This window comes from Nipponia nippon, unplaced genomic scaffold (assembly GCF_047370975.1).
Source record: "Nipponia nippon isolate SJK-2023a ecotype South Korea unplaced genomic scaffold, ASM4737097v1 scaffold_9, whole genome shotgun sequence".
In the NCBI taxonomy this organism is placed as follows: domain Eukaryota; kingdom Metazoa; phylum Chordata; class Aves; order Pelecaniformes; family Threskiornithidae; genus Nipponia; species Nipponia nippon.
This window is the reverse complement of record NW_028262413.1, coordinates 29421314-29543265: the sequence shown is the minus strand read 5'-3', so window position 1 is coordinate 29543265 and position 121952 is coordinate 29421314. Positions and strand designations below refer to the sequence as shown.

The window sequence follows — 121952 nt, the reverse complement described above, 5'->3', positions numbered from 1 at the left end:
GAGATCATTCCTCAGATGAAAAAAAACGGTTTTCCCAAACAATCTTTTTTGGGAAAAAAAACAAAAACAAAAAAACAAAAAACAATTTTCATCCCAGAATTCCTCTTTCTGAACTTGAGCTACAAAAGCAATTCATTTTTCTCTGAGTTTGTAATCTTTTCCAACTCTGACAGCTATGTCACTTCCTTGCTCATGCTCCATTCCACCAATTCACTAAACTATTTTTTTTCCCCCTCTTTTCCCATTAGTTATTCCCCTAGTGCCCTAACATTTTTTTTAGTGACTTTTCTTTGGCTTCTGTCAGTTCATTGATAATTTTCTAGTCTTTAACTGGAAGTGAATATTCTAACTGTTGTCTGAAAGCCGTACAATGAGGAATTATCCTTCTGCTTTCATGAATCAATGACTACTCTGTAAGGCTAAAAGCAGTTTTTCTCTTCCCATTGTTTTCACATTTCCTCTCATTCCATTTGTTTTTGCATTCAATTTTTTCCAGCAAGCACAACACAAATAATAGCCTCCCGCACCTTTCACTTTGCGATCTCAAAATGTTTTTCAAAAGGAATCATCTTTCCCTTACATGGGGAAAACAGAAAGTATAAATAGGATAATTATCTCATCCCAGTATGTCTAGCACAGGTTATGTTCCAGCTCAGCATGTTACCTAATATTCTACTTTTACAAGAAAACCCCTGCTCATACTGGTCTTTTTAGAAAGAGACTGGTAAAGTTCAAGTATTACTTTTTTTCTGTCCCACATAGCTTCTTGGGCTGCTACCACTACAATACCTCGCTTCTGCTTGGGAAAGAAAGTGCTCACGCACAAAAGAGACATGGAAATATAAAGGTCACTTTCAAAGTGAATACTGGAAAGAAATCTTTCACATGGAGCACTATCAACATCTTCATTTCAGAGAGGTAAAAAATGAAGCCTAGACAGATGAAGCAACTTTTCCAAGGCTATTCTGGAGTTTCAGGGTATAACTCAGAGCGGAGCCAGGAATATGGCTCCAGTCTCCACAACCCAATACTAGGGTTTAACCCAAAAGCCCAGAGGTCCTGCCCACAGGCATCTGGATTTGTATGTGCCATGAAGTCCTGGACTCGACAGACAGAATCACAGAGCAACCAACAGACATTTCATCTTTGCCATAGCTAATTCAGCCCTAAATCATCCAGAAAGGAAATGAGCTAAAACGTTTATATTGTGAAACACTAATAAACACTTTGGCCAATTAACAAGTTAGTAAAAGACCCATACAGCTGTGCTGATTAGGGGGTAATCTTGTCTGTCCCAAACTACTTATGCTGGTAAATGACTGGGACTGATGCCACTGGCATCAATACAGAGGCATGCATTTCCATCTTCTGTTCTTGCACTATTGGTTGAAGGCATGTGGCTCTCTTTATAACTGCACTTACTAACAATGCTCCCTCCCAAAAAACACCACCAAAACCCCACCCAGCCCTAGAATCAACAATTTGAAGTCAAGATGAGCCTTAACATGCACAACTTGAAGATATTGGCTCACTTTTTAAATATTAAAGGAAAAAAAAAATGGGTTTCCAGAACAAGTCACATAGCTACCTGCAGCTATTTCTAATTTGTCCTGAATCATCTGAATTAAAGAATTAACTCAATCCTGAATAATCATCCAGCTGAGAAAAACATTAGAAATTGAGCTGGGAACCTGTTTATTGCTTCTCAAAAATGAGTTGAGGTGCGTTTTGGGGGAGTTTGTGGGGTAGGGGTTAAGCGTTTCTGGTCTTCTGTGTGTTATGGATGTACAGCAAATGCACATTTGGGTGGTTCATAATAATGGGTTTGGGACAGGAAAAGCCAAAGGGACAATTTTCTGTGGATATGCCTTGGAAAAGAAGAATGCATGCTCTGAAAGACACATTCTGTCCATTTAGCTGGGGATGCTAAATTGCAATACCTGCTCATGATGGGTAGTACTTTTTGAAGTATATGACCAGAGAGCAGAAGTGTTCTGCCAGGCTACGAGGGAGCAATAAGTAGCAAGGAGGAAGAGGCGAGAAGCCAGTCAATACACTGTGGCAAACTCCCGCACACAGGCTAGTTCATGGCTGACACCTTTTTTTGCCAATTTTTCTAGAAGTGAAAAAGCCAAGCAAATCCTATCATAAATGTTTTTAAGTAGGTATAGCAAATAAATGGTGAAACTTTTTCTTTAATTGTATCTTCTCTTGTAAGGAGAAGTGTTTGCTTGGTCACACATTCAGGATTTGGTATAATTAGTCCCCATGCCCAAATGCTGTGCTAAGGGGCAAACACATACGGCTGGCTACACATCATTTGATCTTCCTCCTCACCCCTCCCTTAGCATTCAGCTGATGACTGAACAGGTTTTTCTTGCCATTATTTTTAATTCCCTCAAGCTGCCTATTTTTCCTCCTTGCCAAACAGCAGGAGCATTCAGCTCCTGAAAGGCCCTGAATAGCTGCTGGATGCTGCAGGCTGGGATGCAGGCCCTGAAAGCGAGAGCGAGGCTAGGTGTACAGCACAGCACCCAGCCGCAGGCACCACAGCAGTCCGGCTGGGCCACGCAGCAGGCAGTGAGCGGGCAGGCCAGAGGGCCCAGGAGTCCCACACAGCCTACGCAGTGCCTGGTCAAACATCCTTACGTGCCATTTTATGGCCGATCTGCGTACTGGCCGGCATGCCCCCATCCTTACCCACCCCTCCCACTTCCAGGCAGATTTCAGAGACATATTTCTGAACAATATGTAGGGTCCAGTGGGAACTATTTCTCAGGCCAGCTTTAAATTCAATTCATAGGGACATACTGCTCATCTCAGGGGGCTTCAGCCACTCTCAAATTTCCCCTCTTCATTTCAGAGTGAAATCTCAGAGAAAGTACTGGCCGGTTTCAGTGTGCTGAAACCAGAGCCACAGTCTATCTTCAGAGCCAGTCCCCTCGTATCAGATCTCACCAGCAGCTGCAGCAATGTGCACTTGATCAATGCAGGTCAGCAGCTTCCACTGGAAGAGTACAGCTATCGTGAAAGTTCTGATCTAATACAAGCTAAACGTGACTAGAAGAGGTTCTTAATTTTGTGTGATGTTTCATTTTAAATGTGCTATAAACATAGACGTAACAATAATAAAAATTTAAAAAAAGAAAGATTCCACAAGGAAAATTATGAAAATGATAGAAGCCAGTAAAACTATTAAAAAAAAAAAAAAGGCAAAGTAAAAAAAAAGCAAGACACATACACAGCAACAAATTCAGTTAAAATCCCATCCTACATTTACTTTTGAATTTCCTCCAAATATACTATCTTAAGCTCTAGGTAGATAGTGCTAAATCAATTTAATTACATGATCACACAGAAAATAGCATTAAAAACCTTTCATTCCTCTTCCCAGGAGCAGAACTGAACTATCGCACAACACTGTACTTTTACTAGTTTCCTATTTCTTTTTGTTTGTTTTAACAAAAAGCTGGAATTCTTCTAAAAAAAATGCACAAAATAAACAAAAGTTTTGCTTTGAAATGAAAAGCAGTTCCATTATATAGAAAAGTTTGGCTAGATGAATAGAAAGCTCTGCCCATTGCACAGAAAGGGCTGCAAAGGGCATCCTATTTAACCAAGCTAGTGTCCTGAGGAGCAGTCGATCAATACATCCTCTGGGTAATTTGCACATTTAGGATGGGATGCAAGTTATCCCCTTCTGGACATCATTTCTGTACTTGGAATGTTAACAAATTGCTAATAATTAAAAATTCTGTGCATAAAGCAACCCACAGGTATGGAATGTGATTTTGTTTTTTTTTTTTTTACAAATTCTAAGAACTCAGCAAAAAAACCCAAAACTCTCCCTTCAACGTCTTTTCTTAGAATATCCAGTATAACTTTCCACAAGGTGACATTTCCCTAGAAAATGTCACTCTTAAAGCTGTGATTCCACCAGTGTTCTGACAGTTCAACACACCGTTTTGAAGTTTCCCTTAAGCTGTATCACCTGAAGAAATATTTAGGTATTTTCCAGCCCTCCCCCTTGAGGAAACTGGTATGACATCAGTTTTCAGTTAAGCCACCAGATGTACTGTCATTCACATTCAGACCAGAAGAGCCTAGTTCTGCAGGCTAAAATTGCAGTTTTGATCAGTGACTGAAAAAAGAAGTTTTTATAATAAATATTATAATATTCACAAAATCCCAAGTGTGAAATTCTACCAGAGGAAGACAGTGTGCAGTAAACTCAACAAAATCTCAGATCTGTGCTACCTATTTCAGAGCCCTGAATACCATTATCCTGAGACACACACATAGAACACAAGACACTCCCAAGACACCATGACATTCTTCAATAAATTTTCCTCCTTTTAAATTCTCTGTATACCTTCCGGATTTCTCTCTCGCTCTCTCATATTCCTATTTCCGAAATACTTTCATTTACATCAATATTAGAGAAAACTTATCAATTCTTGATTTCTGGGTGTCAAGCAAAGAGCAACCTTTAATTCCTGTCAATAGCTTAGTTCAGTCTGTTATGAACCAAGTACAGAATACATTTTACGTTACACAGCACCCTCCAAATTTCAGTAAGGAAGTTTTTATTAAAGCCAGAAATTAACCCCTGGAGTTTGCAAGAAGGTCCAGCATTGCCCAACTTCCCAAGATATAATTAAATAAGGTCTTAGGGAAGTTACACAATACTGGGTCTCATTCCGAGTTTTTTGGTCCTTAAAAAATAGAATAAAGGTATACAATTAGCTGTAACAGTTGAATACAGCCTTGAAACATCCTTTAATGTTAATTGATAAATAACTGTATCCTCTTGTCATTTGTCCATGAAAAATACTAACAAGGTAGTGCAAATATACAACAGCTACATTCAGTACTGTATTTATATTTTTTTTTCTTTCAACTAATCAGCACTGTATTCATTAAAAATGTCATTAAACTCTTCCAGTTTAGTAGCAAGAGAGGCTGGCTGGGTTTGCCCCAGCTTAGATGCGTCTGTTCCTTGTACAGCGTGTTGTCAACTATAAACAACAGAAACGACAAAGAAAAATGATCCATTCGGGTGATTAAGTGCATGGGAGAATCCATGACCTTCAGTTAAACCAAAGTGGTTCAACAATGTGGGTAATATTCAAAATTATAATTTTCCTTTTTCCTTCTAAAGGAAGTAGGTAACGGAGCAATTTAATTTGTTCAGATTATGTTGTGACTCAGCAGTTTTGATTGGGCTTTTTACAAAAGCTTTCTGTGTTAGGTTGCTTCATTTTATTACTCTGAAGATGTATCTTAATTTTCAAAATATAGCCTTGTTTATGCTGCACATAAGCAATCACAGAAATTATTATTGAGTAGTTTCTAGCATGGAGAAGATAAATCAAAGGCAACACAATAATATAGTACTGATTAAAGATTCCCCCCCTTCCCCCCCCCCCAAATATTTAAATAACCAGCCAGGGTGACAGAAAATGAAGCATTAAAAGGGTGAAGGAAGCACCAAAAGGGACAGAAAAATTCTGAAAGAAGCATTTTTTGAGTGAGCTTAGAAATTCACTAGGTCAGTTATCTTTTCCAGCTGAAGCACTCAGTAAGTTTATACTCTCTGCTGTCATGTGTAGAGTTTATCATACTGATGTACAATTAGATACCTGGTGTGCCAGCCTTTGAAGTGAGGCAGAGGCTTTAAGATCCTTTTTGGTCATGCTCTCACATTGATATTTCAGTGAAGTTATGCAGTGTTGAATACTGGTGCTAGGATCAAAGTCCAAGCTACGGAATAAAACATACTAACAAGACAAGTACCAGGATGGTTAGTTTCAGCATGGTGGCATGGGAATGACAGTAGACATCTCTTTTCTGTTGCTATGGGGTGTCATAGAAATAAAAATTCCTATTATATTAGAAGGTACCAACCAGGAACATGCCTCAGGACAGCGGATGAGCCCACACCCACTGCCACCACTTACACCTTCCTAGACTTTGCTCCCCCCACTATGCAATACATTGACCGTTCCCCACCTCTCCCAGCTTCTCCTCAATGTCGTTCCCCTGCTTCCCTTATCCACAACACTTTCTCCCCTTTTTAAGTACATTGTCCAATTTCCTCTCATGTCCATCAACATCTGAAGCAGCCCAGCTGCACTGCACTGCAAGACCAGCCAGCCTGCAGGTATGTTTTTTTTCCAGTTGGCCCCTGCTCAGTATACACAATATGATTGGTCTGGCAGCTACTGCCTTCCTCTGGTGGGGTGACATTTGTTGTTTAGGCCTGGCACAGAGGAACTCTAGTGGAACACTGTGTGATCCAGCTGCTTGAAAATGCAACACGTCCCAATTTAATGCTAGTTAATGTTAGCTCCAAGCAGAGGAGAGGCTCCAGCATCAACTGGGTGCAACAGAGAAGATGGGGGAAGCACAGGAATGAGTTAGCTTGGTATTTTGTTTTGTCTGCAATGCCTGAAGTATAACGTGCCCACCATGATTCACAAGCCTTCTGTAAGATGTATAACTGTACAGAACAGAGAGTAAACTATTTCAGTACTTGGAGATGCCACTCCAAGAAATGTCCTTAGCTGTATCTTCTATGTGACAGGTGTCTTAAGAAACATACACCAAGGACCAAAGCAATTAAAATCAAAACTGATGTCACCCTTTCATGCAGCAGTTGAATAAAACAATACAAATTAATATTATTGCTCACATGCTGCTGGAAGAATAATTTTTAAAGTTCATGACTGAAAATAATAATAAAAAAAAAAGTAGTCATTTACCTTGGTCACAGTTTAGAAGGGATGCAACAGTCATGATCTAACTAAACCAAAAGCAGCAAGGCAGTTAAAGCAATATGGACAACACTTTCAATCATGTTTGCACACTTTATGTAAGGGTGTCCTCCTTGAAACAAAAGATGAAATGCTATTGCAAAAACTAGGAATCAACTCTACAGGAAGGTAATTCAGAAGTAGTATTTGCAGCAGCAGTTTTGCAGGAAGGCGATTTGGGACTTATGGATTAAGAATGCTGTCACTGACAGAGCAAAATCCTACTCAGGCTATTCTTCTTACATTGCTACTGCTGCTAGATTTGAGGAGCACCATCACTGCGGACATGGCTGAACAGTAACAAACCACAAGCCTACAACTGCTGCCTCACAAAAAAATCACACCTATGACTTTAAAGCATTAATAAAAAGGGAGAATGTAACTTGAAAGAGATGGTAGCCTGAAGAAACATTCCCAGATCTTGCCTCCAGATTTCAAAGGACAAGGTATAAAGAGGAAGCATGTCACCCAGGATACTGGAGCACCAACAAATTTTTATAAATACACCACCATGAATAGTGAAAGAAACAGTGATCACCTATGCTATGCCTGTCTAAAAGCAGAAATATAGTCCCAGTGACCTGGGCAAAGAGGAAACTCCCTGACATAATACATACTGTTTTTCCATTACTGGTAACGGGGCAGAAACACTGTGACGCAGTGGCAACTGCTAGCGATGCTCTCTAGCACCCCTCTGCCAGGACATGCCCTTGCAGTCACCTAGCCCTTTGAGTTTATTTTATGGTCCCGTCCCCTACTAGGGAATTACTGGAATGAAGCTGTGCCAGAGTTGAGCACTGGAGAACAGATTAGGCCATCATGCACATGGAACAGGGAGATGATAAGATGAATCAATAGTGAAATAACAAGAGAGGGCAGGAGGGATGGTACCTGCCTGTCCATCTTTCCAGGCACCGGTGTGGGACATCTGAGGCTTCAAACCCTCATTCCATTCCTGGCTGCTCTAACATGCCCCAGGATCAACAGCCATGCCTAAATTGAGGCAAGACCGATAGAAAGTCTACAACAATGGAAAGAGCACAGACAGGGGCTCTTCCCTTGAAGCAGGCTGCTGAGAAGGATTTTCAGGCTTTGCAAATGTGGCCAGGGATGCTTAGATCTACATGGAGAGACAGAGCAGCATAGGTCAAAGATTCTTTAGAAGAGCATCCGGAATAAATGCATGATCCCATCCTTCAGAGAGCTCAAGGTCAGGCTTTTAATTCAATTCTAAATGTTCTTCTCTATCTGAAAATAATGGTTTTTACAGCATGAGGAATCAGGCTGTGCTGCACAATAGTTTCACATACAAATGTGACATGGGAGCATGACTACAGGACAATATAGGGCAGGAAACAAAAGAGAGACATTGCATCCCATTGAAGCAGCAGGGCACATCTCAGGCATGCCAAAAGCAATTACTGAAATGGGAAACTCGCCAGCCTACCACAGCCAACAGCTATCCTTACAAAACAGCTATAGGGCATCTGGACTGCAGCTTCATATTGCTTCAAAGATGGGGCACCTCCAAACACACAATGTCACTTAATATTTTAGGGTACTGAATCAGAGAACAAAAATAACACCTAGCAAATTACCAGCAGCACCCCATAGCAGTGATTTCTATATCTTGGCTGCAAAGTGACCAGATGCTTAACTTCTGAAGTTACAGTTCAGTAAGAAGTTAAGATGATTTTAAGCCTATACTTAGAAACAAGCATGAATGTAAGTCTTTTCATGAACATCAGTGATTTTTCTGAGCAAGAACCTAGGTGACAAAAAATGTCAAGTTGATCAGTTTTTTGCTAATCCTTAGAGGATATTTCACACCACTATGAAAGCTGTCCGTGAATAGAAGGTGCTCAGATACCATGGTTACCGTCATGGTATGAGATTTTAAATAGAATAGTATAACAAATTTGCTAGGGTCTTTTATGTTTGAATTAGCTACAACATTGGAAGACCAGACAAATTTTTATTATGTTATGTCTCTGTTCCCCTGATCTTTAGCATTTGGATCAAAACAGAACTTGACTAACATTTTGTAGCTGTACACATACTCTGTTTGAAGTAACTGCCCTTAAAATCACAGTCCTATTTACATTTTTACTGAACAAAAATCAAAAGTAAACAGTGTGTCACTTCCAAGGTACTTAAGAATTAGCATGTAGTCAGCTGCAAACCACACATCTGGCATGATTTGTAGTGCCTAAGAAGAGTTTAAGTAGCAGACTATTTCAACAGAGCATATGAAAGTTCCAGTACTCATTTGAAGGAAAAATTGGTAAGGAGAGAAAATCTTTACTTCATGCAGTTAGAACGATACTAAGACATTAACGTGACATTTCTTTTGACTGGCAATAGTTGTACGTAGCTATTAAGTACAGGATACGTCTATTGTACATAAACATTATGGAAGCTTGATCAAAAAGCAGCTGCATAACAAAAATTGATTTGAAAAGTACATAATATTTTGTAACTTTTCATAATTTTCTAGTTTTTGCCAATTTGGGGTTTTCATAAACTTTTTTTAGAAAACTTTTATGTAATCTTTTGTTCCCTGGTTCTCTAGGGAGTTGATAAGCAAAACTGCTACAAACACAAAAATGCATAGAAGGCGTGGGGGAGGGGGAACAAAACTGTTTGAAAGAGCATTTAAACATTCTTAGTTTTCCTTTGTTACTAAATAAAACATCTTAAGTTGACATTAAATGAACATTAATGTTTATTCAATATATTCAATATAGAAAACTGTCTTTTCAACTGATTCTAAGCTTCCCATAAAGAATGCTGGAAGTTCATTTTGCCCAATTTCAAAACCGAGTTTCCATTTCTTCTGAGAAGTTTTACTCTATATTCTGAAGAATTAGAGCAAGTTGAACACGTTTTGTCCAGAGACCATGCAGAAGCATGAATCCAATGTCACACTTGAGAAACAGGTAATTTAACATTCACTGTAACAAAGTGAGCATGTGTGCATACACAGTATGAGACTCCTAATTGCTCCTAATCGCTCCTAATCTTATTTTCACTATTTTTTTTCCTTCAAACCAAGCAATTCACACATTTTAGTTCCCAAGCAGATAAGAGGCTTGAAATTTTAGAAAAGTTTCTTCTACTGTTGCCAACCACTACAGTACAAATTATTTTAAGAATTCATATACAAGTATCCCAAACAAAAACCTTCTCAACCAAACACCCTGAGGAAATTAGAACTCACGATATGCATGACCAATTTACAGTGAAGACCTTTTCTAATATTGTGCATAATATAGGGACTAAAACACACTTTTTTTGTCATGCATTACAAGTACACAAGTGTAAGCAAGTAGACCACTAAGAAAATATGCATCTTCTTAACAGGTGAAGACTATTACTGTGTCCAAATACATTGAGTTGTACTAATATGAAGCCTCTGACAACAAACAACCTTTTAATAAGTCTGAGTCAGACCATTATCCTTGTTCTATATGCTGAGCTCTAACAGACAATTTCCCACTGACTTAACTCTCTTTATGCAATCCTTTAAAAATGTGTAAAATGCATGCTGCATTGTTGTAAAACACTATCAACACAAAGAGAGAATTCTAGTCTAGAAGCACTTATTCCCATTTTGCACAAAGAAAGCAACTGTGTCAAGGTGTATATGGTAGTCAAAAGTTAATTCTCCATTTATTTGCTGACATGTGTTGTATGAACCCAAGTTACAGAAAATACTTAGCATCCCCTCATCTATAAGTGATACAAAGTATACTGTAGGCAATGTAGTTTTATCAGACTTGGAGGTGGGGAAAAAAAAATTACCAAACCTAAAACAAAATAACAACCCCAGCAACATAAAACTAGGACATTGATTTCAGCTGTACACAGTTAACCTCCTCAAAGTTGTCTGCCTTGTACCTGCTGTTAACTCCAGCATTATCTACACTTATCAGCAAAACAAACCAACCAAGCTGTTCCAACAAGTTGAAAGCCCATTCAAATTCAGAAATATCAAAGAAACATTCCCATCGTGCTGGCTGGCCAGCATTCACTTAACAATTGCCTCAAGAGTCTTGGCTTGTTGCTTTACAGTCCCATTTAGTGTTTCTAAGTACAGAGAAAACAATTGTAAAGAATGCAGAATCTACCAAGTTTATAATTTTATCACATCAGAAGCCGAGCTTTTTCACTATCAAAGAAACTACTCAAATAGGCTTTCTAAAACAGAAATTCATAGTGTATTTCTAAAGAGGGTTTCACAATCATGTCTAAATGAACTAGGCCTTACCGCATCCCAATAGCAAATTAGGTTTGTTGTTTTTTACAATCAAAGGCTTTGAGAGCCAGTCTTATTTTCTAATGAAAGACAGATTTTTTTTTTGTTATCACACCAATATTTTTTTCATTACCACTAATCACTTAGACCATTCCTATGGTCTCACATGTGGTCACACACTCATTATGTTTTATAAGAAATTGCATTTAAATCAGAACAAATCAGTCCCGATTCTCATGTACTTGTCAGGTCAGTAATGACTCCCTATCCACAACCAGAATACTGGATACAGTCACATCAGAATGCCTGCCTTCCCCGGACCTGAGTTTTACTGTAGAAAGCAGCTATTTTTGTCAATCTTAACTTATTTTGATCAGGTGCTCTTTCCTCAGCACAGTCACAGAATGACTATACACTGCATGTCTTCTGTCATTTGGCATGTTATGGCCCCAAGCTTAGATATATTTTTCTTAATTACTGCACATCATCCTGAGCAGGCTTAATTAGTTTCAGAGTAGACTGAGAAAGACACTGATACTACATAAGGCCAAGAGAAAGAACATTTTAGCTACCTCTTAATAATACTTACTATACAATGGCTTAACTAAACTCCTCAAAAAAATAACAAAATTAAAAATTTATTAACTGCTTTATCAGTCTTAAATGCAGGTGCTGAGATTCAACAGGGAAAGCACCTCTTACAATCCACTATCAGGTCTTAGTACAGGTATAATACATAGCATGACAAGCATTGCCACATGAGGTTTATTTACTTGGGTTGGTACCATCTGTATTACTCATGAGCCATGGAGTGAAATGGAATCAGATTGATTCACAGTCATTTAGGGCCACATGTTCTATCAGTTTCCACGATCATAAAATGAGCTTAGTGAGGCTTTCAAGTAGGAGACATGAACAAAGATATTAGACTACCTGTTTTGGGAGGTGCTTTTTGGTCCCATGTAACACAACTTTTTCTTGACGAAAGTTTGTTTGCCGCAGCCTCAGAGGAGGGTTTTTTCACTGATTCTTCCACTAGGGAGTGGAAGAGAATCTAATTCTTTTCACAGATGTTCCCTGATGTCTGGGTGGAGCTTTCTCTGCACTTGCAGAGTCAGGAACATAGCCCAAACCCTGCTGAGGACTGTTCAGCAAGTATCTGCCTTTAGCCACCCTTCTAGCGCCTGAAGCGTTCCCTCAAAGACAGTCAGTCCTGTTATCTGGTTGACCTGAAAGCCCCATAGGTGGAAGCCTCCTGTCAGAGGACAGTGCCATTTGGAGCGATAAGAGTTTTATCACCCAATGTATTTCTTCCAGGCTACATTTTGCAGAAGTGGCAACAGGAGAAGAAGGAACCATTACATCCACCACAGCCTCAGAAGAGTATCTATCTGCCACTTGCAGATAAATAATACCCTGCAGATATGTAATACCTTGTCAGTTGCTTTCCCTTAAATGTACTGTCCATTATATATCCTTTTAGGGGGCAAAGAAAGCTGCCTCCCTAATGAGCACCGCTCAAACAGAAGGCATAAAGTTGTTTCAGCTGTATGCAATGAAGCACTTACCTGAGATACATATAGCAACTCCTGAACCCCCAGAACTCAGCCCTGTGATTTTCAGCATGTTTTCTAAGAAGCTCCAATGTCAGCAAAAACACTATCAAGGATAGATCAGTCGTCTTCCTTTCTAAAATTCACCTGCTGGGACTGGACAGCTGATGTGTCTCCCCCAAATGAACACTGCTCTGCCCAAGGTCTTTCAAAGTTCCTGCAGATCATGCACTGCAAAGTTTATTAAAGATCATGAGCAGTAACAGCAGCAGCAAAGGGAGAGACAGACCCTTCAAATCACAGCAGGTCATTAAGTATTTTAATGAATGTTAATTACAGAAATTGCTTGAAGCTGAAGGATGACAGACTGCCAGTGCAGATTTTGTCATGAAGAGCATGCATTGCCTGTCCAAAAGGCACTGAAAGTCATGTCCCAAACTTGCAGGCAGCATTGCCATTTTTGTCCCCTTCAGGTATTGTTTTGTTTTTATTTCAGGTTGAAGTTGTCAGAAGAGACTTTTATTGCCCTCTTTTGTTATTAGGAGAGTTTTCTAGCAGCAAATAGACTCAGTGGTGTGAGTACACCTTGCTTGGTCTACCCTTAACACAGGACACAAATTATTTGCACATATAGTTCTAAACCAAGGCAAGCAGGCTAGGAATGACATCCAGTGGTGAAACAGCCTATATTACCCCACGTGTTTCTTTGTAACTTTCTATTAACTTCTCAAAAGTGGAACCCATCTGAACAGTCCATTAGGATTTGCTCCACTCAGTGGAGCCAAAGCCATTAAATAGAATAAATGTTACATTCATCATCAATGGAAAAAAGTTCTCTGTCATATTTCTAACAGTCTGTAGCCTCTTGAAAGGACTTTCAAAACAAAGAGAATGAACATCTGGAATTCTCCCAGTGTGACTTTTTAAAGAAATAAACAGTCAGTGCTCCTTGAAATGAAAAATCTGAGTGGAAGTACAGTTTGGGATGCAGAGAACAAGGCAAGAAAGCTGCTGTGGGAAGAAAAGAGCAAGAACTTCAAAAGCAAAACAGTAAGAAAAGTATCCACATGGTCTTGAAAACAAACTCGCTGGTTGAAAATTTAGAGAAGTGTACTAGCATGTTTATCTTCATTCTGTTCCCTAGAGATTTTGTTCAGAGGTCTTTTCCTTCCAGATATTCTTACAGAAGGTCACTGCTGTTTCTCAAGGGATTCAGGCCCTGCCTCTCCATCCCGTCTGCCCCAAACCATCCTGTAGTAATATATTCCTAAGCAGAACATACCCATTGAACTTATATTTTCTGTCTCCTTGGCATTTATGCTGCAAAAACAAACTTTTCATTGGCATGAAAACCGCATCACTTTTTTCCACACTATTTTATGAAAAGTGTAAGCTGGCAGATTTTCCTTATGAACATAGGGATCTTGTTGATAAAGCTATCTCCAGCACTTAGTCTGTGCTGTGGTATGCAGTCTGTGTCACCTCAGGTGCATTCCATCCAATTTTGGGAGGCTGTGAGGACTCTTCCAATAAACAAAAGAGCAACTTTGAGATGCGCTAATGTTCAAAATCCTTGGTGCAATTCTACAATTACTTAATTAGCATATCCAACAAACTGCCCACCCTCTGAAGTGTATTAAAAACACATGAAACAGACACTTAAGAATAATCTTGCAGTCCCTGTAGTGTGGTTCAAGGTGAAGGTGTTTTTGAACTAGAATATCTTAGGTACTAAGCACAGTGACATACTACACCAGGTTAAACTAAACAGCTGGAGGTGCCATTCCTGAAAGATACTGAATGCTTTTCAGCACCATTTTCATTAAAAAAAAAAAAAAGACAAAACAAAAAAAAAGCTTTTCAACTGCTTTTCAGCACCTTGTCATAGGTTTCAAACCATTGTAAACACGATAGAAAAAATTTCCGTAATTCTTAATGGGTCCTACATGACTCACAGAATAACAATAAATTACTACTACACCCACACACACACCCTTCAAATGCTGTAACTTGTAAAGAAGGTCACACTTACTAGCCAAAGAGAAAAAGCAAAGATTAATAGAGGATTCTAGCTGACAACACTTTCCTACGAGGGCTGCAGACTGAAGTGAGGCTGCCATGGCAGTAGCTGTCAACCGAGGCTCTTGGATCGCTTTTACATTAACAGTTTATATCAAGAATCAGCAAGCATGAAGGAAAGCAAACTCCCTCCTCTCCCCATCATTCTCTCCTCTGCTAAAGGGCAATGACAAACCCTCCTAGCAACAAAGCTCAGTGGTTAAAAAGAACAGACTGTAGCATACCACTTAGACTGGCCCCAAGTCTCTGCTTTGCCATACAAACAGAAGGATGACAGGGCTGGGTAAGCCCTTCAGTCATTATCTAGTAGGCACTTAGACTCCCACCCTCCACCTGGAGCTGGTGGAGCTGGCAGAAAGCACCTATACTCTCTCTGTATTACCTGAAGAAGCAGTGTGACGAATGTAGAATTACCCCAGAAAGACATAAGGAGAGGTTGGGGAAAAAAAGAATATCTGAAACCTAACTCTTCTTCAAGGCTCCTTTCTTTTGGTACTGTACTGGACTGTGAGAAAGTGTCTGCCTCTGTTTGGAAGCAGCCCTGAACTGTCCCCTAGAATCAGGCACCAACCTTCTCCTGTGGGGAAGGTCGTCTTTCATTCAACACAGCTACAAGAGGTGCTGCTGCTTCTATTTTGCACTTAGAGGTTGCTCAGACCAAAGAGTGAACGTTGTTCTCTACCCCAGTGATCAGGGCTCTCAGCTGTGAAAAGGTGAGAACTCTGGTAGCCACAAGCCACAATTTATGTATTTTAGCTTAAAATGTGTTGAAAGCACATACCGTTGCAGGCTAAACGGCCTCAGCTTTCAAAGCAAAAAGGTTACATCAATTGATTCTGAGCATTGAGATCCAGGAAATCAGTTCTGCAATGTAGATACTAGCTAACTAGGAAGAGAAACTACAGGAAGGAAACAAGCAGCTACTGCTCCAGAGAGCTGAAGCTGAAGGACAGATCTGGTTCAGCCTCACTGCATGCAACTATGAGACACCTCTGCATGCAGAACACACAAATCCCCCTCCTGCAAGCAGCATTACCCAGGTTCCTCTGGTCTGAAAACAGCTGTATCTATCAACTGTGGCAAAAGCCAAGGTACTTAGAATCATAGAATTGTTAAGGTTGGAAAAGACCCTTGAGATCATCAAGTCCAACTGTTAACATATCACTGCCAAGTCCACCACTAAACCATGTCCTCAAGCACCACATCTACCCTTCTTTTAAATATCTCCAGGGATGGGGACTCAACCACTTCCCTGGGCAGCCTTGTATGATTATTCATCCCCATGCATGACTATTATCATCTCTCCATAAGTAATACCAGGATATATGCAACAAGAAAATCATAAATTGCCTTACATGCTCTAGAAAGCCCAAAACCAGAGATCTAAATCATTTTATACAGCTTGCCCTGCTAACTGATCAATCATTTCATTTACCATGGTTCCATTTGCAATGTAATTACAGTGATTTTGCATTAATAACTTCAGAAAATCATATGTTCTCCCGTATAATATCTCTCTTCCAACATCGTGCATGTCAAATGGAACAGCTCTATGAATTCAGTCTTTAAGATAAATAACTAATCATAAATAAATTTAGGCCAGTATTTGCATAGCAGCACATTCCTGGGCCCCACTCGCAAGTCTGTTAAATAGCAGAGTCTACTTCTGGACCTTGACATGACAGACCATTGTTGGTAAGCGATCTGCCCCCAGTAACTGGCTTTAGATCTACTCCAGTTACACATCTGCCTTCTTTATATCTTCCCAGATGTTCTAGAGACTCCTGTAGGATTTCTTCCTGGGAGAATAACCAAACATCAAGACAGGATCTGGAGTCTCTAATTCATTGATTTGCCTCATAACAGTGTAAACAGAGGCACAGATACATGCTATGCAGGGGACACTGCATATTTAAATATTGACTTCTACTACCACTAGCTTAGAGTGCTCCTGTGCCAGACTGAGAAAAGCCTTTCTTCTTGCTTTGATCCAGGTGCAGATGCGGGGAAATGGAGTACTCCAGATGACAGAATAGCATTACACATAACCAACTTTTCATGATCATGGGCTTTGAGCCATTCACATTTCAAAATCAGACTTTGCTTGTTGCAGACTTCTGAGGACTTGACTTTGTGTGCTGCAGCTTTTAAAGGCCCAGCAGGAGCTGAGACAAGACTAAGACTCAGCACTGAAACCAAAACTCCATGCTTACATTGTTTTTTATTACTTGAATTGCATGACTAAGACTAAACTTAATTTAGCATTTCCTGTCCTTTGTCAACTGAATGAGACGCTCTAAGCTAAATATTAGAAAGGCTTTTCCATGTTTCAAAACAATAAATCTAATGGAATTCAAATTTCATATCAATACATGACAAAATATTTTAGGTAGATAGAGTAAAAAGATTCAAAAGGCACCTGAATTACTTAAAAGCTTTTTTTTCCAAATAATTGTTATATTAAGACAATTTACACATACTACGATGGGACACTGCAATCATTTTTAACAAAGCATTATATGTAGCTCATGAGGCTCATCATCAGGAAAAAAGTATTTTAGGAACTATTGATGTGACACAATTTTTCTGATCTGATTTTGTTGAGCAGATAGCTCCCACCCTGAAAAGGCCTGTGACTGAGCACAGTTGCAAATAGGATAGGAAAATGTTACACCTCTGAGACTGATGGTCACACATTGTAGCAAAGTGCTATAAAAAGCTAATGCTCAGTGACAGTCTCTTCACCTAACCTCTCAAAAATAACAGCAAAATACACCAGCAATGACACTGTGAGGAGAAACCTGAGAAGCTAACTCTCTGGCATGCAGAGCTACAGGCAGAGCCAAAGGTCCATGCTATCAGGCCTCTGAATAACCTCACAGCCTCATGTTTCTGACATGGGGTATGCTGTGCATAGGGCATGGTCACAGGCTTCCTGTGCAAACACCACCCCCAGACCCACAACCAGGTCAGCCATTCCTTCCCATCTTGTCACACAGCCAAAGCCCATTCTCCACCCCATCAGGGCTCCCCAAGGCTTTTCCTCAAACCACTCTTCCCTCAGTAAAATCACTCACTCTGATAAGGGCCGTGACTTCTTGCGCATCCAAAACCTTCATGTTCTCGGCTTATCACAAGCTCTGCCTCCAAACTAAACTTCTGCCCCTGAGCCTTAGCAACACACCTGGCCACCCCAGCTGGGGCACAGCTCCGGCCATCCCCCATAAGCACTCCAGTTCTTCCTGCCCCAGCTGGATGAGGCCTGCTGTAATACCACTTCGTCAGGCTCATGATCATCTCCAGGTGATGGTGCCCTGTCATCCCTGCCCACCTTACTGTTGTAAGGTGTACCTGGTCCACCACTGCTTTTAACTCCTCTCACTGAAACATGCATGCTGAAAATAACATACTACCTACCACTTGAGCACTTGAGTTGATAAGGTTTAAGTGAGAGAATGTCAGCCAATTCACAGAGTGACCATACTGAAGAGAGAGAGGTAAAAGAAATGCCTGAGTCTTTTTCAATTCTCAACCCAACACTGTTAGACATATACCTCTTTTTTTCCCTGCCACACACAGCTTCCCTGATCTACACACAAATGTAGATAGGAACAATACCTCTTATTAAAAGAAAAAAGTCACCAGATGCACAGTAAATGGCGTCAGACACCACAGACCAGAGGTAGCACCAGAAATAGTGCACAGAGCTTCTGGGGTCAGAAGGAGCCAGGCTTACCTCACTCCCTGAGGCTGCGGGACACAGGGGAGCAGCGTAGGGACCTCGATCCTGAAGAGGAAGCATGGTTCACCACGGTCTAACAAGCCTTCCCTCTTGCTTCGGCATGGGGCTAACAGCAAAACTACTAGCCCGCTCCAGCTAAAAGGCTAGCTGGTGCTAAGGTGACGGCTCCTCTGCAGTCCAACGCAGCACCACAACAGTCCTCCTGAAACAGCCGTTTTGACCCACTTTCTCCGGGAGCCCACCCTTACCCAGGCTGCCTGTGCTTGCAGCAAGCGCCAGCACCCTGCGGGGCATCGCCACAGGTGAGGGGGCGCCGCCGGCCCGACCCCGCTCTCTCCCGCACCCCTCCCCAACCCCGGGGGCTGCGTCCCTGGCAAGGAGGCGCCCCCCCCCGCCTCTCTCCTCAGCAGCCCACCCCCGAGGGAAGAGGAGGGCCGCGGCCTACCGCAGCCGGTGGGGCCGCCCGCGTACCCGCTTCCCCGGGGCACCTCTCGCCTCTGCCCGGGGCCCGGGCAGCCGTGAGGGGAGCGACGGCCGGCGCGCGCGGGAAGGCGGGCGGCCGGGGCCACCACCCCCGCGCGCCGCAGCGCCCCCTGCCCACGTGCCCTCGGCACGTGCTGGCCCTCTGAGGCGCGTCCCCGACACGCTGCAGGGACAGCCAGCCCTGTGCGGTGTCCCTGTCACCGACACGCTGCAGGGACAGCCAGCCCTGTGCGGTGTCCCCGTCCCCGACACGCTGCAGGGACAGCCAGCCCTGCGTGTCGGTTCCCCGTCCCCGACACGCTGCAGGGACAGCCAGCCCTGTGCGCTGTCCCCATCCCTGACACGCTGCAGGGACAGCCAGCCCTGTGCGCTGTCCGCGTCACTGACACCTCAGATTTCACGGGGGAGACAGAGGGACTGGCCTTTCCGGAGAGGCGAACTAGCACGTCACCGTGGACCCCCCTCACCTTGTTCAGACCAAGGCGCCAGCTCGCGTGGAAAGACGGACAGACAAGACACTCGTCCTGCTTTGCAAAATTTTATTAGCAAATCGCAATAACAAATACATTTGTTGTTTTTGACAGTCTGTACTATTTCCAAGTGCATAAAAATCAGTATTTCTCTTAATAAATATATAGGCACACAGATTTAAAAACATCACCACTAAAATAACGATAAAAATAGTCTTATTTTAATAAAAATACTTGCTTTTTTCAGACTATCACTTCACTTATCTCCCGGTTCCTTACTGCTCAAAAAAAATACACAGAAAATAGATTTTTCTCCCCCACCAAAGTAAATTCTGTAACACAAATTGTTTTATTGAAGTGTACTACATCTTCCCTCCCACACCCCCCTCCCTTCCAGGCTTCCCCCCCCCCCCCCAATAAAAGGAACCTCTAGGTTGTTCCTCAAAACCCACCAATGGTATGAAACTAACCCCTGCACTGAGGAAGGTGTCCTCCAGTGCTGTAAACAGTTTAATTAGACTATGCCTCCCTGAAGCAGGGCTGAATTTCCACCTCAATAGGATAGATAGGGTGATACATACAGAGAACACCACATTTGGAAAAACGCAGTAAAACTTCCTAATAAATCATGAACATTAGTCCTGAGAACAAGAGATTATACACTCACAGCGTACTTCTATCTGGAACAGTCAGGGAATAGTTTGGCTCAACCTGAGTGCTGCTGGTTGTGGTTTCTGTGCAATGAATGCCACGTTACTCGGGAGCCACATGAAGCTATGAAACGACTGAGTGCCACAGAGAACAGCCAGCCTCGCTGCTCTCCTGTGACTAAGCCAACGCTCCTGTCCTTAGCTGACCTGGGCAAAAAGATGACTGAAGACCGAACACCATGAGCTGTCTGTAATGTCTTTGTTAAAATACCGCCTTACATCTTTTATTAATGTAGAATTAATAAGCTGGAGTTTATGGCTTCACACTGCCTTGCACTCCTCTGTCTGCCTTTCTGCTGCATCCCGTCTTGCTCAATAGTTGCTAGGATTTTGCATAAGAAGAATGACCTCATCTCTGTGAGAGCACAATTCTGATGCAACAACCTAACAGCTATTTTAACCAGGGCTTAATTTTCAGAAGTGCGATTTATGTACACATCCCGCAATCTCTAATTTGGAAACTGAAGGTGTTTTGAAACTCCAGGAATTCAGAAAAATACCACTAGCTCAGAGCTCGTTTGTTTTTTCATAGCCCGGGGAATGAACTAATGGTAACACATGGGACAGGGAAAGCAGGAAGCAAAATTTGGTAGGTAAGCTGGGCAGCTTTTTATCCAAATACATATTTTTAGTGTTCTATTTACAAAAGATGCCCTCCAGACACTGAAACAATAGTTTCTCCCATTGCTGCTCCCTCTTAATATATATATTATAATATATATATTACTACAGCACTTTTTGAGGATTCTGCCTCAAAAATTACACAGAAAGCTCAGAAATACACCTTTTAATTGAATGGGAAGAGAAGCCCATGCACTGCTCCTTATCACTTGACCAGGCACATGTCACAGGTTATGGCAGCACAAGACATGAAATAAAAGGAAATTAAATAAACAGTATCAAAATGCAGTGCCATATTTGCCGAAACATTCATTCTCCTGCTTCCACAATTCCTATACCTACATCCTCTTTCACTTCCTTCAACCTTCCCAGTCCAGGTCCACCTCCGCTCCCTACATGGCCCTCTCATACTCATTCCTCTCCATTGCTTTTTCCCCTCCACCATCCCCTTCATTTTATGTTTCTTCCCTCCAATCCTACTTTCTGCCTCTCTCCCCCCACGCTTCTCATCCATTTCCTTCCTTTCACAGAAATACTCTCTCATCAACTGCATTTTAGTCTCTGCCTAAGCAAGGATACAAAGCTACAAATAGAAGTAGCTCATTTTTATTTCGTTCTTAGAAACTGGAAGCCAGGCAAAATTAACCTGATACTAGTTTTCAACACCAGTTCACATCTTCAGCTCTAAAACCTCAGCCTAGAAGTGACAACGATAAAGCCAAACAAAACCAGTTTCCCTGTCAGTCTATAGTTGTTTCTAGTAGGCTTGTTTTCTGATTTTTAATTTATTAAATGGCAAAATAAATATGAACTTCTAACAACTAATATATTAAATGAAAAAAAATAACCTAGTCTACGCACATTTTTTGGTACCAATTTAACAATACTGGCTTAGAAATTAATATAGTTAAAATGATGCAACTTCCTAGCACAAAGATGTTACATCAATATCAAAGTGCTTACTTCCTCAATTTTGGATACAACCCCCTGAATGAAACACAGATGTTTGCAGTTTGGGTTACATGTAAACAGCACCTATACAAATAGGTGTTAATGAATCTTCAATTTGCTGACAACAAATTAAAACAATAACAAAGTCTCATAAAGACTATTTCTTCATATACCTTGAGTTTTTAAGTGCCCTGTTTTGGTGAAGCATCCTGCCATCATTCTCTAAAAACGTTGTATTTGGGTGCACGTAAGTCACTACAAGGTTTTTTCTCTTTTTCATCCAAAAATTGTCCTGGCTTCTCTCATCCTCTCAGTGGCCAGAATCAGTTGTACTCAAATTGACAATGGCAGTTGTGTTAGTCTTCAGCCAAAGACCATGGCCAGAGCACAATTCTTATTGCAGTACAGAACTATTTACTGCTAGGTTCATGAAATGAAGGTTATGATATGTAATGGCACTATGATTTTCTCTTCAATAACAGCAATAACAGAGTACTGCACACAGCTGACAAAACCTGTCAGATATCTGCCATCAAATATTTAAGCTATTAACAAATATAAAAATTGTATTTAAAAATTTCCTTAAGACTCAATAACAATTTCCCTGACTGAAATAATAATGCAGAGAGTCTTAATCATTGTGTGGAATGTGAACTAATCTGCAGTAAAAGAGTATCAGTAGAAACCCTGCGTCCTGAGTGCAGCTGATATCACAAATAGATTGAAGTATCACTGAAAAGCTTAACATGTAAAAGCACTCCAATCGGTGCTTGTGCTGTGGCATTTGCCTGGAAATCTGGATCCTCACTTTTCTAAAATGCTCAGAAGGCATTTAATAACATCAGCTGTTGGTGTAGTTTAAGAAGTGAGAAGCATCATACCAAGGATTCAGACAAGAAGTCAAGGTCTGCTGTCACAGCTGCTTTTTGCATCAAGGATGAAAGTTTCCTCTGTCTCCTGCCCATGGAATTCTTGTTATATTATGATATGCTGCTTCTCCTCTGATGAGTGGCTCTTCTTTGTGAAAGATCCTCACTGTCGCTTTCACAGTTTCTCTGAAATAGAAAGGCCACAATGTTTCAGTCACGTAAATGAGATACCATGCTCCTAAACATGATGTTCTAATATTACTAGCGTATCATCTACTGAGAAAAGGAGAGCTAATAGAAATCTCACAGAGTTTCATTGCAGAAGGGCACATGCACTGCAGGGGTCCCCCACCCTCCGTCACACTGCTGGTCACAAGAGCAGCAGCACAGACTCTCCACGACCGCTCATTTCTCAGTCAGACAGCACGGTTGCTGCTACATTATCCAAACATAATCTGCAGCCTCCATGCTGCTCCTTTACAGAATAAATGTGGCTAGCACCTAAGAGGTTTATAGAGTCACCGGCAATCCCTGCCCAACATTTCTGTCACAGTAACACAACTTACAGCAGCATTAAAGACACACAGGGATGCCACAGTCCTGTCTGGTTTCCCACTCAAAACCATTGCCATCCTGTTGGGCTGTGCATCCGTATAAGGACAGCAAAAATCACTGCACAGTAAAATTGGTTCTTCTCTTCCTCCCCTTTAAGAAATGTACCTACCAAACTTTCATCCTGTATTAGGACCTTTTTCACCAGCGAACGAGATAAGTGGTTGCATAATGAGACAATACGGTAAGAAAGCTACGGAGAGAGGGGAGAATAAGAATTTGACCACACATATGTAGGGCAGACACATCCAAACACATTTCATTTATCTACTGCATATTACAATTTTACATTCAAGCTCTATCTTGCCCTCTGCTTCCATCAGGCTTGGGAAGCCTGACATGAGAAGGATTAAAGGCTCGCTGTCATACCTTCCATCGCCTTCTAGCATATTGCCTTTTGAAGTTTTCCATGTTAACAACAGATGCTTGCCGAACCAAAGCCTGTCGCTTGTCCACTGGCTGGAAGATAAGAGAGCAAATTTATTGCTTGGCTCCCTTTGGTGCACGAAATACAAAAGATTCTTCACATGCTCTGGAGCTGGCTGAAAAGAATGGGGGCTGGGGAAGCTGTGGATTCACACAGGTAAAAGCAGAAGAAAAATAATTAAATCTAGTCCACCCTGTGCCTGGACAGGACCCCTTTGATTTCAAACAAAATCCTAAATCTCGTGTACAGTCAGTGGTCACGCTTGGCCCTGTGCACAACATTGTTTGGAGATGTTCCACTGCTGCCCCTTTCTAGCCACTCAACCTGGCACAAAAGGTGTATCACACGGCACAGACTTTGCTCCAGCCTCCACTTCTGCCTTCTGCTTCATAATGATCCACATAAAAACCAAACAAAAAGTCTGGGAACAGCTTTTCTAGCCAAAGGACAGGATGAAAGACAGCCAAACAAAAAAGAGAGATAACTAATGGGATGCCAGAGGGTGCTAAGGCAATGCTTTCACTTTGTAAAGTTGCTAAGGTGCTTCTCAGTGCACACTTGCACCATCTCCATTTTCTCTGGATTGAGCTCATATCAGCTGGCCTTCATTCACGTCTCTCTTTCTGAAGGCATTGGGAGAGAAATGAAAAGGTTCCACAGACGCCTGACAGAAAGGAGATGGAGCTGTTGTCAGCGCATCAACAGCACTGCAGCACACTGCTGCTCAGGGGTTTTGCACGTGCTTTCTAGAAATCGTGACAGAGTAGGATTAAACACAGCATCATCACACTGTTAGGTCCCGTGATACCTTCTAAATTTTCAGATAGAAGCTTGCACATTTTGCCCTTTACAAGGATATTTTTAAACCAAAGATACATTAGGGTCCTTTCCTAACTTCCAGCATGTGGCTTTTCATTTTATTCTAGCACATCTTTTCTGAATTGTGCTTTTACAGATTTTTCTTTTACCAGGCTGATTTAAACATCATAGGTAAGTCTGAGGCAGTCATTCCAGATCTGAAGATGAAGAACATGTAAATTCACGTGAATGTGAAATATGGAATAACTTCAGAGAGCGCTAGCTGTACTCTACAACCCAAATATTAAACTGGTACCAGAGAGTAGCCCTCCTCCTGTGCCTCACAAAGCTGGTCAATATAACTCTGTCTGCTTATCAAAATCTCAGGAAGGCTCAGGTAACCTGCCACTATGAGTAATCTTCTGCAATTAGCCTGAGACTGACAGATCCCAAGTAAAATTAGAAGGTGGCCCAAGAAAACTAAATCCACGACCAGCTTTGGTCAACACTGGACTCACCAGGAATCACAGAACAGTTGAGTTTGGAAGGGGCCTCTGGAGATCATCTAGTCCAACCCCTGCTCAGGGCAGGGTCAGCTAGTGCAGCTTGCCCAGGACCACGTCCCACTTGGGTTTCAAAGGATGGAGACTCCACAGCCCGTCTGGGCAACATGTTCCCGTGTCGGACTGCTCCTTTAGTAAACAAGTTTGTTTGCTTTTTTTCATGTTTAAATGGAATTTCTTAATTTCAATTTGTGCCCATTGCCTCTTGTTCTGTCACTGGATACCACTGAGGAGAGCCTGGCTCTGTTTTCTTTACTCTGTTCCACCACATATTTATACAGATTGAGAAGATCGCCCCCTTCTCTTTTTGACACTAAACAATCCCAGCTCTCTCGGCCTCTCCCCCTTTGACAGACACTCCAATCCCTTAATCATTTTCACAGCATTCCATCAAACTCACTCCAGTATGTCTTGCTGTCATCACCATAATAAAATGGGAAAAAGTTAGCTGTCATTTAGTATTAGTGATGAGGATACATGCTACAGCATATTGGAAAAAAACTCAGGCTTTGTCCTTTAACCATACCCAGAGTATGACAGCACAGGACATTGATACCCTGGAAATAAACATATGAGGAAAGAATTGCAACACCTGACTATGGAAAAATAGGAAGAAAAAAAAAAATATCAGAATTCAGACATGTGCCTAAAATTTTTGGATGCCAATCTTGTGTTAAGGAACAGATGTTCTGCAAACCCTGATACAGTCCTTCTGAAAATGAAGCACCTTTCAACTCCAAAACCACATCAAAATTTGCATAGACCAGAAAACTGTATCTGACAGATTGAGGGGAAAAAAAGTTCAAAATCAGACCTGGTAAAAGTGAAAAGACAAAGGGCAGGAATCAACCCTTTAAAGATTATAGAGTTTATGAAATGACAACAATTCCAGCAGTTCTGATCTGCATATGTAGGAGATGGATAACCCAGAAATATTTATACTGAACTGGACTGGAATGCAACCAAGCCAGACACTTGAAGAAGGAAGAGTCCCAAAGGAGAGCGGAAAACACATCAGTGAGGATTTAAACACTTTTTTTTGGCAAAACAATTGATAATGTTTATGAGACAACAAATTCACTTTTCTCATCAAATGCTACAGGTATAGCATTTGTGCAGGTATCTCAGCAGTAATTCAAGGAGCTATCAGCTAGGCCTCTTTCTCATTTAGATGTACACACCATTTGCATACAACAGAACTGGGACATTTAAGAATTAAGTATCATTTCCTCATGCTACAAATGGCTAGCATGGTGCAACAAAACACTGAGTAGAAATCATTTTGAAGTGGAAAAAAATGTCACTGGCTAAATGCCAGCTGTACAATCATCAAGAAAAATTTCTGAGTGCCCTTTTGGCAGTAGAACCATCTCTGAATCAAGATAGCTCACTTTACAGTATTCCAGACTCTTAATAACTGCCTCTCAATTTCTAAGTAGCCTGCAAACCAGTGACCTTGTCATTTTCTCAATCATCAGAATATTTTCTCAAAAGCAGTATGTCAGTGACCTCCTTCAGCTCAGAAAGCACTAAACTCAAGGACTGAGCCACAACAATATTAACCTCACCCAAACACGCTCAGGAACAGAGTGGCCTCATTTAATGTTCCTTCTCATGGTGCCAGTGCATTTGTTCATAAAGAAAATCTACATGAACAGAGAATATGAGATTATGGCTGAAGAAAGGCAGACTCTTTCTTGAGCGTCTTTTCTGCAGGTATTAACTCTCACTAAGCTTTAAGTTACTTTTTAAGAATTAAAACTCTCTCCCTCATAAAAAATCCTGTGTTCCAGTTCCCCTGGACAGTATCTCGTGCGTCTTCCAGCTCAAAGGAACCTGCAGAAGTAATGACTGAAGCATTCTGAGAGAATAAAAAATGGACATAAGTAAAATTCTCAAGCCTGTTTGTCACAGTGGAGCCCAATTCTCCCCAACCATCAACACCAGCTTGCTAGGGACATCTCCTGGCTATCTACACTACTTTGAAGCTTTTGAAAATTTTACATCTTGTGCAAAGAAAGATGCCACAGAGAACACATCCAGTTTCCATCCTCCACCGAGTACAACAACAGAAGTAACAATACCCCTACTGAATAACTGTTTTCAGAACTCTGAATTTTCACCAGCCTCTGCATGTCTTTATGAGGACATGGCAGTGATAGGTCCACTGTAATCTACACAAATTGGATGAAAGTAGGCTTTTATCTTTTTATCTCAAAGTAGGAAACATTATTCTTAATAATGTTATGAACAGCAACGGTTCAATTTAGTTAGGTCATTAACTTCTCTGGAAAAGGAGGAGAGAGGCTGGGCAGTGAAAGACATACTCTAATATATATAAAAAGATCCACTCTAGATGGACTTGAGCAGTGATGCAGGGATGCCTGGCTACTATCTCACTGATTCTTGTGGCTGCGTAACAGTCACCTTGCAGCAAATTCATACAGCTAAGCAAAGAGGCTGTAAACTAGCTGCAGAACCTAGGCTGCCAACTCTCTTCAGTACACAGAAGCCTGACACCTCTTTTTCAGTCACTAACTACACCATCAAGGAACAATTGCCTTCTACATAAATAACTATTTATTGTGTTCAAAAACCGAGATGGGTAAATCTGTGCATATTAATACAGTATAATCAAATGACTTCTTTGAAATACAAGACAGCAGGGCATGATTCAAGTTTGGGCCGACTTTTCTTTTACTTTCTAAAACTTAAGAAAAAAATCTTCACAGCAAGAACACTAGTCTCAAATCCCACACCATAGATTAAATTAGTTGTAGCTTTGTCATCTTCTTTACTGTAGAAAGCAAACCAGAGGTCTATGTTATCACTTATCACTCACAAATTAGTATTTGCACTGTAAAATTACATACACAGTTACTTGATCAGTTCATTACAAGCTCCCAATTGTGTCTTCTGAATAGGATTTCTTTGGTATAGGATAGGAAACCTAGCTGAATTTTAAACTAAAGGATTAATCGACAGCTAACACCTTTGATGGTAAAAGATTTCACCCTGCATAACTGGCCTAAAAAATAATCTTGACTTTTCTTCATCAGCAGCCATTTCACAGAGAATTTCCACAGTACTAGCTAAATGTTAAATTACTACATCGTTTACTTTGGTTTACAGGACAGATTTAACCTTTGCAAATATTTCTCTCACATGGTCTATAGAACTGCCTGCATGCAGCAGGTCTACACGACTGTTTCCTTCATCCAACCAAAGACGCTATCATAAGACTTTTATCAGGCACCCAGCTAGTAAGTACAGACTGACCTACTCTTTATTCCAAGTTAATTACTTAGTAATCTTCAGGAACTGTAATACATGATGAAGTATGATATAGGCAATGCAAAAGGCTATAGGGTTAGATGTGTCTGTACCACTGTGATAATCTAGTTCCTGTAAGTTCAGACACTGAACATGGGAAAAAAACTTGAACACTACAAACCACTGGGAGTTTATGGTTTTGGTCAGGATCTCATGCAACACAACAGAATTTCTATTTTAGTTCCAGGTGATGTTTTTCTGTAGAATCTATGCACTGAAAGATTTTTAAACTGCTGTACATTGAAACAGGCAGCGAACCCTGCACCTGACCTGATTTAAAACATTACTGATTTGATTCTGCTACATCAAGATTCAACCCTGCAAGGAATTCTTCACAGCGAGATCTATTTAACAGATCCATTAGTGATTCATTAATATCTTTGTTGAAAACAGAGTCAAAGTTTCCATTCACACAGGCTTCATTTTCCAGTTGAAAGCTACTCATTAAATCCTGTATCCACTTGAGTTCCTCAGAAAGTTCTTGACTGAGAGATTCATACTGACTCTGCAGATCAGAATATTTCCCGGTTATGCCTGTAAGACTAGTGCCTACAGTCTTGATATCATCTTGTAGATGTCTTTTCAGGGATTCAATTTTACGGCATTCATACTTCAGCTGAGACAGCTTGTGCCTCACACTTTCATTCTCTTCTTTATACCAAGCTTCTTTCTCATTATAAATGGAAACCAGAGCATCAATGTCCTCCTGCAAGGAATCGTGGGATGCAGCCAAAGTGCTGAAACCCCGTTCCATGAGTGAAATGTCTTCTACCACTCGGGCAAAGCGCTCAAAGTTGATGTAGGTATTATTGGGAGGCATACTCGAATGGCACTTTATGGTGTACTCTCTCAGGCGTTTTGTCTTCAGCTGTGTGTTCTCAACCTTCTTGTTTTCTTGGACTTTTGTTTCTTCTTTCAGCTGGTGAGTCGTCAGACAGAGGAACCAATATTACTGAGCGTTTACAAGACAGTGCAGTAATTCAAAAACTCTACACAAAGGATGCAGCCCGAACTTCCACAAAGCTGGGAGACTTTTTGCTCCCACAGATTTTCCTTCATGCATTTGATTAAAAGGAAAAAAAAAAACAAAACACACAAACGCAAAAATGAATGTGACAAGTGATGTGCATTCATTCCAGTGTGAAAAGTGTAAATAACAGGACTGCTATTTATTTTCATGTTAATTTTTAGCAGTTAACAGTCTCGAAGCTATCAATATTTGTAAGAGGAAAAACAACAATCCTGAAAACACTCCAGTTAATGTTTTGTGCAATGCAGAGCAAAAACTGAATTTCAAACATCCTCATTAGTCATGCTGAGATTAGCTAAATGTATTTTCAATAAGAGACTTATCCACAAAAGCAAGCAATGTTTATGATGAAAAAAATATATAGAGACACACAAATCAACACACTTGGTACAGCAGTTATATCTTCAGAGAAATTATATTTTCCACATTGGCTGCAGTCAACTCTCAACTCAAGAAAGCACTAAACCCAAGGTGTAGATATTTGCATGCAAACAGGGAAAAACGCAAAGCACAGTCTAATGTAGGATACTGTAAGCGCAAACATCAAAGCTTTGTCCCCCTCTTTTTGAAAGTTATGATAATAAAAGAAGTCATTTGCAGAAATCCAAGGATTTAGTCAGACCCAACCAATTTCTTTCCAGTGCATTTCTTCAAGACACCTAGGGTCTCTAAGTACTTAGAGGACAGTTTTCCATTTAACACATCAATAAGAGCGAGAATATTATCTCTGCTTTGCTCATAGTAAAAAGCAAGATCTGTCTCTTTATTCAGTCTTACCGTTATCCATGGATGAGACAGAGCTTCCTGAATTGTAAGCCGTTTCCTAAAAAACAACACAAAAAAACCCCACAGACTTGAATAAGAAATACCTTGTACACAAGTCCATTGACCCACACTTCTCCTAGGCTTCATATGAAACATTTATCAAGATAATGCCATGACTAACTTGCAAATTTCAGGGTTTTGTTTCTCCACGAGGCATACTGCTTATGTGTAGTTTAGTACCTGTTCTGTTTCAGTAAGGAGCTGACCTCCCTCCACAGAATTTGAATTCTTACTTGATCAAAATGTACCTGTATTTTTGTGTACCCTTCCATAAAAAGCGATAAAACATTACTTTGTTTTGTTCATCCTACATGCTTAAAAAAAAAAAAATCCTTTTTATACACCTTTAATACGACTGTGTCTGAATCAAGGTATACAACATGAATTATATCAAAACTGTCCTTTGGAACACAATATTACATCACTGCAGGAGCTGCCACTTCCTGAAAGCAACATTTCCGAGAGGAATACTTCAAACCTAATCAAACCTGATCAATCCTAACTTCTTTCTGCATTGTGGCAGCTTGGTGAACAGCACATTAAGAGCACTGAGAATCAAAGGTAGAAACACAGCATTGCACAGGGACTACCTCTGTACATGGGACAAATATCTGTATCACTGACTTGTCCTTTCTTAAAAAGAGGTTGCTAGACCTGTGCAAACCTCTCGTCAAACCCCACCTACTCTAACCTATTCTAAGGCCTGGGGATTTGCAGAAATCTTGACCGAACACCTTGCCTCTTGCTCTCTAATACCTATTTTCTCCCCTAATGAAGCCATTAGAAAGAACTGCAATAGCCTGACTTTCCTCCAGGACAAATAGTGTTATGGGGAAGGGGATGCTCCTTCTGTGTGCACGCTACTAAAAGCAAGAAAAGGGAAAAAAAAGTCTGTGGTTCCAATGCACTAGGAATAAAGATCTGCAGAGCTGTCACGCAAATTCTAGGTGATTGTCACAGATGCAGAGAGACTTAAGGGACAATTCCACTAGAAGCACATGTGAAGATTTTTCTGCCCTTGCACCACTGGGAGCATATTCTGGGATCACATCTCCTCCTTGCAAGTAGTTCATAATAGACAGAAATATTGGCGTGGTAGTTACCCAGAACTAGAGATTTTGCACACCATTTTCAGCCCTTCACCTGCACCTTGCTGTACCATCTTCACTTAAGTGAGAATTCAGTCTTGAAAGTGAAATTTAACTGAGGAGATTTTGGTTCCTTTTGTTAGGGCTTCTGGGTGCAGTGATTAACTAGGAGCACAGCAGCAGAACTTTGCCTCCTGTCTGGCTCTTGAATGGCAATACACACTGCAGGGAAAGCTTTGCAGATTACTCGTCAGGCTACATTTCACCAGTTTATCTTAGAGACAAATGGATCTTCCTCAATTTTTACTTACCGTGTATCTTTCACCAGGAGTTTCTGAATAAAATCTTTTGCCAGGTCACTGGTATTGCTGAAAAATTCTTCATCAAATTCATAATTCACAGCTGTGATGTTGGCAAGCGTTTCTTGTTTAGTTTCTCCAAGGAAAGGTGATGCACCACTAAGCCTAGATAAACCAGAAAGAAGAATCAATTGGAAAAATAAACAGCAGAGGTCCCCTAATGAAATTACAGTAACTGTGTAATATACTCTTAGGACATTTGTGGATCTCATGTTGTAGCAGCCATGCCACATGGGAAATAACAGGTCCAGCTTTGGCTCACTACACCTGTGGTTATGAGTCAGACTCATCTTGAAAGTCTCTTGTGCAGCACTAATATGTGCACACAGATAGAAATGCACAGATTCTCCTTTCCTAAGTGTCTCATTGAAGTCATTGCTAATCAAACTAGAAAAATCTTCAGCTGAAGAGAGTCTCTATCTCTGTGAACCCACAAACACTACCAGGCAGAAGCTTCTATCGCCATCAAGCAGATAGTGTTTCTATAGATATTCTTCGGGTAGGAAAAGCCCTGCCCCTACTGCTTTTCTTTCCGCAAAGCTACTGACAAGTTCCCTGCACAGTGGGTTCAGCCAAGAGACCTTTCTCAGCTGGAACCAAAACACCATATGTGATCGGCAGTCAGGTGCCTGGCCTTGCCTAGGGGCCAACTGTGCCGGAGAGGTAGGGCCACGCTGCTCATTAAAATGAATCCACAAACAAAAGGACTTCAGCTGCAATAAAATTCAACTGCTTCTGAACAATGCAAAATTTAATTCTGTTGGCACTCTGCTCCAACTGCAAGGATATAATGGAGACATCATCATAATAAAATGTTATTCAACAATCTTTACTTAGACAGAAAAAGCTTTCATCCTGCTTTGCCTCTCTCTCAACTGTGACTGATGACCTTCATCTTTGATGACCATTTACCTCTGCTCCATAAAACTCAGGTGTCAGAACAGATTTAGTGCAGGCTCCTCCTGCCCTGCCTTCCTTCCCCTCCCCTTCCTCCCTCTCCAATCCACACAGATGCTGACTTGCAAAAGTCTGGTTTACGGGAAATGTTATTTATACCAAGGAAATTGATCTCATCCCTTTTTTAAAATATTCTGTGCGATTACTATGCTTATCTATTATATCTAGCTTTCATAGCATAGTTTCAGGATGCAGCAGGCTCAGAACAGGACTGCAGCAAGCTCCTGGGATCTAAATGGAGGTTTTGAATACTAAATTCCTTGCTTACATGATCCCGCTCAATAAACCTTTTACCCTGTCTGTCTTGCCACTACCATGTTGACTGGGAATTCAGGGGTAAGCAAAAAGTTAGATGGGACCACCTGGGCCATTCAGCCCAGTCCCCAAATACCACATGTGGTTTTATCCACAGAATACACATTTGAGTGCATAAAGCGTTTCCTCTCCCTCTACAATAACACAATGACACCAAAGCAGCTGACACAGCAAGGCAGCATGAGTGAGGTCCTCCAGTTGTCTTTGATGCAGTAAATTTCACCCCATAAGCCACAGTCAATCTCACTTCTTAACAGGTTTTACATACTCCCTCTTCTTAAGCTTTTGTTCCACTTCTGTTAGCCACAAAGAAGGCTAACAGAAGCAGGCACCTCACCACAGACCACGGGCATTGTTCCAAAACTAAAGCTTGGAAACCTGCCCTAAAGCCTGGGTTTCTTTTCCTTTTCCCAAAACTGTGCCATGAAGCAGCTGTAATTCTACCTTCTGGCCCTTCACCGGAAGCCAAAGCCAACAGTGCTCTATTCTCCTCTGCATTTTTTTTTTCCTCTTTGGGACTCAGTTTTGAGGTCTGTGAAATGGGAGGATTCTCAAATCCTAACACCTAATGCAAATGACTTTTGTCATATCCTGACTCAGTGCCTGTAAACATCTAACAGCAGACCTTTGCTTCGCTCTTACAACCCAGTGAATCACTCCACTGCTTACTGAATTAAGGACCTGTAGGCATTTTGATCTCTACATCTGATGATGGCATCCATTTGATTGCTGCCCTGTTTGCTTAAGCAGGTGGTATCATTAAACACACCCCACTTATTCAGAATTCTTCAGAACAAAAAGGCTTTAAAATTAACAGGCAATACTAGTTAAAGGCATACAAATTTCTAGTACATAGAATATCACACCAGCTGACCACTCCTATCGTAAAAAGCATGCTCTTTTTTTCTGATCATTTGTAGGGAGACAATTTTCAACCTTAATTCCTATGGCAATCATTACAAGCCAACCAGGTAAAACAGATCTCCTACACTGGATACAGTACAGAAACTGGCTTCATTATTCTGCCCCCAGGACAGAACTCTTAATGCAACAGAAAAACCTCGAGAGCACCTCGCTGTCTATGCATCACTGTAATCACATGGTAAGTATTCCCACCTGTTTATCTTCAACTCCTAACTTTTCCTCTCATCATTTATGAACACACATAAATGGCAATTTACAAAGTTTAATGTCCTGTCAAGTACACGTGTCACTGAAGACCAGAGTGCTAAAAAAAAGCAAGGATCTGGACAACATTTTAGACTCCTTTACCTGAGTTTGGGCTCAACCAGTATCCCTACCTTTTTCTGCACCACAGGACAGAAGGGCATTTGTTGCACTGAATCTGATTTCTCAGACCATAGCTCTTTTACAGCTTTTGGGGTCTAAGCCTTGGGTATAGCCCAAGAGTGGATTTAATTCCACAACATTTATTTTCCACACTGAAAAGACAAACCCTCCCCTTCAAGCCTTCATACTTGTACTGAGCCCTGAGCTGTGCTGTGCAAATCCCTCTAACACTACAGTGCACCTTCTTTAAGTTTGGCAGCAAGTTAATCCTCTGAAGTGTCATAAGGAACAGCAGAAGCCCAGGGTAGGAATGTTAGGGTGAGACATTTCCAAGCATACACTATCCACCATGCACTGTGCCCCAGCAGTCACAGGAGCTTGATTTCAATGGAAGCAGTTAGGTCCAAGGATCTCTGACCACTTCTGTAATTCTCATATCAAACCAGAGGAAAGAATTCTTGAAGCAATGAGTGCTGTCCCTCCATTGCATGCATCCATTGTCACACAAGCAGTTTCACAAATTGTCAAGCTCCGTCTTAAAAATCTCCCGACTGCTTGTCCCCAGTATGCCCACGGAACCTCATTTCTTTGAGAGTTTGAGCTTGTCATAATTTCCCAGTTTTGTTTATTCATCACCAGTTGACACACTTTTCTTCTAAAAAGTGTCTTTTTTCCCCTTGTGCTTACTGACTGCAATTATATTACCAACCAGCCTTTGCTTTACTAGCTTTAACAAGCCCTTTTTTCTCCTTTAAGAAGAATTCTTAGTTCCCAGGGTCAACTTCTCTGCTCTGATCCCAGCTTAAATTAATCTTTTTGAATATGGGTGATCATATTTATGCACAGTAATCTAGACTGCTGCCTTTACAAGCAAATTAAATCTTCTCTGTTTTCACCTGAAATAACTCACCTTGTAAATGGTACTATTACACTTTCTGTTTCTATTCTCTCCACACACTGGTAGCTCATAGTCATTCTATGAGCAACCAATACACTCGAGCTTTTCCATCCTTTACCATTTGGAGCTGATGAGGTCCCATAAGAAGCAGAAATGCCCAGCGATGCTAGAGACATTTGCTCTTCATCTGCTCAGAATGCCCCTCTTCTTTTACCCCTTATTTCAAACTTAAAAAGGCTGCATGATAATATTTGCCTGTTAGACAAACCACTGCCCACCCCATGTGTGCAGCTCCTTTCTTAAACGACTAAAGGGAAGAGCTGTTTTGTACTAGTGCAATAGAGCTTTAGGAACACTTCTACAGGAGTGAAACTATTGTACTCACAGTATGTAGGTGATGACTCCTATGCTCCTAAAAAACAAAGGAGATTAATTGCAGGAGTTGTACATGACCTGTATTCTTCTTAATGTACACAATATGAAAAAGTCAATAGTAGCTGCTATACAGGCAGGAGAGCCATCATGGCTTTAGATAACTGCTAATATCTCTTTTAAAGAATGGTGTTCCAGGGAAAACGTGAATTTTACATATAACTTCAAGTAATGTGGATATTTGAAGTCTCTTTATGTATTTCTACTCGGGCAGATATTTACTACAGTACACATCAGACATACAAAGAAATAGAAGCAAGGATGTTTTATCTGGGGTGACCTCTTTTGCCTGCCTTCTCAGCAGATCAGATTAGTACGCAGGTCTCCTCTGCATGCAGTGCTCTTATAAATAAAGGTGTCACAAGCACTGCAGGAACATGTTTTCTTTTAAGAGTGCTCCTCTGCAGTGGACAGTGGCAAACTGCTAACTCTGTAACTGCCATCATTAAAGTTTTTCATGGTAATTTTGCAGAAATTAAATGCTTATCTTTTAATTAAAAAGAATACATAAAAATGGAAAGACAGAACACAGAGTTATTAACTGCACTTAAGTCTTTTGGTTTGTTTTGGTTTTAATTTGTTCCAGTAGCATGGATTCTATTCAGAGCAAATTGGGAAAAAGTAATAGTAGAGCAACCTGGAAAAAAAAAATGTTAAAAACTTACCACATATCTGCTGCTAGTCCAAGCGGTTCATAGTTTACTATTTCTGGAGCTGTAAGAAAAATTTAATCAAACATCAGCAACTGAGGTAACACATTTTTACCAGGCTGAATTGAGTAGCAGGTCAAGAATTACCAAGAAGGAGAAAGGGGGGGGTGGGAAAAGGAAAGGCAGTTATAGGATGCACTGTTTATAGTTTTACAGCCCTGATAGAAATTCAAGTTCACAGGTGTCCAGAAGAGATTATGTAGAGTAACTTGGAGCATAATGCAACTTGTGAATAAGGGTGAAGCAAATATTATGTACTAATTACAGTGCAAATCATAACAAATAACAAATTATTTCACCTTCCAAGGCTACTGTTACCCTTAAGAATCTGAGCTTTTGTTTTGTTTTTAACTGGTGCCATTAAAGCTAGTTTCTAACAGCCAGTCAGAAAAAGCCCTCAGGCAAGAGACTGAAATTACCTGCCAGACTACATTGCTATCCATGTCAAACCCTATTATCTTTATAAGAAACATCTTCTTGTTGGAAAACATCCCCATATAAGACTGCATGCAATAGAAAAGACCAAGGTGAGGTAATGAGATGAAAAAAGGTGTCTATAACAGTTGTGTTTAACTGGAATATGAATTACAATTCTCTCCCCATCCCCCAACCCCCAAAACCAATGCCAAAACCTCTAATTGAAACTAGTGGAAAGGAGTAGGATTAACGTAAAATCCAAGCAAGACAGATTAGAATTATCATGAGTGAGCAACAAAAAGAGGATCAGGTGGAAAAATGTAAGGGGAGGTGAAGGTTTTGTACTCAACACGTGTACAGTGTGAGGCGGTTTTATCTAGAAAGCAATGATAAGAGATACCCACATAATTGTGTACCCTTGTACAACGCAGAGAGCTTACCTGCCCCAGGCAACAAGTAAAAAATTATAATTTGTGTTTCCAGGGTTTCACAATCTCAATCCTGAATTTACGTCTCTAAATATTTATTTGGCAGCAACTTACTCTCACAGGAGAAGCACATCTGGTTTATAGAAAGCACCTTTCGGCTATTCCAGAAGAACAAAGTAAACCTCTAGATTTAGGTCACCTTGATACAAATGAGACTGAAACTACCTCTGTCCCTCACTTCTTAACTTTGAAAAGACGTCTCAACTTTCTCATGGAATTTGCAACACAAGACAAAGAACGGGTCACTTGCTCACCTACAAATTCTGGAGTTCCAAAAATATTTTTAAATTCAACTCCATCTTCTATTTTGTGAGCCAGGCCGAAGTCAATGAGTTTGATGTGTGGAATAGGGATATTCTTGTCTAGAAGCATAATGTTTTCAGGCTAAAAATAACAAGAGATAGATCTTTGTTATTAGAATATTAATATCTTGAGCAAGTAACAGAGTTCTCAAGTGCTTTTTTTTCTTCACATATACAACACTGTAGAACAAAAAACCCATACCTGTGCCTGAACATTTACAATTCATTCTTTTGAGAAAGGGATGACAACTGAAATTTGACATCATTGAATGGACCAGAACTTCATAAAAGCAAAGCAAATCTAATAAGAGTAATGCTTTCATTCCTTTAATTTTCTTTCATGCAAAATCTGCCTTTCCCTATCTTCCTGTTAGCACTCCTAAGCTTATTTTCTTAATGATAGCTATTGCCAGGATCAAAACAAGATATCCTTGTTTTCACAATGAGACAGAAGTTTTTAATATAACTGTATGTAGTTCCCTAATCTGACAAGATATGCCACTAGATTATCGGCCCAGCAGCATTGTGATAAAACACGAAGCGGAAGCTCAGTTTATCTTGCCCCTCTTAAAACAGAAAATATATCCCTGGTCCGCAGTGCCTCCTGGGAAGATGTCACACCCTGACCCCATGGATCTGCCTCAGTTACAACAACTGGTGCACACGTAACAGCAGCTAGCAGGTAGCTGAAGCGTGCAGACACCTGGTGCAGAGACAGAGTGCCATTGCTTGATCCTGAGGAGAACTGCACCACTGAATATTTCGACTGACAATTTTACTGATCTGTTCTTGGAATTTACACTGGGAAACTTCACTATTTCTGCTCAGCTGTCCCTATGCTGTATTGTAACCCACTGGAAGATGTCTTATTAAAGGCTTCTTGAGGAATTCTAGTCACATCTGAACCTACCTAAGGAAGGCAAATGCTCTTCTCTATAAGACTAAATTCACAGCTGCCACAACAAGGTCAGGAAAGATCTAGGATTTACTATCTGAACAGTGCAGAAAATTGAAAGAGTTGGGATCAGAAGTCCTAGCTCATATATGACAGCAAGCTATTAAAAGAGCATGTAGCATTTCTCACAGCATTGTAGGGAAAAGCCAAAGCTAGAACTGTGAAATTAAAGCTATTTTTTTCAACTACAGACTGTGACTTTCATTACCAGATATAACGGATATTTCATAAACTTATTTCTTCAACGAAATTTCTCAGCCTTAGTTACTCCCTACCATGGCCCTATTTCACAAGTTTCAGAGTAAACTATGGGTTCAATTTATCTCCCATGAAGACCTTTATGCATTAATTTGTCATAACTTAATCATAAGCTCAAGAGCAACAGCGAGGCAGTTTGATTCCCCGCTGGCAGCTGCCTGGCCTTTTCACAGCAGATCCTAACGTGGAAGCAGCTCCTGCTAACACACACTCTCACTCAGAGCAACACTGGGTAAGAGAGCATATGAATAATTTATTGTCATAGTCATTGGACCAAGAATATTTTAGCCTCAGGCTAACAAGTCTCGTTTTCTTCAATGGATCTAGGGCATATGTGTTCACCCCAGATACATGATGTAAGCTTGTTTAGAGCAGACAGAACAGACTGAAATGGCAAAAAGTCACAGTCACTACCTCTTGAACTGTTTTATTCCTTAGGTGGTATAAGTCACTGTAGCTCCACTGCAGTCGATGGAGCCCTGTCAAGTGACGAGATAATTATGAATCATCCTCTATCTAATCAGATCACTGCTTAAAAATACATGTCTAATTTAACACCAGCAAAACTCCAAACCCAGTCCTATAAAACCCAGGAGAGTTATTCTGTGAATATGTTTTAGGTCATTTGATATTCACTATCAGTGAAACGATTCTTTACTTATCCTTTCTGATTTCTGTCTTGCATTTCTTGTAACATCTTCATTGACCACCTGACATTACTGGTATTAAATATCAAGATTAGTAGCTAGAGATCAGTATAGAAAAAGTTGCACCTATATTCTCACAATAATTTCACGCCACTGGATATTACACTTTTCTAATACACAGTGAAAACTTTCAGTCTTTGGCTTCTGGAGTTCTGTAGCAATTTAAAAATCAAGTGCACATCCTTTATACGTTCACACATCTCCTACGCTTTTTCACATGCACCCCATGAAGGTTTGGACAGTAGTTTCCTAGCCAGTTTGTTAGGTTAGATGTGATTTGCAACATTTGCAACAACTACATATATGCCATTAACTCTGACTCAAGACCAAGCAATTCAAGTCAGAGACAGCATTAGGCACATATTTAGCACAAGGAATCATCATATATATCCTGAGAATCTGGGAGGAGTCTATCTATAGCACACACATAATTAGTAATTAGTAATAAACTAACCTGGATTTAAAGTTAAGAAAAGGAACGTGTAATCTAGCAGTACATTTTTCCTGCATTTTAAAATAGTTCCCTCCTCTGTTTAATTCTACTTTCTCCTAGGGAATAAGTGCATTTTGCACGTATTTCTGGAAGCAGCAATGTTTGAGGCAGCCAGTTCTGTAGCTGTAAGTCTGCTACTGAGATGCACTTTCTTCTAGTCTCAAGAGTTTCATTCCCAAGGACAACAGACTCCTAGCTTCAGAGAGGCATGTTCACCTAGCTAGGCCACAATCAAAAGGAGAGAGAGACAGACAGCCTCTTCTGTATTGTCTACGCCAGTTGTACTGATACCAAAGTCAAGGACCAAAGCTATAGATGTCACCTGATGCAGTAGGAAGAGAGCTCTGTGTGATGTGCTTTCAAGGCCCTAAGCAGCTAAGAAAGCAAGAATTCTTTCTGTTAACCAAACTGCACTGGATGACACATACTTCTCATGTAATTCTAAACACAGTGGGGAATGGAAGCAGCAACTGTTGTTTGCAGCTGGACCTGGCCCTCCTCTTCCCAAAAATGCATTTCTTCTGTACATCATTCTAATTTTTTTTTTTTTTTTAAACAGCATGCTTTGGATGATAACACAAATGCAAACAGCTGAAGGATGAAGACTTACAATTTCTTTTTCTCGGTCAGTAAATACATAAGCCCATCCAAAAGTTACCACAGGCCTGATAAAGGAGATAGTCTTCCTTGGAGCACTCAGCTGTGAAGTGCATTTAAAATGGTCTTACCTATTAGTTTAGGCATGTTATCAAATACAGATATCTAACAAATTGTAGAAGGTACAGTCCATCATTATAAACCATCAATAACAGTAAGTCTAAATCAGCATCTTTACCTTTAAATCAAAGTGAGCAATTTTCCTAGAGTGAAGGTAATTCACACCATCCAAAATCTGCTTGATGAATCTGGTTGCTTCCTCTTCACTCAAAGACTCCTTCTGTGCCAGGAAGTCAAAAAGTTCTCCTCCAGAAACTCTGCAAAACACACCAGAAAACATCCTGTTATCTACTGCATTGTAAGATATAAAATAAACGTAAGCACAGAAAACTAAACTAGCAAAAAAATCTCCATACACTTAGAAAAAGGGCACTCTTGCAGACAATCTAGAGTTTTGTGTTCTGGTTCCAGGTGTGCCAAAACTTCCTTTTGGCTTCAGCTCTCTCCCCTGTAAATTAAGGACTAGCTTTCCCTAATTCATTGATGCTGCAAGGTTTGATTCATCAAGGATTATAAAGGACCAAAACCAGGCACGTTTTTTGATGAATCTACAGACATGTACATATTTCAATAGGTAGACTTTGATGTTAACCACTTCAACTGCTATTTTTCAACATTTTCATTTTGGATGAGACAGAGGAAATAGAACAAGTTGTAATAGTCAACAACTGCTAAAGAATTACTTCTCTTATCGGTTGCCGTCAGACACATGAAGCAATAAGATCTGCCAACGGAATCTCTTTTCTTTCCAGAACAGCCATTACATTGTTCTAATATGGATTCTTGCCTGACATAACTGACAGGAAAGCCTTTATTTTGTGCTGAATTTTTAAGAAGAAAGCAGATTGTAGCAGCTTGAAAGGTACCTAAAATTGTTTTCACAAATCAAGGAAGTGCTATTAGTTACTAGGAGTTTTCACATCAAAATTGAAATATGTTCCATGCATATTTAGTACATAAAACTTCTGTTTTCATTTTTGTGCCTTGTATTGAAAGCTCCAGTGCTATTTTTCTACATATTATGAAACAGGATGATCTAGATATTGAATTGGGCATTGTTTGCAGTTGTTATTCATAATTATGCTTACATTTATTGTTTCCAGCTCACACTGTCATTGATATTACTGATTTATTCTCATTCAAATTTACTGTTGGGAGCACCCACAAAGCAGTTGCTGCTCTTGGGCTCAGGTATACCACCCATCTGTGCTCACCATTCAGAGTGCAAGCACAAGACTTGAAAGATCCAACAGTCATTTTGGAAAACAAGCTTTTGGCCCTGTTGTCTGATGAAATACCTGTAAAAGAACTGGCAGGTTCAAATGCTTTGAGTTTACTAAGTGCTGTGACTCACAGACACGTTAGATCACACTGTGCACTGCAGAGGTCTTTTGTGCAATCATTCCTCTGACCCCAGGCTCCTACACAACACTGGTGGTGACAAGATGGTGATTCCCTACTCTGCCTCTTTCAGAATAAACTATTGTGAACAGCTACAAAAACTGCAAAGAGAAGTCAACTGCAAACAAGAACAACGTGTCAAAAGCCACAAAGACACTGGGCTTACTTCTTAGCTTCTACTGTTGCTGTGTGTGACAGCACACCTTGCTGTTCCAAAGGCAGATTTACACAGGGCCTATTGACTTGAGCATTGATTACTGGGTATTTTTTTGCCGCTCCCACATAGTCAGGAACTTTCGAAGCAACACGAGGCAGGACACTTCACCTGGGCAGAAGTCACTTGATACTTTGTTACAACTAAATGGTTGGCGAACAAAAATAAACTTATATGACTCAGGAATATAGTCCAACTGCTGTCTCTGGCTGCCGCCTTCTTCTTCCTATTAATCTCAGTTACTCAGCCTGTGAGACTCTTCTTTGGTCTCTGATTTTTTTTTTAGGTGACACATACCAAGGGTCTCAGCACTACCATCAGCCTTGCTGGACAGGTTTTGTTTTACCCTATTTTGGTGCATTTCAGGAGCCTGGGAACATTGTCTCCTTTCCTTATTGTAGTAAGCATAGAGGCCTTGGTTCATTAGTTTAAAAATTATTACAGCTGACTGTGACAAGACAGTAAAGAAATCTGTAAGTAAAACCTGGTAGTCTCTTGGTGAAATCTGTGTACAGAGAGCAGGCAAGTCCCATCTCCTTAATGATTTCTATTCAGACTACACTTAAGTAATCACCTCTGGCAGGCACTATGGCCTGGTCATCAGGAAGCCAGCGGTACCAGGATACTTTTCTTGTACTGTTCTGGAATTCAGCCATGCAGGCACACTACTCTCTCTTCCTCTTTTACCCTGTAAAATCTCCTTGGTGACTGTTCCTTAAGGTGGACTCTTTAATCAGGACTAAGAATAAAAAAGTTCTCTCGCGGGCCAGACAAACAGCCCATGTAGCCCAGTCTCTGGTTCTCCAACACCAGCAAAAGAAGATACCACTTAAGGAGAGCACACAAGCTGAGCCACTTTGTGAAAGCCGTTCCCCTCACCTTCCCCTGGCACAGAGGACTGTGCTAAGGATGCTAAAGGATACCTTCCTGCCTGGAGGAGGCTGGCAACTTTCTTTTGAGGAATCTCCTTTGCTACACAAAGGAATGGCAGAAAATGGTTTAGCTGCTCAGACTGGAGGTACCTAATTCGCTTTCTCTCTTGCTGCCCCCAAGAGTGGTCACTTAAAAGAGGTGGGTTAGCTGCTCAGGACACACCAGGGATTTTGCCCCAACGGCAACCTCAGCAACATCCTGGGCAACCAGCTACACCTAAGGCATCACTCAAGAAACTGTACAGCCTGCAAGAACGAGGATCACAGGAAATTTACTTGCTAGCTCCTTCTTGTATTTTCCCTCTTCTCTCTAGTTCACACTAACCTTGAATCAGGCTAGGCAGGGGGAACTTCCAAGATGCAGAATACAACATAAAAATAAAAAAGGAAACAAAAAAAAAGGTTCAGGGAGTCTGAAGTCCATCTGTTACTTCATCAGCAAAAGACTCCCTCTTACAACATCTACATGAGCATTTCATTTTCTGAAGGTCAGAGATCAGCATACATTACAAACTGTACATTAATCTCCAGTCTGTTGTGGTATAGCCTAAGACATTAGCGTAAGCTGCAGAGACCTTAAAAGAGTAATCTAAAGGAAAATTCAGTAGAAGAGATGTGATGATGTCTCATTAACAAAGTTCAGGCTTTAAAACCAGGTTTGAGTAAATTGTACAAAGAGTGCTAAATAGTTTAGTGCAGGATCATTCTTACCCAAGTTATGCACCTGAACTCAGAGAAACCCTCAGGCAGAAGAGACTTAGCAACCTCAAAAGCCAGCCATTTTGGGATCCCAGAAAAAAAGCAGTTCAGCACTAACTCCTTTTCAGTAAAACACTCATAACTGCACTAAAAGTTCCATTTGAACATCCAGGGAGGTGTGTTTTCTAAATCAGCACCACCTGTAAAAGAGCAAATGCTCCTTTCTCAAAGGACCTTATGTTACAGAAAAAATCCTTCCTCTGGTTCCATCTCTTTCCCTTTTACCATGTCACCTTATTCCCATGGCAAACAAAGAAGCAAACAAATGATGACTTTGCTCTTCCTTCAAAGTCCAATAAAAGACAAACGACAATGCTGCCTTACTTCTTGGAAACAGCTGTTTATTTTGTGTACACAACCTTAACACTTACCAGTAGAGGAGACTGGCGTATCAATCAAACCTGCCTTTAAGCTGCTTTTGTTGGGGCAAAGCAGCTTCAAGGCAGGGCCCAAGAGACAGAGAAGAGCAAGGTCGTGAAAGCTGTGTGGAGCACATCCCTGAACAATGTGCACAAGGAAGGGCAAACTGTGTACCTGCCAAACTGCACGTAACAGCAGTGGACTTGGCAATGCTCTTCCTGCTCTTGAACAGAAGAAACAGCACCTATAGAATCAACCCCTGTGTAAAGAGGAGATAGTCTTGCCTGTGCCAGCACAGTGAGCTTGGGAGAGGGTCAACATTTTATCCAAAGCCTCTTTTAAACAGCAGGGTAGCTTCTTCAATTAATCAAGAATACTGGGGACATTCCTTTGAAGCTAAAGTCCACTGTAGCTTAACATAAAATTAGTTGGCCAGGTGCTGTAACGCTTGGTTTGGTAAACTGCAGGGAGTACGAGACTCTGATATCAGAGTGCCAGGAGGAGAGATCATCTGTTTACAGAGAGAATTTAATTATATTTATTAGCAATTACCATCATCCTCACTTTGTATACAGCAGCTGAATGCAGTGGCCTTAATCAGGTCAAAACTCTGTTCCACCCAGCCTTTTAGAAGTGCAGTAAGCTACAGCCTGACAATAGGACACGCAAAATGTGTCAGGCCACGTGAAGACAGGAAAAAGCAGACGGTAATGAAACAGGAGGCTGTTTTGGCGCAAAGTAGCTGCCAGTCAAAAAAAGTAAGCTCCTTTCCTGTCTTCCAGTGCATGGCTACAGAGACCAATGTTTGGCCATAGACATATACTTAAAAATTAACAGATCCTTATCATCACCCATATGCCATCTACCAGCAGTCACATTAATCTCCAGGAATGCTCTCCGGCCTAAATGCTGGCTCCTCTGGAAAGCTAGTGGTTATTTCATCTCACTCAGGGATCAAAGCTTCATTGCCTGGATTCCATACACAGGGTCGAGGCAGGTGCCCTAGGGAACATATGGTCTACATAACTTCAGCCACGGTGTCTCTGTATTTCCTGATTCATACACACAGAAAAATTGCATCATTTACTCATTACCTAAAAGTTGTAGTAAGCAGAAGACCTCAGGCTGTCTCCTTGCTTACAGCTTTACCTTAGTATCATGAATTGACAGATAAAGGATATGTCATCTTCTGCACAGCTCCTGTAAGACTCAGAGCTTTGTCAACTAGATGATATTGATGCCACAAAAGAGCAGGACACAGCCCAAAAAAAGCTTGAATTGATGTCTGTTTTCCTTCACTGCATGACAAATTTCATCCCCTTAGGCCATCACCATACATTCTGACCAGCAAAGCTCTATTTATTAGAAGAGCTACTTCCATTCCTGGCTCTGATGAGTACAAGCATGCAATTCTACTCTCTGCTTTGTGTGACAGTGTTCAGGTTTCCCCTGGTTCTCAGTGGAGATTAGGAAGGCTGAGCCACACAAATGCACATAGATATAAATTTCACATGCATTAAGATAATTTACATGCCTTTCAATTCCTTAAAGCAGACCAACAGCACACACTATGAACTGTACAGAAGGCGATGCTTTGGACATAGGTCTATATGATCGTCTGTGCACACAGACTCACTCACTTCTATTACAGTCCTGATCCTGAGCCATGAAACACCTGGAATGGCAACAAGTCAAGTGCCAAGTTTCATCCAAATTCATTCTCCCAGTATAAGTTTGGGTATAAACAGACCCAATCACTTGGTGTCTCCCCTTTTTAATTTCTTTAAAAAGTGATATAATTTTATCATGGCAGATTTTTTTTTTTTTTACTCAGTAATTGACATTAGGCAACTGCAAATTTTTCAAACTAACACAACAACAGTAACACTATTAAATTTGGGGACATCCAAATGTTCTATAGCACTCAACTGCAGGTGCACTGCAGAGGAGCAAGTGATCTTTCTGTGACCTCCCAGCGGCTACAGGTCAAATCTAATATGCATCAGAATGGCTGGCAAATAGTACTAAGAACAGAAAGCCAAACAGCAGCAGGCAACTTAGTTCCCCTCCTGACTTCACAGCAAAGAATCTGCATCCCTGGCGCGACCAGAGGAAGGTGAAATTAATTTTGTGACCTACCTAGAGTGATGACAATTTTCTGTAGCATCTAACACTTCTGTATGTTCAGTCTATCTGATAGATCAGTTACTTAGTCTAATAATCTTCCCTTGGTATTGTACACTAGTAATCCTGAAAACTGCTGCAACTGGTTTATGTCTCCTGTTCTAGCTCTGCCAAAGCAACTCTTCGTCCTTTTGGGATATCACTAGTCCATTCTCACAATACCTCCAATATAAGCTGAAGTCACATGAACAAGAATCACTGTTCCAATGCCATTTTGACTCATATTGGGTTGCCAGGTCAGAAGGCAAAAATGCTGTCTACACAGGGCAAAGCTCTCCTGGCCAGGCTGGAAAGAGGTATTTCCTCTTTATAAAATCATCCTCCTATTCCTCTTTATTGTTAGGGTCCTTCTACATCACATTATGTTTTACAAAAGTGAAGAAATTCCATCACACATACATTAGTGTCAGCATTGAAGTGACTGTGTAAACTTTACCCTCCACACACATTTCAGATTAACATCACATAACCAACCCCTGCATGCAATCCCCAAAACATAATGACTTTGAAACACTGTTAAAATGATATGACAGCTTTCCAAAACATGGTCAGGCATGTCTGTCTTGAGATTTAAGAATCTCAAGCCAGGCAGTAGAAACAGGCAGAACGCGTTCAAAACAAGTTGTGTTATAAGAGATTACATTATTAACCTGTGGTCTGCATCTGTCTCAAATGTTTCACCTCAGTTCCATCAAACATACAGGAAGGGCAACAGGGTGTAAGAAATAGCTGATGTCTTTGGGATGTAGTATTTCTAGGCTGATGAAACAACCAACCAAACAGAATTCATGCAGGTAATTTAATAGCTATTGCAGAGACTGGCAATTTTGATATTGCTTCAAATTCTAATAAACTGCCATTTCTCTACATAGTAACACCTATTAGCCAGGTTCTCTCACTTCCTTTCAGTCAATAAGATTAAATACAGACAAAAGCATCAAAGGTGACTCCCCAAAATGCAAACTCATGTTCCAACTAAGCAAAGGCTCCTTAGCCAAGGCTTTGTTAAGATGATTCCTGACCACACCTCCAGCTTCCCTGGGCTGTGCATTTATTCTTCCAGGCAGGGACATGCACAGGTTCTGCAGAATAACCCATTGTCCCCTGAGCCTAGACAGAGAAGCTGCTGCTAGCTGGTCTTAAATCTCTTCTTAAACAGCACAAACCAGTTTGCATTTCATAGCCAAATATGTCTGATAGTCATCCTAAACCAGTAGCCAGGCTATCCAATGGGTCACAATGCAGGGATGAGGCTACAGCAGTCCACAGATCCCCTGGTTGAGGGGTGTTCACTTGTCAGCAGGACGTAAACGGCAGGGGCTTTCCCCCATCACATAGGGGAACAAGAGAAGAGTGAGCAGCTCTCCTTCACTCCCACTCCGCTGCTATTCATCCTCGATAGTCAAAGTCTAGGGATTAAAAAAAACTCTTCCCTTGCCCTCATCCCATCTTCTCCCCTAGCCTCCTCTAAATGAGGGAAATATGGGAGTAGTGAGAATGGCTGCAAACTTTGCAAAGGACTTGGTGGCTTCACATGCATTGGAAGAGATGAAAGCAGACAGAAAAATGAAATGAGCATCCAGTGGCCATTTGTGCTTCCTCCAAGGTTTGTGTCAGGGCAGCACCAAGCAGACATGAGGTAATCCCCCTGTCAGTAAACTGTTTTCAAATTGACAACACTCCCTGGCTCAGTAACAATGGCCTCGGCTGATGTTAAGGTGCACCTGTATCCCCAGGGCATGCGGATGAAGGGGGGTGGGGGGCTGTTTACCAGCAACCTCATTCAGTTCTCCTGCCAAGATCTGCAAGGCCTGAGAACACAACAGCTCCATTTTAACAGTGCCTCTATGTTCTGGCAGCCTCTGCAGCCCTTTCCGGTTCCTATTTACCTCATCCTACCCTGGAGAATAGGAAGCCCCCTTACTCACAGCTCAAGGATGAGGACCACATCCGTCTTGTTCTCATAGATGTCATGCAACTTGATGATGTTGGCATGCAGAACCTGCTGCAGAATAGTAACCTCCCGTTCAATTTCCTCACGTCTCACTCCACGACGGCTGGCCCGACTCTGACGTTTTTTAATGAACTTAGCAGCATACTCCATACCAGTGCTTTTTTCTCGGCATTTCTTCACTATAGCAAACTGGCCACTGCAAGGACAAGAAGATAACAAAAATTCTCTTAAAGCTTTCAAATAATCACAGCTTCCCAAATACGCCATTCATATACAAAGCTTGATCCTGCAACCCCTGAGCAACACTGCTAACCATACGAGCTTGCTCTTGGTACAATAGTGAGGACTGTCAGAATTCTGCAGTTAAAATCACCAGAGCATAACAAGGTAGACTCCTGCTGTGTCTGAAATTTAGCAAAACCAAGCAATGTCTGATAAGAAGGGAGGACAGATGTTACAATCTCTAAAATTTAAACAGTTCATGTTTAAATGAGTAAGATTTGCCTCAAAAGATTCGAATTACCACTCCTTCACTGGGTAATGCCTAAGGCATTCAAGTCCGCAACACACCACTGGATGTTCTGAAAGGACATACATGCATTAAAGTATTTCCCTTAAGAATAATCTCTCAGAAAAGAACTCAAAGGATTGATAACCCTTTGGAAATGTAGAACTGACCTCCAGTAACCAATTTTCAAATAAGAGAATTGTTTATTCATATTTCTGCACTTCACTTGATAATTTAGCTGTAAATGTAACTGGAATAAGTGCAGCTTTCTCACTGCACTTCAAGGACAAAGAATTTCCCACTGTACCAAATAGTAAAGTGGCTGCATTAAAACTTAGAAGGCATGTAGCTGCCATTGGCCAATAAAATTTTCCTAAAGAGGCTCCTAAAGTAAGATATTCCAGTCCAACCGTAAAATTTCCTCCTTATCTCCTAAGAGCGAAACATTTGGAGGTCAGATGATTTACTCAAATAATAGCAACCCTGCAGATTGCAGCCTTATGTCAGTGGTGGGAACCTTTCAAGGTGAGACAGTTGTTACTGACTCTTCAAGAGGGAAGCATGGGACCCTGCTTTGTTTTTCTTTGTGTGAGCTTTTCTTTCTTCACCATGCCCTTGAGAGGCACTGTTTGAACTTAGAGAAGGCACCATCTCCACAGAGTTGATGTTCCCTCCTTCTCACTTGTCTTCTGAAAAAATAACTGTAATCAAGCTGAGAGATGTCTTATCAAAATTAAGAAAGAAAGGTGGTCTGCAGCTAAAGCAGAATTTGAGTAATACAAATTCTACATAAGGCAAGAATGTGGAATGGAACTGATTATTCAGAGGATCCTTTCGCTCATCCCATTTGGAAGGGACAAGGACAATTGTGTTGTGTCTTAGAAATGTTTAATCACACTAAAGTCATCACAGACATACAAACAAGGAAATTAAATCATAAGCTGTTACTGTGTGTTTGCATTTAGTCTACATAGGACATGTTAAGTGAGCTACTTCTACCTTACAAAAATTAAGGGGAAGGGATGGTGTGTAGCTAAAGTACTGGAGGGATTTGAGCAATCTGAATTCTGCCACAAATGTACTGTATACCCTTTAGCAATTCACTTTTGCCCCATCAGCAAAACAGGAAAGAGACTTACTTTCTTCCACACAGTATGCCTGTGGATATTTGTACACTGCTTAGCACAAAAGTGTCTATCTCAGTTTGCTGCTACTGTAACAGAAACACTAAGGGGAAACAGTGCTGTGCCATGCAATGTAACAGGCTCTTGTCCAAAGTGACTCTGGACAGGAGACAAAAATCACACTTTCTTTTCATGAAGGATCACTTGGCAGATTTAAACAAACACCTGCAGCTTTTTAGGTTTGATTTAAATTTGTAACACTCAAATTAAGCAAAGAGTGGTGGGCATATAGATTTAAATATATATTAACTCCTTAGGTTGATTAATGAAGATACCTAAATACCTGTTAGTCTGAAGTTATGTGAAACTTGTATGGCTTGAGGTTTCATCAGAAACTCTAAACTTCAACTAGTCTTTACTAAAATCAAGTTAGGATAAAGATTTCTCACAGAATTCATACAAAATTGTCTTGTTTGCACACACACATTCTCCAATTCTCAAGTTTTCCTTAGATCTTAAAAAACTGAAACTCAGAACCTCACAGGTTTTAAAAAAAGAAAACCTAGGTTAAAGCACAAAAAGTATTGATGTTAATTCTTTCCAACAAAACAGAGGCAGACTCACTACTCTCCTAGCACAAGCACCTCCAGCTCAAGTAACAATGAGGAGTAAGAACATTTGGTCTTGACATAAACTTAAGTCAGCCCAAACATAACTGAGGTCGGTCCATTCCGTTCAGGATGAGTTTCATTCACGTACTGCTCTCTCTCGTTGCTCAAAGGGAAGCCCCGTATTTTCACTGATGCAGTGAATTCAATAACTTTCATACAAAGTATTAAAATAAACTACACTCATTTTTAAACAAATATGTATGTTCTGATGAACCTTGTCGTACCTAATGGTACTTCATATTTTTTTATTACTTTACCTTTCCATAACTAACTACTAGTGCAGACCTGGACAAAATGATGTGTAAAGTACATAATAAAATGGGACGCTGAATTTGAGCTGGTGGAAAACAAGGAGCTTGTGGGGAAGCGTTGTAGTGGCAAGAATAACTGTCAAGCAAAATTACTCTAGTAGCAGCATTCAGAGATTGTGTTTGGTAAGTCTGATTGCAGGCTGCTGCTGACGAGTCTTGGAGCAATATCTCTGCAATAAAAGCTACAAGAGTATGAATGGAAAGAAAAGTTGACTACTTTTGTTTGGGCGCTAGCTAAAGGACCTCGTACCCCAGCTGAGTACATCTGTGATTTCAAGTAAAAGAACAGTTTATTACCACCCTAAACCTCCTCTGCCAGAAAATCTAAGCTGAGGGTTACTTCTTGTTATTTATTTTTCCATTGCTAGATTACAGGAGGGATTTATCAATCTCCCTTTTGGCAGAGGGAAAGAAAAAGAAAAGACCACAGAATCTGCCTTGCAAACGGGCCATGTATATACTGTTACAAACACTACCGTGGTGGTGAAGTGCACCAGATAGCTGGAGAATTGAGCCTATGGATAAGGTCATACGCTTCACTCTGCTTTGTTTAAGTGCACAATGCATCTTGTGATAAGAGTGAGATGGAAAAACTAGCAAGCTGTAAAGACAGAATAGGACTTCAGTTAAACAAATTTTGGCTAAAACTATTGCTTCATGAAGGCTGCATTTTGTTGTGGCAACTTGATATCAAAATGGGGGGCGGGTTAAGCAATATCTGCAGAATCTCAGTAATTTGAAGGCAAGGAGCCCCAGCTCAAATCCGTGCTCCACCCTTTTCATAACAATTGGAATGAAAAACATGGAAACTTTAAGTCTACCATATGCATATCCCATATCCTACCAAGAATTCCTTAATCAGAAAACGCTCAGCTTTTACCAATGAATATTTGATAGAATCATACTTTTGCAAAAATCATCAAAAATATTTCACTGCATTTCCACCATGGAGCAGAAATAAATTTTAAAGTTCTAGTAACCTCTATGGCCAGGAAGCCACAGTCAACTAATAAATAAGAAACCCCTTAGAATACTGCAAATAGTTACCCTTGCCTGGCATGTGTAAAGCCTAACAGGTATGCAAGATCCTACCACCAAAAGAACTACCTTATCCAAGCCCTTGTCTCCTCAGACTCATGAGTCTCTGCTGATGTCCAACCACTTTACAAACAGACAAAACAAGACAGTGAGCTCCTTTTTATACCCAAGAGCAGCCCTGTTCTCCCCTGCCACAATGCACTGTATGTCTGAGATCTCACTCTGCAAAAATTGGCAGGTCTCCAGACCCCGAATACACGTTTAGTATCGGGTATTTCCTTGCTCAGGGCATTATATCCAGATTTGCAAGGGAAAGACTCATCTTACAGATAACCTTAACCTTTAGCTACTGTGATTTTATCAGCCAGGATCTCCTTATAAGAATCACAGACAAACTCAGTAAGTGCAGCCCCCCATGACTGCACCATAGAAGCACTGAGCTGTTATTGTTTTCAGTATTATTATATCCTTCATTGGCTTGGTAAATGAGAGATGCAAGTACAGTTGGAACTTAAATTATGCAACATACACAACAATTATATCCAGAACCTTATAATTATATAATGTACTTAGTGCTTCATTAACACAGATGTCTGGTGGGAATCTGTCTTAAACCTACAAAGGCAAAGAAATTAAAAATTAAGGCTGTCACTTGGTGCTCAATTGCTCTCAAAAGCTAACACTCCATAGCAGAGGCAGCCTCTCATTCCGAAGGGCTCAAACAATGCCAGGCAGCCTGAAGTACTTCTTTTTGGTTTTCATTTTCATACGTATACTAAACACTTCTCAAGGGGGAGGTAGGAATGGATGGGATGAATGTACGTATCTGGTTAGGAATAATCAATCACAAATGGAATAGAGACTGCAGCTATTTGTCAAACCCATTAATTCATTCACATTTCTGCCTCCTGATTTTATCATTACGTCCAAACCCTAGAGAACTTAAAAGAATGAAATTCCCGCTACAAATCCCCGAATTTGCCTTAAACATTCTGCTAAAAGATTTCATTCTGTGGTGCTGAGAGCTGTTTGTGTAAAACATGGTGGGTTTCATGGGTTTGTTTGTTTATTTTTTGCAAGACATGCATTTTGCTTGTTCCAGACTTTCTAAAGAGACATGATACTAATGTTGCTGTGTTTGCTTCCTTGAATTCTCTCTGGGGACATAAATTTTGCCAGCAAAGTTCAGGGAGAAAATATTATTTTATGAGTGCTGATTTTGGGAACGAACGGTCACTTTTGCATTTAAAAAGTCCAGTGAAACTGTGGATTTTGTACATTTTTGTTTACTTAAAAGCTTACAAAAATAATGACACAGCATAGGAATTCGTGTTTTCTCCTTTTACATACTTAGAGTCTGGGACAATTGTTCATCACAATACCCATTCCCTTGTGATCTACTATTTCCCCCCTGCATGTGTACCCATGAGCACACACTCTACCTGCTCCTGTCACAGTCTTTATGCCATTTCTTTTATGCCTAAAAAACAGGCTTTTGCAGACAGTCTTTACTGAGACAGTTTGTGATTTTACAGTCACAGACACGCTTTAGATTTCTTGCTAACTATAGAGCTTGTAAAGTCAAGGACCAAGACAACAGCATTTCTGCACCTCCTAATGCATCTGCGTTCAGAACATAAGAATCAAACAGCGTCAGCTTCCCAAAACTTTCAATCTAGGCTAGGAAAAAAACTCTCTGACACCTGAGTTGACAGCACTGAGAAATTAAGCCATTTACATAATTTCACATGGGAGTCTGTGGCTGATCTTTGACTTGGAACTAAATTTCACAGCTCAGATGTCCAGATTTCAGCCACATGACTTTGCCAAAATTCATGGTTTTTTAGTATATTACTGAAATGAAGAAGACTTGGATCATAAACAGCAGTACTTGCAACACACACAAGATAAGCTCAGAGACTGACACTTTTTTTTTTTTTTTAAAGAAATGAAGTTTGTTCCCTTTCAGAAATATTTTGGACAGCTGTACAACACTCTTGTCACAGATTCAATGTAGGCTGTCCTCAATTGTGGTAACAGCTCAAAAGTATAAACAATAGCAGCTGCAACCTGTCAGTTATAATATAATTAGGTACAACATCAAATCTGTCCATCATTAAAAAGTGAATTTATCCTAGCAATGAAGACAACCTATTATTCGCATTGCTACTATCATCTAGATTTGTCACTGAATAAGGACACAGAGACAATATTACTGGGTGGTTTTGGAGTCTATTTTCAGAAACATGCTTTAGAGGAGCACAAGTTCAGCTTATTTAATTGCTGTGCAGTTCAGAAGAAGATGTGGAACGGATGTGGGAAAGAGAGAAACTGGACAATCCAGAATAACAGGATAACTTCTTGCTCTTTTTTCAAAGTTTATTTTTAATACCGGTTCTGGAGAGTAATGCTCTGGGGCAGAATTTGACATGAGACAGTGACAGAAGTGCCGCCTGCCAGTTTTGAATGGCTCAATGCATAACAGTGGTGTAGCTACAGAGCATTAGAATAAAGAGAGCCTTTAAGCAACTGTTTGTACAGGTATGTGTTTATACGAATCTTTCTCTGATATTCCAGAAACACCACATCGCTGAGTAGCTGTTATGAAATGCTGAAAATATGTAAACAAAATACTGAGACGACAGTAGAGGTTACCTGACTCCAGTCAGGCTCTCTGAGGCCAGAGCAGGGAGAAGTCAAGAAGCTGACTCTCTCTGTCATTTGAGAAGAGCAAACCGTTTCTTCACCAAATACCAAACATATGTTCCCTTTCTGCATGTTCAGTCTCTTTCTTTCTGCCCTGTCCATATTCATCTTAATTTCATTCATTAAAGAATTCTAAAAAAAGAGGATTTTTATTTTTTTTTTTTTTGATAGTTGTTAAAACTGGAAATTCCCATAAAATAGATGATACATTAGAACGTGTTGACAGATACACTTTGCACTGAAATATGTTTTCAAGCAGTTCTTTGAAAAGTTAGCGAACCTGGCAAAGGACAGTGCTCCGGCATTCTGCCAGTCAAGAGGCAACACTCAATTCCCTGGATGAGCCATGGAACAGATTTGCAAGGGATTTTAGGCAGCAACCTCCCACTGACTTTAATGGTAATTAGGTTCCTACACACTTGATGGAAAATAACGCCTGAGTCTTTCTGTACTTAATTTCCCAAAGTCTGTAAAATGCAGGCAATGCTACTGGAAAAATGAAATAAAATTATAAGGGGTAAGCATACAGCTAGACCTACAAATTAATTTCATGTCTCTAGACATCATTAGAATTGCAATTATTATCATTCATATTTTTATCCACTAGGTGTTCCTGTACAAGAATACATGACCAAAAAGGAAACTAAAATAAAACCTAACAGCATCTCAACCAGTCTTTTAACTGCCTAGATTCACATGCAGACTACCGCAAATGCAAGATAGTTTAACCCTTCTTTTCACAGAGCACCTGCAAACTCGGTTGGGGATCTGAACATTTAGTTGGGACTCCTTTTGTTTGGGAGGTGTTTGCTTGAGGCTGGAGTTTGCAATGAGAAGCCACTCAGCTCAGCAATGCCAGCAGTACATGGCCAGGCTGTTGGAACAGTGCAATCACAGCCTATGGCACAGAGCAAAACAGCAATACTTTTTCCATACATTTTTTTTTACTTGAATGGTGCCATAGATACATCTATTATTCTTTTTTGATGTTGGTTTTGACCTACAGCAGGTGCAGGGAGGTGAAAGTTTCCTCTTTTCATTTGAGAAGAACAGAAAACAGCAATCTAAAGTACACCAAGCTACAGCAGTATGAACATGGCAATACTGAGAGCAACACATTTGGTATTGCTGCACCAGATGGAAAAATTCATTAAACTAGAGTGGACACACGCAAATGCTTTTAAGGGAAGTGGAGGTGACCTTCCATTCCCCTTGATCTTCTCCTCCCTCACGTTTTGGTTATTATGTTTTAACAAGGTTACACCGAGCTCTTGCTAGCCTACTTCAGCTCTTGCTCAGATGTGCACTTCTCTCAAGATTGAAGCTGAGCTAAAGAAACTATGGTTGGTATGCCCACCAGCTGGTTTTAACAGCATAATTACATTACAGACAACATAAGGGCCTTGAAGGAAACTTCTCACACCAGAAGCCTCAGAGCCATACAATGTAGAGGAAGACAATAAAACTCAAGCCTGATCGCAATTCAGAAATAGATTAGTTACTGGGAAGGTAAAAGACACACTGGAGAACTTTCACATTTTTGAGTGATCCTGTTTAAACTGCTTCCTCTCCACATACTGAGGAAAACAGAAACACCTAAGCGCTGGGCTCAGCTTGGTCAGAAATTGGGGCTGCCTCAGGCACGTCACTTCATCCGTCTACCTTACGGCAATCCCTTGAAAACAGCAGTCATATCCATGGGACAGAACTAGATAGTTCTGACTCGTCTTTACATCAAATTACGAACACACAATTCTGATTTAAGATTACTTTCTATAGAAGAATAGGGTAAATGTTTCAGTCTCACAGCATCCTTCCCCACTACCCAAAACATGCTCTATGTATCTAAAAGCAAGATTTGGAACACAACATACACAAGGCGCCATACCCTAAAAAACAACAGCCTACTAAAGGAAGGAGCTTACAGGAAAACTGAAAAAATGAGCTTTCACAATGTAAGATGTTCAGTTTGAATAAAACCAGGGATTTTATATTTGTCCTTTTTTCTTCACATTTAAGACATTCAGTTGTGGGAATGCAAGCCTAAAAGGGTTTATTTGCTATTACAAATCCTACCCCAAACAAAGACAAATGATGTAATTCACATATGTGGCTGCCTGTGCTTAGGAAGCCAAAACACAGCTTAGAGATCTAATTTTAGGTTTACTAGACTTTGCAAAGTTTGCCAGTCGTTGGCTCTCTTTCTCTAATTGGATGATAAATTATGTTTCGTCCCTTGACAGCAAGAAAAAAAAAAATGACACCCTATCCAGTGTCATATATTCTCTGAGCTCTGAGTAAATATGATATCTTTAACCCTGAAAATAATTTTATTTATGTTTACTGAGGTTACTTTACAGTCTATGTCATAAGCCAAGTCAGCTTCACCTTCTGTTAGCATGACATTGTCTTTTCTTCAGTGAATGAGCTTAAAGCATCCTTTGCTTTGATTTTGCATAATCTACAGTTAGAGGAGAGTAAAAATCCTAAAAATATATTATGAAATCATCATGTGTGCATTCTTAAGTTAATATACATAAACATAATCACAGATCAGAGTGTCTAGCTAACCTGAATACACGACTTCAAGAGGCTGCCTTTAGAGTTCAGACACGATGGTTTATTTAGTTTCAGCAAAGAAGGGTCATCTATTCTCTGTTACAACAATTGTTTTTACGTCAACAGTTTTGTTCATCATGCCTTTTTGCCACTATTAAATTCAGATTGGTTTTAACTAGCAAGCTCAAGCTTAGAAAGTCTGCATCTTATTACTTTTCCATCTTTTTCACTCCTATTTCTTTTTCTTGGAAAAACTACACTAATAATGTTATCCTTTCATGGTTCCATTTTTGTTAACTTTCAAAGCAAAGCCCTTGAGAATTCTTGCTCAATGCCTTTCTTAAAAAAACCTCAAACCCAAAAAAGCTGCTTTCCTTTCAAATTTAAGTAATCAGAGCAATTGCTCTACTGCACGTAATTTTATCAAGCTAAATAAATACTCTCCTCCCTCTTTCCTTACACTTCAGAGGTGACTTCTGCTAGTCATAATTGCACTGGCATGCTCTTCTCAGCAGAGAGGACAGGAGTCTGTTGGTAACTTCTACAATTCATTTGTATGCTCTCACCTTATTTATGAAACACAGCTCAACCAAAGGTCATGCAAGGTTCACAAAATACACACATAAAAGTACTTTCCTGAAAGTTTTTTTTGTAGGAAGTCTGTGGTCAGGGCCATAAAGAACTGGAAGCCTTCTGTAAATGGACTATAGGAATAATTTGTAGCATGTTTTCTTTTTTATAGACTTTTTTTTTTGTAGACTAAACCAGGATTTGGTACAGCAGAAATTTAATCTAAGCAGTAAATCAATAGTATGTCCGACAGCACAGTATTTACAAAGAAGCTAGAGTACGATAGCTGAAACAACAAAACAGAAATCCTAGCACGGCAAGGTCACTGAAGGGAAAGTATCTTGCTGTTTCCGTAAGACTTTACAGAATGAAACTAAAAAACCCCAAAACCTTAACCTGTTAAATACTCTGCTGACACCTCTTATAACTTCATAAAGAGCTTTCAAAATAAAATTGTCACAAACGTCACTGTACTTCCCATTTAAGTTGCAAATAACAAGTGAGTTTTCGTTTGTTTGTTTGTTTTTCCAAACAAAATGCAAACAAAGTGGCTACCTCTCCAAATGCAAACAAAGTGGCTACCTCTCCAAATGCAAACAAAGTGGCTACCTCTCCTAAAGCAACTACACAGAACCTGAAGTGTGGCAGATGCCAGATTATGACAGAATGATCTAAAACTTTTCTTAATAGAGCATTTAACAGGAATTTTGCTTGGCTACTAAAAAGTAGATAAATTATTCATGTGTGTGAAAGATACAGAAGTAAAACCAATTCAAAATATACTATGGCTCTATTTTGAACCTTTTACGCAAGATTATAATAGAAATATCACTAACTTACCACAGCTCTGTGATATAGACTGGAAGAAAGGTTTTATAACATGAGAAACAACTAACATGACTTCATTTCAGGCTCACTAAGTGTTTGGGCAGTGTCAGGGTGACTTCTAACCAAACCAGTTAATGTTACAGAGGGAAGTATGTCAATACCACTACTCTAATAATATGCTATTTTTTAAACCTAATGAGATGCGTTATTGTATATAGAAAGAGCAAAAAAGAAAAAATCAGCTGCCACTTTTAAACACACCGGCATTTTCACTCACAACTCAAGATTTTGCTGATTGTATAGTACTGTAGAATACAGTGACTTTACAGGGTAAGTTTCAATATTCACAACAGGGAAGTGCTGAGCACCTTTGGACGTATGCTGTGTCTGATAATGTCACTGTCTGGCACCTTTCATCCACATCTCTTTACAGCTCATGCAAAGGTAACCAACACATCCTGGCCCACAGACGATCTCTGTGTCCACTGCCAGGGGAGAGTCAGAACAGTAGAGGAATATGGACTCAAACAGAAGGATCAAGTTTACTGGAATAAGTAGAGAGAAAATAAACCATCTGAAATTCAAAGCAAGATTTAATAAATCTTATGTTTCTGAACAATGCTATGAATTGTTACAGGCTATAAATGAAGTAACACGTTATCTGCATTACAGCCAATTAATGCCTTAAACATCATTTTGGGTCATTAGCCCTGAGTCACAAGAAACCGTGCCACCTACTGAATCATCACCAGCATCTCCTGAAGCTGTTAAATGGTTTTGGAAACTTCCCAATCATGCAGCAACAAGCAATGTGGCCCTTAGCAGCTCCTGAGGTTGGAGGAGCAGAGTCTGCAGTGATACAGCACAAGCCCAGCAATTCTGGCAAGTTCCTGATAGCCTGGCAAGCATTTTATGTCATCTGAAGCTCAAGAATAAAATGGACATGATAAAAATTTTTCCCCACTTATCACACTTAGCTTTTAGGTTGAATATCAGCTCTCAGAGTGGTAATGAACAGAGTCCAGAGACCTAAGGAAGGTCAAGGCTGACTCATGCTCAGCAGGAATAGCTGATTTGATAAGCTGTTCCTCCTGCTACGTGGATCAACACCAGTGCATACGTAATATGCATGCAGAAGGTTAGCTCACTTTGTGTTTCAAGGTCCAAATCCAGCTAGATATGGACTGAATGTAATATACCTGGGAACAGACAAATTGTAAGAAGGTAGCAGTATTATGGTTAAATGGTTAAATGATTTTTCTCCTTCCCCACGTATAAAACAGATGGAAATCATGCTGGCATTTTAATCAAGAATTTAGGAAATTATCTGTAAGGCCAAAACCACAAAGGGTTGCTGAAACTCCCCCTTTTACTGCTCGTTGTGGATTCTTCTGGTCTGCCAAAATACGAGGTGGAAGTTATCTCCTCATTTTATTTAATCTTTACTATTTATTTACTATATTGAAGTAAACAATCTCCTCCAGCAGCAGGACAGCACAGAAGCTACATTATTTGTTCCCTCTGCTCTTCCTGGACAGGAAGCAGACAGATCAATGGAAATTCTCTCTTTGTGAGGATTATAGATCCACAAAACTCGGATACTGAGGTTAACTACTCTTGCACAGAAGCTGTAGATTCTGTAGTAAGTAAAGATTACAAGTCCTGGCTTTAGGATACACAGTCACCCATTTATGGTGTAACTGAATCTGCATTATGGGCTGCCCAAAACAGGCCAGTGACTCCAACACAAACATGCTGGCACTAGACAGAACAAGTCTAGCTATTTCAGTGATTTTATATGTCTCTCCTCACCAAAGCATCACTGCGCGTCATGTTCAGCTATTACAACAGGTTTTCACTCCAGTTCAAAACCGTTGATGTAGACTTTTAACAATGATTAATAGATGTCAGCTGAGCTAAATTAAGCTTAACCATCAGACAAGTACCTGCAAGCCCTGTTCTGCATAAGATGCTAGTAATTTGTACAATGCTTTATCATTGTTAGTCCAGTGGTGAGCTGCACTATGTTTATTTTATTTGTATTTCTACTCATAAGTAACGTTTTTCATTTCAAAAGCATGGAATGAATACCATACAGAGTCTATTTTCTCAGCTGTTCAAATTTCCATCTGTTTTATACTGCAGTGCAAAGTGGAAAAAATAGTTTTATTTTTACAGAAATGGCAAAGCAAACACTGAGATTAGGCTTAATATTCAGTGGTTAAAGACATTACTGAATTTGAGCTTTCTGAGCACTACCCATTGGGGTTGCTCAGCTCTAATTATACTTTCAAAGCCAGATACAAACTGGGGAGATACACTGAGATCACTTCCATCATCAAGATGGATGCTGGTAATAAGAAATTCACTTGAAAAAAAATGCATGACTGTTACTAAGTAAGGCTAAGGTTAGTTCTATATAACCAAGGCCAGTTCTTCTCAGTTACTGTAGGTAGAGCAGCTTTATTATTAGAAAAACAAACAAACAACAAAAACTCCCACTATTTTCTCTGCACTTTCTGCAACAAATCAAAGATTTTGGAAACACTTCAAAGAACACTAAAAACTAGCAGGAAAATCTGTTTGAAAAGGAAAAAGCTAAGATCACTCACTCTGCTAGAAGGAAGAAAAAATTCAAAAGATAGTGACTGTATCAGACAGCCGATTGCAATCACTGTGATGGTGAACAAGTACCAGATGCCAAAACTGTTTCAACAAAAGATTCAATATACATCAAAACACATGGCATAGAAGATTTCTGTAACAAGAAATAGTAGTAGAGGTGCTGGTTAGTGCTCAATAATTAAACTTACATTTTGCATCAAAAGCAAAGACTTGCTTTGTGTGTGTGTTATAGGAAAAAATAATCCAAGGTTATTCTTCCAAATTCAAAGAACTAATTCAAATTATGAATTAATCTAAGAACAGAGTTAAGGTTCATGTCTGAGAAAGCCCAGTATTGAACAATTTCCATAGATAGAAAAAACATTCCTGGTATGAAGATACAGTGCAATGTGTGTCAAGGGTAAATTTCCTAGCTGCAATCACAGCCCTCTGTTTACCAGGGAGTCCACGTAGCTGGATGACATGACTTTTTATCATAGATTTCCAAGTTCCCTACAAAGAATACCTCTGTTATCTCAGCTTTTTGTTTTCATTATGTAAATAAATATTTACTGGTTACAGTGTCAGAACAGCGATTATGTGCCAGGCCCCAAGGTCCCATTAGCACTGGTAAAATGTTGCATTTGCTGTCCTTTTAAGCTTCACCCAGAAAAAAAGGTTTCACCTGTCTCAGTGAGCAGAGCTAATCCTCCACACACAAGGCAGGGAGGAGGCAGGAACTTGTAGCTGGAGAGGGGGGACTACAGGAGGCATGATAGGCCATCGATGAAAGATTTAATTTGGCTTTAATCATGAAACCATTACAAAAAAAAAAAAAAACAAACACACACAAGAAACGTGAGGAAACAACTACGTAGGGATATTTTAGCACATACAGCAGAAAATTCTTCAAAGTGAAATACAGACCATCCTAACATGCAGAGAAATGTCACAGCCTTGCTATAAAATTAATTTGCACAGTCTAAGTCCAATCCACTCATATTTAGCTCACCTTTTGCATTCACCAGGCATTAACTTGGGCTTCTAGGAACTCTTTAGGCATAGGACCGCACAGAAAACAGCCATCTCAATACACTAGTTTCCACAACTTCAGCTTGTCTTTCTTGTCAGAAGAAAAGCTCTTACAATTTTAAAGACATGCCCAGCTGCCTTCCTCAGAGGCCACCATGCTGTATCAGCAACAAACTGTCTTTCCCAACAGAGAGGATTTCAAACTAGCAAGTGAACAAAATGCTTTTCCTGTTTCTCATGCATACTGAAAGACTTAGTTTTTGTTTCCTGTGAGGATCAGTTCATCAGACTATGCATCTTGTATCCGTATAAGATCTCCTACCTCTGCAGAAAACATAGCAAAGCCAGGCAAAAGCTGAAGAAAGTCAAGGTTAGAGATGAGCATAGCTCATAGACAGGCAAAAAACTGGAATGGCAGGTGGTAAGGCTGGCACACATTGTGGAGGAAGGCAGAGCCCCTTCCCTACAGTGAAAGCACTATAATGAAGGAAAGAGGGAGACTTCCTTACCCAGAAACATCACTCCAAGGTTTGTCTCTGTTAAGCATGATCTAAGTCCTTGCATGTTGCAGAGAGCTGAGCTGCAGTGAGCAGGACACTCTCAGGACACTGCAGTGCCAGCCTCGCACCAGCCGGCAGGAACACCCTTTCTCAAGGGGCACTGTCATTAAACGCTTCCGGACAAGCTCCGTGACACTTCCTACCCTCAAGCCCAGCCTTGACATGTAACAGTGAGACTGCCCAGAAGGCACAAATGTCAACAGCTCTCTAAGGCCTGGCTGGCAACACATTTGGGTAATAGATTAATGACTCTATGGTACAACCTTTTATGAATTACACTGCACATCTCTGAAATTCTAGCACTCTCTGTGCACCTACCCCCACCATCAGTGTTTGCTAGTACAACTGGAAAAGGCTCCTCAGGTTTGTACAAGAACTCCTTTTGTCCAGCTAGACAGAACTACCCATCCAAATCACAAGGCCTGAGACATTTTGTTAAAAGGCTCTCCAGTGAGCTTTATTGCTGCAGCTTTCCTGGGAACTACACCACTAGGCTCAGTAGGCCAGTTCCTCCTTCTCTCAGCATGCTTTGGCCCCAATTTAAGAGCTTCCATTCTTGGTTGTCTCTCGCTGCCACCTCCCTTGCAACAAGAACCAGCGGTAATTTGACCTGCTGCATATTCCCAAGACGTCAAGTTAGCCTTCACTCCCTCACATTTTGCAAGAAGCATTTCCATTGCTTTGGCATGCCGTTAGAGTGATCTGCTACAAACATTCCTGCAAACAGCTTAAGCCAGGATCCTCCTCGAAACAGGCAAAACTGTTAATAGGTTCCTTACAGAGTTTATCAAAAACAATTGTAAAGGATGTAGTTTGCCATTACTTGAATAAAAGCGACATTTAGCAATATAAACTCATATTTGAGGAGGGATTTCGAAAACATTCGACAGAAAATAATTTTTTAAAGTATCCATTTTTGATCAACACAGAAAGAAACTTAACCTGCCAGAAAGTCTGATGGCCTTCAAAGAGTGATAGCATTAAATGCCTGGGAAGACTGTATAAAGTCCTCCCAAATCACACAATCTACTACCCTTGGGGGAAGGGGAAAGAGAAGAGAATCTTCTAATACCTCCACAGACACTGATTACTTTATACCGCATTGCTTTCTAGCTCTTCTAGACTTCCAGACTAACTATTGTAACTGAGGACTTTTTACATAAATATCCCTATAACATATTCATCTTCAGTTACGTTTTCTAAACTCTCCCTTTCTCGTCATAAATTTCAAAAAATAAAAAAATTAATGTTTCAATATTCTATCAATAAGCTGTATTATAGATCTTAAAAGGGTTCTTTTTTATTCTAAAACGTTGAAATTTACTAAATTTACTCTAGAGGCTCTTCCTCTTTTCAGGCTCCCTTTCAGCTACTGCTAGAGAACCTCAGTTCCCACAGACTTCACACTTGCAAACTGACTGATGTTGTCTTGCACGAAGTAACTTTAAATATACATATATGATAATAAAGTATTGTACTCATTCAGCATAGGCCATGCTAAGCTTCCCAAGTGTAGCTGCTAGAACAAACAAGCCCATCAGCAACTTCTTTTCTTTAACGCCACATGCCTGACTTCTTCCCTGCATGTACCCTTGAAAAACAGAGGTGTAAACCTAAGATTAATATTTGAAAGATTGAGGGAATGTTGGAGCTAGGCAGCTAGTTACAGCACACAGCTGCAGCTATGGAAAACCTGCTCCCTCTTTCTGCAAAGAGTTCTCTCTCACACCATTGCCTTGGCACAGGAGACAACTGCATTTTCACCATCCTTTGAGTTGCTTCTAGCTCAGCAGTAATTCTGAGAACGACCTGGTTGAGAAGTCCACAAATGTATCGTTTGCAGGCTTTTATACAGCTGGATCTGAAGAGCCTTGCTGCAGCTACCTTCAATGCTGCACAGTGACAGGAAGGGTCTAACTTAAATCACCAGACCAGATATATCTAAGCCTTGCAAAGGAGCATTTGCAGTATACAATAGCAGCCTCCTTTCCTAAGTGCTGTGCAAAGACTTTCAGCTAAACAGGTGCTGCCTCTGAGCGTGAGATCCTGTATTTTAACTTCGGACTGAGTCCAAGCTAAAACAAGCATTAGGCCTGTATTAATGACTACTTTCGTTCCCAAGAAATCACAAACTCAGGATGACACAAACAGGACAGACTCTTCACAGCTGTTATTTGAAAACCTTTGTTTTGTAAGTGACTTCTGTTGCCAGAATGATAATAAATGAATCCTTTTACCTGCCTGGACCTGTCAGCAACTAACAGCTTGTTGCAAACATACTGAACTAATAAAAGGCATCTACAGGTTCTAAGGGCATCAGTCAGCACTGGAAAAGATTCTTGCATTTCAGTCACCACGACCTGTGTAGTGTGTTATTTTTCTTCTAACAAAGCAAGATAGCATTTGTCACCGGCCCTCAGTAGTTACTGCTCAGAAATATAGAGGCATGATAACCCAGTGATACTCCACATATAACACACAGTTGAAACAAGGTCTGCAGAGCTCCTCACAAAATGTGAAAGTGAAAATACACTGACAAAGACAGCGCGACATTATATTTATGGGCATGTGTAAAGTATACAGCTTGAATGCATTCAGAGTAAGGGAGCTAATTCCAATCTTGCTGCCCATTTCTCACAATTTACAATTACAGGGCTTTCCTTGAAAAATCATAACAAGCAGCAGAGGTCTGCTTGTTACAATTTGCCTATTTTCTTCAGGTCTTTCAGGAACATTTTTGCCTACAGACCTCAGTACCAAGTGGGCTTGGGTTTCTCATCTACAAGTAGTATGACATGTAAAATGCTGGGAACTAGAACATGGTTTTGTAGTGGAGTTTAATACCCCTTTGTCACGTGAGGATGGCACCTGCTCATGTATACACCGACTCCCTTCTTCTGGCTTATCTAGGAAAGATCTTTCTTGCAGAGAATATATCCATTAAAAAAGGCCACAATTTCAGATTCCATGCCTGAGTGTAGTCTCCTCTAAACCCAGCCCATCACCCGACACTACTAGCTCCATGGCATAACCCTGGGACCAGCTGTGCTTCTATGACATGCAGCCAGGAAAGGAGGAAGGCTGCTGTGACCATGCAAGCCTTTACCAGTCTGAGGCCTCTCAGGCAGATTCAAACAGCAAGGGTAGCCTTTACCAGGTTGTTTCAACTACGCTTCTCCATTCAGAAGGCCTAATAACTATCAGCTTGAAGGGAAGAGTGAGGTTCATCATCTCAAAAGACACTGGATTTCCAAATCCAATTCAAGAACCAAAGTAAAAATATGCTACCCAGTTTCCAGTTTCTCATTTTAGCAGTTTGACTGTCACAGCACACACTAGGGTCTTGAAAAAAAGCACACCTTGTACACCCTGCATACATACACTGAATTCCTTTACTGCTCACTGTTGTCAGATTTTCACTTTCAGGCTGATGTTCTCAGGACCAGTCAGTACTCAAAAGTAAGCAGTTACAGAAAATTTAATAGTTGAGGCCTTCCAGAGAGGGAAGGGAATGGAAAAACAAACAAACAAACAAACAAACAAAAACACAAAAAAACCCACCCAAACCCAAAAAAACATCTCCCCTTAAAAGAAATCTTCTCAACAACTCTACAGACGAAATAGCTGGGAGTGGAAAAAAAATAAGATTTGGCAGGGAAACAGCTTCAACTGAAGTGTTTTAATGTAACTAAATTATCAGCCCTTGAAAAAGGGTAATTGCACATACACAGTCATTTATCAAAACCAACTGCCAGATGTTGGGAAAAAAGCCAACATGTGTATAGCCCTAATTTAGCTATTTGCATATTAAAAAGAAAATCACTGGAGGGTTGGACACTGAATGGAAACCAGCTATCCTCACCAGAGCACTGTATGTTGCTAAGTGACTGGGGGAGCCCTGTGTCATCCAGCTCACAAACCCAACAGAGTGTTTAAGCAGGTGCTTATGGTTACGCGTGGTAATAGTCCATTAACTCCACCTATAATTAATACCTCCAGATAAGCCTTTATAGATTAAAAGCTATATACAGGTATTAACCAGTCCAGCTGAAATTTTGACAGGTAAATCTTTTCAGGAATACATACACAATGTTTTACAGGCAGATATGAACGTGTTCTGTCAGTACTCAGAGCCAGCTGAAAACAACAGTGCTGTGCAGCACTGTTCAAAACAAGCCAAATTAAAGCGCTGCGTCTGTGACGACAGCACCATGGGTTCCTGTTTCCTAGCTCGTTCAGAGAACAGACAGGTGAACTCAGTCTAAAGCACAGACACAGATAACACCTATCTACAAAAGACAATGTAAACATACCTTTTGTTGTCCCAGTTGCAAGAAAAGAATCATGAGAAATAGTTAGCACACTTAAAAAAAAAATATCCAAAGTGCAGTTTTTGCATAAGGATGTGTTTCTATTGTTGTATATTGTAATTGATTTAGGCTATCATGCACAGTCATTGTCTTAAGATGTGGCAAATATCCCCATGTGTCAGCTTTTAAAATAGTGTGGTATCATCAGTACAAACTTACCTTCCTAGCTCTTCCCCAATTTCATAAACATCCTCCACCTTCTGTTGCTTGAACAAAGCCATATTTGGACTTTTCATTGATGCACAAAGATGATGCAACTAGAATATTGAGAAAGAATGACATTCGTTACGATCTTCCAACAGGCAAAGACTCACTAAAACACATTTCTGGTATAGTCAGTTTGAATCCATTGCAGATCATTCATGGCTAAAGTTACCATTGATCTATCAAAATAATTAATTTAGCAGTCTCAGCCAAATAGCGAGGGTCCAAATCTGGAAAGAGGTGAGCGCCTATAAGTGAAGAGGGTTCTTGCCCCACACTGAAGTACTTGAGCACATACTTAACCAAAAGCACAGAACACACCTGAAAACATAAATGTGACGGAAGTAAAGCAACTGATTAATAACTTGACAAACTTACGGACAATAAAGCATCCACACTACACTAAAGAGAGCAAGCATGAGAATCAGCATTACAGGCTTCTTCATTAAAGTGTCAGCAGGCAGACCACGAACCAAGGAGACCACAAGGCAGAGCTTCCTTTTTCTCACGTCAGGCAGTGTTTCTGAAGAACACAGGCAGGAGAGCAAATGGAAATCTGAACTACCGTTGCAAAAAGGCATTGTGATTCTGTCTACAGAGCTTTCGGTGCAACATCTTTCATCACACACGAGGTGTTTCAAAGGACAAAAACATGAGCAGCATTTGTTGCATGCATTACTCTGCGTAACTGTGAAATCTGTTTCCTGAACAGAGTCTTTTAAGTTGATAAGCTCTGTGAGGCCTGGAAAGACAAGCCTCACATTGGTGCATTTGAGGATCTGGAAGTGCGTTATGCTGTACTGCTTTTGGAAGAGAAGATCAGAGATCACATTATTTCTTGGGATACACGCACAGAGCAACGTACATTATGTTAACAGAATAGATTTTAACACCATAACCAGCTGACCAGTTTACGACATGTTTGGTGTTTCCTGTGTAGATAAACACTAGCATTATCCTCAATGGCCCAAACAACATCCACTATTTAGATCAGAACATGTAAAGTAGCTGCAAGGCTTCTAGCATCACCATAAAATCTAACTACGTTGAGCCATATAGTTAATCTCACACATCTGTAGGCTTCAGCACCATATCTGTACTCCTCAATGTAATTTATATTTCCTTATGAATCCCAGATGCTGCTTGCATCAGATGCAGTGGGGACTTCCAGGTTCTATATTTCTATACAGCTCCTGCATGTTTTTAAATAGCAGTCTTTGACATCTGACTGTGGCACACTGCGAAGCATATTTCACAAGCAAACAAAGCTATATTTTGATCCTTTAGAAATAAGCTCAATTCAATGGTGCAAGACGAGCCAGCTATTTTGATAAATCAGCAGACTTCTTATAAAATAGGACAAAGTACCAAAGAGCAATTGCAGCGTTTCTGCCAAGTTGAAATGCACATATTTTTTAAGATTTTTCTCTAACAAAAGCACATACCATAAGCAGCAAATACATTGTCAAAATCTAACAACTTGTCAAAAACGCACTGAGCCTTTGTCATGCACTCACCTCAAAAAAGACTGGCTGCTTTGTTTTCCCCCTCCCTTTTTATAAATCATTGGCTTCTAACACATGGGAGGCATGTTGAGCATCAATTTAATTCCTTTCCAAATATGCTCCTTTTATTGCTTCAAAGGAACAGAAATAGTTTCATAGCTCTTCCACATATATATTTTTTGGCTGATGTTAGCAAAACCTACACGTTAGGACAAAAATTATTTGACTGCTTTATCTCAAGCAGAAAGGCTACTGCATCAACGCTTACACTGATATTATCTGGGAATAACATTCACTCTTTCAAAAAACAGTAACAGTAAGTAAAGGGGTATCAAGAAAATCAGACGTCCCTCTATCAGGTGCTCAGCGCCAGTTATACAACACACAAGCTGAGAAGGGGTACCTACTTCCATCCTCTAGTGACACAGTTTTCTGTAATTCCATGACAGCTCTCATCATATACTTAACATCTCTGAGCAGTGCATCCTTTTGGATTGCCATTTCCAAAGCACAAACAGATCCAGGGGGACTTTGTGACCATTCATGTCCCTTCACTCCTTTGCCTTTCACAATGTACTCATTAGGTGGAGAGCTTCTCATGGCCCACACCCAGCCTACAGCCTGCTCCCCTCTACGCTCATCTTTGCTCCAAGATGGGGGAGAAGATACAGGGCACTTGCAAGCCCCACTCCCTCTCCCCAAGGGACCCACAGCTTCACTCTTATCAGATGACGGGAAATATTTCAGCTATACATCAAAACTTTTTTTTGAAGAGCATATACCCGCACACCTCATGGGACAGCATGTATATTGGGATGTGACATGACTGACATGCATCTGTCACATTACCAAAACACATTCATTTCTGTCACACTTCAGAACTTGTTACCATTTCCACTACATGACAGACACTTATAGGCACCTCATGGAGGAGAGGGAGGTGCAAGGTGTCCCTAGCAATAGCTTTCATGCCCTCAGTAGCAGCCTTGCTGGAGGTCTCCACTGCAGATGTGATGGCTCTCTTAAAAGCTCTGTGGGACCTACTGCATTTTCATTAACAAATCTGTTCAAATCCCAGTTTCAAAACTCTGTAATGGAGACAAGCCTCCCATGCCTTCCTGTATAACTGTGCTCTAGCGATGATCTCTCTTATCCAGCTACCTCAGGGCAAATGACAGAAACCACACAGGCTGTGACACTAAAGAATAAAATAACCATAGCACTATTAAAGAATACTGTAGAAATCAACACTTGCATTGGTGAGTCTCGACTAGATGCGTTACGATGTGGGGTTTTTTTTCACTTTCCATCCCCATACTTTCTCAGACATTTTCTGGCTGATCCTTACTTTGCCTATATTTTCAGAGTTTTTCAAAATGAAGCCAGGTGAACTGTTCTGCTACTTCGATCGTTAATTCCCTTCTCAAAGCCACCTTCATGCCTGGGACAAAAATGTCTCTTTTTCCTCTCAATGAAAATAAACAACTCAAATTCTGCTTTGTAAGCAAATTATTGTATTCCTCAAGCAGCCTTTCATAACCTCAGAGAAAGCTCACTGACCAATATTGCTCAGGGCTTGAAACTACAGTCAATAAATGCTTTAGCAGCATTTACAAGAATGAGGACATCTCTGAGCTATTGCCTCCATACTAAGTTTATATAATGTTGCTTGCAATTGTTCAGAGCAGGATTTTCTGAAGTGTTCATGCAAAACCTAGTTCAACAACCACAGACTTCAGAAAAAACAAACAAAGGACAAAGCCAAGCCTTGCTGAAAACCCCGAACTTTTTGCTCATCCTGAACTGCAAGATTAAGTTCTGAGGGCATGCAAAAGTCAAGTACAGGAAAATGCCCACATATTAAGAGACACTGCTGAGACTTTCCCAAAGACTGTAAATCCCTCAAGCTGACTACTCCCTTCATCAGAATCCAAGGTACGTGGCTATAAATAACATTAATGCAAACACACCTGAAAGAAAACCATTGTTATAAGAGAAAGAGAGTTTGCCATTCAGAAGAGCAAGTTAAAAGCATTGCTTTGAGAATGAGGAACCCACCCAAGTTGCCTCTGGGAACATAGCCACTTTATGTTTGACTGACAAGTTTACTCATTTCCCAGCATCCTCTGAGGAACATACCTACTTCTGCAGATGCATAGAATCCATGCAATATTACTTCAAAAATAACCAGAAAATTCTCATCCTTTTTGTTGATCTTTTAACTTATACCCTTGTTCTGCAAAGGTCAAACCAGCAAGCTTACTCTCAACACCAAGGAACCATTCAAGCATCCAAGTCAGACTTAGAGCCTTGTTTTTGAAGACTGAACACAAAACTGTTCCAAAGTGTTCAGACCCTCCAGTCTCTGATGTGCTGGTGTTTCCCATGTCTATCACTTCACGTTATCTTATACTGTCTTCCACTCTCATTACTTCTGCAGATCTCTCTCACTGGCTTTCACCCAGCAGTCATAGTTAGCAGATGCCCAAAACTGATCATACACTTAATGATCCAAGACAATGGTCATTAGCAAACACACAGCATAAAGGGGCTAAGATAATAAAAGATAACCTTCACGCACTTAAAATTCATCTGAAATAAAAATGCCATTCACAAGCATAAACATAAACCTCCCCAGATATTACATACCGATCTGAGGAAACTAAGGTGACTTCATGTTCAAAGATTTAAACTACAATGTTTTTGTTGGGCTCCATTTGCAAGTACAGAGCATAAGTATATCAAAGGAGGAATGAGAGCCTTAATTTTTTTCTCTCGTCAGATGGTGATTTCCTTACACTGGTCAGTGAAAGTAGACTGAATTAGAGACGGTCACTCATCTTTGACTCACTCAGACAAAGGAGTTGTACACTCCTCATGACCTGAGGAAATAGCAACAGTCAAATTCATTTTCTGATACACGATTTACGCTAACACTTCTGGGGCATGTGCCTAAACAGTGTCACAATACAATGAGTCAGGACCATTCCAATTACTTAGGGTCTGCACCAGAATTCATTAAACCCAGAAGGTGGGGAAATCTGCTGCAGTGATTTTGGGACCAGACCAGAGCTTTAAGAGCTCCAAGGCAAGCTCTGCAGAGGAGATAGCCTTCTGTGTTCTTTCACAGAACATGCCATGTCTATTCCTCAGCCACCCCATGTTGGGGCCAGCTCTTCTACATCAGCCTCTTTACTCTAGGATTCCTAGCAGTGAGCATTTTAATACGAAGGCCAGCTTCTACTCAGCATTCATATTACTTACATGTTTTCATAATGATACTCCATAGTATAGTATAGTATAGTATATTTATAGTATATGATACTTCACCTTTTACTCCTGTATCCAGCTCCCCTTTACACATCCCAAATATCGCAAGGCGGCAAAGTATTGTTAATCCTGTGCAAATGATTTTCCTACAGACATGTAACAAAGCTGTAGCAAAACCAGAAACAGAATACAGGCCTCCAAGATTCCAGTTTCAGGCACTAGAAACATGTCCTGCCTAATCTCTTTATGTATCTAAATTGTCATACCATAAAATCATATCTCATTTACCCTAAGAAATCACAGTCTCCCATTGTGATCTAAGGCATACATTTAAACAGATATATTTTATGTCAGTACGAGCCCTGGATATAGATATTCTTATTCCAGTACAGAAGTGCCTTTCTAGTGCATCTTGTGCTGTATGTAAAGGAGATTAATCTAAAGAAATCTGCTCCTCTGAAGAGGGTGACAGAAGCCACCTTAAGAGAAGCAGAAGAAAATAAGTTATAGTTCTCTTTTTCAAAGAAAGTCTTCCCTGTGTAGGTAAGTTATTAGCCTGTCATCACCAAATTATTTGACAATCAATGACTAGTCTACACATGTCAAATCCCACCACTGAACAAGAGCGGGATTATAGAAAAAAAGAGGTAAGAACAAAACTGTTGGATCATCTGGCTTGTCACCAGCCTTGCATTTTTCTTCCTTAGGGTACCTTCTACCCTAAGGAATTTAGGTTTCAGTTTCAAGTGACTGAGGTAACAGATGAACAGTTTTACTTTCTCAAGTACACCTGACATGAGCTGAATCACTAAATCCTTTGCCAAACTCAGAAGCAACCCCTGTGGCATGTTTTTATATTACAAAACAATAGTTATATACTAAAGCAAGCCCCCAAACACACATAGGAACAGATCAAAGTAACAACTTATAAGTTTTTTTTTTTTAATACTGAAAAATGACCAAAGCAATTTAGAATCAAAACTTGACTGTTTTAAATTAGTAATTTGAAAAAAAGAAACCCCCCAAAAAACAAACTGACCAAACAAATTCAAGTGATACTGTCTTCCAGTTTTGGTGCCTTATGCCAAAACTAAACAGATTTTTATAAGCATTTAAAGTGTTTCCGTCTTTCACCATTCTCATCCCTTTTCCTTCTCTTCTTTTTTGTCCTAGAAAAGACTAAACAATTCCAACAGCAAACACCGAGTAATTTTTACCCTCTGCTTTCAAATACATGTAATAAAAGCACAGTTAAAAGTTATATTAATTTCAGCAAACCTTTATTTTCACCTAAATATTTTCCTGCCACAAAACAACAGTAGCCTAAAAATTTTGCTGTCAGAAAACTGAGGCAGCTATTATTACCTCTGTGCCTATAAAGGACACAAAACACAGCCAACATCCGAGCGCTTCAGTCCCATTATAGAACCACTGCTCCTGCCACTAACTCTCAAGGGATCCCTTTCTGACCTCCCAAGTTTACTCTGCAGTAATTACATGGGTGGTGAATAACCAAAGACTGCATTCCCAAGCCTCCACTTCAAGCACACGTACCAAATGCGTTAGCTCTGCAGCTAATTACAGCTCCCCAGCAGACAGCTAACTGCGAGGGCTGCCGCTGTAACTGATCCCAAAGCCCTCGCATGCTTGAGTGACGAGCTTGGTGTGAAAGCCTCGACAGACAGGGCACAGGGGGAAGCCCGCAATGCCAGGCATGCTGGCGTGGCATTGCAGAGCCCCGCTCCCCGTCCCTCAGGCGCCTTCAAGGATTATTACTGCAGATAAGACACATCACTGCCCCCAAGCCAAGTGAGATCTAGCCCGTGCGATCTACGCACGAGATAAAGGACGTAGGAGAGTCTCAAACCTACGAACGTTTCAGAACAGCCACCTCTAGAGAGGGTCAGAGTTGAGCTTTCTCCCCACACGTTAAGCAGATGAGCATGCCAATTTTGGTCCTTTTGCAGCTGGTGACTGATCAGCCACAGCAGGAGCAATTCCACACGTTTCCACCCTCTCATTCCCATCTTCGTTCTTGACTGCCCTCTGAAGGGATGCAGGCCAGGACAAACCAGCCCCCGCCATGCTGCAGCACCCCAGGACCCCCGGCTCACTGCCCACAGAAGCAGGTGTTAAGAAACCTACCAGATCCTAAATGAACCTGTTTGAGGGAAAAGGCAGGAAGGAACTTACGGATAAACGTGACGGAGTCACACAGCACTTGCTGAATGACACCAGTAAGCTGAGGTGTGAACCCAGGGCCAACTGTCCCTGATGGCTTTAGACAGCAACAACGCCAGACCAAGCGGCGGGTAACACCGAGCGGCGTCCTTCTGAAGCACTGCGTTCCCCAGCCCTTGTGGGACCTGCTCAGGGATAAAGGACACCTGCTCGCTAAGGAGATGATCCCGGGAGCTGCCTCTTCCCCCGGCTGACAGCTGCAGGACAGCTGGCACATATAGTCTGAGGTGGAAACACCATTAAACACGCTGTGCGGAAGGGATGACCGAGCGCAAGCCACCACCCCAGCACCTCTGACAGACCTGCGCCACGGCCACCGGACTGACCTGCGGGGAGGGACCCCACCGCCCGGCTGCTGACCCCGGGACTCGTCCGCAGCGCTGAGGAAGGACCGGCGGCGAGGGGCGGCCCTGCGGGAACCCCCGAGCCTGCCCCAGCCAGACGGGCTGCACAGCTGCGATGCTTCAGCCTCTGGACTCCGACGCCGGCGGGAACACTATGAAAGCGGCTCAGAAGCCGGCGGGCGGCACAGGGGGAGAGAGGGACGAAGAGAGAAACGGCGAGAGGGGGTCGACGCCGAGCAGAGGAGGAGAGGGGAGCCCCCGGCCCCGCGGAGGGCTCCGGGCGCCGCCGGCTGAGGGGGGCAGCGCCCACTTACCGCCGGACGCGGCCCGTTCTCCCTCCGGCGCTGCCTCGGCGCGCAGGGCCCCCGCCGGGCCGCCCCCACCGCGTGTGCCGGGAGGAGGCTGAGGGGGCCGGCCGGCCGCCCGCCCGCCCCTGGGCGGGAGGGGCGGGCCGCCGGGCGCCGCGCCCCCTCGCGGACCCCTGAGGGGGGCGGGTGCCGCCCGTCAGCCGCGGGCGCCAGCGGCGGGGCGGCCGCTTCCGACGCTCGGGGAGGGGGCCCGGCCAGGCGCGGCTCCGGCGGAGCCCGCGGGGCAGCTGGGGCAGGTGCGGCGGGGGACGCGGCCGCACGGTGGGGCCAGCGGCCCCTGCTCTGGGAAGAAAACACGAAATAAACCCGTTTCACGGCGCGGGTGCGCCCCGGCCCCCGCGGCGGGTCCCCAAGGCACAAACTCGGGCCTTAGACCCTGCAAAGGTGGCTGGGAAGCCGCGGGTCAGAGCCCGCCCTCCGGAGCGCCGCCTGCCCTGCGGGGAGGCAGGCCCTCCCCCGCCTCCCGGGAGGGACCGGACAGAAAACCGCGCTCCACCTCGCCCTCGAGTCCCAGGGTCAGCGCCCCCTCACCACACCCCGCCCCGCAGGCGCCAGCGGGCTCCGGCCTCGCACCTGAGTCACGGGGAGGCAGGGATGAGCGCCGGCTGCCGCCGCCGAGCACCCGCGAAACACGCGTGGCTCCCTCTCCAGCCAGACTGGAACACAAATTCACCTGGGCGTCGCCGCTGAACCTGCACAGGTCGCTCGCCAGGCATCGGCCCCTCCTTCTCCTTCTGGGTAGGAACTGGTCCAAAGTTTAGTAAAGAGCTCATATTGTGTAGGATTGCTGCTGAAAACCGGGACAACAACATGAACTCCGTATTTATTCCAGAAATCAAAAGGCCCGGCATCTCAAAAACAAACACTGTCTTCACTTGTTTATTCAGTTGTGCTTCATTTCATCAGTGGTCAAGCCGCGTTATGGTGCAATGGCAACAAAGTTTAATCAAAGACACACGGACAAATATAATGCTGCCTGACGTGGCTTCAACAACACTATTTTGATATGAGTGTGTTGCCTGTGGGCAGCCCACAGGGCAAATAACCCTGGCACTTGGCATCACCACAGAAGCGACAGCCCTGCATTCCCACATTTGAGACGTAGACACGTGCTTGGTCATTACAAAGCCTTCCAGACCATCACGGATCTCCCAGGCTGATTAGTATATATCTCAGAGGTACGACCTGATTTCTTCTGCTTTAGTAGATAAGAAAACAATACCAAGGAAATAAGGCTGAGGAGGTGAATTCATTAAAGAGGCACTTCATTTGCATAAGCCTCATTCTATATTCTATACAAGCCTCAACACAAGCCTGTATTGTTTATTCTGTGGTCTGAAACTCAACATTATCCAGTGAAATTTGTTGTTGTTTCCAGAAACCACTGCAACAGAAAGAATGGCACGGGTTTCCAGTCCTCACTGTGGATCTCAAAATGCATTAATATGCACTACCATAACAAACACTTCCAATACTGTTTTCCAAGTTGCCCTAGACCAAATGTTGGCTACCAGCAACGACATCCTTCATCTCTTTACTCTCCTGTCTTAAAGACATTCCCAAAAACCTGTAAAACTAGATTTTCCCCCTCTTTATTTGGCAAACTGTAACTGCAATAAATACTGTTTGGTCTCCTTAAATTTCTTCTGGGCAAGTTAATATCCAACTTTTATTAATGAGGAATGATGTGGTATTGTTCACACCTTCAAAATCAAATATAAATGCCAGGCTGCCTTCACTTTCAATTCTCTATCCGGTTAAGATAACGCAAAACTATGACAAATTATCATACCTAAATAGGCAGGCTGTTTCCATTGCAATAAGTTGCAAAGATAGATGAATTTAAAAATGATTTTATACTAGGCAAGTGCCTAAAAGTAGTGCTTTTTATTATTACAGTTGAAGAGAAACTTGGCTGCAGACTTGTTCCAAGTCAAGAGGACTGAACTGTGCCCCTGCTCACCTGCCCTGGCAGCAGTGTTCGCAGCCCAGGAGTGCCACCCAGCTCACCCAATTCAAAAAGGAAAGTGGTTGCATCTGATATTACACAGGGTGGAGGACAGGAAAAGGGAGCAATAGGAAAGGTTTCAAAGGGCAGTGGAAGAATTCAGAACCCTTTGAAAGGGAAACAGATATTTAATTCCTCGTCTTTAGTTCTACAATGTGATATGATCACGTCAAAGTCACAGCAATCCTCCTACAAAATTCTCAGACGAAAGGGCGCACAAGGAAGGCCACCTCTTTTGTTGGCTCCTAGCTGCAAGGAAGGGGACAAAACAGTATGGTTTGCCCTGAGGGGCCACAACTGCTTTTCAAATCAGGACAAGCTCTCCCTCCACCCTGAATAACGCCAATTTGAATTTAATATCTGCTTGCCTGCCCTGCAAGGTCTCCAAGAAGAGCAAGGCAAGATTGAATCTCATCCCTGCTGCCATGTCCATAGGGTTTGCAAGCCGAAATACAGGTTCTGCACAAGTAGGAAATTGCTCTCACATGGTTCTTTAGTTGTTCACCCTTAAAACACTAACTCAGACTTCTTTGTAGCATATTTGGCAATCAGGGCAAAAGCCTTTATGCGCATACAGGACAAGAATGGGAAGGAAAACTCAGGGCTGAGTAGCATTTGAAGCAGGCAGCACAAACAAACACTGCAGCATCTGCTAGCCATGCATTTACCAGTCTCCTTCAGGAAGTGAAAAAGAAGGAAGCCCATACCTTATGTTCCAAAGCGGGAGTCCCGGGCTTAAATACCAGAAAAATACCACCTGCATTTATAAAAACAGGTAAATAGCTTATTTCACAGTTTAATCACGAATCACCATGCCTGATGACATCACTGAGTCAGTTCATCAGCTCAAACCTGAAGTCTTAGAGGCAGCTCTATGCAAAAATGTAACTGTTTTGCACACACAAAAGGTACACCTCATTTGAAACACATGGGCGGGATGCAGTCACACAATGCTAGGAGTATCTTTTAATTAAGGCCAAAGTCATCTTAATTTCCCAGGTATATTCTAGTGTTGAATGTTTTAATTACTTTACTTCTCTTTATAACAACCCAGACTAATTTAGGGTAGAGAATAGTTTTTCTTTTTTTCTTATTTAATAACTATTTGGTTTTTTAATACCACATTCAGTATATAGTCCTGAGTTTTGCTTTCTAGTCTAATCCTCTGAAAAGCTAGCATTGTAGATGGGTAAAACTGTAGAGAAGTATGGCTTCTACAGCACAGTATCATGATGAAAATACCACTCTACTAACTTCCTTGTGATTGAACCTTTTACCTTCTTTCCCAGTGGGGAAACTTCCAAGGCAGAGCACACCCTTCCTTTGCATTATCTGAGTGCACGTGCTTCATGTATGAGAATTCTTAAAGCTTCAGCACTACATGGATTCTGCTTCCAGTGAGGTCAAGGAGCTGCAGATAAGGAAGCTATGTTTAGCACTGCTGAAAATCCCGCAGAATGAACACCTCATATAGTGTAATACCAGCAGGCTTCAGTGTGTTCTCTGCCTCTCTGAGGCACTCAGAACAGGGTGAGACTCTGCAGATATTTGGTCTCAGCTCAGAGTAGAGGAGCTGCGTTCATCCTTTCTAAGTTAATGCATTTCTTAGGAATAAGGTATTTAACAACATACCTCGGCTATATGCATCAGCCACACACATCCTTGTTGCAATTCTACTGAGAACAGATGTCTCAAGCTCAGTCTCAAGGAGGAAACAGGAGCCTCAGCTGTTCTTTAACAGGCCCCAGCAGCTGCTAGGGCAAGACAACCTACTCAAGCTAAATATGCCAAGTGTCCAAGTGAGGACATTGCTCCCTATGCCCCAGAATTTTCTGTTTTATTCTTTTGACTTAATTTTTCAGTATACAGCACAGGAGGTCCTTAGGCCATAGTCATGTTCTGCCTCAATTGCTGCTCTCTACCCTGTTTTGCAACCCCTTTGAACAGATTTCCAACTGTGCCAGTATCTGCTCTTAACAGCTTGCCATCCTGTAGCAGAACCAGAGGACAAAAACTGTGCACTATTCACCTCTTCTCAAAGATCTGCTTGGACATGCAATTAAAGCGGTCTCCCAACTCTTATTTTTCCTCCCTCACAAACATTTAGCTGTTAAGTTTTATATCCGACGTAGTTGAGGTACTTGATAGCCTCTTCAAAGGAATCAAGGTAACTCCAAAATGCAAAAATCATATCTGAAAGACAGACAACTGAGGCTAGATTTCCAAATTAATTCAGTACTTTGTTAAATTTTCAAAGCAGCTGAAATTATGCACTTGGCTACCAAAGGCTTTAGCAGAACATCAGTGTCCAAGCCTACTAAAGAAGCTTTTAATGTCTGGAGATATACAAATACATGTTTCTTAGGAAGTCTGTTCCCTGGGAACACTCATGCAAATTTTATCTCCCGTCCCCTTCCCTCCTCTCCCAAGAAACCAAGGACACCAAACACAAGTTTACCCAATCAGCATCACCTGCGTGCAACATGTCTATAGTTCATATCTTTGTGCTTCAAAGCCAAATTTACATATATGTTCCTCTATAAAGACTCTCTCAAATCACATTATCAGACAAAAACACCAGCTCTACTACTGGTTTGTTCTGACGGTACCTGCAATTATTTCTATCTGTTATGAAAAAAGAAAAAGAACCAGAGCAAGCTGTAAAGTAATAAACAATTTATTTTTTCTTTACATTGATCTTATGAAAATAACATCGCTTATGTTTTGTGATTCAAATTTCTTGTACCGCATATTGCTGATTTCTAACATGGCACTTAAGGGAACATTCACTTAAACAGCTACACAATTTCATGAAATTGATTAATTTTCCATTTCTCAGTTAAGCATGACTGAACATACAACTCTGTCAAATTTAAGACCATTCACTCATTCCTGATGTCTTAAGGAAGAAAAAAAATCTTTCCCTTTCTGCTGAAATATCTTACCATGTTTACAAAGACTGAGGGGAAGGGGAGAATCTCTCACAGAAGACACCTAAAGGGCAACAAAAAAATCTTTTTTATTGATTACATAGCTGGTAAAAAAAAAAAAACACCAAACAATGTGCTAACACTGGATGATAACACTATCTGTACACATGTACAGGTAAAGCTGAAATACTGTGCAGTTTTAAATAGCTAGAGGTGTAGTGCACCAATTTTTTGCCTATTTAACAGAAGATAATAGAACGTTTTAAACAAGTAACCAGAAGTTTCACTGGAAAGCCATGCATACACGTATGAAGATGGAGGAACATTCTGCAAGATGCAACTTAGTGGTTTGGTTTACATCACATATACTGGGAACCATGCATAAGGAACTCTTTGCACATATGCGCATGACCTTGAAGTTAAAAAAAATAGTCTTAGCAGTCTTTATTTGCATTAACAGGTCAATTCTAGCGTGGCTGGCATGAACATTAAATCCTCGTGCAGTGTTTCGGAAGTTTACCCCTAAATAAAAACACTTGGTATCTATGCAGTTCAGCTTTTGCAGGCCACTGAGTCACACTGTATTTTTCTTGGTTTCATCAGGTTTAAATATTGCCTGTGTATCTTGCATGTCTCTAACTAGTCACTGCTCTTCAAAGTTACCAGATTAAGCATCACCAGAAAACTAATAGTCACCCAAAGACATTTGTAACAGCAAGGCAAGCTTCCCCTGATGTTGCTTTCTGCTATATGCATCTCATTTTTGTTCTGCGTAGACTTCCAGTTGTCAGAGATTAGATGCCTCTGCAATTTTTTGACCTTTTAACTAAGGCATCAGTAACGATGCTTAACAAAATGAAGCCAACAGCTCGCTGGGAACTTGAGTATAACAGCATCAACTCACTTCATATTTGCGAGCTAACAAAATACCCAGAGACAACATGATTTCCATAAGCTTCCTAACATTCAGGTATTAGATTCACATAGTGGCAGAAGAAACAGAGCTACTTAGTTTTACTGTACAATTGGGTAACAACTTATATAATGAAACACAGCAACACACACACACACACAAATTTAACCATCAGCACAACTGTAAAAAAGAAATGTAACATTGCAGGTCATGTTTTGTCAGCTAGAGAACTTCCTGAACAGTTGCTCTCAAGTTAGTTTTATCTTCACAACCTAAAGACTTCCATGAAATCAGCCCGAAAACACCTCCTAAAGTCATAGGACTAGTTCGTAGTGAAGACTCAAAACCCAGGAATAACAGACTTGTAGGAATAAGGTAGGTACATACTTATAAATTCTCCACCTTAACATTTCAACTGTTGCCACTGGAAGGAAGATCTTCAGCTTAGAAAGATTTCATTTAACACTTGAAAACAAGATTACAACAAAAAAAAAAAGTGGACATTACAGATTGATTTAGAGACCAGCTCTTTCAAAACCAAGACAGCATAACTAGAAAATTAGAAAACCTGGTCCCATTTTTATATTCAAACACTGATTGTAAGTAAAAAAAGAATACAGTACATGCAATAATATGAAAAACCTGCCTAATAAACTCAAGTACACAACCAAGAGTAACTAGGGAATAAAAAAACCCAAACTACTGCTTACGATAGACAAGGTAGGGGACATTTTAGAAGACAACATACAAGTCAAGATGATCATACCATGTGTCCCTCATTGGCAAGGATTTGTTGGCTAATTAAAAATTATATGTCATAGAAGAAGCGTATATTTTCTATCAAAAGTAGTCCTGTAAGTTGCAACATTCACCACTGATTAAATATTTCCCTTCCAGATAAATTGACTGATACTATGCTTATTTAGGGAAGCTACAAATACATTCTCAAACAACCAAAAAAAAAAGTGCTGTGAAACAGAAGCAGGATTTCTCCCTGCACACACTTAAGTTTTCTAAAACAATTACATGAGTATACCTGATAAAGAAGTCCTACTTTTTCTCAGAAAACCAAAAGAAAACACACAAAGTTGAAGCTTGACGTACTTGACTGTTCCCAACCACCAGTTTTGTTTTTTGCCAATTAACCACTTCCCCAGAGCTGAACAATTTGCTGCCTAGTATTTGAATGCTAGTTGTATCATGATACATCCAGCCACAACATTTAAGTCAATCCAGCATTCTGAAGATCCAACAGCTCAAGAAAGAACATTGCAAAAGTCCAGAGAATAGCCAGCAAGAAAGAAGCCCTCCTCGTCCTCAGAACCGTTTAAGAGCATTGCTGGTCATCAGATGAGAAACAATGGCATTCAGTCACACTTCCATAGTCAGAAACGCTACAGCTAAACACCCCAAATGTTTCCTCACAGCTGTCCTGTAGGACGTGCATGCAACACTCACAGCAAAGCTGAGCACATTAAGAGAATATTGCATTTTTCTGCCAGAAAAGGATCTTGATTTTCTGCGTGCATGCTGTGACCTTTAGGCTCCTTTGATCGATCGATAAATATTTGTTTTAGGAATCCTATCACTACCGCTGTTGTACAATAGTTATACATTCATGCAAAAAGAATGCTATGTTTCTTCTTAAAGATCAAGACTTCCTCTTATTTTAAGCCCTAAATAGGAAGAAGCATTAAAAAAAAAAAAAAAAAAAAAAAAAAGAAAAAACCCTTCAACAGGTAAGACAACTAATTAGCTACCAAAACATGGTACTCCTGTGACAAGCTCCATTCTTCTTCCATAATAGCTGGGTTTTGGTTGTGGCTTTTTTGAGACATTGCAATCAAAAAAAGTGAACAGAAATAAAGTTTACTAAACAGGATTTATCTATAAACCCCGTTGCATTAACAAGAATCTTTATCAACACAGCTGCCCAGAAAACCATAGATGATGTTTGATACCACTGTTTTAATATACACTGAACATTCAGTGACAAATAGGTACTTATTTTACCTTTACTTTAAGTACATACATTCAAGTGTTCTGTTTGATGATCCATTTCATGTCACTTCAGGAAAAAACAAAGGAATGTAGAAGTTCTTCCTGTGCTTCATGCCATACTTTTCTAGTTTGTGACCTCAAGAATGGCTAGTTTATTCAAAGACAACATGATGAAAGCCATTTCTTGAACCAACCTAAAACCAGAAAATATGTCCTCCCACACTGAACCTGTGCTACAAAAACACGATTGCATCAAAAAAAAAAAAAAAAAAGCAGAATGGCAATGAATGTAGTAAACAGAGTGTGGACTTTTCTTACTACCGTTTCACATATAGGCGCTAACAGCGCACTGTGGGCAAACAACTGGCAATTCAGCTGATTGACTAAACTGAGACAGGTATTAAGTGCTCTACATACAATTCCATGAACATAAATGTAAACAGAAGTGTTTGGCCTCCATACAAAGCAATATTTCTGAAAGTGCTGGGGTTTGGAAATCTGTCCTGCATATTTCCAAAAGCAACTAGTTTACATTCTGTTTGACAGGATTAATAAAGTGTTTTGGAGGTTAACTCACTTTGGTCATGATCCCAAAGAAAAGTTTATGTTGAGTAGTTTCAACTATCCTCCTCATCATCACTAATAAGGTCTCTTTTTTCTACACACGTCTCTCGTTCACGCAGGAAATCCTCACGAATGGCTTCTAGTTCAGTTAGTTCAAGACGTACTTTCTCCAGGTGATAGGTCCTCCGGTTTCTGATCTGACGTAATGGAAAAGGATTCAGATCTCCAAAAGCAATACCAGTCAGTTTCCTGTAAGATTACACAACGTTAGAAGACAATAATTCATATTTGGTGGTTTCTAAAATCAGTTTTGAACTTCATCTGTATCAATATTTAGTACATGGCCGATATCTCTTGTCTCTACATACCTGACAGGTCTCAGATGTTATCAGTATTGCAAGGAAGTTCTATAAAGCACTCAGTTTTAAAGTTATTTCAAGTGAAAGTGTTATCAAATGCTCAACAGTTCGCAAAGCCACCTGCAAACTCCATATAATGCTCTAGCAATTACAGCCTTGACAACACTGAACAGAAGATGTAAGCTTGGCTAATCAGAGTTTCATTGGCTAGACTGAATACTTGGTACATCCAGTTACCCAATTATAGATTGGATAACTTCCACCATATAAACCACTGACACTCATTCAATCCCAGGACAGTCAGCTCTCAAGTTATCCAAGACAATGGAGTGGTGTAAGAGACCAGATAAAGCCTGGGATAATACAAATACAGACAAGGATAATACAAAACATGTATAAGCCAAACTTTATGATATGGTGAGAAAGCTCTGGGATTCTGCTGGCTGGAGCACAGAGATCTCTGAGCTGATGTCAACTCAAGCTTGTCCGATCACATAGCAAAGCATCACAAGAGTATCTGCCACCCTTCCAGAGTCATGCTGCATCATACTATCATTCAGTCACAGCAAAACTAGTAACTGATCTACCTAATCAGTCCAAAGACAGAGTTAACTCCATCGTTACTGTTGATCTGTATCTAAAAAGTATCTCATTATTTATAAGGGAAAAGGGGGAACTGGAATTTAACTTATTCTGGTTTAATTATGCACCCAAATATTAAGAAAATTTATTTGGACAGTTTATTTAAGGCTAAGGTCTCTCCAGCTTTGTATTTTTGAGTGAACAAGAACGATTTCCTACTATTTATAAACAGAATATATTCCAACAGCTTCTCTACCTGTGCACAACATGCTATGGAACACAACTTTCATCTATAGAAAAACCTAACTATGGTGTCCTATAACCTAGAGTATAATTATGCACATGTCTGTAGAGACTTTTCTCCATGAAAGAGCTTAAACTTAGAAATTCTGTGCAAAACAATGTTCTAACCCGTTCAGGATGTCCATGAATTCTATGAAAATAATCTTTCTGAATTTTTCCTCTACAACAAGATGACTTTTTGTCCATATCAGGACAGACATCATTCTATATGCTTTTGTATTGTTTAAATTTTGATGCTGTAAAACTTGTACAAAAGTGGTAGAATAAGAAACCAGGTGGTTTGAAACATGCCTTATCAATTCTAACAGGCAAATTCATATCCCCTAGGTGGCACTACACCACTACTTTCAACTCCGACTTCTAAAATCCTGAGAAAACAAGAGATTTACAGACCAGCAGAGTGTATTTGGATTGTAAATATCTTTGATGCACTGAATTCTGTCCTTACCTGAACTCACCATCTGCCAAAGACACCCGATTAGCTCATTTTGTTAAAGAACAAAATGAGATCTTTTCCAGCAATATTAGAAATCTTTAAAACAGATTATTACAGCGCCAGAAAGTTTAGACAGGAGAGACAAGACTTCATTTCCGTTACATAATTGGAAAAGGAAGGGAAAGCCAAATCTGCAGCTGATTAAATATCAAAATTTTGTTCAAATTAGGTAAGAGCAAAAAGATCCCCCCCCCCTTTTCTTTTGCAATCTTTAGTTTCTGGTGATACTGCTGTGGTACTACTGGTACTACATATTACACATTTGATTATAAGCTATAAAATAGCCTATTTATTGATTATAAAGTATCCACAAGTTTGTTTTATTTATTGTTTTCTGTTAAAAATATGTGCACCCTCTTCCCAAAATCAAGTACGTACTTCTCTGTCACATCCAGATTTGGAATCAGACTCAGCATTTATTTTGGTCACAAACAGCTGAGTACAACAACTGTCCAGCATTTTTCAAATCAAAAGGGGGAACGATAAAATACAAAGCACCACACAACTCCCCCTCAAGAGTTTTTGGAGAGGTTTCAGCAGAGGAAGCAACATCTGTTATCAAGACTTCTACCATTTAAATCAGTTGCAGAACATTCTCCCTGCATCAGTCCCAGCAACCCTTTTTAAGCAGAGTAAGATTATTCAGTTTTAACTTCTCTCCAGTCAGAACTGAAACACAGGAAGTAAAAATAACAAATAGTTCTTGCAGTAGGAGCCAAAGCAAAAGCCTAAATTCACATGGAATTTATTACAGTAAAAACAAACCCCTCAGATTCCAGTATGTGATATTGTAGTAAATTCAAAATCAGTGAGTGTCAATATCTGTGCAAAACATATTTTCAGACATTAAACAAACCCCAGTATGACTTTTCTTTTTAAGATTAATCTGCTGCTCTACAGTCTTGAGACTAGGAACCTAAAAACGTTAGACCCTAATTTACAAACTGTAATTCCTATGCATGGACTGAAGAACAGAAAAGTCTAATGCTAAATCTAATGCTTCAAAGTATATCTTAAAATCAGCTGGAGTTATGTGGCATTAGCCTATGCATTAATGATGCATAAGAGATCTAAACCTAGTGCGTCACAGCTCACATTTTTAATACTCGAGCCAGGATGTGTTTTTATTTATCGTAAAATATTTTACAACATAAATTGTATCTATCCACAATGCAGGGGGAGACTTCACCTATGGTTGAAATTCTTAAATGTTGCTACCGTGATACAACTGCTAAACAAGACCAACGTGACAAATTCACCTCTATCATACCTAAAAATTTACAACTATGCATTCATCACTTGTGCTTTTGTCTCTGTTAGATAAAACTACTCAGGAAAAAATCTTAGTAGTTAGTTTCATCTCTAGTTGCTTTATATCTAAATTAAGATCTATATAAAAACAAAACAAAATAATAAAAAAGACGACAATAGACTTCTTCCATGCCCTGCTACAAGTCTTTCAATTACACACAAGTTTGAGTTACCCACCTAGCATCAAGTATAGTGCGTGTGAAATATCGAAGGTACTTGAAAATGGACATTGAATCTTGCAGTTTTAAGATTTCCTCTTCTTTGTATTTAAAAAGTGCCAGGGCAAATCGGAATATTACCTGATAAAAATACATACAATGTTTGGTTCTTTATAAGAACAGAATGCACCGATTCTCATTATTATCTATTATAAACTCAAAGGAAAAGCGTTACTCTTCCTACAGGCTGCATTTGAGCTACCTGGTCCCACCTCCCTCTATCTCCCTTCCCTGCCACTCCCTGCCCCGTCCCCCATTTCCAAAAGCTGCCAAAAACATCTGTTGTGGCCTGTAACCAAGACAAGGTGCTCTGCAGTTCTATCCAGAATACAATATTGGGTTTATAGCATACAAATTCTTTGAAGTTTTGAGTTCCTAATTCAGTTGTAGAACAAAGACTGCTGGGCCTGTGGAATGCATTTATTAAGTTCCTTCAGAGCTAAAATTAAGTTTTGCTTTTTAAACAGATTATTTTCCAATGCCTTGAATTTTCCCACCATGTTGGGGGGCTGATGCCGAATGAATTTCTGATACCAGTTTGTCAATCAACTTTGGCATGAGCTGGAAGAAGCACTACTTCCCTTCATTCTGAAAAGGCTTCAGTAAGTTCTGAACTTCATCAGTCTGTACCTGGCTGCCTTTGCAAAATACCATGATGCTTAAATCTGATTTTAGTGAACACACAGCCAAAATACCACTGCATGTTAGAATGCTCAGATGAGGCCAACAAGAAATCTAGCAAACACACAGTTTTTGTCTACTTATTTGATAACTCTCCTGTTCTCTCTAATTGCCTACAACATCTGCTTTAGTGTTGTTATCGTGTTTGAACCCAATCATTTTTTCCTGCACAGACTTTATTTCTCTGCAGTTCGACAAGTATGAAACACATGAAAATTCTTTCACCTCCACCCCTTAGTTTATGAAATAGGAGCCCAGACAGCCATTGTTTGTCAGCTGTACTTCAAATGTCTACAGAAATAAAATAAATAGTTGCTGCAGAGACAAGCTAAACATTAGCACTTGGTTACAACTAATTTTTACATTTTTTCAATACTTCTAACTTCTGCCTCCTTCAGTTAAGCTTTCTTCTTTATAAGAGTAGCTCTCATTTTGATATTACTTAAAACTGATTGACAGCTGCACGTAGGAGTAAACAACACTGCCTATAGCTTTATTTTTTCAAAGGTAAAAAAAATGGTGGGTGGTGAAAGGAAAAATACTTAGCATTTAGAGTTCTTCCATGTAACTCAAGCTTTTAACTTGCAGAACACAAATAAAATGGAAAATGTTTTGACTGGTTATTTATGCGCATTTCCTCCCTTTTTTTTCTACCAGTGATTTTAACTGACAGGATTCTTGTGAAACAACCTTCTTTTACCCTGCACTCAATAACACCATAGTATTTTGTTACCGGGTAATAACTGAAAAAAAAAACTTAGCTCATTCAGTTCACCTTTGGTCCCTCATATAGGAAGGAGTCCCAGATTTTAAAGAGGATGTCGCTAACCACACTGTCCACAAATACCACAAGAAACCAGTTGAAAGTTATAAGAGTATAGTCAACTTTGTATTGTTCAAAATGAGCATGCAGTCGTGGAAGCTTCTCACTCATTAAATCCTTGAATACTCGCTGATCTACCTAAAGAAATGACAAATACGACATTATTACTCCTAATTTTCCAACACATATGTCATTCAAAGTAGGGCAGTTACCAATTCGTAAGTGCACGTTTTTCAAGAGCTAATCAGAAACCTAGGATTGTCCAAGTTAACACTTCTAAGCTAGATCCACCCAAAACATCCATGGCCGCCCCAATGCACACTGCCCTTGCTGACACAACCTTTTGTTTCTCAATCCATCCCCAGTCTCACAGGGCTCCTCACACGCCAATGTTGTGTTCCTACTACAGGTAGAGCTCTGCAGTGCTGCACTGGTGCAGGAGCACCGGAGCAGAGAACAAGCTAGGGAAAGACCTGGAGGGAGGAGGCAGCACGTACCAGAGCATCACCTGGAAGCAGAGGAATGCTACAGCACATACTGCTCGCAGTACTGCAAAATACCTTCTCACCCCCACTCTCCCAGAGAGCCCATAACTTCTTCCCACCCCAATTTTGAGGAAAGAAATGATAAATCAACTCAGTTAATGTTGTGAAACTAATACCCAGAAGAGGGGTTAAGGACTGGAGCTCCAAGCAGGTCACTGAACAGTTATTTCTGTGTTATAGTCGGAGTCCTTGTCCAAACAAGGGCCCCGGTGCCTGGAACTCACCTCTGTCAACTCAACACATCCCCCAAAAAGGCCTATCAGACAGTTTTAGAGGAAAGTTTTTGGCTGGCTGCAGTTTACAGGACCAAGATTTATTTTGGCAGAGCACATACCTGAGATCCTAGCAGTGTCTTAGTATAATAATCGCGAGGCATGAAAACTTCCACTATTGTTACTAGGCACCAAAAAGCATCTTCCTGTTCCAAGTACAGAAGTGCAATTGCTACCAATCTGAAAATAGGGTTTATTTTGAGAAAGAGATGATTATAGTATCACAAAATGTATTAAGAACAATTACAAGAAAGCCTTTGTTTCTGTTCAGCAGAGATAAATGTATTAACAGGAGCGCACTAAACAGCAAAACTGTTAATGAAGTCTAAGATGGGGCAATGAGATGCCTTCTCAGCCAAGCCAAGTATTTTTATTCAGTTAAATAAGAAAACAGATAAAGGCAAAAGCAAAGTGATTTGCTAGAAGCCATTTTCCCAGGAACTAAGACAAAATAATTAGAAGCTTCAAAGTCTTAAATTCCCAGACTTTCATCTTTCCTTATTGAAGAGGAGAAAGAACAAATGGTTCTTGCATTTCACACAAAATTCTTGTAAGTTTAGAAAAATCCTTTCTAGCATATTTACTTTATATCCATTAAGATAAATATAAGTAACACTTTTGTCTTTTTCTACTATTGTCTTTTAAGAAAAAGAAAAAGCCCTAAAATTTTTCAAAGACTAAATTTGTTCTAAGAATTTCTTAAAGTAGGGAGCAAAAACAACAAAAAAAAAAAAAATTAAACAACAGCAGCAATCCTGGTTTTCCTGTTTCCAATGAGTATGATGAAAACAAACAAACAAACCCACCAGAGAATAATTTCATGTTGCTGATACTTGTTTGAATATGAAAGGTAACCTCCAATATGTTTCTCCAAGTAAATTTGTTTTATTTCTGTATGCAAGAGGAGCTGTAACAACATGGACTGCTTTTGATGTTATACAGCTTAATAAGGTGATCACGCTTTAAAAGCTTAAGAGAACCAAAGCAAGGAATAAATATTTAATTTGCTTTTAACTTCTGCAGAATTATTTACAGTAAAAGCAAAAATAAAACCAAAAGTGTCCCAGGAGAAAATAATGCTGCACAGAAAGATCAAATTTAGGAAAAGCATTGCTAACACCTTCTAGTCACCAGAGACGTTGCTCCAAGACTGCAACGGCCATGTTCTTCAGACATGTCTTTGCGACATGCCAGCAACAACATTAATACTAAAAATGTATGATTTATCTACAGAACATAACCTCCAGTGATGAATACTCAGAAAAAGAATACTTATTACTACATTATTCACTACCTCTACTACTGCTACCACCACCACCTACCTCTACTACATTATTCACTGCCCCTATTCTACTACTTCCTCAGTGCAGTTTCAAATGCTAAAGCTGCTCCAGTTCAAAACTCTTTCACCCTACTCTAGTCTATAAATTAGTGCACAAATTGACATCTTTAGTATTACAGCATGGGGACAAGGGGGGTATTAGACTAACATACGTGCTTCAAATAACACCTTCCTTTGCTACAGATCTGAAAGTACCAAAACTATTTTGGCAAACGCCAACTGCAATGACTTCAAATTTTTCTTAGCCTTGTAACACAAGAATCATCCTTAAATTGATTACTGCAATTCTGATTGAAGACATCCTATGGGAAACACTGAAATTTGTGACCTTAACAGTACAAAAAGGTTTCAGGCATTTATTTCTGCTTGTTTAAAAAAAAGCAAAAACCTAACAAATTCTTGCACGCAAAAGCAAAAAGATCCCCTACAACTGACATGAAGACAATGTAAAACTACATTTAACTATCCCATTTCTTATGTGAGTTAATTCCAGTTTCAGTTCTTTTGCCAAGCTGATTCTACAAGTTTCATGATCCAAGTCTTGTTTTTTTAATTGCTTTTAAAAAATGTGATAGTTATTTGTTTATTTAAACATTCTAAATTATGAACATACAACCCATAAGACAAATGGCTGTCCAAAAGCATCTCGCTATACATGTGGTTTGAAAGGCTCATTAAGTATTTCACTGTATAGTTATAAGATTTGCAAAATCTTACCTGTTGAGACCTTGGCAATATCCTATATCAGGATTTCTCCACGAAAATGCCAGCAGCACATTTCGCAGCTTCTGGATCCCTTCGGATGTTGGGGAGGAATAATGTTTGTTGTTTGGCAAAGTTCTCAAGAGATCCAACTCAATTTGTTTAGATGCAGGATTTTGTTTTTCCAGAGCATTTTGAAGCAAGGTTTGGAAGTACCCAGGAACAGTGCTGTCCTTGAATTTTTTAACATGGAGATTGACACACCATTTCCACATCTTGGAACGATGTTCATGTGGAATTCCAGATCGAATAAGATTCTTTAGTTCTACAGAGCGCATCATCTCTCTATTCATTGTGCTTGCAAGATAGTTTTCCCATTTCACCCCAGCGGAGATCTCTCGATTTTCACTGAGAGAAAGCGATCTCAGGTCCAAAGCTCGTGATTTTGCTACTAGTTTCTCCTCATCATCATCCTCTGGGACCGTCTGAAAACCATATATATCATATTCACTAAAATGGAGGGGAAAAAAGAAAAAAGGCTTTTAAAAATGTGTTCAGCAGCCCTGAAACTCTCAAGTTGCCATCCTAAAGTTACTTCAAATATCCCTCAATCCCCATAGTTTTCAAGTTTTAACAATTATTATTTAAACATTTTTCTAAAGTATATCCTTTATTTAATAATTATTTTTATAATCCCATATAGAAAAGACTTTGTGCCCATATCCTAATATATATTACTACACAGATTAAGCGATTTATTTAAGAACATGGTCAAGTTCAAATGAACCCATCTCTTCAGCAGCTCACCTTCAGCAGCTATACGGCAACATTTGAGTCTAAGTTTTATACTGTATGTCAAATAAAATAATAAATGTATTTATACAGCCAAAAGGATTTCATGATGGGAAATCCATTAAAAACCCCAAATCCTGCAAACATATCCTCACTGTCTGTTTTCCAGTGTTAGAACTGGGCCCACTGACCAAGATACACAAACATTTATTTTAATAGGACAAAATTACCTGACCAGGTGTGGTTTGAAAAACGCTTGTTCTGGTTGTTCACTAGTTTCTGCTTTCAAGGCATCTTCCAGTAACTGTGTGATGACCTCACGAGCAGGACTCTGCTCCTCAGAACAAACTGGAGTTTTCATTTCTTGAAGCAAGATCAAGTATTTACTTTCTATCTGACAGAGTTTGGCTTCCAAGCTAGTATACTGCAGAAAACAATATATAATATCATAAGTCTTCAGAAACTTACTTTGTACTACACTTCTTTTAAAATCTGGTTCAATATTATTCTATTAGTTTATGTTGCTTAGAAACCTGTAAGTCAAGAACAGTCAGCTTTACTTTCCCATTTTTGTAGCACTGGAAAACATAAAGGAACCCTTATGTGTGGAAAATAAAAATTGTACATGCATTTTATTACACTACTGTAAAATTCTGTATATCAAGTACTTGGGAAAGAAACCTCAGACACTTGTGGCTTTTTACAGGAGGTCTTTTAAGGCAGAATAGTAGACCAGAGACTTTCTACCACACATATTTTCACATGCATAAAATCTGAGCAAGCTTTAATTATCATTACGTTGTATGAAGGACAACTCAACCGTCTTATGCTTTTAAAGTAACAGCTTTAGTCTATACATGTTTGAACAAAAAGAACTTAAATGGAATTTTAAAGATACGAGTTAGGTAATAATATGTAGGCATTGTAAACACACCTCCATGCCCAAAATACAGCATTTAGACCTGGCCACTGGGTGCGCCATTTCCAAAAAATGAAAGCAAACCCTACTAAACACTAGCTACAAGTATCTAGCCTCAGCTACGGATGTGTACATATTTTCCTAGCCTCAGGCAATGGAAACCTTCATTATTTACCCTCAGCTTCTCTACACTCAAATTCATCTATACAGAAACACCACTTCCAAAGTTACATTCACCATACCGTAGTCATCCTTCGGGCTCAGAAGGAGTAAGCTCTACTCAGTGACATACCAAATCCTTACACATCCTGTCTTTTGCATACTTCAAGAAAATTATTACAGCCTTAATTCTGAGGAAGCAATGTTTTCAGAAATATACATGCCTGTATTCGTAAGTTATGAAAAAGTTCCACTGGTTAACATGATTTTAAAGTCAATTAGTTCTTTCAAGAATCCATTCAGAAAGATTAGTCTGTAAGGACTGGGTTGGGGGAGTGGGTTTTTTTTAAAGCTATCACATTTCATATATTTAAGTCATTCCATTTCCATTCCCCAGTTATGTTCCCTGAGTAGATTTACAAATGAATTTTTGAAAACTGCTTTAGATGCTGCCAAAATGAGAACATGTGTGTTAGTCTGACCTTTGCCTGCCATTCTCTCTCTCTTGCTTCTGCATTTCTTCGTAGAGCAGAAAGTTCCAAAATCTCTTTATTTAAAAACTTATTCTGGGTCTTATAACCCTGAAGGTTGTCCTGTTGAGAAAAAAAAACAAACTGGATTTTTAATAAAAATATCTTACAAACAGCAAATGCCTATCAGAGAAAGTACACCTTAGAATACAGAACAAGCAGCTACTAATAGGACTTATCACTAAAAATATCAGGATCAAATCAAATACTATTTTTAGTCTTCATGTAAGTCAAACACACATGCCAAATGAGAGCACAGAGGGGTACAGGGCGGTGCTGTGCCTCACTTGCATCCCTTCCAGTGCTACACTCCCAGCAGAAGGCAGCTGGTCGCTGCTCGCTGTCATGAGGCAGGCCCAGCCCTGCAAAGCTGCACCACTGGGGAGCAGAACAGAAACGTGCATGCTGGACACACCAGAGGTCACGGTGCTGCGCATCAGGCAGAAGCACATACCATGCAATACCAGAAGTGGGGGCAAATGCCCCTTGCGCTTTGGTTACCCTCACCAGTTCTCATTTAAAGGACAAGTTTGATGTCTGCCTCCATACAAAAATATAAATCCTTAGCAACAAGCTTCCTTGCCTAATCCATTCAGCTCCAGGCTACAAATATTACCTCTGAAACCTGAAGTTGTGGGATGAGGGAATGTTTGTACCCTCCCAACAATTACAATACTCCCACACTCCACAGCATCTACAAGCTTTGGTCTGCTTTCTGCCAAGACCATTGATTTCTAGTTTCAATTTTATTTTCTAAAACTTCCCAGGCTGACATATAGGAAAGAAAATTATGAACGTTTATACATATTTTAAATGACTGACTTGTATTCCAAATCCCTTGGAATGTTAATCAGTTTGGAATACAACATTTATCCAAAGGCAAGAAAGCATGTTTAGAGCAAAGTGGGTGACTTCAGTAACTCCATTAAGAACCTCCGACACATTCACAGAGGTAGCTTAGAGAGAGGAAAGAAAAAAAAAAAAAAAAAAAAAAAAAAAGCATTGATAACACCTGGAGCAGCATTAGTAAAACAGGTTCTTATACTCCTCCTCCTGTTTTTTCCTTGGAGCTCCCCTTTGCCATTCCACATGCTCTTTGTTTCCTCACTTTTGATATTAAAAAAAAGAAAAAAAAAAGCAAGCTTTCTGGTTGTTTTCCTCCATGCTTTTATTTTCCTCTTACCCTTACTTTCTCCTGCTCCTTTGATTACTTCTCACATCACTCCTCCTCCACACCAATGATTAAATTACTGAAAGTATGGAACACTGTACTATAGATGTACCGACCAGCTCAAAGCATGAAAGTCCTGTTTAGATTGCCACATAACAGTTCAAAGTGTAGATTCCAAGCAGAGAAAGCCTCAGTTGATGAGTATCTTGGAGAACTGCTGTAGTGATCTCCTCAAACAGTATAGCAGACTAGAAAGTAGTTTTTATAGGGAGCAGAGATTCCCCTATCCACCAAGACAGAGACATTGCTCTTACTTTTAGTCTGTCCAGTTCCTGTAGTTCCTTATTAGTACAGGTGGCCATGGAAGAATTTACTGCTCCACTTTGAGAGGATGTATTGTCCTCACATTCGCTGAGTTGACGAGAGAGTTTCATGATCACTTCATCTTTAGCTTGAATGGTTTCCATCAACATACCCAGCTGCTCGTTGAGTTCTCCAACTTTACATTTCAGATTCTTTACTTCCTGCTGGAGACTATCTTTTTCCAAATTTAACTTTTCAAGCTGGTTGTTGAGACCCAAAATCTGGTCATCTTTTTGGTGCAACAGCTCTAATTTGTCTTTGGGAACCCCCTCACAAAGACGGCTTGCAAAATATTTATCATATTGGGAAGATCGGACTGTTTGCTGCAGAAGTCGCACAAGTTCCTGGGAATTTTAAAAAAGAAAGATTGTAATGAATTTTTAAGTTTCTAAGTTTTATAACTTAGAAATCTAATGTCAAGCAAAAGAAAGCTTTGGAATGGGTTTTGCATCTGAATCATCAGCTTATAACAGACTTCATGGTGGTGTTTTAAGGAAAAGAGGTCACACTTACAAGACATTATTTCTAGCAGGATAACAATTTACAGTGACTGGCCTATACAGATGGCTTAAGTATCTTTCACTGAGCTAAGGATCCTGCCTAGAAAGGCTACAACAGGTTTGGGAAGAGTAGTTGACAGCTGTGGCCCAGCAGTTACTTGGAAGCTAAAAAAAGGCTTACTTGTAAGAAGCCCTGCTGTGAGAAGATAAATAGGAACCAGCCTTAAGCCAAAAAAATTAAGAGGTGAACGTTACAGAATGGAAAAGGGAAAGATAACTAATTGCTCTCTTCCTTAACAGATGCAGAGAAAATAAGAGGAGAAAAAAAAAAATACACGCTGCTTCACTGAAAAGGAAGTCTTTGGAGGACTGTTCAGAAAATCTTGCCACAGAATCAGCCAAGTAATTAACTGACTTGCCACAAGGGAGAAGAGGAGTTTCTGTGGCCTTTGCAAAAAAGACAGCATCAAACGCTCTGAACTAGAAGGAGGGAGAGAAGAGGGCGGGGGGGGGGGAGTGTTCAGTCCCCATTCCCCCACCCTCTCCTCCAGAATTAAAAGAAACAAAAACCAAACTAAATAAAAAAGGACTTGAAAGGAAAGGCTCCTCAGGAATTACATGTACTAATGGCAAAAGAAGCTGTGATTATCTTCCAGGATCCTGGCAGACAGAGAAAGCTAGCTTCAGATAATAAGATATATAAACACACCAAGTTAATGAACACTGTCCAAATGAAAGTTTTGTTCAGGGATCTAATCTTCAACAGATGTAAAATTTGACCCTTCTTGTTTCAAGATGTTTTGTAAACAAAGGTTCATTTAGCACCATTATTTTATAACAATGCAGTTAGGTGGCCATAAAGGGTAAACTCACAATCACCTGCCAGATCTGTTCGCTTTTGTGCACTTTGCCTGAAGGCTTAATTACCTTTTGGCTCGAAAGATCTTTCTTTAGCTTTTCCAACTCTTCTTGCTGGCTTTGACACTTCAGTTGCAGTTCAGAGACTAGTTTGTTGCCATTACCAGAACACCACTCAGTTGGAGAAGAGTCACTGCTGTTCCGGTTTTTGCTTGATCCAATCATGTCTTTTAACGGGCGCCTTGTTTTGTGTGGAATGCGGCCAAAATCGAATGGAAAAGCTGAACTAGTCAGTCCTGCATAAAACAATTTCTTCTAGTTCAGTTCACTTAGTAAAAAGGCGTTTCAAAGCATTCAGATATGCTTTTAAAAATATGGTCATTAAAATTAGGCTCTAAGCAGCATTCAAACAGCCCAATACAATAATGTTAAACAGGCCTCATTTTCCAAGTCGCTTCCTTTGGTGGGAAAAAGTATGTAGCTCAATGTCTTCTCCCCTCCCAAATAAAAGATTTAGCTCATAAATCAATACTTGTGAAATAAGACATGAAGAGAACTTTACAATTTATTACAGAAAATAAAAGGTACCCCTAACTATGGAAAAGTAAATTTTGCTTCAAATAACTAACAGCTCAGAAGTGATCAGAGCAAAAATGTCACTGATATCACAGTCTACTGTTCTTTTAAGAGGCATTCAATGTAAGATTTCACCTCTATATAATCATGGGAGTATTCTTAGAGAGAAGGATATCTTCTAACAGATTAAATCACTTGGATGTCAGCTAAAGCGCTCTTATGGAGCTGTAAAAATGTCTTCACAAGGTTATTCGAGACACTGGTCAAATGTGAGAACCGGTTACAATGCACAGATGAGCTATCACTGCATACGCATACCTACTTTTTTCCCCCATTTCCGAAGCAAGCCAATGTAACATTTGTATATAAATAATACTTTAGAGTCTAAAGGCAATTCTGCTTCAATGGATGACACTCAACTGAGTAATCAAAAGCCTCAACATTTCCCTCTATCCTGTAACTTTGCAACTCAAGTGACAAAACTAGAGATGGTAACACGCTCAGGGGACCTGAAACCGTGGATAACAAGAGTTCATACTTATTCTATTGTATCTGAATGGCAGGGGACTCCAAACACATCATAAGGAAGTAATTTTTTTAAAAGAATTTAGAGAGTTCTGGATGGGGTTTGTGAAGAAAAGATAAGCTTCCACTTATTTCCTGGAGATACACATAACACAGTACACCATACTAAAGAAGGTAAGGCATACGCTCCCCTTCCTTCCTCCCACTTCTACCTTTACTTCCTTCTGCCAGGTGTTTCCTCTTTTCTTCCAAAGCCATCGAGTCCTCCAAGTCTTTTGGGGTTGGATCCAGCAATTCCCACTCTTCAGTGGTATAAAATACGCTCTTGCGGTTTTCGTTATTTCCTTTTCTTAAAGACGACATTGAATTTCTGTGAAAAAGACAGCAGGAAAAGTGATAAAGATTTCTCTATTTTGCTTTCTTTTTATAAAGGGGTTTTCAAGACAACCACTACAGTTGTAACAGTGCAAACTAAAAATAAGCTAAAACACAGACAAAACCAATACCAAATAAAAGCTCAAAGAAAATAAAGCATATCCTACTAAATAGCACCTGCTATCAACAGTGCTATATTTCAAAACCAGAAGAATTATTTCGCTTTAACAGGATATTAATATCTAGGAGACCACTATGGTCTTTTGTGTTATCCTCTGTTTTATCCTTGTTTTGGTAGTGGGGAAAACACAAAACAAAATTAAGATTTAGAAGCAGCATCTCTTTATTGATCAGTTATTGCAGCTTCGAATTTTAGGATAACTGCCAAGCATCAAACAGAACAGCATGCAGTCAAAAAGCATGTATGTTATAGCTTCATATTCTGGATTAATGTCAAACTTGGGATCATCCAAGAGACCTGCTGCAGCTGAATCGCAGATGACAGACTCCTTAGCAGTTTTCCTTTCCTAAGGTGGAACGTTGCCAATTATCTGCAAGAACATTTCAGACGCGACCTCTAAATTCCAGCCAGATAATTCTATAGAAGAACAATACGTTTCATGAGCAGGATGAGATTACCCTACCCAGCTTCCCTCACAAACATCACGCAATCAGAAATGGTTAAGTCCACACTTATGTCCATGAGTATTAATGTAGCTCAATATTGTAAAGTCTTTGTTCAACTAGAGAAGGAGACTCTACATCAATCTATATGAATCAGTTTAATATTCTAGCTATAAAGTTGGAAATATATTGAGTATCTCAGCATTTTCTACACAGTCTGTGTAAGATGGAGGCCCACAAAGATGCTTTCACTCTGTCAGCCACATTATCTCTTTTTACTCTTCAAACCTTAAGCAGAATGTAACCCATATTACACCTTCAAGATCATTTGATGGTTCAACCCAGTCTTTCAGCTTCACAAAAGATTTAACATCTGATCAAAGTGAACTCTAGGCTAATCATTATGCAGTGCAAAATTCCTATAGTCTGGTGAACTGATTAATAATCAAGTACAACTTAAAAATAATCCTAAAGGTTGTTAATAAAACTATTTCAACAATCAATTTGCAAAATCGACAAAGATTGAATTATGCTACACATTTAATCTTCTTCCAGAAAGAATCACAATTTTTGTTGGGGGCAAGAAGCCTCATTTCATTGTTCAGACCTTCCGTTCAAATTAAATACATCAAATTGGATGATGAGTAACATATTTCCTAGGGCACCCAAAATTAATGTGTCACCTGGCATCTCTACTGCAGTTCTCTGAATAGTGACTGATCTCTTACCATGCAACTCCACAACTGCTTGTTCTGCTCTTGGTCAGCCTCAGTATTTAAAGCCTGTATGAACACCACCTTTTAAAGCTTGAAAAATCACAAGGAACAAGAAGTCAAATGACTTCTAGAAAAGCTTCTTCAAAAATTGCTGTTAGGCCCATGAACAATCATAGCTGATACTGAATTTTGTAAAGCTTTTGCATAGGATTGTTAATGGCACTGACACAGCACTGCTTCATTGTTTTTTATTAGATTAAAAGTAGGTAGTTGAATTTAAAAAACAGTATTTTTTTCCTAAGCACAGTATGACAAGTACAATCGGACACATGATGCAAGACCTGATCATATGATCTAATGAGTCTGTATTTTTAAATGTTTTGGGGGTAAGTCTTACTTTATATAACTTGAGGTTACTATAATTCAGTACATTTCCAACTCTATATTCCACATAAATAAGAGATACAAGTAGCTGACAGCATAAAGATGAAAAAAAATTCAGGCCTAAATGTCTATATATGCCAATTAGTACTTGAAAACAGATTTTAAAAAGTGGAAAAGCATGTTTCAACTTTAGTTACTGTAAATATACACATAGTTTAACTCCAAGACATATTCTTCACTTTTTTCCCAATTATTATTTCACCACTGCTACCTAGGATGCAAATGCAGTTATTATAGCAAGAGCTTCTCTGTCAAACGCATCACAAATGTGTTCAGGAGGAAGGATATGTCTTTGATTGACACATCTGTTAGGTTCTTAACAAATACATGCTCCCAGCAATGTAGAGAAAACTTTCTGAAGTTTTAGAAACACCTTGATCTATCCTCTAATATTGAGGTTAAAACTAGTCACAATCCAATAAGATATTGCATAGTGCACGCATATTCTAAAGGTGATCAGATCCCACCCCTGCCCCAAATTGCATAGAATTGCAGAGAACGGAGGAAGACAATCAACCACGACAGTACTGCTGTTTGCGTGTTTACCATAATAGAGTTTCTAACATTTTACTGGGGCTTTTTTTGGCCACCAGCTTTTATAGTCACACTACTATGTCATTTTAATTTTCCAAGATTAATAATTAGCTTTCACTGTCACAAAAATATTAATAATCTTGTCCCGATTCCACACAGAGGTCCAACACAACTAACTAGACCTTCTTGTGATACACACTCAAAGAATGCTGTTAGCCCAGTAAAAGACGACCACTTGTCAATCAGGAAGTGACAAATGAGATTGCACATGTTAAAATACAAGACTTACATGACCACTTAATGCTTTTTCACAGGAGTTCCATTCAAAATGGTCTGAGCATAACCAACGCTACGTAATGAGAAATGCTGTCGTCTGAAGGACCCTTGCACCATTACTGGATAGTTTTGCTTATTAATTGGGCATCATTCATTGCAGGATTGAACGAACAAAAGATATGGGGAGTGGAAGCATGTAATAATGATCATCTTTAATACTTATGCAAAATAAGTCCAAATTAAGATTATACATGTCCTACCCCTCTCTGGAGCAGCTGAGGATAGCCATTAGAAGGAAAATCCACTTGTCCCTAACCAAACCTATGCTGAAAGAAATTCACCTTTCTTGTGAGAACTGCTACAGACTCAAGTCTTGGAGCAAATTTAAATTACTAGATACAGGAACTTAGAGTGCTCATGACCTGCTAGCTCAAAACAGGCAGAGATAATGCTAGTCCATAGCTTTTAAGACATGTCACTGCAAGGCCTATGCTAACATAAATAAATTTGTCAGAGGTTCTAGCATATTACCACACAGCTAAATAGCTTCCAACAAGGTTGTCAGACTCTTATCCCAATGATAGAATACATGGCCAGGGGTAGTGCACAACTGTCCACATCACATACACTTCAGATTTTAGCTGCTGGCTCAGTAAATCCTCTGCAAAATGACTTTTCAGAAGATCGGAAGAGGATGTTTGAGCATAACAAGCAATCCTGACAGAAACACCATTTCCCACTGGTATCAGCTTGCAGGGAGGAATGTCTGCTTTAAAATTTAGAGCACATGGGGGCACTAGAGCACTCCATATAAAAAAACCCCACAGAATTAAAAAAAAAATAAAAATCTGTTAGTAGATACAATAAATGTTGTTTTCCCAGGAATATTTTCAGAGAGATGAACCACTGCAGCTGAATATCTCCAGAAAGAGTGGAATGGGGGAGGGCGGCATTCAGCCTGAAAGAGCTTCACAGTGTGAAATGTTCTTACATGTTTATTCCCAGAGATGTACAAGGACTCCAAGCCATTAGGACCACAGCTATACAGAGAAAGGCCAACTCTTGAATGCTGTGCTACAATATCTGCTGGGCCACTGCCACCAGAAACACTTCCCTCCAGCCAAAAGGGCTTCCCAACCCACAACTCCACTGTTGCCTTTCTGCTCAGTTACAAGAAAACAACCAGGCAACGCTGAGCAGCTTACTCTGACGCTGCCCTCCAGGCTGGACTTCCCCAAAGCATATCATCTGCTGTTGGAGGGGGGAGTTTTAAAAAGCCAGAAACACTCATTTCAAGTATACAGGAATTCACCTAACAAAGTGTTTCATGTCATTTTCCTTCTATTATGACCAAATTTAAGTTCTACCAAAGCAAAGTGGCTACGCAAACCCAAGAAACTATACAAGACTACCAGTTTAAACAGGACATGTAGTAACAGGATTTACATACTACTTAATCCAGCCATAAACCATCTTTTCTAGAACATAAATGACAGTTACACAGTAGTCTTAAAGGAGAAAAAAAAACCATACACACACACACACACACAACCAAAAAAAAAACCCCAAACCTCTCAGATCTCTGTGCTTAACAGGAAAGCTTTAAAAGCAATCTGTTTCACTCAGCACTGCCGATGAAACTTGAATAACATTTTACTTGCAGTTCAAGAGGGGTGTGGTCTAGTTCACCGAAGCTACAGCTCTCAGTTGTGAACTGCTCTGTAATAGCACTGTAATATCCTTTGAGTAGAAGCGGAAGACCCATCTATGCGGGCAAAGTGTAAGAACATTTAGAAAGAAACGGTAACAAGAGAGCTGAAAAGCCATAGGACTGCTTTCCTTAAAGCAGTTAATGCTAAAGAGTAAACTCATTAAGAGTGAGGGGGTAAGATGTGGTTCTGCTGTTGTTCAGAAGGGGTCTGCCACATTTTTGCTCAGGAATTCAAACTACATCGATTTCAAATCTGTGCCATGTGCTTTTATTTTTTTAAGAAGAAAATGAAGACTAATGATTTATATTGTTTTGATTTTCATCACTAAAAATAATTCATGAGCACTAGATACTATGACTACTACAATGCTAGCAATTAGCAGCTCCATTACACAATGAAGGATAAAAAGCAGTACTAGCTGAGAATAGAACTCCCAGCTCCCTGCTTGGGTTCAGAGAGCAAAGCCATCACTGGAAGTGCTTTACAGGACTTGATTCTCCCTTTCAGGTATTGGCAATGCTACACAATGATGGTCAGCTATGCTCTTCAAACAAGTAAGTATAATAAAGAGGCAGTTTACTTGAAGAGATACAGTCCAATGTACTGATCCACCCCATCACCCCCAGTTCTTCTAAAAAGCTCCGCCTACCACATACACACATCTTTCAGTAGGAAATAGTCTCTGCCAGCAACTACCAAATCTCGTAACCTTCTCCCCCATCCCCAACTTACTTGATTTCGGTACTCCATTGTTTAAGTGAGAAATTGATGGCACTTGGTTGGACTGGTGCAGGTTGGGAAGCTGCTTGTTCCCCCACCAGGTCTGTAGGAGAAGTCTCCACAGCTAGAATATTTCTAGCTCTCTCTGCTGAAGCATTTTGACTTAGGATACTCAAATCTATTTTAAGAAAAAAAAAAAAAAAAAGAGAGAGAAAAAGAAAAATAGGCTAAATTCACAGTAAGTAAAAGAATAGTGGCTATATAAAGTCATATACTACTAAGCCTGCTAGTAATGTGGTTAGGGTTTTATTTTAAATTGCAACATAACTTTATAAAACACTCCATTCAAATGAACTTTAAAAATTGCAAAGTGTTTTCCTCAGTGAGCTCTCACTGCAGCCACATACTTCCGATAACAGGACTCGTGTGATGCTCATGAAGTATTACTGCATGAGTGATTTACAATCTCAATTAGTCAATATTGATTCATCTAGCTTAAGCAGCTATAAAGCCATAAAAAGTACATTTTAAAAAAAAAAAACTTGTAAAACAAGGTCAGGTCTATCAGAACTCCTAAGTCAGGAACAGTGTCACAAAAATATTGTGACACAGCTTTCAGGGTGTGCTTCATCCTAAAAGTTATTCATCCTAAAAGTGACACTGCTGCTGCAAGTCAATGAGCTTTATGGACTCAAGCCAGCTCTGTGCAAATCCAGCCTGGGCATTCCCAGAGCCAAGAACATTAGCATGGGCACTGCAGACACATCAGAAACCTATTGCATCAGTGAGGATTTATTAGCTCTCGTTAAGCTGAATACAGCTATACCTAAATTCATCCACCCAAACTCTCTTGTGCACTTCAGCGAATCTACAGATGGGGCACAGGGCCATGCAGACATGCAGCACAGGCCCAGCACTGCACACATGCCAGCAAACTCATGCAGGCCCTGAATGGCTCCACAGGAACCAGCCAAGAACTGGCACCAGCCCTAAGCCAGAAAGTCCAGAGGATCCAAGCTGATCCAGCAGAGCTAGCCAGGTCTCCAACATACCACACTGTCCCAACACGTACTGTAGAATCTGCAGTATATATGTTACCTCAGTGTTTCCGTTATCCTGGATAGCTTGCTTTCTCCCTCACCCCTCCTCCAGCAGGCAGAGGGAGTAGGAAACACAGAGTATGGAATATACTGTGAATAGCAAATGCATTGTAGAGAAGCATAAAGTGTTTTATAGCCTTCTACAAACTCTCTGAACATGCGAGTTAAAAACCAGCTCAAATGTAATCGTCAGACTCTTCTCCGTATCATTCACAAAGTACTGAAGTGAATTAAAAATTTTTGAGAACACACTGACTCGACTCAGCAGTTGTATTACAAAGTAACACACTGGATGGGCTTCTGACTTAAATGATTCTCTGCAGGAAGGGAAAAACCCTGGGAAAACACAATACCCTGTTTTATCACCAGGGAGCCTTTCAGACTTTGTTCTGACGATGACTTGGCACTAGCAGCAAGACCATCTTTAAGCAAGCTGTACTCTAATTACTCAGCAGATGGTTACTTTTATTTAGCCCATATCGAAGACTAGCAGTAGAAAGAGAGAACATTTTGTGATAAAGAATACCAAATATAAAAGATCATTGACACTACAAATCTCTCAAACCCTTGAAAAATGCTATCTGAAACAGAAGTATATCATGTCATCTTTCAAATATAGGTTACAAATTATACTGTCTTGACTTATTTTATGAACAGTGCTGATAGAGACTTCTTCAGTGCCTTATCGCCCAAACTAAATTCCAAATTGTGTTGGACCTTGGCTGTTTGAGCCGAACAAAATTCAGCTAAGATAAGTTAGATAAAACTAACTTTTGATCATATTCACTGCCTAATAAAGGAGAAAGATAATACAATAGATTTCAACTAAAAAAAAACCCACCACACACAGCCATGCCTCTCCCCACACTTCCCCCCCCCCAAAAAAAAAAAAACAACCCACCACACCAAAAACTTACGGGCACCCAGAACCAGGCTGGAATACTAACATTCTGCTTTCGTACTTATAGCTTGTTACAAAATCTCTTTATAGTATGGCCCATGTAAATGAATTGCTCAAGAGCTGAATGTCTAATAAATGCATTTTCTCTATTAGACATGCTAATCAGCCTGGCTAAACCTCTGCCTTCCTGAGGTTGCTCCTTCTACATGATCCCCTGCTTACACCAGCTAGCTGACTGGTTAGAGGTATGGACTACACAGCAGATACAGCACAACAATGTAATGTGGTTGCTAATGCTATCACCATGAAAAAAAAAACAAAAAACAAAAACCAAACACACCTTGTTTTTAAACTTACTTCAAAACATACCTATCTTATAAATACATGACATACCATTTTTTAATGCAAATCAGGAGTTGAGGAATAGCATAACTAAGAACTGAAAGTATAAAAACTACTTTAACATTCAATCAATTAGAAGAAAAAAGTAAACATATCCTATAAAGAATAAATCATTTCTTCAACTTCCATGATAGTAAGGCAGCTCCATGACAAATCCTCCCGAATCATTTTTGTAACATTAGCTTTCCCACAGCCCACTTTGAAAAATATTTTAAAGTGTTTTTCACTAGCTTGAAAATTCTTAAGAACTTGTCAAGCCTGATCCATAAAGCAGCACCTTAGCTTTACCCATGTTCCAGCTAGTCCAGATTTCTAAACTGAGGGGTGGAAGGACGACAGGACAAAACAGGCAAGACTACAGCGAGCAATTTTGTTTCTGGACTGCAGACAGACTACTTCCCCATTTAAAACATTAGTGATAGCATCTGTACTCAAGTACTAGCAAAACAAACCAATTTATATGCTCCAGTATAAAGCACATCATTGAATGCACTCTTTTTTTTTTCCCCAAAAAACACAAGACATATCTTAGTCATCAACATGGAATCAGAGCCTTAGAGAGTCCCCAAACTCTACAGGAAATTTTTGGAGTATTTGTTTAAAAAGAAGAAATAATCATCAATCATTCACACTCTTTGCACTTTCCCCAGAAGAAATTCCTACTTAAATACTTTGGTTGATGATGAAGTCATCATTGTGAGTTGTCCTCAAAAATGAGATACTCTAGACACAGTTTCAAATTATACATAATGTGGTTTAACTGCAGGCTGTCCCTGAAACGGATGGGTCTACTCAGCCCATGTATCTCATCTTGACATTCCTTGCACTGTATTTAATAATAGCAATAAAATAAATTAAAAAAAAAAAAAAATCACACAAACTGGTTCAGCTTGCTGATCCAGAAACCCCCCAACAATGTACAGGAAAGGAAAATATCAGATCAGTGATCTAAAGTGACTGGATTACGATTGCTAGATCTGATGCAAAACAGGAGTGTGGGAACAGTATCTACACAGACTGCAGGGACAGCAGGTTAATTTCACACTGTACCTAAGCTCTGAGGGAAGTAGCACAAGAAAGAAAGAAGAGAGATTTGGGGCCAAGTTACATATTATAGCTGATCTGATCCAACAATCTGCTGCCAAAAGAGGGCAGTCCTGACTACTCCTTTACTCTGCCTTCCCATACTTGGCCCCTATGCCTTGTTCCCTCCCTTCGATCAGCTCTGGAAGTCACCTGATTGCACAGTAAATATATTCCACTCGTTAATCTAGCAAAGAAAAACCCACCCTTCCTTTTTGGCTAACTTTTGAACTCAGCACAGGGTCAGACAAACACCACAGAATGCAAAAAGGGAGACTACATAGCAGAGAATGAGAGGCTGAAGGTAGAAAGGCAAAGGTTTGAAAGAGCAAAAGCCTGTTACCCTTTCCAACACCTGCAAGCTGTTAGATCTTTGCACACCAATACATATGTTCTTGCAGCATATGGTTTGACAAGCTGCTAACCAGACTGTCTGCTGCCAGAAAGGTGGTCTCAAACCATCCCACTTTGCATTCCCAACAATTCTCTTGGCTAATCCTGGCACTCATCTGTCCCTACAGTAAACCATTTCAGGAAGCTACACTGGCCAAAAACTAACCTGGAGAAAAAGATGTTTCCTGCTAGCTGCACTCCTTGCACTAGCATACAGAAGGGTGAGACTAGCACCAGTGCCAGATCAAGGGAGAGAGCTGGGCCTTTCTTTAAGTAGTGACTAGCTGTTAGATTGGTGTAGCTGAAACATCAAGCTGAGCCCCTATGAAAACACATACTCTCAAGCCAGCTGTGGTTGAGCAAGCAGCCACAAGCAGATGGCTCTCAAATGAAAGCAGTAAACTGGGTTAGAGGACAATACTGCAGCATGGGATCTGAACCAGGGGAGGGGAGAGAAGGGCGGGGAAGAAGACAGCTTAACATTTCTGGTTTTATAGTATGAGCAAATTTAAATGAACAAAATAAAATCTGTTGATGAAATATGTCAAGGCTCTGTTTAAACCCAAAAGAGCTTTACTAATGTCTAACTTGACACAGAACAGGATTTTACTCAGTCTTATTTATGGATAACAGAAATCAGCAAGCAAGCAATTTCTGTAATGGAATAAAACAATTCAGAAGTGCCTGAGCAATGTAGTCAAAAATGCAGAACAACGTTGTATAATACACTAATACATTTTTATAACTCTGACACTAGTCTAAAATTACATTTTGCTTGGCCGAAGGTATTACGTATTACAGAGACTGAATTTCAGTTATGCAGTATCAGTGCAGACTGTCTTCCAGTTTTAAAAGGCAGGAAATTTTTGTCACAGTCAGACAGATCCACCACACCGTACTTTTTTGGGAACAAAATACAGTCATTCAGAATGCAAAATATACCTGTTCCCATGAAAAACTGGAGTTTACATCTCAGGATACTTAACACACTAAGCTTCTAAGATACTGGAACCACTAAGAGACAACTTACCTAACCTAAACTGTACCTTGCCACTTAATGAAACCTAGTCACAGGACTATTCCATTTTACTTCATTTTCAAAAATTTGGTTTTGAAGAAATCAATATGTTTCATAAGAGATATGAAATTACACATAAAGTTACATTTATGTTAAATAATTTTAGCATCATCAACATATGCAAAGCTTACACACAGTTACTCGATAACAAGATGTGACAAAAAGCTTCCTAAGACTGTTCTTTACCCCAGCGCTGCGCCTTGTACTGATTAACTGACACTGAATAGAAACACACATTCTGTTTTACTCAAGTTTTTAACCTACCGGGGTTGTCTTTGGCAACAAGACCTTTGGAAAAGTCACTTGGTGTAGGGGAAGTTCGGCTGTCCCTTTTTGCTGCATCAAGGTTGTTACAATATTCCCACCTCTTCTGTTGAAGTTCCTGAAGCCAGTATGTCATATCCTGACGAGTCGCAGCCTACAACACAAAGAACCAGAGCGCTGATGAGATCACTGCATGTCTTTCATATATGAATACAGTAATTCCAAGTGCAATTAAAAAAACCAACCCAGATAATTAGCAGACCAGCAAGGTATCATCACTCAAAACCAATATGATTTAAAAGAAATAACCACCAACGTACTCGGTAAACCTTGTGCACACATACACATCCCTGACTTTCATGCCAAACCCATTTTCCATTAGCAGTAGTCACATGCTTTTTTTTTTTTTCCTCCAGTTTTACACTCAAACATTAGAAAATGCAGCAGCAGCATCTTATATTTTACACACAAACCATTGTTTAAATATTTAACTACAAATCTGTATTATGGAAAGAAAAGGTCCTATACACACTCAGGAAGATTCCTACTTTCTTTTTTTAACTTGCTTTATTACCAGCAGAAACCAACAAATTAATAATGCCTTGTAATGCCTCCTACTTTAATGACTAAATCTACATACTGTATTACTTGGTGATCCCATGAGCTAACGAACTTCTATAGAGAGGTCGTATTTAAAATAAAAACAACCCAACATGAATATTTAATCTACAAGCCTACAGCCATTAACATGAATAGGTAATAAGTGAGCAAGAATTCAAACACAACTTTAAGCTTCAGTAAGAATCACAGCTATAAGAGCAATTTCAGTGTATGTCAAATGACAATCTACAAATATCAACAAGAGACTAAGTGATGGTAACTGACATTGCAGATGCTCACTTGAAAAAGTCGTTTTTATTCCAACATACATCCTCAGCTGCCAGTCTAGAACAAGCACCCAGCACTAGTAACATGGCATGTTTGCTAACAAAAAGTTAACACTTGTGAAGAGACACTTGCCCATCCTTCAGCCCGTAAGCACACAGAGCGCTCACCTTGTAGCCAGTCTTTCTCCTACCTTCTCCCAAAGTGCTTGGTGGCATTATCAATGAAAAACCTGCATTACTTGGGCAAATGACTGTGTTTACTCTTTAAAGACAACTTAATTTCAAATAGCTTCCTGTTCTGTTTATCACAACTGAAGAGGGTACCTGTGCAGGGCATAGTTGCAGAAGAATGAAGAGCAACAAACACCACAGATTTCCTTACAAAAGCAGCACAGTAAGTGCTGCATAAAGCACATAAATGGCAGAGATTTGTCTTAATTTTTCATATGAGAACACTTTTGGTCTAGTCAAACTGAAGATCCATTTACCATCTTACTTTGACCCTGATAGCAGCTAATTACAAGACAGAGCATAAGCAATGTGGCAAAAAAGAACTGATGCTTCCCAAGGGTGCGCTCTCTGGCTCAGCGATCTGGCATCTTAGTGTTTCGCAATCAGAGAGACAGCTTTTTATTTTACGATTTGGCTTTTTGTACCCGTATGAGCTTTAACATCCACATCATCCTACAGCAAATGGCTCCAAAGCACTGTGCAAGGAAGTTAATCAGAAAACAGACAGAGTTATTCCTGGAGCTGCTGCTCCAGTTCCTCTCAGTACATCAGACACACGAGAAGACATAAGATACGTAAAACATTCATAAATCAAATCAAGTAGTGAAATAAACCAAATAGTGACACAAGAGGACACTACAGGTTCACTTTTCTCAGTTGGTAAGAAAGATATGTAAGCAAGATATTTCTAATCTGAAATGGAAATTAGTTTCATGTATTTTTTTCTTGCTTGCTCACTGGAAATTGGACGAAAACATTTCCCCTCATAAAAAAGACATGGGACAAGAATAGTTTAGAAGTGTCTATGAGGTTTCTGAGAAAAGTGTCAAAGAACTGGATGCTGGGAAACATCAATCCACACAGCCATCACTGGCAGTTTTGGAATTACCACAGCAGCAGGCTTTACGTCTACAGCCTCCAGTCACTTTTTGCAAAGAGCCAACATCTCCCCTTCTATTTCTAGCACAAAAGTATTTCCTTTGGAGTATTATCCAGTGGCAAGTCTTCATTTCTGGTAAATTTGAGAGCCTACATTCCCTTTAGATAGACTTGCACACAGGCCTTGTAAAGCAATGTTTTACTGTGCTCCAGCAACCACCAAGAATTTAAAGAGCTTCCACTAACACAGGATGTAGTACTTAAGTGGCTCTCTTTGCTACCACAACATAGCTAATGAGGCAATTCACCTAGAGTCAACCTAAGTGATACCTACAATTAACTTCTGCCCATGACTCAACTTAATGAGCCTTTTTTGCAATTTGTCCCATTATCCTCTTCCCAATAGTCTTTAGAAAACCATGAATTGATTTTATTGGAGTTGCTCCGTGTTGGTGCTTTTAAATTCCCAATTACGCTTGTTCTCTGCTGAGCAGCACATACACATCCTCAGTTTACAAGTGATGTCATTGTTACACGCTGGGTCACTTAGCAGTTACAGTTCTTCAATGTAAAACAGGATAGCAAAGCAGTACAAGTTTCTCACTCCCCTATTAAGTAATTTTCCCAAGAACTGCTCTGTGCCCTGCTGCTGCAGTAACACCCTGCCTGTTACTTTGCCTTCCTTCCTTCACACACAGTCTTCCTTCTCTTATGGGGTTTTCCACTCCCTTTGAGCTGTTTTTGCTGAGTTAATATAGACATCTTAATTATTTACTTCACAAGTAAAAGTATCCTGAGAATCTCTGTTAAGATGAGTTTTGTTTAAACAAAATTAATCTTTGAAGGTTGTTGTTTGGAATGGACTTTTTTTAAAAAAAAAAAAACAAAACCAAAACCCACACAGAATATTTTAAGTCTCTCTCTTCCCATACTCCTAAACAAAAAACAAATTTGCAAACCTTTCTTTAGTTCACTTTACCTGTCAAAGAAAGGAACACTTCCATGCTTGCCCCATTTCTCATGGCTTCTCTGAGTATTTGGCTACTGCCCACCATGAGAGACAGAACATTTAAATAGGTGCAGCATCCATCAGATCTCACAAAAAAAAATCCTTATTTGTACTGAACTACTGCGTGGCTCTGAAGTAAGAACGAACCTTAGATAGTCACATTTTAATGGAGGCATTTCTGTGAGAAGAAAAACCACCATAAATGTCATCTGAACTGCTGCAAGATAAGGAATTACTATTGCAAACTTACAGGCAACAGGAGAAACAAAAGACACTGTAAGTAAAGAGACATATAGTCCCATGTATTTTTCAACATAAATGATGGAAAATTATTATCATTTACTTAAAACCATTCTCCTGTATTCTCCCACTAAGGATGCTGCAGGAACTGCCTTCTTCCGATGCACACATGACAAAAACAGAAGAATTATTTGGGGAAAACAACTACCCAGTGGCATCCTCTACCTGGACCCACTGGTGGAACATGTATGCCAATATTAAACACTTTCAGGAAGAGTCCAAAGAAAGGCAACAAGCAGATCTGCCATTTTGAGGAAACTCATGAAAATTCTTGCCACAATCCTTTTCTGAACACAAACTCTCCCTCAAGCTTTTTTGTAAAAGCGAACATCACCAGAAAGTTTGCATTTCTTAAGATTTACTAATTCTGCTATGCTCAAACAGCAAATCTGGAGTCAGATGGCATTTTTTTGGAACGCAGCCCAATTTTTAATTAAAGCATTGCAACCACTAACCAGCAAAGTTAAAAAAACCAAACAAACAAAACCAAAAAACAGCTCAGAAAACAAATCACCTTCACTGCTGAGCTACCTTCTAAGCTCGAGCACCCCATTATTAATCACTGCCACATCCTTGAAGATTATTGACAAACCTAAGAGTAAGACCTCCTAAATAATTCTGATTTCAGCACGTTTGGTGTCCAATACATTCAAAGATCTGGGCTCCAAAATCTGCAGTGTCTGGAATGCTTACTACTTGGCCAATAACCCAGAGAAGTTTTTTTCTCCAAGAAGGCTGTGCAATTTCTGTTCCCCTCCTCTCTCAATTCACCACTGTTCACAAAGAAGTTATCCATACATAAGTGACTAGACACACAGTCTGCCATCACTGGCCAGCGTTTCCTTGTTTCAGAAGCAAGTGAACTGTGTCACTACAAGACACTGCTTTAAAAAATAAGTGAGAAATGACCCCTTTGTTCATTTATATATATTCATAATGCTAATTCTTTTATCCCTTAATGACAGACCTCACTGTGCAAACACAGGCAAATATTCGCTTGACTGTATTACCAGCATTCTGTGTTACAGCAAGTACTTGCAGGATCAAGTCCTTTCCATGAAAATATTCTCAAACATAACCTATCCATAATTCATAAAGTACACAATTTTCTCTGCTTCTTTACCTAAAGTGCTGGTACTTGTTATATATTTTAAATGGAAAAGCTTTTTACACACACTTAGCTTCTTCTAATGTACTTTAACTGTTGGAAACATACAGAAAAGCTACAATCATGCAAGTGTCAGGTTGGTTATCTACATTTCTAAATTATGAACAATTTGCCTTATTTGCTGTAAAAGCTACAGCATATTTTTCCTGAAATTGTTATCAAACTGAGAAACAAACCCCAAGTATGTCATACAGTCCTCAGCTCCCATTAGATGACACAGACTGAGCAATCCAGATGATGAAATCATTACATTAATAAAAAAACTGAGGCATTATGAAGAAATAATGCATTCCTCAACAGCACCATCATTTCAATCTGGAATTCCAGTTGCTTATTTCTTTTTGCTCTTCTCAGCTTATACTACTGAATGGGAAAGACCAGATCACGAGATCTGGAAATTTTGAACAAGCAGCAAATTGAGGAAAACAAGGCATGTGAGTTACAGGGTGAAGACTACATTTGACTTGACTTTATTCCTCGTGCTCTCTGTGTAATGTTTTCTTGATAGATTAAATGACATTTGTTTTCAACCGGGGCTGGATCCGTCAGTGTGCGGACTTCTTTTGGGTTGGCTTTTTTTTTTTTTTAATTTAACATCTTCAATTCATTCTTAATTCTACTTCTACCTAATTTAGCTGAAAGATGTTTTTAAAGGCCTTAAAGAACTATCATGTTGAGTAGAAGAAAATTAATTCCAGCTGCAAAAGCCTTATCCCTTGGTGAATCACATGGCCACAAAAGACCAGCTGGTCCTGCAGTATCCCTCAAGATCTTCATTAATTCCCAATTTATTATATAAACACCTATAAAGTAATAGCATTTTTATGGACAATCACTTGGCTGCTTTAGGGCAAGCATCATAACAATACAAGATGTAGAAGATACAAAATTATTTTTTTTCTGCTAATTACAGAAATGACCTTGACTTCCTCAACTGGCACCTTTTCTCAGTCCCCATAAGGGAAACATGAGGAGAGCTCCAATCCATGCAGGTTCTTTCCTAGAGAGTACAGGGAAAAAATGAATACAAAAATACGGGCAGAGCAGTAACATCACAGACTAAAATATACCAAAAAACCCATAAAAAAAGGAAACTCCCCATTCCTTATGCTTGTGCATCGGTGTTGAGTATGATTTGTATCTTCATAACTGCAGAAGACACTGGAAGCTGCTGCTAGAGTACTGTTTGACAGACTAGTTACTTATTACACAGGTGACATATACTATTTCCCACTATAATCCTCATCATAAAATTATGATTCTCAACAAAGGCCCTCCTATTCAAAAAGAATCCTCAAAACAAAACACGTATTATGTATTTACCTGGAGATTTCCACATAAAAGTCACTAGATACTAATTAAAAACAAACAAAAAACCCTCAAATTATCAAAAATCAAAGCTTACACCAAGTCTACAGTTTTAGCTTCTGTAACATAAACACTCAGGCTATAAAGGCAGATTTGTGGAAAGCAATAAAAACTTTGGTCACAGCTACACAAAGAAAAAGGTAGTTTTTACACGTGATTGCATGCAAAACCGCTGATTACACTGCTTTTCCTTAACCAAATATAGTTAAAATTATTGTATTAGTTTTCCAGTTAAAAAACTTGCTTATTCTTTAGTAAAGTACATTAATGATTCCTTATTTTGACAAACATTTATATTTATCAAAACAGAATATTGAAGAGCTTTATACAATCACGTTCTACAATCTCAGCATTTACTATCATTGTTTAGATCTCCACTGTTAAATAAGTGTATAAGAAAGATCTCTTCCAATATTCAATAGGAAATTCTGCTGTTTTACTTTAATAACTTTATGGATTACACTCTAATATTAAGGATCTTGCCAAAAAATAACGCAGTTCACGTGAAAACTCACACTCGATGCACAACAACATTCCTTGTGGGAAATACATGCCGTAATAGCAATCAAAAATAACGGACACTCAGGAGAATTCATTTCTCCTTTATTGAGTGGAAATGGTTTCCTCGTTTTTTTTTTTCCCTAGGCATGACAATAAAGGAAAGATACAAAGAACAATCCTAACATTTACCTCTCGTCCTATGAAAAGCCCGAGTCCTTGCAAACACAATGTGATAAGCAGCCTCTGCTACTGTCATGAAACAATTCTCCCTCCTCCTCTTCCTTCCTCCCAAAGCGGTCTAGATGAAGACTTCTGCCATGCATCATCTTTTCAAAATAAACACCCCAACAGTGAAAACCAACCACTCCCTCTCAACTTCCAAAACCACAGCCCACCAGATTTCCTTGGAAATCTTTTTTCTGCCCAGCCGTTTCCCCAGAGCCCGCTCAACCAAGCCGGCTTAGCCCACCCTGCTCCAACAGGACCGCGCTCACCAGGGGCATTTTCTTCCCCGTCAGAGGAGCACTTTAACAACAAAATCAAAAAGGAAAAAAATGAAGCGAACGCTAGGGATAGCCTGGTAGTGCCGATCTGCTCTGCGTTTGAGAAAGATTACTTTTCTTCCTCTAAAAAAAACCCGCAAAACGCAGCGGAGGGCAGCCCCGCTCCGGAGCCGCAGCCGGCGCAGGTCCCCGCCGCGCCGTGCGGGCACCGGGAGGGCGCCCGAGCCCGAGGGGGAACGGCCGGGCACGGCAGCGACCTGCCCCGGCAGCGACCTGCCCCCGCCCAGCCGGCGGGGCCGCCCCGGCCACCGGGGGACGCGGGAGGGGTCCCGCCCGCCCCCGGGCCTACCTTGAGCACGGCGACGGCGCCGTTGGGGCTGTGCACCTCGAAGGCGGCCGCCTCGTCCCCCGCGGCGGCGGCGCCGGCCTCGGGCTGGTGGTAGCTGAAGCAGGCGGAGGCGATGTCGAGGTGCCCGAGGGGCAGCGCCTCCTGCGGCCCCTTGAAGTAGTAGAGGTAGCAGCGGCGGGGGTCGAAGACGAACCAGCGGCTGCGGAAGCCGCGCAGGGGGCCCTTGCCCGACAGCTTCTGCAGGTACCCGCAGAGCTTGGGGGTGCCGGGGCCGGCCTGCTCCCCCGCCGGGCCGCCGCCGGGCCCCGCCGGGCCCTCCTCCCCCTCCGAGCCCGCCGCCGGCATCGTCTCGCCCCGCCGCGAACGCAGCCTCGCCCGCCGCGCAGGGAGCCGGCTCGGCCCGTGCCGCGCCGCCTCACGGGACTTGTAGTGCGGCCGCCACGGCCCGGCCCGGCCCGGCCCGGCCCGGCCCGCCCTGCCGCCGCTCCCCGCGCCCCCGCCCGCGGCTGCGGGCGAAGCCGTAGGCCCGGGGCCGCCCCGCCCCGGGCGCCGAGCGTGCGCCGCTGGCCGCCGGGAGAGCGGGGACAGGGCCCTAAGCGGGGCTTCGGCCGCCGAGCGGCCCTCTTCCAGGAAACGGGCGCGGCGCCCGCCGCTGCTGACGTGGAAGCGACCTGCCTCGCGCCGGGGGGCCGCCGCCTGCCCTGCTGAGGTGCCGGCCCGCGCTTTGCCGCTACCGGGCCCCGGTGCTTTCGTGGCCACATTAAAAAGTATTTTCCAAATCGCGGTCTAGCGCATGATCAGATTAAACCCCCTCTCTTGTTGGGAACGGCATTACTCATTTGTAGCCTCCCGTTCCCAACCTTATCTGCCCCAGTGCCCTGCCTGACGTCATGGCAGTAACCGGAGGAGCGCATGGGCCACACGATGCCTTCACAGTCTTGACATTTCTTACCAAACCCTTGCTGCTCTGCCTGGTGATGGGCATTTAAAAATCGCTCCCAATTATTTCTGGGAAAAATGGTGGAACATGCAGGCAGCAATGGGTAAAAAGCTGTAGCTCAGCGGGTTTAGACTTGTGAATGGCTACAGGCCAAACTATTTGTATTTTTATGTTTCACTGAAGTGTCTAGCACATTTTGGTCTCTAGGGAACTTCTAGTGTTAATAACAGAGAGCTTCTGTAACAGAAAACTTCACTGTGAAGAGACCAAGCTGCCACAGGGAGGTACACATAATTTCACGTAATTTCTCTGTGTGTTTGGAACACAGTATGTGCCTATTGCCATCAAACATGCCTAACGCTCTGGGTACAAATAGAGAAAACAGTCTGATGTGGCATAATCATCAAAAAATGGGAGGCGACAATTCCACATTTAATGGCATTCAGCTTTTCATTCTCAACCTTAAATACAGCACAAAAGGTTTGCTGTCAACATAGTTGTTGCAATGGTTGGAGCTGATGTTTGCAATGGCGTTTTTATTAGGATTATGCTGTTTATGAACTAGGTTCATCGGACTGAATTCTGACAGTTTGGAAGTTCAAGTTATCCAGAAATCCTAAATTCCCCACAGCTGCTTACTCTGTCCTCATTTTTAAATGCCTTGATTAATTTCTCAATAAAAAGTAACTGTCTCATCTGCCAGACAATATTTTCATTCTGTGCTAAAGGATGTAAAGGATATAAAGCACCTGAATATTCAGTGTGGTCGTCCATGGGTTCCACTTTGATGTTGACAGAAGGGATTGCAGAATTCTTCGAGTCCTCCCCTCCGGATGTCACCTACTGATAAGAAACGTGTAGAGTGAGGAAATAGCCAGTGTTCCGTTAGCAGAGAAACTTGAGTAATTCGTTACAGAAACCCAGGCGTGGAAGTTATCTCCCCAGTCAACTCACATGACATGAAGTGTGATCCACTGAAAGATTAAATGTTGTAAACTCAGGCTAGAATTCCCCCCCCCCCTCCCCCCCGACTAGAATGACTGATTCTGTTCTGTCAAAAGTTGAGGCTTTGTTAGTAAATGTGGAAAGTAAGAAGGGTTTATCCTGCTTAAACAACAGGTCAATAATGTTTCTTCTGTATATACTGCTCAGTATCTTCTTCCTCAAATTCTTGGTCTTCTGGTAGCATCATACTCTTTCTTGGTAAGTGTCATTTGCCAGAACATGAGTTATACGGGGAAAACACTGATTGTCTTTAGAAGCTGCCAGTTCCTTATCTCAGTCATTTAGACAAGTTTAAGTGCCCCTGCACTTATCCCTGATCTGTTACATTATCTCATCAATTTAGTGAAGCTTGGCCTTGTTCTTTGTGTGCTGAGCACCCATGACTCCTACTGGCTATCAAGAATTACATCTTGCAGCAAATCACAGAATCAATTCCTAAAGCCTCAAAACTTTTGCTGTCAGTACTTCTCTTTTTTAAATTTTCTGTTCAGCTTCCTTACAACACTCAAAGCAGGAGAATGCCCTAATTTCACAGTCAATTCATGTAAACAGAAAGTTCCCCTTCTTGGGAAATAAGTTCCTTATTTCATATATGCCCTTTTTTTCACAAACAGATCCACATATGGTCTGGTAAATAACATACAACTTATTTCTAAGTTGCTGTGGTGAATAGAAATTAAAACAATGTTCTTCCCTTTACCTGCTGCTTCCTTTCGTGTTCCAAATGCACAGATGATATAGGTGACATTCTGTTGCTAACAAGTGTCTAGAAAACAAATATAAATAGCATCTCACAAGATGAGATTTCCCTCCTGCCCAGAGGTGAGGGCCAATGAAGCTTTTGGTGTGCGTGTAGCTCCTAACCATAGTGCAACAGTCAAATAAATTTTACATGTAGCAAAACAGTGGTTATACTCTTGAAAGAACCACAAAGTTTGTCAAACATGAAAATATTTGAAAATCCCTTTTTTTCTGGTGTGTCTTTCTCTCCAAAAAATTAATGAATATTTTAGTAATAGCACTTTTCACTGAACAAGGCCATCTACTACACATAAAAAATAAAACTGTATTTACTCTGAAAAATGACAGACTGGTCTAACTCATTACAATTGTAGTGGTTTTATCTTACAATGAATGTAAGCATTCACAGTTCTTGAATAAGTTGACATTTTATTCTAAAAAAAAAAAGTAAATATGCAAGAAAAAGTGAGAGTCTATCATTAGATATGGAGGCAGAGAGAGTACAGTTGGTGTATATGGCAGACTCATGCTGTCATGTTTACTGAAGTGCAGAAAACACCAATAAATTACAAGCAGCACATCTGTACTGTGCTTTTGGTTAAAGTGAGATCATAACTCCAAAATTAGAATGGCTGAGAGTCTACACTGCTTCCTTTCACAAAACAGAAAGCAAAAATGACTTTGTCTCTTGTCTGGTATCTTCTGAGATACAGGGATTCAGTTAGAGATGAAACCCAGATTTTTTCAGAGCTCACACAGAACTTCTACCGGTTTTTGTTTTCCAGAACAATGGAACTACAGACGACTGTTCCCCTCAAACCCTCTCCCACACAGTGTCAGTCCAAACCTGCATGCTGAGATACAGGCTAAACGGTTACTTCTATTCCATCTTAACAAATATTTTGCAGGTTCTTGCACAATGTTGTCTGTGACTGTCACTGCCAAGATAAATTTTGTCACTCTGCTATAGCCTGTTTATGTATAGTACTTGCATACTTATTTCAAAGAGTGAAAGGTTTTGGCCTACTATTATTTAAATTCTTTGGAGATGAGGAACCAAAAACTTTCCTAAGCTTTTTTTTTTTACCAACGGAGACAAACAGGCAAAAAATTTCTCCAAATTACTGTTTCTGATGCAGTCTGACACGTCATTCTACATTCCGTTGCCTCTCAGACACCACAATGTCCATTAAGAACATCATATTATTACATTCCCAGAAAATTATTTCCTTGTATGCAAACAAGTCAGCCAAATAATTACATGGTCTATATGTTTTAACTGATGGGCAATTTCATATACTTTTCATGCGCCAGTGTTGTTCTTTAAACACTAGGTGGTGCTCCTTTCCTCTTTCACATTCGCCATTTGTGTTCCCCTCTCAAAATGGAAAAAAAAATACAAACCGTGAATAAGCAGGGAAGCTTCTTTGTAGTTTCTGATTCAGTAGGAAAGACCTACTTTAACTTCAGTTAACTGTCTCCTATAAAACCAATTGAATACACGACAATATTAAATGCATTGCTTTTACTTTTTGTTGCACGGCATCTTATCGAGAACTCTTCACTACGAAAAAGCAACAATTATACAATTCAGTGAATGGCAGCATTGATTTCTAGTTACACATCTGTGATCTGACTTGTAAAGATATCCAGGCAAGTTGGTAGCCATGTAGAGGAGAGAGAGTCAAATTAGACCCCTTATGAATAGAAAAGCAGGAACTACTTAACTGTAGCAACGAACTGGGCAATCTGTATGCACATAATTGTTGGCTTGTCAGCATTCATGTAGATCCAGACTGGGTAGAGACTGCTATAGAGCTTGATAGGAATGCTGAAGAGGATAAGCAGAAGAATTTAGAGTGCTGTTGTAGAGACAAAAAAAATACTGGGCAAGAGATAGAAACACAGATAATGACACAATTAATAAAACACAATTATTTTGGCTGCTTACAGTGGAACTTATTTCCATGTGTATACTTGATTCCCAGTGGAGAACCTAAGAATACGTACATTCAATGGGGACTTACAGAAGTGTCCAGTAAAAAGAAAGATCAGAGGAGATCATAGAATAGACTTGAACAAAAATCTTCACGTAATCCTTTTTGTGTAATTGTTTTATATTACACGGAAGCATTACATATAACAAGAATCAGGAAAGATCCAGTGGGATAGAATGGATCACAAAAGTTTTATATCCACTGTCTCACAGAGTGAGAAATAACTTAGTGAAGGGCTGTGTAAGGTTACCTTTATTCCTTGTGTAGCAGCTTAAGCTATGCTGGGCTGAAGAGTTTAAAGATGAACTCAGAACATTCACTCGAGGGATGCTCAAAATCACTTTTGATAATCAGTCAGATTTTCTTAGAACAGGAAAGAAGGAGACATTGAAGAGTCATCCTGCAAAGTAAGAGCCAAGAGAGAAAGCAAAAGAGGTTAGTACAATTCATTTTGGAGTCCCTAATTCATAAATGTTCCTGTGGTCAGAAGTCTACCATTGCGCTATCAGAATGGAGGAAGGGGATTTCTTTGGGATTAGATGGCCAAATCAGAGAGCTGGACTAGTAAACGGGAAGGCAAATGATCCTTGAGCTGCAGGGATTCCTTGCCTTGCATTATGCAAATTGTAATATTCTGCCCAATTCTTCATAACAGAGTTAATTACAAAGTGCATAAGGGAAGTCCTCAGACCGCATACCTGGGTCATCGGATTAGCAAAGTTTGTAGTACACAAGACAAGCTACCTCACATAAAACTAAAAAGAAGAAAAGAGGTGACAGGAAACAGTCTATCACTGCGGTACAAATACATGGACGTTTGTGCTGGCATTTATCTACAGCATTTAGTGGAGATAGTTTTAATGTAGTGGGTTTTGCCATTACTTGCTCTTATTTAGTTCAGAAGGCCAATTTTAAGGTGTAGAAACATACTACAGGTCTACTGGATTATACATTTGTCTGTCAATCTAACCTTGCTGAATAAGGGTCTTCTGAAAATCTAGAAATACATGGTATTATTTACATAACCGTTCTACAGTCCATCAGTGTTTTATGACATCACACCTCATTAACGTTAGAGATTTACATTTTTTCCTGTTAAGAGTTTACAAGCCCATTTTCCCAGGTGCAGTGGCTGATATGAACATTTGCATGGTGGCACAGATGGCACGGAACTATTCTAACTCATGGCAACACTCAAAGCTTTTAACTACTTTCTAATCCAAGCTGTGCCCAAAAGTTGTTCTTGCTCTCTGCACATTTCAGAGGCCCAGCCAGTTTTCTCACCTGTCAGTCACACTGTGGCCCTTTTCCTGACTTTCTAACTAATTTCTTAGTACACCATATCCTGGCTGACACCTTTTCGTTTTATTAACTGCAACCACAAAACTGCATTTCTTCAGTAGCTCCTGAACTTCCTTCATCCCATGTACAGAAGCTGTGGATCACTTCCCTCCCTCCATTTAAATCCTAACAGAAACCTCTCCGAAGAGAGAACAGTTCATTGCTGAGGCTTAATGCTGGTGTCAGATAATGGCAGGCATGGGTATATTGAGAAACCGTCGCTGCCTCGTTCCAGTGGACTTCCCCAGGAACTGCAGCTAGTTACAAGCCCTGACAAGCCCTTCATCTGTGTGCCTCAGTGGATGATTCAATATTAGCTTATAGCTGCAACTTACACACAAACCCGAGCGCCAACAATACCCACTGTTGTAATTCTTGTCCAGACGTGCTTTTCTTATTTCTTACCATTTTATCTTCACTTTGAATGTCCATCTCTTAGAAAGCTCAGATTCCTCTCCCCAGTCTTTAGATATTTAACCGAGGCTTAAAGCTGCAGTTGCAAGTTCGGTATAACCCACGCATGGAA

The 121952-nt window shown here is 40.4% G+C and overlaps 2 protein-coding genes across 13 annotated transcripts; both read right to left on the bottom strand.

The window, feature by feature from the left end:
* Positions 1-19838: 19838 nt before the first annotated feature.
* Positions 19839-83709, bottom strand: DAPK2 (death associated protein kinase 2). Of its 10 annotated transcripts, none has more exons than XM_009469677.2 (12): positions 83572-83709; positions 67370-67467; positions 48304-48525; positions 40644-40782; positions 37348-37477; positions 36144-36192; positions 35432-35458; positions 31539-31691; positions 30092-30137; positions 23533-23622; positions 23276-23356; positions 19839-22737 (listed from the first exon to the last, which is right to left on the bottom strand). In XM_009469677.2, the coding sequence occupies exons 1-12, from the start codon at positions 83629-83631 to the stop codon at positions 22663-22665; spliced, it is 1170 nt and encodes a 389-aa protein (XP_009467952.2). In that variant the 5' UTR covers positions 83632-83709; the 3' UTR covers positions 19839-22662. The 10 variants fall into 10 exon arrangements, 3 of the variants coding, with proteins under 3 accessions (XP_009467952.2, XP_087599316.1, XP_009467951.2); XR_015701223.1 differs by lacking the exon at positions 19839-22737 and adding an exon at positions 27825-29203 and having other exon boundaries at positions 23332-23356; XR_015701219.1 differs by having other exon boundaries at positions 22671-22737; positions 23276-29203.
* TBC1D2B (TBC1 domain family member 2B) lies at positions 79812-115934 on the bottom strand. Of its 3 annotated transcripts, none has more exons than XM_087743188.1 (14): positions 115403-115934; positions 108208-108361; positions 102999-103164; positions 97798-97955; positions 96554-96780; positions 95078-95470; positions 93545-93655; positions 92215-92408; positions 91208-91702; positions 89211-89328; positions 88284-88469; positions 86787-86908; positions 83572-83807; positions 79812-83188 (listed from the first exon to the last, which is right to left on the bottom strand). In XM_087743188.1, exons 1-13 carry the CDS (start codon positions 115745-115747, stop codon positions 83612-83614), a joined length of 2865 nt encoding a protein of 954 aa, XP_087599314.1. In that variant the 5' UTR covers positions 115748-115934; the 3' UTR covers positions 79812-83188; positions 83572-83611. The 3 variants fall into 3 exon arrangements, with proteins under 3 accessions (XP_087599314.1, XP_087599315.1, XP_087599313.1); XM_087743189.1 differs by having other exon boundaries at positions 79812-80144; XM_087743187.1 differs by having other exon boundaries at positions 79812-83807; positions 115403-115933.
* Between the last annotated feature and the right edge of the window lie 6018 nt (positions 115935-121952).

Excerpts from the sequence above, each read along its gene's own strand:
- DAPK2 (XM_087743190.1), bottom strand. The coding sequence starts at position 83,631 with ATGATGAGGAGGATAGTTGAAACTACTCAACATAAACTTTTCTTTGGG. Across the intron at positions 40,783-48,303 it reads GTGGTCCTCATCCTTGAGCT|AGTTTCTGGAGGAGAACTTT; the intron begins GTGAGTAAGGGG and ends TGTGTTTTGCAG. Across the intron at positions 31,692-35,431 it reads GGAGTCATCACCTACATACT|GCTTAGTGGTGCATCACCTT; the intron begins GTGAGTACAATA and ends TGGTTTATCTAG.
- TBC1D2B (XM_087743188.1), bottom strand. The coding sequence starts at position 115,747 with ATGCCGGCGGCGGGCTCGGAGGGGGAGGAGGGCCCGGCGGGGCCCGGC. Across the intron at positions 91,703-92,214 it reads TTCAAACCACACCTGGTCAG|TGAATATGATATATATGGTT; the intron begins GTAATTTTGTCC and ends CCTCCATTTTAG. Across the intron at positions 83,808-86,786 it reads CGCACTATACTTGATGCTAG|GAAACTGACTGGTATTGCTT; the intron begins GTGGGTAACTCA and ends GTAATCTTACAG.